We start from the raw sequence: 144179 nt of genomic DNA, 5'->3' as shown, positions 1-144179 counted from the left end.
TAGTTTAAACCTAAAAATGCTTTAAACCTAAAAATGGTTTAAACCTAAAAATGCTTTAAACCTAAAAATGCTTTAAACCTGAAAATGGTTTAAACCTAAAAATGGTTTAAACCTAAAAATAGTTTAAACCTAAAAATGGTTTAAACCTAAAAATGGTTTAAACCTAAAAATGGTTTAAACCTAAAAATGGTTTAAACCTAAAAATGGTTTAAACCTAAAAATGCTTTAAACCTAAAAATGGTTTAAACCGAAAAATAGTTTAAACCTAAAAATGGTTTAAACCTAAAAATGCTTTAAAACTAAAAACACAACAGTAAGAATTCTACAGTGAAAAATAAAAGAATTAAAAACAGATATAAATCTTCATAACTTGTTTAAAAATACAGAATTAATGTTCACTAAACTACAAATTTTAGGTTAATAGAATAAAACATTCAAAGAAATATAATGACACTATATATATATATATATAAATATATATATATATTTTTTCTTTTGATCCAGGTTAATGATCAAATGATAATAATGGTAATTTTATACTATTAATAGTAATGATAATAATAATCATAATAGCTATATCCATAATAATAATAATGGGGTTTAGGCCATAGAAAATGAATATTTAAGTTAATTAAAGGTCAAAGTCATCAAAACATGATGGGGGGGTGGAGGTGGGGGGCTGACAGATGCCAGAAAAGGAAATCCAAAAAGTGAACTAGCGCACACACACACATGTGTGGGATTAGAAATGAATCCTTCCTCAGTGCTAATCCATGTAATCTGCGGGGGATTATCCATCTGGATGAATACAGCAAATTAAAGGGATTTACTCTGCGGTGAATTTACATCTCGGCGCCCAGAGACCTGGCCTGGTTGGTGACCCGAAGGCTGCAACTTTTCATTCATCAGGTGCTCAAAGTCATGGAGCAGAAATCTGAGGCTAAAAATCAGCATCTTCACTCACTGATCTAATCTAGATCTATGATCTATGGGAGACGCAGGAAACAGGAAATGCATCAGTAGCACATTAACAGTCATCTTTGGGTTTGGGAACAGATCTTTTATTTATCCCTAACCTCCTTCAATATTCAGAATTGTCTTAATTATTTTATTTTTGGTTGTTTGGAAAATGTCATTAACCTGTTTGACTTCTGAAGTTTTTTTTAAATCTCTTTATAAACTGATTAAATCATTTCTAGTCCACACGTTGTTTAATCACTAGTGATGGCATCAGAGGAAAACAGGAATAATAAACCGATGCTAACAGCAGAATGGTACGAACAGGTCCTAAAAATCTGGTTCATGTTCTTTTCAATTCTATTCAGTTTATTTCTATAGCTCCAATTCACATCATGTCATCTCAGGTCACTTTATAGAGACGATTCAACCAGATCATCCAGTCAGATTGATTCAAAGTTTTCTATCTAAGGAAAACCAGCTGATTGCATCGACTCATTGACTCTTCAGCAATCCCTCATTCTATTCAGAGGAAGGAAGAACTTAATTTTAGAGACTTTTAATTGTTTTTGGCAGAACCTTCCTGATGGTTAGAGCCACACAGAGGATTATTACTCAGATAGATCTATAATCCAGATCAAGCTAACCGTTTACATAGATTACAGCAGGTCTGGAAAATTAGTAATGTTTTTATGGGATTCTTTATAAATAAGATTGATTTTATTAAAAATGAGATCATTAGCACTCCTCTATCCGCGATTGGTTTGTCTCTGGAGGGGGGGGGGCAGCATCTGAGGTAGTCATGGAATCTGAACCGGGTTTAGACTGCTTTGATCCAGTTGAACTTTCAGAGTTAGCAAAACTATTGTCTTCATCTAAGCCTTCAATTGGATGTTAGATCCAGTTCCAACCAGGTTATTTAAGGAGGTATTCCCTTTGATCTCCTCCTCCATTTTAGATGTGATTAATCTATCTCTGTTACAGGGATATGTACCTAAAGCTTTTAAGGTTGCTGTAATTAAACCTCTGCTTAAGAAACCGTCTCTTGACCGCGATGACTTGGTCAATTATAGACCTATATCCAATCTTCCTTTCTGATCTAAAATTCTTGGTAGTTGCCAAAAAGGTTTGCGATCACTTCCACCATAATGAACTTTTTGAACAGTTTCAGGGCGTTTTGAAGAGTTTCAGGGCGAGTACGTACTCGCGTTCTCGTGAAGGCCGTTCTTGGCGAGAACGCAGGAAGAGCGGACTTGACGAGAATGCGAGCACGCAAGCACGTATGTGTATTGGAGCAGAAGCGTACTCGTGACGTCATCACCTGCAACGTTGTTTAGCATTTCTTTAACAGTCAAAACGATTTATTCCCTACACAAAATATTTTGAAAACAATATTTTTAATTTCTAAAGCTTAAAAAACATTTAAAAAATTACCGAACCGCAAAAAAACGCCATCAGAACGAGCGGTAGTTCACACATAACTAGACCGAGAGAAGTGCACTACAGACGGGGTAAATTTAGCCCTAGCTGCGGTTACCCTCGGAGGTCTGCTGGTCACGCTGGTCCGCTCAATGTCTGACTTTTTTTTAACATTTCGCACTAACTCTGTAAACAGGCCACACAGGGAGGCTTCAATGTATAATGTTATCGCCTCAAACGATTTCAAAACGTACTTTTGAAGAACAACAGCAGCAGAAAAGGGAATGTTTAACTTACCACTGTGAGCGCTGTCTGGAATCAAGCTGCGGCCGCGGGGCATTCTGGGGAAGCGGTCAGTCTGAAGAACGCACAAGTCTGCTCTGATGCATGCTCGATAAAGAGGGCGGGGTGAGAACAACATCCGGGGATTTGGTGCGTTCTCGATCTGGCGTTCTCGAGAATTGGAACGGTACTCGGGCTGAGGCTGATGACGTGTCACGAGCACACGAGAACGCTCAAGAACGCACATTGAGAAACGGCCTCAGTCTGGATTTAGAGCTCATCATAGCACTGAAACATATTTTATATTATCAGCGTTCTGATGGGATTTTAGCCAAAGGATTTTTATCAAAAACATCATTAATGTGCAGAAATAAGGAATAGTTGTATTAACCACACATGGAAACAGAGTTTTATGGGGCCCCCAGGAACTAGGGGCCCCAGTCAACTCCCTAGTATTGCCTAATCTTAAATCCACCCCCCCCTTCACAGGAGATAGCAAACAACTAGAAAAGTTAGAAGCGATGACCAGAGAACCACAGAAAGACGTTAATCATCCAGCGCTGAGTGAGACTCTGCTGCACTATTAGCTCCTCTGATGAGGCTGATGAGCTCCACCTGTGTGGGCTGCCCAGGTACTCCACCAAGATCCTCTCTGGAAAAGATGCATCACTCACACAGGATCCCTGAACGTTTCTAGAATTTCCTTCTTTCATCTGAGGAATATTGCAGAAATGAGCAATCTCCTGTCCAGGGGTGATGCTGAGAAACTAGTCCATGCATTTGTTCCTTCAAGGCTGGAATATTGTAATTCTTTACTATCAGGAAGTCCACAAACTGTAGTTAAAAGCCTTCAGCTGATCCAAAATGCTGCAGCCAGAGTTCTGATGAAAACGGTTCCCTGAAGGTTTTTGTTTTTTATCTCGCACTGAATACCGAAAAGACTGAGACACTCATTATTAGGGTTGGGAATTGAAAAGATTTTCACGATTCCGATTCCCTTTTCGATTCTATGAAACGATTCGATTCTTTATCGATTCTTTTTTCGATTCCAATTTGGGAGAAAAAGGAGAACAAACAGTTTGATTATCAGAATCAACTTTGTTTACTTAACTATTGCACAATCTTACAAAATCAACAAGATCAAGATGTCCACAGGAAATGTGAAACTGGAGTAACATCTGTGTTTAAATGAAAAATGAATACAAGAACAAACTTAATAACAAACAATGTCTAATAACAAATGATGGGATTATAACCTATTTTAAATAACAAAAAATACTAATTATAAAACAGTAGTAGGGAAAATTAACAGTTCTTTTGCAGAAAGATGAGCATATCTGCTTTTTCTGGAAGGATACGGGATCTTTCAGGGCTTATGGTGTCTCCAGCCGTGGAGAACACCCTCTCAGATGGGATGGAGGAAGCCTGCACACAGAGGTAGTTTTCAGCCAGTCCAGATAGCAAGGGCAGCGTATCTTGCTTGTTCCAGCACCACAGTGTGGCGCTATCCCTGCAGGGGATGGAGGGCAAGCTTTTATAGAGCTGGATTTCCTGATCTACCCTCTGGGCTAAGGAAAGACGGGGCTTTGATTCACAAAGTGACCGCAGCTCGTTGTCTTCCTCCTCGAATAGTTCTTCCAACTTGCGTAACTTGCGTAAGTTGCGTAAGCTGCGTAACGTACGTAAAAAACGTGACGTAAGTCGTGCTCCCCAGAGCCGGCGCTCTAGGCTCTGTTGCTGCGGGAATCGAAAAAAGAATCGTTCAGCGAGCTGCCAAACGATGCCATGGAATCGAAAAATACGGAACCGGTTCTTAACAGGAACCGGTTTTCGATTCCCATCCCTACTCATTATTGCTCCTGACAGTGCCATCCCTGACATTAAACAGCACCTGGGTGATCTATGCTCCTCAGCCAAATCCAGTCTGCGTAATCTTGGAGTGATTTTCGATGAGGGGATGTCCCTTGCGCTACACTCAAAACAACTGATCAGGAACTGTTACTTCCATCTGCGCAATATCTCCAAGGTAAGGAAAATCCTCTCTCACGATGATTTGGAGAGAATCATCCATGCCTTCGTCTCTTCAAGACTGGATTACTGTAACAGCCTGTTTACCTGTCTGAGCAAGAAGGAGCTTGGTCGCCTACAAATTGTCCAGAACTCTGCTGCAAGACTCCTGACCCGAACAAATAGGACAGCCCATGTAACTCCTCTCTTGAAGTCCCTACATTGGCTTCCTGTTGCTTCCAGGATAAAGTTTAAAATCCTGGTCCTTACTTTCAGGGCCCTTCAAGGACAGGCGCCCGGCTACATGACAGGTCTGATCCAGCCGTATACGTCGGTCCGTAGTCTACGGTCTTCAGGTCAAAACCTGCTTATGGTTCCTCGGACCCGTTTTAAAACCCGAGGAGACCGGTCCTTTAAAGCGGTGGCACCCCGTCTTTGGAATGAACTCCCCCTGTCCCTGCGCTCTCTGGACTCAGTGGACATCTTTAAAAAACAGCTAAAAACACACGTTTTCACTAGCCTTCCAAAGCACATAGCCTGTTGTTTTATTCCCTTATTTATTATAGCTTTTATTGCATTCTGTTCTCCTTGTGTTGAGACACAAGGAAACACAATCTGTTTTCCTTGTGTTGTTTTTATGTTATCATGTGAAGCACTTTGTGACTTTGTCTGTGAAAAGTGCTATACAAATAAAGTTTACTTACTTACTTTAGCTTTTCTTCAGCAGAACTTTGGTGTCGATGCAGCTTATTTAACCTAGAAATAACTGATCCAGAAAAAACACGGAGCTCAGTGTGAACCTCCTGCTCAGAGGTCTGACATTCACATCATGATAAACGGCTGAGATAGAAATAAATCTTTTTTATCTGCCTTTCTGAATATGCTGGTAAAGGTCATCCAGGTCATAATTGTTCCAAAATCAAATAAAATCCACTGGACTGTGTACATCGGAAACCAAGTCCAGTGGATTTAAACGTTTTATTTTTTGGACTGCCTTCCTGAAGATCTGAGATAATTTAGTCTAAAGCAAACCAAAAAGATCCTGAAAAAGAAACGAAGCTACTCTTTAGATCTTAATGTCCATAAATCATGACAGAAATAATTTATTTTATTTTTTACAAAGATTGATGTTTAAAAAGGAATTGTAGGGGACCAACCAAGGACCAGTCAAGGACCAACCAAGGATCAACCAAGGACCAACCAAGGACCAGCCAAGGACCAACCAAGGACCAACCAAGGACCAGCCAAGGACCAACCAAGGACCAGTCAAGGACCAACCAAGGATCAACCAAGGACCAACCAAGGACCAGCCAAGGACCAACCAAGGACCAACCAAGGACCAGCCAAGGACCAACCAAGGACCAGTCAAGGACCAGCCAAGGATCAACCAAGGACCAGTCAAGGACCAGTCAAGGACCAACCAAGGACCAGTCAAGGACCAGTCAAGGACCAACCAAGGACCAACCAAGGACCAGCCAAGGACCAACCAAGGACCAGTCAAGGACCAGCCAAGGACCAACCAAGGACCAGTCAAGGACCAACCAAGGATCAACCAAGGACCAACCAAGGACCAGCCAAGGACCAACCAAGGACCAACCAAGGACCAACCAAGGACCAGCCAAGGACCAACCAAGGATCAACCAAGGACCAACCAAGGACCAACCAAGGACCAGTCAAGGACCAACCAAGGATCAACCAAGGACCAACCAAGGACCAGCCAAGGACCAACCAAGGACCAACCAAGGACCAACCAAGGACCAGCCAAGGACCAACCAAGGATCAACCAAGGACCAACCAAGGACCAGCCAAGGACCAACCAAGGACCAGTCAAGGACCAACCAAGGACCAACCAAGGACCAGCCAAGGACCAACCAAGGACCAGCCAAGGACCAACCAAGGACCAGCCAAGGACCAACCAAGGACCAGCCAAGGACCAGCCAAGGACCAACCAAGGACCAACCAAGGACCAGCCAAGGACCAACCAAGGATCAACCAAGGACCAACCAAGGACCAGCCAAGGACCAACCAAGGACCAACCAAGGACCAGCCAAGGACCAACCAAGGACCAGTCAAGGACCAGCCAAGGATCAACCAAGGACCAGTCAAGGACCAGTCAAGGACCAACCAAGGACCAGTCAAGGACCAGTCAAGGACCAACCAAGGACCAACCAAGGACCAGCCAAGGACCAACCAAGGACCAGTCAAGGACCAGCCAAGGACCAACCAAGGACCAGTCAAGGACCAACCAAGGATCAACCAAGGACCAACCAAGGACCAGCCAAGGACCAACCAAGGACCAACCAAGGACCAACCAAGGACCAACCAAGGACCAGCCAAGGACCAACCAAGGATCAACCAAGCACCAACCAAGGACCAGCCAAGGACCAACCAAGGACCAGTCAAGGACCAGCCAAGGATCAACCAAGGACCATCCAAGGACCAACCAAGGACCAACCAAGGACCAGCCAAGGACCAACCAAGGACCAGCCAAGGACCAGCCAAGGACCAGCCAAGGACCAGCCAAGGACCAACCAAGGACCAGCCAAGGACCAACCAAGGACCAGCCAAGGACCAGCCAAGGACCAGCCAAGGACCAACCAAGGACCAGCCAAGGACCAGCCAAGGACCAACCAAGGACCAGCCAAGGGCCAACCAAGGACCAGCCAAGGACCAACCAAGGACCAACCAAGGACCAGTCAAGGACCAGCCAAGGATCAACCAAGGACCATCCAAGGACCAACCAAGGACCAACCAAGGACCAGCCAAGGACCAACCAAGGACCAGCCAAGGACCAACCAAGGACCAACCAAGGATCAACCAAGGACCATCCAAGGACCAACCAAGGACCAACCAAGGACCAGCCAAGGACCAACCAAGGACCAGCCAAGGACCAACCAAGGACCAACCAAGGACCAGCCAAGGACCAACCAAGGACCAGCCAAGGACCAACCAAGGACCAGCCAAGGACCAACCAAGGACCAACCAAGGACCAGCCAAGGACCAACCAAGGACCAGCCAAGGACCAACCAAGGACCAGCCAAGGACCAACCAAGGACCAGCCAAGGACCAACCAAGGACCAGCCAAGGACCAACCAAGGACCAGCCAAGGACCAACCAAGGACCAGCCAAGGACCAGCCAAGGACCAGCCAAGGACCAGTCAAGGACCAACCAAGGACCATCCAAGGACCAACCAAGGACCAACCAAGGACCAGCCAAGGACCAACCAACGACCAGCCAAGGACCAACCAAGGACCAGCCAAGGACCAACCAAGGACCAACCAAGGACCAGCCAAGGACCAACCAAGGACCAGCCAAGGACCAACCAAGGACCAGCCAAGGACCAACCAAGGACCAACCAAGGACCAGCCAAGGACCAGCCAAGGACCAGTCAAGGACCAGCCAAGGACCAACCAAAGACCATCCAAGGACCAACCAAGGACCAACCAAGGACCAGCCAAGGACCAACCAAGGACCAGCCAAGGACCAACCAAGGACCAGCCAAGGACCAGCCAAGGACCAACCAAGGACCAACCAAGGACCAGCCAAGGACCAACCAAGGACCAGCCAAGGACCAACCAAGGACCAGCCAAGGACCAGCCAAGGACCAACAAAGGACCAGCCAAGGACCAGCCAAAGACCAGCCAAGGACCAACCAAGGACCAGCCAAGGACCAGCCAAGGACCAACCAAGGACCAACCAAGGACCAGCCAAGGACCAACCAAGGACCAGCCAAGGACCAGCCAAGGACCAACCAAGGACCAACCAAGGACCAGCCAAGGACCAACCAAGGACCAGCCAAGGACCAACCAAGGACCAGCCAAGGACCAACCAAGGACCAGCCAAGGACCAGTCAAGGACCAGCCAAGGACCAACCAAGGACCATCCAAGGACCAGCCAAGGACCAACCAAGGACCAACCAAGGACCAGCCAAGGACCAGCCAAGGACCAACCAAGGACCAACAAAGGACCAGCCAAGGACCAACCAAGGACCAACAAAGGACCAGCCAAGGACCAGCCAAGGACCAACCAAGGACCAGCCAAGGACCAACCAAGGACCAACCAAGGACCAGCCAAGGACCAGCCAAGGACCAGCCAAGGACCAGCCAAGGACCAACCAAGGACCAGCCAAGGACCAACCAAGGACCAACCAAGGACCAGCCAAGGACCAGCCAAGGACCAGCCAAGGACCAACAAAGGACCAGCCAAGGACCAACCAAGGACCAGCCAAGGACCAACCAAGGACCAACCAAGGACCAGCCAAGGACCAGCCAAGGACCAGCCAAGGACCAACCAAGGACCAGCCAAGGACCAGCCAAGGACCAGCCAAGGACCAACCAAGGACCAGCCGAGGATCAGCCAAGGACCAGCCAAGGACCAGCTAAGGACCAGCCAAGGGCCAGCCAAGGACCAGCCAAGGACCAGCCAAGGACCAACCAAGGACCAGCCAAGGACCAGCCAAGGACCAGCCAAGGACCAACCAAGGACCAGCCAAGGACCAACCAAGGACCAGCCAAGGACCAACCAAGGACCAACCAAGGACCAGCCAAGGACCAGCCAAGGACCAACCAAGGACCAGCCAAGGACCAACCAAGGACCAACCAAGGACCAGCCAAGGACCAGCCAAGGACCAGCCAAGGACCAACAAAGGACCAACCAAGGACCAACCAAGGACCAGCCAAGGACCAACCAAGGACCAGCCAAGGACCAACCAAGGACCAACCAAGGACCAGCCAAGGACCAGCCAAGGACCAGTCAAGGACCAACCAAGGACCAACCAAGGACCAGCCAAGGACCAGCCAAGGACCAACAAAGGACCAACCAAGGACCAACCAAGGACCAGCCAAGGACCAACCAAGGACCAGCCAAGGACCAACCAAGGACCAACCAAGGACCAGCCAAGGACCAGCCAAGGACCAGTCAAGGACCAACCAAGGACCAACCAAGGACCAGCCAAGGACCAACCAACGACCAGCCAAGGACCAACCAAGGACCAGCCAAGGACCAACCAAGGACCAGCCAAGGACCAACAAAGGACCAGCCAAGGACCAACCAAGGAAAGTGGGGAAAGTTTGATTGGCTGCTACTCTTCATTGATAAAATTCGCTTTAGTTTTTATTTGTTTGTGTTTTGATTGATGTTTTTTATCCTTTATTGGAAGATTGAAGGATTTTTATGTCATAATGACTGAAATCACTTTTCATTCACATTTTTTCACTCTTACCAAACAGCATCTTAGGAGGAGACCTATAAAGATCCGTTTTATTTCTGCTCCTTTCTGACTGACAGCATCAGAGACATTTCTTCCTCCTGCAGAAGAACCGACGATCGTTAAGTTTTTCTTGCTTATTATGGGATTTTATTCCACCTTCTGTTACCTGAACCAGAAAAGCTCCATTTGACTCATCAGTAAAGTGAATGAGTTTATGAAAGAGTCTGTAGCAGGAATCTGGTTGGCCCAGCCGGGGGTCGTAGGGGGGGGGGGGGGGGGGGTGACCCTATATTCTGCAGTCTAAAAACAAACAATGCTGCTAATGAGAGCTGCCTCCCCCGTTTCCCGCCCCCTTCACCACAGTGATGATGAGAATCCCTGCAGAAGTCTGGGTTCTAATCTGTTCTTCGGGACGGGAAGCGGAGCTCCTCCTCCTCCGTTTCTGCCTCTAATTGATTTGGGCGTTAATCCGCCGCTTCCAGGCTAATGGCTAATATCTGAAAGCGCTGAAAAGTTCAAGCCTCTGCCTCAGGGCAGTTGTTGCTTAAAGAGATAATTGATTCAGATTAAGGCAGACTGTTAAAAAAACAACTTTATATTTTCTTACACAAAGCATTTGACGCATTGCTACCAGTAAAATGTCAACGATACGATACTGTGGCTCAACATCGATTAAAAAAAGATCTAAATGATTGGAACATGTGAAAAGTGCTAATTATAATAATACCTGAGATGTCCCACAAGGTTTAGCATCAGGACCTAAAATATTCACACTTAACGACATTGATTGTCAAATATGTAACATTTCTTATGTTTGCAGAGAACTGGCAATTATTTTGTTAGCAGTAAAACATGAAACATTTAATAACGATCTTGGACAGCAGCGTCCTCTCTGCCACTGAGTCCAGCCTAGGACAGAAAAGGACAGTTAGTTCAGTCTCTTTCTGTCCCTCTCTGCGCTGCCAGGAGCCCAGCAGACCACAGCGTAGAGGAGGGCTGAGGCCTCCTCAGAGTCAGAGAAGGTTAGAACCAGGAGCCGCTCACTGCAGAGGAGCTCAGCCTCCTCAGGAGGTGGAGGGAGGCGGCTCTGGCCCTTCTTAGACAGTACTGGAAAAACAATCTGGAAATAAGTAAAAATGTCTTAAATTAAGTTTATTTACCATTAATATGAGTAGATAAATGAGAGAGTTTGCCAATGGAATGAGTATTTTTACAATTAAAATATGATAATTAAATAATATGCACTTGAAATAAGACAATGCAATTGTGTTTTCTTATTTTAAGTGTAAATTGTTTTCTTCCATTGGCAAAATGTCTCTTTTAGCTCCTTAATCCAAGAACAAAAACACTTTGATCCTGATTTTTTACCAATGAAGGCGTCGCTGTTATTATTGAGGTGAACATCCAGGGATTTAAAACTCTCCACAGGTTCCATGTCCTGCCTCTGGATGTTCAAGGGGGGGTGAGGTGGGGGTCTTCTCCTGAAGTCCATCACCATCTCCTCGGTCTTACTGGTGTTCAGATGCACCAGTCCACAAAGTTCATGATAAATATATTCAAGAACATTTTTAGTTTTTACTACTTTTTGGTTCCCAGTTCCTTTATCATGATGATGTTTAAGTTCTTAAATCCGTCTTCAATCAAAGACACGTCATGGTTTCCTGACAGCTGATTGGCTGATGGTCCACCATGAAAGCTAGCCGGCCCGTAGCGGGTTAGCCGATCAGATTACGTTACCATGGAGCTAAGTCAGGCTTAAACCTGAAGTTATCTGGTGATCCCAGTGATCCTGCTCCATAGTTCAGGGACTCCTGTTGATCTGCGCTTTAGAAAGCTGTGGTTCCTCTAATGTTCAGGAAGGATTCGCCCAGACTGGGTTCCTGGCTGCCAGGCCTCGGTCCTTACAGGTCTACTGGCTCTAGATCTAGGTTAGGCTTAATTATGCTCTGATAGAACAGAATACAATAGAATAATGGTTAGGTTGGGATTAGTTATGCTATGCTAATGGTTAGGTTGGGATTAGTTATGCTCTGCTAATGGTTAGGTTGGGATTAGTTACGCTATGCTAATGGTTAGGTTGGGATTAGTTATGCTCCGCTAATGGTTAGGTTGGGATTAGTTATGCTATGCTAATGGTTAGGTTGGGATTAGTTATGCTCTGCTAATGGTTAGGTTGGGATCAGTTACGCTATGCTAATGGTTAGGTTGGGATCAGTTACGCTATGCTAATGGTTAGGTTGGGATCAGTTACGCTATGCTAATGGTTAGGTTGGGATTAGTTATGCTATGCTAATGGTTAGGTTGGGATTAGTTATGCTCTGCTAATGGTTAGGTTGGGATCAGTTATGCTCTGCTAATGGTTAGGTTGGGATCAGTTACGCTATGCTAATGGTTAGGTTGGGATCAGTTATGCTATGCTAATGGTTAGGTTGGGATTAGTTATGCTCTGCTAATGGTTAGGTTGGGATCAGTTATGCTCTGCTAATGGTTAGGTTGGGATCAGTTACGCTATGCTAATGGTTAGGTTGGGATCAGTTACGCTATGCTAATGGTTAGGTTGGGATCAGTTACGCTATGCTAATGGTTAGGTTGGGATCAGTTACGCTATGCTAATGGTTAGGTTGGGATTAGTTACGCTATGCTAATGGTTAGGTTGGGATTAGTTACGCTATGCTAATGGTTAGGTTGGGATTTGTTATGCTCTGCTAATGGTTAGGTTGGGATTAGTTATGCTATGCTAATGGTTAGGTTGGGATTAGTTATGCTCTGCTAATGGTTAGGTTGGGATCAGTTATGCTCTGCTAATGGTTAGGTTGGGATCAGTTACGCTATGCTAATGGTTAGGTTGGGATCAGTTATGCTATGCTAATGGTTAGGTTGGGATTAGTTATGCTCTGCTAATGGTTAGGTTGGGATCAGTTATGCTCTGCTAATGGTTAGGTTGGGATCAGTTACGCTATGCTAATGGTTAGGTTGGGATCAGTTACGCTATGCTAATGGTTAGGTTGGGATCAGTTACGCTATGCTAATGGTTAGGTTGGGATCAGTTACGCTATGCTAATGGTTAGGTTGGGATTAGTTACGCTATGCTAATGGTTAGGTTGGGATTAGTTACGCTATGCTAATGGTTAGGTTGGGATTAGTTATGCTCTGCTAATGGTTAGGTTGGGATTAGTTATGCTATGCTAATGGTTAGGTTGGGATTAGTTATGCTCTGCTAATGGTTAGGTTGGGATTAGTTACGCTATGCTAATGGTTAGGTTGGGATTAGTTATGCTCTGCTAATGGTTAGGTTGGGATCAGTTACGCTATGCTAATGGTTAGGTTGGGATTAGTTACGCTATGCTAATGGTTAGGTTGGGATTAGTTACGCTATGCTAATGGTTAGGTTGGGATTTGTTATGCTCTGCTAATGGTTAGGTTGGGATCAGTTACGCTATGCTAATGGTTAGGTTGGGATTAGTTACGCTATGCTAATGGTTAGGTTGGGATTAGTTACGCTATGCTAATGGTTAGGTTGGGATCAGTTACGCTATGCTAATGGTTAGGTTGGGATTAGTTACGCTATGCTAATGGTTAGGTTGGGATTAGTTACGCTATGCTAATGGTTAGGTTGGGATTAGTTACGCTATGCTAATGGTTAGGTTGGGATTAGCTATGCTCTGCTAATGGTTAGGTTGGGATTAGTTACGCTATGCTAATGGTTAGGTTGGGATTAGTTACGCTATGCTAATGGTTAGGTTGGGATTAGTTACGCTATGCTAATGGTTAGGTTGGGATTAGCTATGCTCTGCTAATGGTTAGGTTGGGATTAGTTATGCTCTGCTAATGGGTAGGTTGGGATTAGTTACGCTATGCTAATGGTTAGGTTGGGATTAGCTATGCTCCGCTAATGGTTAGGTTGGGATTAGTTACGCTATGCTAATGGTTAGGTTGGGATTAGTTACGCTCTGCTAATGGTTAGGTTGGGATTAGCTATGCTCTGCTAATGGTTAGGTTGGGATTAGTTACGCTATGCTAATGGTTAGGTTGGGATTAGCTATGCTCTGCTAATGGTTAGGTCTGGATTAGTTACGCTATGCTAATGGTTAGGTTGGGATTAGTTACGCTATGCTAATGGTTAGGTTGGGATTAGCTATGCTCTGCTAATGGTTAGGTTGGGATTAGTTATGCTCTGCTAATGGTTAGGTTGGGATTAGTTACGCTATGCTAATGGTTAGGTTGGGATTAGTTACGCTATGCTAATGGTTAGGTTGGGATTAGTTACGCTCTGCTAATCGTTAGCTTGGGATTAGTTATGCTCCGCTAATGGTTAGGTTGGGATTAGTTATGCTCCGCTAATGGTTAGGTTGGGATTAGTTACACTCTGCTAATGGTTAGGTTGGGATTAGCTATGCTCTGCTAATGGTTAGGTTGGGATTAGTTACGCTATGCTAATGGTTAGGTTGGGATTAGCTATGCTTTGCTAATGGTTAGGTCTGGATTAGTTACGCTATGCTAATGGTTAGGTTGGGATTAGTTACGCTATGCTAATGGTTAGGTTGGGATTAGCTATGCTCTGCTAATGGTTAGGTTGGGATTAGTTATGCTCTGCTAATGGTTAGGTTGGGATTAGTTACGCTATGCTAATGGTTAGGTTGGGATTAGTTACGCTATGCTAATGGTTAGGTTGGGATTAGTTACGCTCTGCTAATCGTTAGCTTGGGATTAGTTATGCTCCGCTAATGGTTAGGTTGGGATTAGTTATACTCTGCTAATGGTTAGGTTGGGATTAGTTATGCTCCGCTAATGGTTAGGTTGGGATTAGTTATACTCTGCTAATGGTTAGGTTGGGATTAGTTATGCTATGCTAATGGTTAGCCTCAGAAGGCGGCTCTTGTAAAGGACGTCAGCGTTAGTCTAGTCCAAACTAAATATAATAAACTGGAGTCCAGTCCAGTTTATTATTGACTTAAACAAGATACTTTACAGTAGCAGCCATTCAAACCGAGGACCAACCAAGTAACAACTAAGGAAAATGGGGAAATTCTGCTACTGTAGATTTAAAATAAGAAAAAACAACAACATTGTCTAAGTTCAAGTGCATATTATCTAATTATCCGATTTTAAGACTAAAAATAGCAATTCCATTACTTCAATACTAATGTTTAATATAAATCTATACCATACCAGTCAGTTTAAATCAATACAATCCTAATATTCCAGATTTATTCACTGTTTAGTTTCTGAGAATAAAGGAAAATTCAAACTTTAAGAGAGCAATAAAAAATACTGCAGAACATCAGAGGATATTGCACTAGATCCGGTTTTTCAGAATTTTAGGATCAAATCCAAAAAATACTTTGATTACCAAATGCGAACAATTATTGATATTTATCTACTACAAGCTAAAAGACTTTATTCTGGAAAGAACGTCAGGAGCAGGAATCAAACAATGGATCAGGAAATGCTGAAGACTTTACCTCTGGAATGTGAATTATATCTCCATAAAGGGAAAAGCTAATTATTTGAAAACATCTGGAGACTCTTCTGGAACAAAGAAAAGATTAATGTCTGACCAAGAGGTTAGAAAAGATCCTCAGCAAAGGATCATTATCTTCTGTATCCTCAGAGGAATCTGTGCAGATGTTCCTGTTATATGGAAGATCCACCTGTAAATACAATAAATATAATAAATACTAATTACATTAGCAAATCTTCTTATTTACCTGCTCAAATTAAGGGTAAATACAATAATTTTAAGAAATGTTGATTTATTTCCAGATTGTTTTGGGGAAGAAGTAAGAACTATTGACAATAGATTTGATGCAGTTGTTGGAAAAATTTTCTGAAGAAATGAAAATAAGAAATTCTCATGTTGCAGATGAACAAAAAAAGATTAGAAGCTGATTAAATAACTGATCTTTATCCATTTATTATCTGTTTCTGCTGGGTTGGGCGGGAATCACACTAACAGTAAAACGATTCGTCTGAAGTGACCTGAGCTTTTCTTTGCTGCTGTTTTTATTTTTATATCTAAACTAAATATGATTTATTCCTCTTTTAATGGGAGTAAAGCACGAGGCGACTCCAACATCAGACAGGAAGACGGGAAGAGGGGCAGGGGGCCCTCTGTAGGAGAAGACAACACATAAACAGCCCCATTCTCCAGATAGAGAAATGTTAATAGAATAGACATCCATTATCTGTTCTAGGTTGTGTCCCTCTCTTCTTGTCCCTTTTCTTCTTGTTTTCCTCTCTATGTTTTGTACTCAGCTGACTTTTCATGCTGTCTCTAAAGGAATGAAAGATTTTTTCCAAGCACTAAGCTCACTTAGCTGATTGCTCCTTCCTGTGTTTCCAAAAAGGCCAAAGTAAATAACCCAGTCCTTCTTTTCACTGTAGACAAGCCATGATCTGCTTCTCTGTTCTCCATTTTTCATTTGGATGAAATAATAGCTGCATGAATCATGACAGCAGACAAGATAGAGGAGAGCAGGAGGCGGGGTTACCAATCTACTCGCTCTGGAGAGCAGAGTTCGCTGCTTTTAGATGTTGTCTCCAAAGTCTCCAGTAGCAGAAAAAAGTCTCTAGATTTGGCGCTAGGAGCTTTTTAGAAATCAAAGTGCTAGAGGGGTCTGAAAAGTGGCTAAATATAGCGACTAAAGCGCTAAGTTGGCAACACTGCTCTTTGCATGGTTTGTTTTCAAATGGTTTGCTGCTGTCTGTTTGGACCTTTCTGAACATGTGCAGCAAATGGACTGATCCAATATGGTGGACACTGAAGGGGGGGGGGCTGAGACACACTTAATATTATCAGCGTTCTGATGGCATTTTAGCCAAAGGATTTTATCAAAAACATGATTAATGTGCAGAAATAAGGAATAGTTGCATTAACCATACATGGAAACACAGTTTTATGGGGCCCCCAGGAACTTGGGGCCCTAGGCAGCTGCCTAGTATTGCCTGATGGTAAATCCTCCCCCTGGTTCAAAGTCTGCAGTTTTTCATGTCTTTGGGTGAATTCTTGGTGAGATTCTTCTATAAAGCTCCTGCTGGAGGGAAGCCTGGACATCCTCAGGTTTTGTAGAGCCTCCGTGACTCAGAGTCACTCAGGGACTCTGGCTGCTCATATACACTAGATTTAAACCACTTTCAGCTGATTTTTTTTTTAATTTTGTAGGTTCTTTCTCAGGTTGCTTGGTGTTTCTTTCATCTTCACTTTATAAAAATGTCAGAAATACTTCTAAACTTCTCAGGTTAATGTTTTGTTTTACATAAAATTATTAATCAGAGTTAGCTGGACTCTGTCCTGCTGGATTCAGCAGCTTTAATCCGTGAGAACATTTAAACTTCACCTTCTTTACCTTCACTATTTGGGATTAATTCACCATCATTTCCGTTTCAATGGAATTTAGAAAGCAGTTATTCTGTTAATCCAGATTTTCTTCACTAAACAACGACAAGGGGAAAAAAAGGCAAAGCTTTGAGACAGTCAGTCTCATGGCGATGCTGCCACCTTGTGGTCACACCTGAAAACAACACCCCAGAATAAACGTTGGATGGAACATGAAGGTTGTTAAAAGATGAGATAATCCAGGATTATTTGACATTTACTCAGTGGAATTTGAAGGTTAATTAGCATCACATAAACTTCTATAATTCTTCATAATGTAAGAAATTCAGAATTGAAAATGTTACGAAAGCTTTGTTTTAAAATCAGAGCCTCAATATGAGACTTGTTGTAGTAAAATCTGCTGCGTTATGTAGGAACATTTATGCAGTTTTTTTCCTGAACAAATTAAACAGTTTGGGAGTCAATGTGAGAAAGAGTTTTAAAGAATAAAGCATCCTTAGTTTGTGCTGCAACAGAACTAATCCTGCATGGAAGAGACTTAGCATTAAAGACATTAAACACAGAGGAGGTGGAAGTTTAGGGATTTACAGCCAGCAATGATTTTCAGTTCATATTAAAAGTTCAGAAGATTTGCATTTATTGACATCCTGAGTGGTTCTAGTCGACTATGCATTGAAAGGATCTGATCATGTGACATTTCTACACAGGAAATGATCTCGAACTAAAATTATTGAACAACCTCAACCTTGCATTGATCCTTGAACACTGTTTATTACCTGCCAGTTTATTAATATTTAAAATGATGTATTCACCTTTAGTTAAAAGCCTTCAGCTGATCCAAAATGCTGCAGCCAGAGTTCTGATGAAAATGAAAAAGAGAGATCATATCTCTCCTATCCTGGCTTCTCTTCATTGGCTTCCTGTTAAATCCAGAATAGAATTTAAAATCCTCCTTCTCACATATAAAGCCTTAAATGGCCAAGCTCCATCTGATATCAGAGATCTGATTGTTCCTTATGTTCCTAACAGAGCACTTCGCTCTCAATCTGCAGGAAGTCCAAGCGCTTCTGGGCCCTGTGGACCAGTGAGGTGGTGTTTCCAGTCCAGGTGAGGGTGTCTGTGATGAATGTGGTGCTGCTGACCACCTCTACAGCTGAGCTGTTGATGAGCAGTGGAGCGTGGTTAGGCCGCTTCTTCCTGAAGTCCACCATGATCTCCTTGGTCTTCTCCACCTTCAGGATCAGGCTGTTCTCTCTGCTCCACCAGCTGCTCCACCTCCTCTCTGTAGTCCAGGTCGTTGTCGTCTCTGATGAGGCCCACCACCGTGGTGTCGTCTGCAAACTTCACCATGTGATCGGTGGTGAACCTGGGGACGCAGTCGTGTGTCATCAGGGTGAACAGCAGGGGGCTCAGGACGCAGCCCTGAGGGGAGGGGCTTAGACTGATGACATCAGAGCCGGACTGACTGAGGTCTGTTGGTGAGGAAGTCTAGCAGCCAATAGCAGAGGGTTGTATTGAAGCCCAGCTGTTCCAGTTTGCCCATCAGATGCTGTGGGATGATGGTGCTGAAAGCTGAACTGAAGTCCAGGAACAGCATCCATCGTGGGTGTTCTTCTCCTCCAGGTGTGCCAGGCTCAGGTGGAGAGCAGCAGAGATGGCGTCCTCAGTGGAGCGGTTCCGTCGGTAGGCGAACTGGAACGGGTGGAATGTTGGCGGCAGACTGGAGACGATGTGTTCTTTAACCAGCCTTTGGAAGCACTTCATCATGATGGGAGTCAGAGCGACAGGCCGCTAATCATGGAGGGAGGCGACCTGAGGCTTCTTTGGGACTGGAATAATGGAGGCAGACTGGAAGCATGCTGGCACTATGGATTGGTCCAGCCAGGTGTTAAAGATGTCTGTGAGGACACCAGCCAGCTGATCTGACCACTCCTTATACACCTGCCCAGGTGTGTTATCCTTGGGTTGACTCTCCTCAGAGTTTTCCTCACTTCAGCTACGTCCAGGTTTAGTTCCTCCTCCCCCTGGTGTGGAACAGCTTTCACTGCTGGAGGCTGTTTAGTGCCTCAAACCTTCAAAAGAAGTTGTTCAGTTCATTTAGGAAGTCAGCATCAGCTATACCCACCAGGGGGAGGGTGCGTTGTAGTCTGTAATCTGCCGTATGCCTTTGCCACATCCTCCTGGTGTTGCTGGCATCGTGGAAAAGATCCTGGATCTTCTGGCTGTGGTTCTGCCTCGCTGACCTGATGGTCACGGTTCAAGCTGACTCTGACTGCTCTCAGAGGCTCTCTGTCACCAGAACTCAAGACTGAATTCTTTGCTTTTAATGTTTGTTGAACCTCCTCAGTCATGGAGGATCGTTGGTTGGCCTGGTTGATGATTTTCTTTTTGGTGCTGAAATCTTAAATGCATTTGTTGATGTAGGTTGACAAAGTCATGGCATAGAAATCTATATTTATGTTTCTGCCATCGGTTGTTGCAGTTTTGAAAAAGGGGCTGAAGTCTAGATTACCGATAGCTGGACTGGAGGTTCCGAAGGTTAATCAACTGGTCGTTAATTTCCATTCAAAGCAACTAGAGTGAGTGCCTGAGACAACCACAAACAGAATACTTCTTCCAGGATGGGCTAGTGTTTCAACAGTTTTAACCCAAAGCAGCTTAACCGTTTTATGTGTGTTATTTACACAGTGAACGTTTCATCTCAGACCCACCCAGGGAAGCCAATAAATGCTGAACAAGTTTATCAGAAGATTATAAATAAATTAAAAACTTAGAACTGGAAGTTATAGATAATTACTTTGTAATTCAAATCAGAGATAAAACTACTTAATTATTATCATTTGAATAATTAGAACTTAATTTACTTACTGACTAGTGTTCTTAGTCTCTTAGATAATAAAATGGACTCCTGAATTTTGCAGTTAAAAATTCTGTTGCCTGAACCAGTTCAGCAATTTAGCGTCAGGCCATCAGCAAAGTTAATAATCAACCAAATAAATGTGTCTCTGTTCAGTCGGATGTTACTGAAAGAAGAGTGAATCCAGCCTGAGTGATAAATCGTTCAATGCATAAAATAAACACAAAGACCACGGGTTAAAAATACAATGGTTATTTACAATCATACAGTATTATTATATTTAATAACTACTCTTAGAATAAACGCTACTAAAAATAAGCACAAAAAAACAAATAAGAGGGGAATAGGGGTTTAAAAGTCTTTGAGGAATGTTTGAATTTTAGCGCTTAGTGCATTGAAAGTGTCCTTTAAAATAGCAGCAGATAAATGTGAATAAACCCGGATGTTAAATACAGTCATTTGTATTAATGGTTATAAATGAATAATGACTCAGGAATGCATTAAAATCTGATGAGGCTGAAAGAGAAATGGGTTTGCTTAGCTGGGGTCTGGTATGGGTGGGTCCAGCTGAAGTAAAGGAAGATTAGGGCTGACGATGCTGCCGCTACCACTAGTCCGCCATTAGGTAGCCTGTAGCTAACAATGCTAGCCAGAAAACTGCAGCAGTTTCTTCAGATCTGCGTGACTCATTCAGTCTGCAGTCAGCATTCAGATAAAACTCTTAAAACCATCAGAAGTTGAATCAGAAAAGCTTATTTCAAATAAAACACAACTATCTATTCTACCTTGTTCACCCAAGCAGAGCAATTATTATGGAAATGAATTGAAATGCAAGAGGATGTGTGGCGTAAAGACCAGACAGCAGAATCACGAAACACCAACAGAGACGAGTCATAGAGCAGGAACTTAAAGTCAAGTTTATTATGGGGCCAGTAATAGTTAAGGACATATAATCATCTCTTTACAGAACACTGTAAGATAAGGTTTGGACAAGTCACTCTGACAGAATCTCATAGTTTAGAAAAAATAAATAATCAATAGTTTAAATAAAGCAAATACAAGTTTTCAAATGAGATATAGCTGCTTAAGTACTAATATGGGGCCTGCATGCGTCATGAAACACCCCCATCAAATTCTGTACAAACACAAGAAACGGCTCGCTGGTTACGAGTTCCAATCCAGAGAGACTGTAGGTGGCTACAGGAGGAAATCAAAGAAAGGCCCAACATGGAAAACAAGGAACCCAGGAAGCACTTCAGAGACCTCACACACACACACACACACACACACACACACACACACACACACACACACACACACACACACACACACACACACACACACACACACACACACACACACACACACACACACACCCAAATATTTAGATATACAGATTTCAGTGATAATAATTCTTAGAAAATCTCTCCTCTTTCTCACGTTCACAGACACACAGCTTCAATGTGATTGTTATCCTGGTTTTAGAGACTATAATCCATCTTTTCCTGAGGAAATCAGAGCCACACATGGCCACACCCCCCTGTGCAAGCACCCAAAGCTCAGACGCTTTCCCAAACCATCGCATGTCGCTGTCCGACATTCTGCTTTCTTTAGCTTGTTTTTATGCTCTAAGGTTCTGGTAGAATTTCTTATTTTATGAGGTGTTTTTTTCATACTACTGGTTTCCCACTCTGCTCTTTTACTTTTGTATTTTATCTGGACTCTGTTGGGTCGCCATGGTAACCCTTCATCATCTATGGCCCTGCTGTGGAGCAGGAACATGGAGTTGTTGGAGCCGTGCCATGATTCGCTCGGATCAGTTGATGAGGGGAACCATTTTCCCAAACGGCGTTGCTACGAGGGGTTCAGCGTTAGTTACTCCAAGGTGTGGCCCTTTCCTCTCGGTAAGAAGAGTATTTCACATTGAATATGGCTCAATATATGGTTACTGGTACCATAGTTTAAACACAGAGGTAATACGATTCTGTACAGAAATCTGCCCCCCCCAACATGGCAGCCCACCAAACCTCAATATTCTTTAAAAACCTTAAGTAGAAATTCCTTCAACCAGAGATTCCTCTTTTCTCCCTGGGTTTAGTGAATCGTCTTTCATTGGCAGCAGGTGAACAGCTAAAGAAGCCAAAGCTTCTCCTCTCGGTCCTCCAGCCTCCGCTCCTCATCAGGGACGGAGGCAGACGCTTCTGAAAGAAGCCAAAGCTTCTCCTCTCGGTCCTCCAGCCTCCGCTCCTCATCAGGGACGGAGACAGACGCTTCTGAAAGAAGCCAAAGCTTCTCCTCTTGTTCCTCCAGCCTCTGCTCCTCATCAGGGACGGAGACAGACGCTTCTGAAAGAAGCCAAAGCTTCTCCTCTTGTTCCTCCAGCCTCCGCTCCTCATCAGGGACGGAGACAGACGCTTCTGAAAGAAGCCAAAGCTTCTCCTCTTGTTCCTCCAGCCTCCGCTCCTCATCAGGGACGGAGGCAGACGCTTCTGAAAGAAGCCAAAGCTTCTCCTCTTGTTCCTCCAGCCTCTGCTCCTCATCAGGGACGGAGGCAGACGCTTCTGAAAGAAGCCAAATCTTCTCCTCTCGGTCCTCCAGCCTCCGCTCCTCATCAGGGACGGAGACAGACGCTTCTGAAAGAAGCCAAAGCTTCTCCTCTTGTTCCTCCAGCCTCTGCTCCTCATCAGGGACGGAGGCAGACGCTTCTGAAAGAAGCCAAAGCTTCTCCTCTTGTTCCTCCAGCCTCCGCTCCTCATCAGGGACGGAGGCAGACGCTTCTGAAAGAAGCCAAAGCTTCTCCTCTTGTTCCTCCAGCCTCCGCTCCTCATCAGGGACGGAGGCAGACGCTTCTGAAAGAAGCCAAAGCTTCTCCTCTTGTTCCTCCAGCCTCCGCTCCTCATCAGGGACTGAGGCAGACGCTTCTGAAAGAAGCCAAAGCTTCTCCTCTTGTTCCTCCAGCCTCCGCTCCTCATCAGGGACGGAGGCAGACGCTTCTGAAAGAAGCCAAAGCTTCTCCTCTCGGTCCTCCAGCCTCCGCTCCTCATCAGGGACAGAGGTAGACGCTTCTGAAAGAAGCCAAAGCTTCTCCTCTCGGTCCTCCAGCCTCCGCTCCTCATCAGGGATGGAGGCAGACACGTCTGGAATAACAGCCGCCCTCCAGCTCTCTGATGTCTTTCACCAGCTTAGCAGAGTTAGCATAGGTTGCATATCTCATAACATCGATTAGCATGTTATGAGATTAGCATAGCATGCTAATCCAGTCATCTCTATCATTTCCATGGTGACACTCTTTCAGGGATGATTTGTCTGGTTTAATCTTCATCTATCATGGATCATTGAACCTTTAGCCGATTGTCTGCAGGCCTCATTCCCGCTACAACACCGTTAATCCTCACCCACCACCAGGGGGTGACGAAGGGGCTCGGGTGATAGGATTTTATTTTCTTCCATAACAGTGCCCTACGAACTAGCTCTAATAAAAAGTCTTTATTGCCACATTTCTGTTTCCCTCTTCTGTTTTCACTAAAAGAACTTAGTAATTTTACACGGATATAATAACTCCAATCGTTAGGGATGATTGGTCCCCAGCCCCCACCCACAGATATGAAGGGAAGCACCCACCAATCATCTGACTGATGGGTGTAGACCTCCCCCCAGGCTGAAGCTCAGGTGCCCACTCCGTCCCTCTGTAGCTAACAGCTAAAGTTTATTCAGGAGAAATATCCTCCACTTTAAAGGAAGGACTAGAGCCAGAATGTGAAGCAACTCTAAATGCTAAAGTCGATTTGTCTTCAATCTTCACCAAGTGAATATATTGAGTCAGTATTCTGACTAAAGTGCAACCATGTAGTAAATACCGATATGAACATCTGCATTTAAAACACAGATGGAAACTACTCTTCATGCACATTTTAATGGTTCATTTGTGCAGCTGCAAAAAACAATCTAGAAATAAGTAAAAATTCCTTAAATCAAGTGTATTTTACCTTAATTTTATTAGGTAAATGGAATGATTTGCCAATGGAATTAGTATTTTTACTCTTAAAATAAGATAATTAGATAAAATGCACTTGTAATAAGACAATGCAGTTGCTTTTTCTTATTTTAAATGTAAATTGTCTTGTTCCATTGGCAAAATGTCTCTTTTACCTCCTCAATTTAAGAACAAATGCACTTAATTTAGGAACAAATTACTTATTTAGATTTCAATTTTGTGCAGTGAGATTGAACATCATGAGGGTCTCACTATGGGTTAGTTAATGCTCCGTCTGCGTTAGTCACTGTGAGGGTGGAACCGTCTGGAGAAAGGAAACTCAATCATTAGCTCCTTTCAGCTAACCGCTGTCCTCTTTACTTCAACACAGTCATGAATGTGTTCTGACAGCAGCAGCCATGGGCTCCGACACGTTAAAGGAAAAGTCGCTCATATTCAGAATTCAAACTTCTGAAAGTTCTTTAAATCTGAAATGATTCCATCCTGTTCAATAAATGATCAGTGTTTTTAATTCAGAGTAATTTTCATGTGAATGTGCTTTACTGGAGGCATCCATGTTTGTCAAAGAACACTACTGCCACCTACTGGTTAGTGACATTGTCACGGTGCGGTATCGGCTGTTGATCAAGTCCCAGTGCTGTATCTGGTGTTTGTCACAACGCGCTATTATCCAAGTCATCTTGAAAACATTCTTCTTCCAAATGTTGGCTACATATTACGGGTTTTTTCTTTGGCCAGAAGTTCGATGGCAAATCCTCCCTCTTCAAGTTGGCGATCCAACGACCAACCCGTCCGTGGAGGATCAGGAATCAGAAAGGTGGAATAACTCTTTGTTTCACTTTTACCCGATGTTTTCCAGCATCCAGCTGCCATGCACGTGGGCATTGTCAGTTTCACTATAGCTCTGGTGAATTTCAATGGTGAAGTCCTCTGGAAATCTTCAATAATTGTTGTTGATTGCAGATGTGTCTAGTAGTTCCCATTGATTTAGCTTGGAAAGCGGGGAGAATGGCGCTAGGCTTACCGCACCGTGACGTCACTGCTGGAAGATGGCAGGAGGGAGGGGCTACTATGTTTGGGCAAAGATGGCCGCTCCCAGACTCAGTGATCGCAACGAAATTTATATATATATATTTTTTTTTCATTAAATCACTACGAACAGATTAGTTTTAGGTATAAATAATGATCTATTGATTCTTCCTGCTGACCGAACTTTTCCTTTAAATGTGGAACTTAGGAGGAGCTAAGCTAACATTAGCTTTACTGTTTAAATATCATCAAGGGAAGAAGTATTGCCCTTTTGTCACTTAATTTGGCACCTTTTCAGATCCCTCTAGCACATTTATTTTTTAAAAAGCTACAAATCTAGCGACTTTTGTTTCTGTGTTGAAGGAGATTTTGGCGACATAAAAGCGTCGACTTCTGTGCATCTGAGGGAGTTTATCTAAGCCTGCCTCCCCCCTCTCTCTCTCTCTATTCATGAGAGAATGGTTTGGATCGGGTTTCAGTCTAATGGTGCGTCCTGCGTCGTGCCGCGTTACACCCAGTATACTACTGGGTGTAACGAGGGGTGATTAGCAGGAGTCGTAAGATCGGAGAAAATCAAACATGTTTGAAATTCAGTTGCTCCTGAGGCGTTGGTGGTTAAATCGTGCTGGGATTTAAGAAGTCCTGGAAGAAGGGAGTTCTTCTTCCAGATTTACGAGTACGACCAGCGCCATCTCTTCGGATGAGTCCGATGTCTAGTTTTTGGACGTACGGTGTGAGCAGGCGGATCATGTCTGAGAGGAAACACATACATTGTGAGCTAAGAACTTTTAAACCCTGAAATGTCGTCGTACAGCTTGAGTTGTAGCTGCATGCAAAAACTGAAAATATCGTAGAGTGTATGCCCAGCTTTAGGGAAGATGCTATTTTTTTCTTTCCTTGTTTCTGTAAAAGTCCATATAAAACTCTTCAAATCCTCCCTGCTCTCCTATCTCTCTACGCTGCATGACTTTAAATGTGCAAATGAAGCGATAACGTCCTGTAGCGACAGCCAATAGGGACGTTTCTTGCTGAGGAGTTGGAAACACTGAATGTCAGTTTTTCTGAGTTTATTTTCTCCGGCTGGTCGACTGACGTGAGCGCAGAGGAAGCATGCAGTCATGCTGGTGACATACTGGGGCTTCCTGGTATTGGATCGGTCAACATGTGCATGAAGACTGGTTTACACTTTTGACAGAATTCTGACTTGGATCCCAGAGGTTCTGAGTTTGAGTCCCACTCCCACAGACTGCCACAGACGCCACTCTGCTCCCCGGCAGCCCACTGCTCCCCAAGGGGATGCTATATATGCAGAGAGGGAATTTCATTACTCTGCATTTGTGACAGTGGAACGACAATAGAGTTGAATTCTATTTTTTCTATTCTGCAAGGTAGCAATAATAGTGATATGAGGGAGCAGCATTGCTGGTGACTCCCATCCATCTTGGTAACACAAATAGATTCTGTTATATTCAGAGCTTTTTCCAATAGATAATCAGCTCTGCTTAAATCACTCTGAACTGATCAAACTGTCTTAAAGGCGGTTTGATCAAGGAAGCAGTTGAATGGTGGCGATAGAAGTGTTCAAATATGATCAGCTGATAAATGGTAAACTGGTTACCACTGGACTCTATAAGCTTTATCAAAAAGGAATGAAAGAATTGCAATATTCTGCAGATCAAAGAAGGAAATTCTAGAAACCTCTTTGATACGGGATTTAAATGATAAAAAACATTATCAAGATTTTTACTTTATTATCTGAGATCAGTTTAATCCCATAGATAGATTATTGGAAGAGGAAATCAGAGGGAATACTCCAAGTTAAAGGCTTAGATGAAGCTAATAGCTGTGCCAACTCTGAAACTGCAACCGGATCCAAACCATCTAAACCCGGTTCAGATCCTAGTTACAGTAGTAGTGGTTTAAAGGCTCCTCTGTTTCTTTGATGGGTCCTTGACTGGCCGGCCAGTATGCTTGGCTGGAAACCAGAGGTCAGACGGCAGGTTTACGCCTTAAGCTGAACTTTGGTTTATCTCTGGAAGGTGAGTCAACATCTGAGGTACAGAAGTAGCGGTTTCAATCATAGATAGAGGAGTGCTAATGATCTTATGTTTAATAAGATCAATTTTATTTGTAAAGAATCCCATAAAATCATTGCTGCTAACAGCAGGTGGAATGGACGGTTCAACAGAGCTATGGCTCTGGGTGAGTTTGGCAACCGGATTTAAAAGATATTTAGGAGTATTCTTATTCTTTTCTATTAATGAGGAGAAATATGCTGCTTTGCTTTAGGGTCCTCTTATACAGCAGGAAACTATTTTCAAAAAATTCCTTCTTGATAAAGTTTATAGTTGTGCTGCTATAGACGAAGGGGCCTCTGTGAGAGCGTGGCACATGCACAGCTGCTTTCTGTAAGCCATTTTCTTTACAGTATCAGTGCAAGGATGGATTAGCAGAATTTTTGGGGGGTGGGGGTTCAGTGTTTAGTCCCATTTCTCTCCTATATCTATAGGCTCAGCTTTTACTGGAACTAACTGGATCTTCTCTCTTTAACATTTGACATACAAACTGTCCCGAAGCTCATCTGATTAACTTCCTTTCCCAGACGGAGCCACCTGTGGAGCTAGTCAGCTTTTTTAACATAGAAAGTATTCATCAATCAGAGTTTCTATGTTCCTTTTCTATGTCTGCTTCTGTCTCCTTGAACCCCAGTGGGCCTCAGCAGATGGCCGCTCACACTGAGCCTGGTTCTGCTGGAGGTTCCTTCCAGTTCAAAGGGAGTTTTTCCTCTCCACTGTCGCTACAAGCATGCTTAGTGTGAGGGATTGCTGGAGAGTCAAGGACACAATGAAGGCGAATATTGTTGCTAGCTCCCCCAGGTGGACTAGGTCCTACCAGCGCCTTGAGATGAAATATGTTGTGAAGCGGTGCTAAAGATGAATTTTGGAAACTTTCTTTCAAATATTTTTAAAACCATAAAAATGCATTTAATTGCCTTATAGACGATTGCTGTGGCTCAACCTGACAGTTTAGTTTTAGATGCATGTGGTGACATCGACCGTAACCCCCCCCCACGTTTGCAAGCGAGGGGCTTAAACAGTAAATCCCAGAATTCCACTGACCTAGAAAGGTGTTGGTTCTCCTCCACATCCTGTCAGCGTATTTCTCATGCTGAGGTCATGGCTGTTTATTGCGCTGCAACCTGCCTTCATTCACACCCTCAGTCGGCTACACTGCCTGCTTTGCTCCGTGTCATTTCACTGCCTGTGGCGTCACAGGGTGTCTTCATCGCTTCAACTGGCAGAGACCAGAGAGAGACTGTTATCGACTTCAGAGGTCCGTCTTTACGTCCTGCTCCAGCCAATGATCACCTGGTCTTTGGGGTTTGCTCCTCTGAGTGCGTCTTTTGGACCAGCAACACCAGGTCGTGGTTAAGAAGATATGTTTCCAGCTCATCTAAAAACCAGAGAAGAGTACGAGCCCCCTCCATCATGTGCTGCATTTATGAGAAGCAAAGGGCTTTGACCCCCAGGAAGCTAAACTATGCCCGCTACCTTCACTCATGAATAGTATTAGGTGGCATTTGGAGCGTCCCCCCAAAGATCTGCTGATGTACAGCATGAGCTGCAGGAAGCTGTGCTTCATCTGCGGTTCTTAGGAACATCCTGTCCTACCAGGAAGGACTGAAGCAACTTCCACCTCAGATCTTCCTATATTGGCTGTTGGAAATGTAAATGAACCTGGTGCAGCTTATATCCAGAGCTGCTTATTCTCCTTTACTTCCTCTAGATGCTATAAAAACCGTCGCAGGGAAGAGGAACTCTTCGTTAAAACCGGACCTGTAGAACTTCTGTTGCTACTTCATCAAAAAATGACTGAAGAGGTAAAAACGGAGGACGTTAAAATGAAAAAAACACAGACCTGAAATATTCACATTAGTTTCTACCTCTGGGGGAAAAAAGTCCTGCGTGTTTGGTTTGGAGGATGGCGGGTGTATCTGCGAGGTCATGTCCAAGCTAGCGTCCTCATAACCGGGTCTGTGCCTCAGGGATGTAAATCTCGATGCTGTCGGCGCTCTCTGTGGCTGAGTTCTGCCGCACAGAGGCTGCTCTCTTGGCAGCCATCAGGCGCTTTCTGGCCTCCTGCCGCTGCTTCTCAGAGCTCTCCAGCGAGCGGTCTCTGGCCAGCGGCGGGTGGTGGTGGGGGGCCACTTTATGTGGCTTTTTTGGCACAGGAGGTGGAAGTCGCCTCTCCTGGTGAAAGAAAGAGAAGAAGTCAAAGACTGAGAGGATCTTAGGAGAATAACCAAACACTGTCACTCCCAACTGGTCAAATATTGCATTGGAATTACATCTTGGAACTTATGAAGAGGAGAAACAGCTTGTTTTATATGGAAGCTAAAAAAAATCACTTTTAACAACGACAGTGAAGCTAAACCGATGAGTTATGGACTGTGTCAGTGTTTCAATAATTATTCATAAAGCTTCTAGTTAGAGTGGCTCAGGTTATCCTGATCTATCTCTATAGTTCTGCTGCTATAGGCTTAGACTGCTGGAGGACATAGGGACCCCTTTTTCATCATTCTGCTTCATTCTATCTCTATTCTCCCACTGCAGAATCTGTTAGTTCAATCTCTAACGTTCTGCTCTCTCTGCTTTTTCTCATAGTAGCTTCATCTGGTCTGTTCCTGTTTGGCTGTGACTCCATCCTGGAGAGAAATACCAGCTGTGCTGCTGCCATCAACACCTTTGTTTCTAGATGTTGGAGCTTGGCCTGTTTTCCAGTGTAGTCCTGTTTCTCTGACTGTGACTAACTGGATGTGCTCTCTTCATCCTCTGACATGGGAGCTGGCTCGGAGCTCGTCTGCCTGGCTGTGTGTTTCCTGGACGGGGCCGCCTGTGGAGCTGGTTGACAGATGCCTTTTGTATCTATGCTTCTTTTTCTATGTCTGCTTCTGTCTCCTTGAACCCCAGTGGGCCTCAGCAGATGGCCGCTCACACCGAGCCTGGTTCTGCTGGAGGTTTCTTCCTGTTCAAAGGGAGTTTTTCCTCTCCACTGTCGCTACAAGCATGCTTAGTGTGAGGGATTGCTGAAGAGTCAATGAGTCGATGCAATCAGCTGGTTTTCCTTAGATAGAAAACTTTGAATCAATCTGACTGGATGATCTGGTTGAATTGTCTCTATAAAGTGACCTGAGATGATGTCATGATGTAAACTGGTTGTATAAAAATAAACTGAGTTGAAGTGAGAATGAAAGCTGGAATGACTGTGAGTCCTGCAATGTTCTCCTGGTTAGATCTGGTCAGGTCAGGCTAATGGCTAAAGTGAAAATGGCCAAAAAGCCTGTCTGTGCTGAGTCTGATGATCAGCAGTGTCTCCAGTTTAGTGGCACCAGATGAATCCTGAGTTGATTCTGTTTATTCTATAAAAACTAGACCTGAAAAATAAACCCAGCCCTGAATTAAGGGGAGAAATGTAAACATAAAGAGGTGCAGCGGTCTGCTTGCAGACACGGACGACTGGTTCAAGTTTTAAAACCTTCTGACTCAAAAGCTGCTCAGGCAGAGAGGAGAAACATCACCAGGATGAATGTTAAGGGTTTGCATCAGTGTTCATTTCCTCAACCAGGACGATGACAAAAATATTTCATCAACGCCCCTTTTTCCCGTGACGATGACGAGACGACGACGCACAAAGATTGTTTCCAGGAAATAAAAATATGACAAAAAAAAAAAAAGATTTTCGTTAACGAGACTAAGAACAGATAAAATTTACGAATCATTGATGAATGGACATTAAGGAATGTAATTGCCTACAGTTCATTTGTAATTTGTAATTGAATTGTTAATATAAGTGTTTATTGAGCTTCATAGAAGATTACGCGTTGTTGCCCTGTTTATCCCGCATGGCGCCTGTCCCTCAGCGCCTCGCGCCGCTCAGTCAGTAGCAGCAGAGGGCTAATTATACTCCTAGCTCAACTTCGCCGTCATGGCGTGGGGCTCGGTTAGCGCTGTACGGTTTGTTGGAGGAGCTGGGCGAAAACAACGCCTGGATGTATGGAGCCGTTCCTGGGAATCCCCAGCAGCAGCTGCCTCAGGCCCGCTCGCCTCTCCAGGGTTTTCCCCTCCTGTTGGTGGCGGCTGGAAGTAGATGTTAGCGTTTTTCAGGTCTGTGCTACAAACTGCAGGCAGCAGGATAATAAAAGCCAACATATTCTGCCGGCAGGTTTCTACATTTGAAGTTAATTTAGGCGTTAATAAACTGTTTCAGAGGAGTGATCATAGCGCTCTGCATCAGCAGTGCTGCGTCTGACTCCCTGCCAGCTCCCAGATCAGCTTCTTTCATTGGTTGATGCAGCGCATCCAGCAGATAAAGGTCAATGTTTTGCTGCACATCAAGTATTGACTTTAAACCTGCTGCTTCTGCTGCTAGCGGTTAGAACGTAGCATAAGAGACAGGCCAGAAGGAAGAAGAAAACAGTTACACCGTCCACACCGTGTCAAACCAACACTAAACCAAACTTCATTGATACTAGTTTCTAAACAAATCATAAATCTGTGTTTATTTCTTTGGCCACTCTTACTACTTTTTAATTTGTTTTAAAGCTGTTAGCGTGTTTCACAGTGAAGATGGCTCAGAGGTAGAATGCTGCAGTGACATACCAGTCGGCTCATATATCTTGCTGTTTGCAGAAGCAAGACACAAAACATAAAGCCACACATGTGACATGGCTGCAGGCAGCAGAAGGAAGCATGAAGAGGAGGATGAAAAGACAGACATGATGGATCCATGGAGGCCCAGATCGGTCAAGGCCCTGTGGTGTTGTTGGTGATGCAGATTGATGTGTGGCTGTTTGCAAGCGCCTTCACTGTCAACATAAAACAGAAGGAAAAACAAAGAAGCAGACAACAATGAGCCGATGATCCAACATCAGAGAAGACCAGACAGATTGAAACGTATAGAGCAGCTATAGTGAGGAAGGAATATCTGGACATGCATAGCCAGGATGGATGACTTAAGGATCTGATTTGCAGTAAAAAACACCATATATTTAGAAAAATGCCCAAAAATGATTATTTCCTGTAATCTATGGAGCCAGAAAGATCTTTAAGAGCTAAATTTACCATTTTAGGGACCAAAGAAATGACTTGAACTTATCAGATAGTAGAAGCTTCTTTAATGAGATTTGCAGGAAACAAGGTTGGAATTCAGACTGGCTCCCAGGAGAGTAGATCTACCCCCCAATAAAACAAACCAGTGAGCTTTGGCTAGAAAGCAGCATTAGTGATGGTCATTCCAAAGCCCCGTGAACCAATGAAACAATTTCACACAATTGACTAAAACTCGACACGCATGATACATTTGATACAGTTTAGAATGGCGGCATCTGCTGGACGCTAACAGAACTACAACTGAGAGGTATCGTAATGTTAGCATTATTTCACGGTTGATTTCATTTGTTTCATAATAATTCTATTGATGATGAGAGTAAAACACTAATACCGGACCTGTAAAATTGCAAAACGATACACTGCCAAAAAAATTAAAATCTAAAAAAGTAACTTTTTTCTTAAACTCGTAGGGAAACGGCTGTTCCAACCGTTGAATTTCCGAACTCTTCTGTGCGGTGCACGACTTTACACGGGTGAATAAAGTGAGTGTGATTGGTTGATTATCAAGAGGGAGGGACTGTTGTGGCAGAAGGTTCGCAAGCAAGTTTGGTTGTGGCCGATGTCTTTGGAAACATCTTCCAAACCAGTGTGGTCAGAAAATTTTATTTTTCTTATTTCAAATATTAATTTATCCTATTTACTCACTATAAACTTTTCACTCAGTCTGTTTCCCCTGCAAAGCAACGCCATTCCCCTGCGTTAAGGTGTTTGTAGAGCAGACGTAGCTTCTTGCCAAAACAAACCAGATTCTTTCTCCAGGTTTATTCATAACATGTTACTGTTTAACCAAAGTGTCTGTAATATGTATTATAGACTCTGACTACTTTCTATTATTGTAAGTAAAGGGAGAAACACTCTGCCCAGGCAGAACAGGGCTGATTACAGAGCGGTATGATGAACTGTTCTCTCTTTGCAAAGATATGAAAATAAGGTGCCAGTAAGTCTGAAGGAAGGGTTTAATCTTTCCTTCAGACTAAATCCCGGCTTTATTTATCAGTTCAAATACGCATAAACCATCCTATACCGCTCCAATCAAGTTTCAGTATTATGGTTTAAGGCAGGACATACAGCCGTGATGAAAGCAAGAGTTGCAGAGCCCAAAGCCGACCAAATAAACCAGGCAGCAGAAGAGGATGGATGCATAGCTGCTGCTGCTTCCACACCTCTTTCATCATCCTCCATTTTATCTCTCAAAGAGCAACAGTGAGACAGGAAAAGAGGGAGTTATTGAGGTTTATCGTGGTTTCTGCCAAGATTGGCTAAAAGCAAACTTTGGTAGACTGTTGGCCTGGCTGAATAGGTGGGGTCGTCTGTTCCCCTGTAAACACAGGTTACTTTGATCTTTAAACTCTCAACCCCTTTACAGGAGAACAGAAGACCCCACCGATTCAGCCAGGCCAACTATTCCCTCTAACGACCCCCCTTTCAGAGACATAGACAGGTATGGGGCATTGCAGGCTAACAAAGAAGCCAAACGACCCCCATTCCAAAGGGGGGGACCCGTTCATCCGTTTCTATTTGCATGTTTTCTAAACTAAAACCAGGCTTTGTTGGGCTGCTGGATAAAACCTGGAACTAAACGCTATTTCTGACATTTTGGATTGAAAACTCTTCCTGGATGGAAAAGAAACGTCTTCAAACTTGAAAACAAAGTCCAGAGGATTGATTTTAACTTTTTGGGAATAAACTGACTGGACCTGATTAGGGAAGGAATGTCTATATAAGACCTTCCAGCTCACAGTCATGTCAGAGTAAACCACAACCATGAGGTGGAAGGAACTGACTGGCAAAGGTTACTAAAGAGTCTCTGCAGCACTCAAGGTTCCTAAGAGCTCAGTGGCTCAATCATCCTTCAATGGAAGAAGTTTGTTCACGCTGATGACAGATGCAGTAGAGAAATGGGAGAAAGTCAACTATCATTCCAGCTCCACCAGTCGGGGTTTTATGGCAGAGCGGCGTGACAGAAGCCTCTCCTCAGTGCAGGACAGATGGAAGCCTGCAAAGAGTTTACCAAAAAACACAGAAGGACTCCCAGACTATGATGAAGAAGATTCTCTGGTCTGATCTGACCATGATTGAACTTTATGGTGTCAATTCTAAGCGGTATGTGTGGAGAAAACAAGGCGCTGCTCGTCACCTGCCCAATACAATCCCAACAGTGAAACATGGTAGTGGTAGCATCATGCTATGGTGGTGTTTTTCAGCTGCAGGGACAAGATGGCTGGTTGCGATCGAAGGAAAGATGAATGCAGCCGAGTACAGAGATATCCTGGATGAAAACCTCTTCCAGAGTCTCAGGACCTCAGACTGGGCCAAAGGTTCCCCTTCCAACCAGACCATGAGCCTAAGCTCACAGCTAGAAGAACAACTCTGGGACCATTCCAGAGCCCTGACCTAAACCCCATGGAGCATCTCTGGAGAGACCTGAAAATGGCCATCCAACGCTTAGCATCCAACCTGACAGAACTGGAGAGGAAGAACGGCAGCGGGTCCCCAAATCCATCATCATTTCTAGGGAGACTCATGGCTGTAGGACCTCAAAGGTGGTTTTACTTAAAACTGATTAAATATATTTAAAGCTTTTTAAGGCTAAACTGGAGTTTCTTAAAATTTAAGACCACTCACAAGACAAAAATTGAAATATAAAGTGTCAATGGAAAACAAACAACAAAAGTTTGGTTACAAAGGAAAGGTTCATTTTGGGTGCATTACATCTGCTGTTTTAAATGTCCTGAATGCCTAGAGATCAGCAGATCAATGAAAACACCAAGGCATCATATGGCTTTTAGGGCTGGAGGTGATGACTCTACCTTTCTGTTAGGCAGGTCCAGCGGCCTCCAGTTGTTGGCCCTCAGCTGGTGAAGCTCATCAAACTTCAGGCTTATGTTCTCAATGGAGAGCTGGAGCATATCCCAGAAGCCCGCCAGGTCTGAGGCCACTGGGCGGGGATGGATGCTGGGGTTCTACGATAAAAGAGAACATGATTGTTCAGGTGTTAAATCCAGAATAGAATTTAAAATCCTCCTTCTCACATATAAAGCCTTAAATGGCCAAGCTCCATCTGATATCAGAGATCTGATTGTTCCTTATGTTCCTAACAGAGCACTTTGCTCTCAATCTGCAGGTTTACTAGTGGTTCCTAGAATTTCTAAAAGTAGAATGGGAGGCAGATCTTTTAGTTATCAGGCTCCTCTCCTGTGGAACCAACTACCAGTTTTAGTCCGTGAGGCAGACACCCTGTCAACTTTAAGGCTAGGCTTAAAACTTTCCTTTTTGATAAAGCTTCTAGTTAGAGTGGCTCAGGTTATCCTGAGCTCTCTCTATAGTTCTGCTGCTATAGGCTTAGACTGCTGGAGGACATAGGGACCCCTTTTTCATCATTCTGCTTCATTCTATCTCTATAGTTCTGCTGCTATAGGCTTAGACTGCTGGAGTGTAAGCCTTCATCCTCTGACATGGGAGCTGGCTCGGAGCTCGTCTGCCTGGCTGTGTGTTTCCTGGACGGGGCCGCCTGTGGAGCTGGTTGACAGTTGCCTTTTGTATCTATGCTTCTTTTTCTATGTCTGCTTCTGTCTCCTTGAACCCCAGTGGGCCTCAGCAGATGGCCGCTCACACCGAGCCTGGTTCTGCTGGAGGTTTCTTCCTGTTCAAAGGGAGTTTTTCCTCTCCACTGTCGCTACAAGCATGCTTAGTGTGAGGGATTGCTGAAGAGTCAATGAGTCGATGCAATCAGCTGGTTTTCCTTAGATAGAAAACTTTGAATCAATCTGACTGGATGATCTGGTGAACTGGAAAGTGACCTGAGATGACATGATGTGAATTGGAGCTATAGAAATACACTGAATAGAATTTAAAGGCTGCTGCTAATACGTCCATCTCGTAACAACCAGCCGTTCGGACAAATGACATGCCAGCCGGGGTTTGGGGCGGGACATGTAGGAATGATGACAGTCAGCACACTGTAAGCAATTGCTGTAAATTTACAGCAAATTTTCAACACTAAAATGCTGTTTTCTTGTTTAACAGTTCAGTACTGTAAAAGGCAATGAATGCATTGTGGGCTTCTTAACTTGGAGCAACAGGACAGAGGCCGTAAACGGTATGCGGCTGTTTTAAATAACGGGATACTACAGTATTTTCTTAAAAATTTCCAGAAGACGACTGCAGAACACACAACGTGCTACCATCTGTCTTCATCACAACGATTCCAGCCTTGCATCTAAAAAATGTAACGGTACGTAAATCAAAATCTTTTTTTCTTTGCCTCTGTGTTTCCTATTTTATTTACATTGCCAAGAATGTTTGATATAGGCTAACGCTCAGGAGTTTGTCTAGCTAGGCTATATGTAAGCTATCAGTGATGCTTAGATTTGAATAGGGTAGTCAATATTCTACTATATTCTATTCTACTTCTCTATTATTTTGTTTTTGTTAAATCTTGGTTAACTATACAGGTGCTGGTCATAAAATTAGAATATCATGAAAAAGTAGATTGATTTCAGTAATTCCATTTAAAAAGTGAAACTTGTATATTATATTCATACATTACATACAAACTCATATATTTCAGATGTTTATTTTGTTTAATTTTGATGATTACAAATGACAACAAATGAAAATCTCAAATTCATCATATCAGAAAATTAGAATATTACTGAAGACCAATAAAAACAAAGGATTTATAGAAATGTTGGCCAACTGAAAAGTATGAACATGAAAAGTATGAGCATGTACAGCACTCAGTATTTAGTTGGGCCTCCTTTGGCCTGTATTACTGCAGCAATGCGGCGTGGCATGGAGTCGATCAGTCTGTGGCACTGCTCAGGTGTTATGATAGCCCAGGTTGCTCTAATAGTGGCTTTTAGCTCTTCTGAATTGTTGGGTCTGGTGTATTGCATCTTCTTCTTCACAATACCCCATAGATTTTCTATGGGGTTAAGGTCAGGAGAGTTTGCTGGCCAATTAAGAACAGGGATACCATGGTCCTTCAACCAGGTACTGGTAGCTTTGGCACTGTGTGCAGGTGCCAAGTCCTGTTGGAAAATGAAATCTGCATCTCCAAAAAGTTGGTCAGCTGCAGGAAGCATGAAGTGCTCTAAAACTTCCTGGTATGTGGCTGCGTTGACCCTGGACCTCAGAAAACACAATGGACCAACACCAGCAGATGACATGGCACCCCAAACCATCACTGACTGTGGAAACTTTACACTGGACTTCAAGCAACGTGGATGAAGTGCCTCTCTTCTTTTCCTCCAGACTCTGGGACCTTGATTTCCAAAGGAAATGCAAAATTTACTTTCATCAGAGAACATGACTTTGGACCACTCACCAGCAGTCCAGTCCTGTTTCTCTTTAGCCCAGGCAAGACGCTTCTGACGCTGTCTGTGGTTCAAGAGTGGCTTGACACAAGGAATGCGACAGCAGAAACCCATGTCTTTCATACGTCTGTGTGTGGTGGTTCTTGAAGCACTCACTCCAGCTGCAGTCCACTCTTTGTGAATCTCCCCCACATTTTTGAAGGGGTTTTGTTTCACAATCCTCTCCAGGGTGCGGTTATCTCTCTTGCTTGTACACTTTTTTCGACCACATCTTTTCCTTCCCTTCGCCTCTCTATTAATGTGCTTGGACACTGAGCTCTGTGAACAGCCAGCCTCTTTAGCGATGACCTTTTGTGTCTTGCCCTCCTTGTGCAAGGTGTCGATGGTCGTCTTTTGGACAACTGTCAAGTCAGCAGTCTTCCCCATGATTGTGTAGCCTATAGAACTAGACTGAAAGACCATTTAAAGGCTTTTGCAGGTGGTTTGAGTTAATTAGCTGATTAGAGTGTGGCACCAGGGGCCATCAATTTTGAACCTTTTCACAATATTCTAATTTTCTGATATGATGAATTTGAGATTTTCATTTGTTGTCATTTGTAATCATCAAAATTAAACAAAATAAACATCTGAAATATATGAGTTTGTATGTAATGTATGAATATAATATACAAGTTTCACTTTTTAAATGGAATTACTGAAATCAATCTACTTTTTCATGATATTCTAATTTTATGACCAGCACCTGTAATATACAGTAGCCGGACGACAGCTTACACACAGGCATGCACACCCCCCCACACCCACACGCACACACACAGGGTATTGGACCTCATTAGAATCCCATTTGCTGTCACTTTACTCCACTCTGATCTTAGACTATTTTTACGATTTTAGGCGCTTCATTGGTATAAATCCAGAGAGAAGGACAAAGGCCAAAAGGGGGAAGGTTGTCTCCAAGAAGAAAAGTGTGATCCTCCAGAAGAAGTTTTCCACAGTCAACACACAGGTCTCCTCCACACATGCTCCTGAAGAAACTCCTTGACTTCGAATGGGACTTCACATAGATCAGTGAGTTTTCCTTAATCTTGCTGTCTGTCCATGTGTTGTTTTGACAATCTGACATTGCCACATTAAGCCACAACAATTTATTCGTTTTATAAGCATTAGCTTGGAGAGTATATTGCACATTCCTGATTGTATAATATTTGTTTGTTATTGTTTGACAGTGGCTCCACTAGAATAATACTGCAGAAGAACGGTGGCTAACAAACGGAACATCTCTCCTGGATCCACAAGATTTGAATCAGGGTGGTTCACACCCACCCAGATTCCCGGGAATACTACTACTACTACCTCACAGGACTACTTTAAGAAGTAAAGTACAGTTTCTTCCCTAAATGTTCTCTTTAATCCATATTACTGTAATGATGTATAAATCCACATGTTCTAACTGTACTGTAATAGTTTTGAAATGGCCTTGATGCACTTTTTCAAAATGTTCTTACGTTTGTTTTCCACATGTTGTCAATTCTGCATACAGTATTCTGCATTTTCACAGACATCAGAAAATACATTGCAGATTACATAATATACATGTTTTAAGTGGAGTTTAGAGGAAAATTGTAATCTATCTCACAGGACTATTTTAAGAGGAAAAACACATGCTGGTTTGCTGAATGTTTTTACTCATAATAAAAAAGGTCTTAATGTTCCTACTTTGAAGTAGTCTTAATAATGTTTAAACTCTTACTTCCTCTGTATTTGTTGTGTTGGTGTGTAAAAGACAATGTTAAATAATATTGACATTGGCTCAAAGTCAGCTAGTCAGCTGTCTCTGTTTGCTACTCGAAATATCTTCTCAGCATCACCCACCACGGTTTATTTTCTGGGGAGGTTTTTCTCAATTTTTTGAAAGTAGCAATATTCAGTATTATATTGCCTTTTGAAATAAATTATTTTGATTCTTTTTGATTTGATTGCTTATTTTGCACAATATTCATAATAATGCTTGAGCAACTGTCTGTAGAATAATGAAGCTCTTATATTGATTGCATGTATTCAAGGTTGATATTTTAGGAAACTGCTAAACTGAATTGTTGTATTGTGTATCTACTGTGCCTCTACAGTAAACTTAAACAGAATATTATTGTAATTTCCAAATAATATAAATATGATGCATTTATTTTTTTAATGTATTAGACAGTGAAATCATTAAACAGTGAGAAAACAGTCTACTACTGTAAAGTCAATTTACGGTATGAAAACCCTAAAATTACAGTATATCGCTGGTGTCCTAGCTGCCAGCTCTTTACCGTAACTCATAGAAATACAGAAATATACCGTATTTCTGGTTTACGGTCTACTACTGTAAAATCAATTTACGGATGAATACCTTAAAAATAACGGTATATTGCTGGCGTCTCTGCTGCCAGCTCTTTACTGTTATTTTACAGGACAATTACTTACAGTGCAGGGCCTTGGCGGGGCTAAAGATGGCTACGCAGGAGGACTCACCTGTCGATACCGCGATTGACTCGATTTTAGGTAAAATAGCGATAATAACTCTTCTAAAAAAGGAGCAAAGAGACGCACTTTTTACATTTGTAGATAGGAAAGATGTCTGTTCTTTTCTTCTGACAGGATTTGGAAAAAGTTTTATTTCTTAGCTTACCAAACGTCATGATTCACTGCTATGAAAGGCGGGTACTAGCTAGTACGCCACCCAATCAGGTCGACGTATTGTACCAACGGTCCCTCCTTTTCATGGACAGACTGAACAGCCCCCATTTCAGACTCATAATGTAGAACTCACATATATCTATCTTCTGCCAGGTTACATCAATACAGCAGTGATATAGAATTAATAATATCTAAAAATGTGTGTTTTAAAAGGTGCAGAAACCAGGTGACGACTGAAGGATCCAACAGGGAATCTTTTTAACTCAAATGTTTCCGTTTCTGAATAACTTTCACTCACCAGGTTCTCTTCACAAAGTTCCTTGAACTGCTGGAACTTCTGGGAGATCAGCAGCTGGGCGCTTCCTACCGCCGTTCTTATCTTTTCCAGAACTGACAGCACAGAAAGAGGTTATGGTGGAACAAACCCACAGCTTTTTCAGAAAACTTCATCTTCACCTACAAGGTCTAGGAATAAAACCGAAAATAAAACAGCCTACTGTCTTCAGGCAGGTCGTTCTCCCGCTGGTCCAGCTCCATTTGTCGGCACCATCCCTCCATGCGGTCGGTCTCTGCCTGCAGAAGCTTCAGGAACCAGCGTCCGTCTCTCTGACAGACTGACCGTTGCACCACCTTTCAGCAGAATATTCATTTTACTCAGTCAGGAACTTTTAGCAAAGAATTGATGAATGTGGAACACATTAAGCACAACTAGGGCCTAAGAACAGAACATGGTTACAGACTTTGATTTTTACTGAGTTAATCAGTCAAATTCACATAACAGAGACACGTTTTTCAAATGTAACGAATTCAGCGTCTCAGCAGATTAGTCTATGACTTCAGGACTATAGGGTTGGACAGCTGGGAGGACAGCCGGGAGGACAGCTGGGAGGACAGCTGTCCAGCAAACAGTCCAGCGGTCTGCAGATACTTACGTAGAACAGACATAAAGACAGACCTGTCTTATGAATAAAAATGATACCACGGAAAGTAAAATTATTATTCAACTTTCCGTGTTATCATAAATTATTATTATTAGTGTATGAAAGACCTAAAATTAAGTGCGAAATAACGAAAATATTGAAAAGTTTTTATCGCGATGGGAAAAAAGTATAGATGACAAATGTTTAAGTATCGCGTTCACTTCGTGTTTGGGGTGACAGGGGTGTCGGCGGAAGAAGTTTTCCCCCCAACCGGAGAGTTGTTGGTTTAAGCCCCAGCTCTGGCTTTCAGTGTTGTGTCCTTGGGCAAGACACTTCACCCCATTACCTCCTGATGGCGGTCAGAGGGACTGGTGGCGTACGGCGGCCTGGCTTCTGTCAGTGAGCCCCAGGGCAGCTGTGGCTATGTAGCTCACCACCATCAGTGTGTGAGTGAATGACTGAATGTAGTGTGAAGAGTCCTCTGACTTGAAAAAGCGCTATAAGTACAGGACATTTACCATTTCTGAGCTCCGTTAACTCTAAAGCCGCTTTCCCACTGAAAACCAAGTTTTTTTTTAAACGGGTGGACCTGCTAACAGACGGCTTTTGGCTCTTATCGCATTTGACCAAAAAGCTGGTCCTAACCCCAGGAGTCAGAGTAGGCCCAGTAGCTGTTTGGATAACAGTTTATAGCAGCTGAGACCAGGAACACGTCCACGTAGTGATCCTTCAACAGTGCCTGAGCAGCCAGGAAATGGCTGGGTGACATTATACAGAAAGCGTAGTCCTACATCTCCAATTGAGAAGCGAACGTCGTGATTGGCAGCTCCATAGTCAGAAACGAGCATTAGAGACACCAGGGACCATAGTCAAATGGTTCCCGGGGGCCAGAACGGGCGACATCAAATCCTACCTGAAACTACTGGCTAAGGATAAGGTTAAATACAGTAAGATTGTTATTCACGCTGGTGGTAATGACACCCGGTTACGCCGATCGGAGGTCACTAAAATTAGTGTTGCTTCGGTGTGTAAGTTTGCCAAAAAAATGTGGGACTGTAATTTTCTCTGGTCCCCTCCCTGATCTGACCAGTGATGACATGTTTAGCCGCATGTCGTCGTTCAACCGCTGGTTGTCTAGGTGGTGTCCTGAAAACAACGTGGGCTACATTAATAATTGGCAATCCTTTTGGGGAAAGCCTGGTCTGATTCGGAGAGACGGCATCCATCCCACTTTGGATGGTGCAGCTCTTCTTTCTAGGAATCTGGCCACATTTATTAGTCCTCCAAAACCCTGACCCCCCAGGGTGCAGACCAGGAAGCAGAGTCCTAGTTTAACAGACCTCTCTGCAGCTTCTCTACTGTTACCCACTCTTTACTCCATCCAGACAGTGTCTTGCCCACGACCAAAATCTAATAAATTTCCCAAAGAAATCCTGTTAAGTAGTAGAAGCAGGTTTTGTTAAATCCTGACTTGAAATTAAAATGACTCAAGTGTAAGAATATGGAACAAAACCAAAGGTAAACGTTTCTTATTTTTAACAGCATATGACATTGTTTCGCTACAATTAGATTCATGAGTTCATCGCTATTCATCTTTCACACACTGGAAACAGAGATGTAGTTCAAATACTGGCCGAGGAGGAGGAGTAGCAACAATCTTCCAGTCTGACTTACTGATTACTCCCAAAACAGTTAATACCTGCAACTCTTTGAACATTTAACCCTTAATTTCCCTGATCCAAATTTCAAGGCAAGAAAACCTCTTCTTTTTATAACTTTGTATCGTCCACCAGGTCCTTACTCTGAATTTTTAGATGAGTTTTCAGAGTTCCTTTCTTATTTGGTATTAAATACTGACAGGGTCATCATAGTGGGAGATTTTAACATCCATGCTGACATTGAAGGCGATAGCTTAAGAGCAGCCTTTAATGCTATCTTAGACACTATTGGCTTTGTTCAAAATGTGAATAGTCCCACGCATTCTCATCTTCATACTTTGGATCTTGTGCTGACATACGGCATAGAATGTGAAGAAATAACAGTATTTCCTCGCAACCCTGTCCTCTCTGACCACTTTCTAATAACCTTCAGGATTACTTTAACAGAGTTCTCCTCCCCCAAAAGAAGGTTACATTTTAGTAGATCTTTATCAGATAGTGCAGTTATAAATTTTAAAGAATCTGCTTCACTTTCTCTCTCCTCTGTGTCACTGAGCAGTGCTGCAGAGTGCAAAAGCTTAGCTTATTTCCCTTCACAGGTTGATGATTTTGTTGATGGGGTTGCTAGTTCTCTGCGTACTGCCTTAGACAACGCAGCTCCTTTGAAAATGAAAACCGTTAAAAATAGAAAGCTGGCTCCTTGGTTTAATGCAGAGCTGTGAATTTTGGAAGATTTGTTGATAAAATGAGAGATATTGGAGAGGGTTTCTTAATGGAAGCTGGGGTAAGGCTGGAAGAGCGGAGGGGTTATATGGGAGAGAGATGACAGGATAGGAGACAGGCACTGGGGAATATCTGATTTTATCGTTAAAAAATAGTGATATAAATATCTGAAGAGAAAATGGCGCTCTACATACTAGTTGTCTCTATTTTCCACTGGTCTTCAGGGCTTCCGTAGTTTTGTTAGGTCAGGTCATCAAACCTTGACCAGCAGTATTTTCCTGATCCATTTTAGAAGCTAGTTCAGGGGGAAAACTATTATTTAAAGGGAACACATGAGGCCGTGGAATAAAGGGGAAATATGCATACACCACAACGATGATTTGGAAGGACTTGCAAGGAAATTGAAGGCAAACTGAACCAGCATGGCTACCACAGCATCCTGCAGCGCCATGCTATCCCTCCGGTTTGCCTTTAGTTGGACCATCATTTATTTTCCAGCAGGACAATGAGCCCAAACACCTCCAGGCTGTGGAACGGATGTTTGACCAAGAAGCAGAGTGATAGGGTGATGGGCCAGATGACCTGGCCTCAACAATCACCGGAACTGAAACCAATCGAGTTGGTCTGGGCTGAGCTGGACCGCAGAGTGACGGCAAAAGGGCAACAAGTCCTAAGCATCCCTGGGAACTCCTTCAAGACTGTTGGAAAACCATTTCAGGTGACGAACTTTGGAAGCTCATCAAGAGAACGCCAAGAGTGAGCGAAGCAGCAATTACAGCTAAAGGGGGAAGAATCTAGAATATAAGACATATTTTCAGTTGTTCATGAAAATAAAGAAAACTCTTTGAATGAGAAGGTGTCCAAACGTTTGGTCTCTATTTAAACATGTGTATGAAATGATCCAATATAACCTACAATAACTTCAATGCTATCATTGTTCTAGACCATCAAATATTTTCAGCTCAGTCTGTCCAATCAGCTGCCTGTGGTGTCTTTAAATGTCCAGCAGGTGTCAGTATTCTGTGAGACAGAATCAATGCAGCATCAATAGAGTTTCCAGAAGTGACATCAGCAGCTAGACGGAAGGCAGGGAGCTGGATGAGGGCAGAGGACATGGCTGATGTTGGTTCATGTTTTAAGAAACGCTACCAATGCTGACCCACCCACTGCAGGGGTCAGAGGTCACCTTATCTGTCTCCTGTTGGACAACATGAGGATATTAGGCTGATCATTAATGCATCCAGATCCACTGAAAGAGACGTCTTCCTGTCTGATGGGTGACAGACGTCCTCTTCCTAACGTTTCACCGGGTTCAGCGGTTCTTTCTCCATTGATCCATTACTGGGTTTGATCTCATCAACTTGGACTCTGCCTCTACGAGTCGATTGAATTGAGACCTTTTGACCTTCAGACCTTTATTGGAAATTTGAGTTGGAAAAATAAACTGCATCCAAAAAAAGGTATTTATTAACATTTTATCCGAAGCGTCACACTGTGAGACAAAGCAAAGGGAGTCCTTACCTCCAGGATGGCAGAGCTGTTAAAGTTGGCATCCGGGGGGTCGTCGGTAACGGTGTCTATCCAGGGGTCTGGTGGGGGGAGGATGGAGGGGTCAAAACCAACATCTTCGTAATCATCTGAGGTGCAGGCATGGTAATGGTTCCCTGAGCCCTGAATGCTGACGGTGGAGGTGGCCGCATCGCGGGAATATTTCCGAGAGAGGCCGCAGGATGACAGGCGTCCTCGGTGAGGATGTGGAGAGTCCAGAGGAGTGTCCAGAAGGTCTGGTAAGTCTAGATCTGCCTGGATTGTAGAACAGTAAGTAACTGAGAGGAATCGGAACATTTAGCTGGACGAACTTTAGTGGTGAACATTAATACAGCAGGTTTTCCCTTTACCTGCTCAAATTAAGACTGATTCAATTTCATTAAAGACATTTTATCTTTTCTATGGAAGAGGATTAGGGCCACTGAAAAAAGAAAAAAAAAGTTAACTGATTTTTAAATTTTATTTTAGTATGAGAAAAAAAAGTCAGAATTCCGATTTCTGACTTTAATCTCAGAATTCCGACTGAGTTCTGAGATCTAACAAACATCAAGCTGTAGAAATCTCTGTTTTAAAGACTACAGGTCCCTTTTCAGAATATTAGCATACTGTGATAAAGTTCATTATTTTCCATAATGTTATGATCAAACTTGAACATTCACATATTTTAGATTCATTGCACACTAACTGAAATATTCCAGGTCTTTTATTGTCTTAATATGGATGATTTTGGCATAAAGCTCATGAAAAACCCAAAATATCTCACAAAATGAGCATATCATGATAAAGGTCTCTAAACGAGCTGCTATGCACCTAATCATCTGAATCAACAAATTAACTCTAAACACCTGAAAAAGATTCCTGAGGCCTTTAAAGCTCCCAGCCTGGTTCATCACTCAGAACCCCATCATGGGTCAGACTGCCGCCCTGCCTGCTGTCCAGAAGGCATCATTGACCCCCTCAGCCAGAGGCTCAGACACAGAGAGATGTTTCTGAACCAATAGGCTGTTCCCAGAGTGCTGCTGCATCGAGGCGCCTCAGTGGGATGGAGAAAGTGGCAGAAAACGCTGCAGAAGAGGAGACCCTGAGGTAGATTGTGGAGAAGGTTCGATTCCAGACCTTGGGGGACCAGAAGCAGTGGACTGAGTCTGGAGCAGAAACATCCAGAGCCACCGTGCACAGGCGTGTGCAGGAGATGGGCTACAGGTGCCTCATTCCCCAGGTCAGCCACTTTAGAACCAGAAACAGCAGCAGAGGCGCCTGACCTGGGCTACAGAGAAGCAGCTCTGGACTGTTGCTCAGTTTTACACGTCGTTTGGAAATCAAGGAGCCAGAGTCTGGAGGAAGACTGGGGAGAAGGAAATGCCAAAATGCCAGAAGTCCAGAGTCAGTAGCCTCAGTCAGTGATGGTCTGGGCGCCATGTCAGCTGCTGGTGTTGGTCCACTGGGTTTTATCAAGGCCAGGATCAATGCAGCTATCAGGAGATGTTGGAGCACTTCATGCTTCCATCTGCTGAAAAGCTTCATGGAGATGAAGACGACCTGGCAGCTGCTCACAGAGCCCAAACCACTGGTTACTGGTTTACTGGTATCACTGGGCTCAGTTGGCCTGCCGACCTCCTGACCTGAACCCCATAGAGAATCTGTGGGATATTGTGTAGAGAAAGATGAGAGATCTAAGACCCAACACTGGATGAGCTAAAGGCTAAACGCTATGGAAGCATCCTGGGCCTCCATGACGCCTCAGCAGGCTGATAGCCTCCATGCCGCGCCGCATTGAAGCAGCCATTTCTGCTAAAGGACCCCCCCCCCACCAAGTATTGAGTGCATAACTGTACAGAATTATTTAAAGGTTCACTTTTTTTGTAGTAAGAAAACTTTTCTTTTATTGGTTGGATGAAATATGCTCATTTTGTGAGGTAGGAATTTTGGATTTTCATGAGCTGTCTGCCAAAATAATCCGTATTAAGACAATAAAAGTCCTGAAATATTGAAATATATTAATGTTTAAGTTTTATCACTACAATATTTAAAATAATGAACTTTATCACAATATGCTAATATTTTGAGAAGGACCTGTAAACTAGCTCTCTGTTTTAATCTCCTTCTGTTCTTCCATTAATCAAACAGCATCAGCAGGGACGGAAAAACTCTCCTAATTCCATCATTTTCCACCAATGTGTTCCTGTTTCTCCCAAACAGCTGAATCTGAGAGCTGCACATCTCTGCCTTCATGGAGACCATCAGCATTAAGATCCACTATTCTGAGATCAAAGATCAAATTATACTGAAATAAAATTTTAAAATCTGTTAAGTTTTTTAATATTTTTTCAGTGGTGGTAATCCTCTTCCGTATTTTGCAGAGCTTCTCCTGCAGATGGAAGTGAGGCTTACCTGTACGGCTGCCGTCACACTGTTGGAGCGCTGCAGCCTCCGATATCTGACCGTCAGAAAGACCAAAAAGCAAAATGTTAAAATGTTTCCGGTTCATTCTGGCCTCCATGCAGATCAATCATTCAAAGACGCTAAACGACTGAATAATTATCTCCGGCTTTAATTAATCAAATCTTCAATCATTCTGATAATTTTCCTCACCCTCGGTCGTCCTCCACCTGCACCCCTACTGAGGTGAACTTGGATGGATCTTCTGGGTCTGGAACCTCTTCAGGTCCGTCCACCTACAGGACATCAGGGATGTTTTTACCTGTGATTGATGCAGGTGAACGTGCTGCAGCTGAAGCTTTCCTTTCAGTACCTGGATGCCGATGGAGAGACACTTCCCCTTCCTGAGGGCTTCCTTCCTGCATTCGTCCCCATGTTCTTCGACAGCCGTTCCTCTACTCAGGTGGGAGGAGCTGGCAGTGCTGACCGTCATGGTGCTGTTGCTGACATGTTGACTGGCGGGTCCGTGGACCTAAGGAGACGTGGATCCAGGCAGAGCTTAGAGGAATGAAGGTGATGCTGCACACATGGACACCACCCATCTGCATAGTCTGGATGCTGGTCAGAACCAACTGTAAGGCATGGAGGAGGGAGGATGATGCTGAGGGGCTGCCTCTGGTACTGACAGTGGGATGACAGGTGAGATGGTGGACCATGTCTGAACGGCTGAGTTAGAGTCGCTGGTCTGAGTTTAGAACATTCGACTCGTCAGAGAAGCAAAGAACAGAGACTGACCGTAACAAACCAAACTGATCGACTTCAGTCTGAAGGAAAAATTAAACGAAAACTGAGAAAAAAGGAACAAAGTTCAGAAAAAAATTATTTTTCAATCAGACAGAAACAGATTAAACTCATTTCTTTCCGTCTGGGATTTTATGAAGCAGGAATTCTATCCCTGGTCCTTGGGGGCCCTGTACTAGTCCTCGGGGCCCTTTGCTGGTCCTCGGGGCCCTGTGCTAGTCTTCAGGGCCCTGTGTTAGTCTTCGGGGCCCTGTTCTAGTCCTCTGGGCCCTGTGTTAGTCATCGGGGCCCTGTGTTAGTCCTCGGGGCCCTGTGCTAGTCTTCGGGGCCCTGTGCTAGTCTTCGGGGCCCTGTGTTAGTCCTCGGGGCCCTGTGCTAGTCCTCGGGGCCCTGTTCTAGTCCTCGGGGCCCTGTGTTAGTCCTCGGGGCCCTGTGTTAGTCCTCAGGGCCCTCTGCTGGTCCTCAGGGCCCTCTGCTGGTCCTCGGGGCCCTGTGCTGGTTCTCGGGGCCCTGTGCTGGTTCTCGGGGCCCTCTTTCCTTCATGTTTTGGGTGTTTCCCAGAGAACCAGCAAAGGGCCCCGAGAACCACTGGAGGGCCCAGAACACCTGGACTAAAGGATCCCAGATTAAACCAGATAACCAGAATCCGGTCCTTGATCCTCGTCAGGTTTTCAGCTGCTGCAGGTAAAATCTCACCAACACCTGGAATCGCTGCTCTGCTTGTTTCCAAGGAGGAAATATTTTCCTTCCTTAAACTGTTATTTACTCCTTTAATCAAACAGGAAGTAAGCGGAGAACCAACCTGAGCGTTGGCGGCTTCTATGGCAGCTGTTAAGGCCTTCATGCTGTCGATGCTCTCTGTTGAGTTGCTGAGGCCCGACTGGATCGTCATGTCACCTCTGGACCCTTCCTCCTCCATGTAGGCATCCTGGGGGGTTAAAACAAGAAACCCGCTTTGGAGCAACATCAGCGTATCTGAAGGGGGGGGGCTGCTGGACGCATTTTGACTCAACCAACATTATTAATCAGAACGTTTTCACTTTAGTGGATCTAACCAAAGATAAATCACTGATAAATTTCATTGATGAATAAATCTCTAAATTAAAATATAAATAAAAATTATACTTTCAATCTCTTGTCAGATAAAAAAATTATTATTTCCTTCAGTTCATATCTCTGAGCTAAATCCAACCTGGATAATCCAACCTGGATAATCCAACCTGGATAATCCAGGCTTGATAATCCAGGTTAAGAAAGTAAAAATCCTCTACGCAGATTATTGTTCACCATATTTAACTCCACAGCAAAGACAGAAGCTAATGTTTAAAACATTGTTTTTAAACTCCAGTTTTAAGAAGCCCGTTTTCTGCCCGTCTTAGGGGCGGATTTAGGGAACATGGGGCCCCTCTGAATAGAGAACACATCAAACAGCCCCATTCTCCAGATAGAGAAATGTTAATAGAATAGACATCCATTATCTGTTCTAGGTTGTGTCCCTCTCTTCTTGTCCCTTTTCTTCTTGTTTTCCTCTCTATGTTTTGTACTCAGCTGACTTTTCATGCTGTCTCTAAAGGAATGAAAGATTTTTTCCAAGCACTAAGCTCACTTAGCTGATTGCTCCTTCCTGTGTTTCCAAAAAGGCCAAAGTAAATAACCCAGTCCTTCTTTTCACTGTAGACAAGCCATGATCTGCTTATCTGTTCTCCATTTTTCATTTGGATGAAATAATAGCTGCATGAATCATGACAGCAGACAAGATAGAGGAGAGCAGGAGGCGGGGTTACCAATCTACTCGCTCTGGAGAGCAGAGTTCGCTGCTTTTAGATGTTGTACCGCCCCCTGTGGTGCTGCTGGATCAGCCAGCTCAGCCTTCAGTCTAACAAGCTGTGGTCTGTCTGTCAGGTAGTCTTTGATCCAGGTGGTTGTTGGTGCCTCCACCTGAGTCTGCTGGAGTTTCTCTCCAAGTCAGTCAGGCTGAATCTGGAGAAATCAAAGACCACGATCCTCACAGTGCTGCCTGCCTGGTCTAAATGACAGTGGGTTTGTGGAAAAAGGTGGATGATGACATCATCAACTCCATCTCCATGGTGATAAGCAAACTGCAGGGGGTCCTGATAGCTGCTGGTTTGCTTACTGAGGTTAACCAGCAGAAGGACCTTCATGATGTGGTTGTCAGGGCAACAGCTCTATAGTCACTGAGGACTGCTGGCTGAGTCTTCTTTGGTCCTGGATCAAGGCAGGAGGTCTATAGTCACTGAGGACTGCTGGCTGAGTCTTCTTTGGTCCTGGAACAAGGCAGGAGGTCTATAGTCACTGAGGACTGCTGGCTGAGTCTTCTTTGGTCCTGGAACAAGGCAGGAGGTCTATAGTCACTGAGGACTGCTGGCTGAGTCTTCTTTGGTCCTGGAACAAGGCAGGAGGTCTATAGTCACTGAGGACTGCTGGCTGAGTCTTCTTTGGTCCTGGATCAAGGCAGGAGGTCTATAGTCACTGAGGACTGCTGGCTGAGTCTTCTTTGGTCCTGGAACAAGGCAGGAGGTCTATAGTCACTGAGGACTGCTGGCTGAGTCTTCTTTGGTCCTGGAACAAGGCAGGAGGTCTATAGTCACTGAGGACTGCTGGCTGAGTCTTCTTTGGTCCTGGAACAAGGCAGGAGGTCTATAGTCACTGAGGACTGCTGGCTGAGTCTTCTTTGGTCCTGGAACAAGGCAGGAGGTCTATAGTCACTGAGGACTGCTGGCTGAGTCTTCTTTGGTCCTGGAACAAGGCAGGAGGTCTATAGTCACTGAGGACTGCTGGCTGAGTCTTCTTTGGTCCTGGAACAAGGCAGGAGGTCTATAGTCACTGAGGACTGCTGGCTGAGTCTTCTTTGGTCCTGGAACAAGGCAGGAGGTCTATAGTCACTGAGGACTGCTGGCTGAGTCTTCTTTGGTCCTGGAACAAGGCAGGAGGTCTATAGTCACTGAGGACTGCTGGCTGAGTCTTCTTTGGTCCTGGAACAAGGCAGGAGGTCTATAGTCACTGAGGACTGCTGGCTGAGTCTTCTTTGGTCCTGGAACAAGGCAGGAGGTCTATAGTCACTGAGGACTGCTGGCTGAGTCTTCTTTGGTCCTGGAACAAGGCAGGAGGTCTATAGTCACTGAGGACTGCTGGCTGAGTCTTCTTTGGTCCTGGAACAAGGCAGGAGGTCTATAGTCACTGAGGACTGCTGGCTGAGTCTTCTTTGGTCCTGGAACAAGGCAGGAGGTCTATAGTCACTGAGGACTGCTGGCTGAGTCTTCTTTGGTCCTGGAACAAGGCAGGAGGTCTATAGTCACTGAGGACTGCTGGCTGAGTCTTCTTTGGTCCTGGAACAAGGCAGGAGGTCTATAGTCACTGAGGACTGCTGGCTGAGTCTTCTTTGGTCCTGGAACAAGGCAGGAGGTCTATAGTCACTGAGGACTGCTGGCTGAGTCTTCTTTGGTCCTGGATCAAGGCAGGAGGTCTATAGTCACTGAGGACTGCTGGCTGAGTCTTCTTTGGTCCTGGAACAAGGCAGGAGGTCTATAGTCACTGAGGACTGCTGGCTGAGTCTTCTTTGGTCCTGGAACAAGGCAGGAGGTCTATAGTCACTGAGGACTGCTGGCTGAGTCTTCTTTGGTCCTGGAACAAGGCAGGAGGTCTATAGTCACTGAGGACTGCTGGCTGAGTCTTCTTTGGTCCTGGAACAAGGCAGGAGGTCTATAGTCACTGAGGACTGCTGGCTGAGTCTTCTTTGGTCCTGGAACAAGGCAGGAGGTCTATAGTCACTGAGGACTGCTGGCTGAGTCTTCTTTGGTCCTGGAACAAGGCAGGAGGTCTATAGTCACTGAGGACTGCTGGCTGAGTCTTCTTTGGTCCTGGAACAAGGCAGGAGGTCTATAGTCACTGAGGACTGCTGGCTGAGTCTTCTTTGGTCCTGGAACAAGGCAGGAGGTCTATAGTCACTGAGGACTGCTGGCTGAGTCTTCTTTGGTCCTGGAACAAGGCAGGAGGTCTATAGTCACTGAGGACTGCTGGCTGAGTCTTCTTTGGTCCTGGAACAAGGCAGGAGGTCTATAGTCACTGAGGACTGCTGGCTGAGTCTTCTTTGGTCCTGGAACAAGGCAGGAGGTCTATAGTCACTGAGGACTGCTGGCTGAGTCTTCTTTGGTCCTGGAACAAGGCAGGAGGTCTATAGTCACTGAGGACTGCTGGCTGAGTCTTCTTTGGTCCTGGAACAAGGCAGGAGGTCTATAGTCACTGAGGACTGCTGGCTGAGTCTTCTTTGGTCCTGGAACAAGGCAGGAGGTCTATAGTCACTGAGGACTGCTGGCTGAGTCTTCTTTGGTCCTGGAACAAGGCAGGAGGTCTATAGTCACTGAGGACTGCTGGCTGAGTCTTCTTTGGTCCTGGAACAAGGCAGGAGGTCTATAGTCACTGAGGACTGCTGGCTGAGTCTTCTTTGGTCCTGGAACAAGGCAGGAGGTCTATAGTCACTGAGGACTGCTGGCTGAGTCTTCTTTGGTCCTGGAACAAGGCAGGAGGTCTATAGTCACTGAGGACTGCTGGCTGAGTCTTCTTTGGTCCTGGAACAAGGCAGGAGGTCTATAGTCACTGAGGACTGCTGGCTGAGTCTTCTTTGGTCCTGGAACAAGGCAGGAGGTCTATAGTCACTGAGGACTGCTGGCTGAGTCTTCTTTGGTCCTGGAACAAGGCAGGAGGTCTATAGTCACTGAGGACTGCTGGCTGAGTCTTCTTTGGTCCTGGAACAAGGCAGGAGGTCTATAGTCACTGAGGACTGCTGGCTGAGTCTTCTTTGGTCCTGGATCAAGGCAGGAGGTCTATAGTCACTGAGGACTGCTGGCTGAGTCTTCTTTGGTCCTGGAACAAGGCAGGAGGTCTATAGTCACTGAGGACTGCTGGCTGAGTCTTCTTTGGTCCTGGAACAAGGCAGGAGGTCTATAGTCACTGAGGACTGCTGGCTGAGTCTTCTTTGGTCCTGGAACAAGGCAGGAGGTCTATAGTCACTGAGGACTGCTGGCTGAGTCTTCTTTGGTCCTGGAACAAGGCAGGAGGTCTATAGTCACTGAGGACTGCTGGCTGAGTCTTCTTTGGTCCTGGAACAAGGCAGGAGGTCTATAGTCACTGAGGACTGCTGGCTGAGTCTTCTTTGGTCCTGGAACAAGGCAGGAGGTCTATAGTCACTGAGGACTGCTGGCTGAGTCTTCTTTGGTCCTGGAACAAGGCAGGAGGTCTATAGTCACTGAGGACTGCTGGCTGAGTCTTCTTTGGTCCTGGAACAAGGCAGGAGGTCTATAGTCACTGAGGACTGCTGGCTGAGTCTTCTTTGGTCCTGGAACAAGGCAGGAGGTCTATAGTCACTGAGGACTGCTGGCTGAGTCTTCTTTGGTCCTGGAACAAGGCAGGAGGTCTATAGTCACTGAGGACTGCTGGCTGAGTCTTCTTTGGTCCTGGAACAAGGCAGGAGGTCTATAGTCACTGAGGACTGCTGGCTGAGTCTTCTTTGGTCCTGGATCAAGGCAGGAGGTCTATAGTCACTGAGGACTGCTGGCTGAGTCTTCTTTGGTCCTGGAACAAGGCAGGAGGTCTATAGTCACTGAGGACTGCTGGCTGAGTCTTCTTTGGTCCTGGAACAAGGCAGGAGGTCTATAGTCACTGAGGACTGCTGGCTGAGTCTTCTTTGGTCCTGGAACAAGGCAGGAGGTCTATAGTCACTGAGGACTGCTGGCTGAGTCTTCTTTGGTCCTGGAACAAGGCAGGAGGTCTATAGTCACTGAGGACTGCTGGCTGAGTCTTCTTTGGTCCTGGAACAAGGCAGGAGGTCTATAGTCACTGAGGACTGCTGGCTGAGTCTTCTTTGGTCCTGGATCAAGGCAGGAGGTCTATAGTCACTGAGGACTGCTGGCTGAGTCTTCTTTGGTCCTGGAACAAGGCAGGAGGTCTATAGTCACTGAGGACTGCTGGCTGAGTCTTCTTTGGTCCTGGAACAAGGCAGGAGGTCTATAGTCACTGAGGACTGCTGGCTGAGTCTTCTTTGGTCCTGGAACAAGGCAGGAGGTCTATAGTCACTGAGGACTGCTGGCTGAGTCTTCTTTGGTCCTGGAACAAGGCAGGAGGTCTATAGTCACTGAGGACTGCTGGCTGAGTCTTCTTTGGTCCTGGAACAAGGCAGGAGGTCTATAGTCACTGAGGACTGCTGGCTGAGTCTTCTTTGGTCCTGGAACAAGGCAGGAGGTCTATAGTCACTGAGGACTGCTGGCTGAGTCTTCTTTGGTCCTGGAACAAGGCAGGAGGTCTATAGTCACTGAGGACTGCTGGCTGAGTCTTCTTTGGTCCTGGAACAAGGCAGGAGGTCTATAGTCACTGAGGACTGCTGGCTGAGTCTTCTTTGGTCCTGGAACAAGGCAGGAGGTCTATAGTCACTGAGGACTGCTGGCTGAGTCTTCTTTGGTCCTGGAACAAGGCAGGAGGTCTATAGTCACTGAGGACTGCTGGCTGAGTCTTCTTTGGTCCTGGAACAAGGCAGGAGGTCTATAGTCACTGAGGACTGCTGGCTGAGTCTTCTTTGGTCCTGGAACAAGGCAGGAGGTCTATAGTCACTGAGGACTGCTGGCTGAGTCTTCTTTGGTCCTGGAACAAGGCAGGAGGTCTATAGTCACTGAGGACTGCTGGCTGAGTCTTCTTTGGTCCTGGAACAAGGCAGGAGGTCTATAGTCACTGAGGACTGCTGGCTGAGTCTTCTTTGGTCCTGGAACAAGGCAGGAGGTCTATAGTCACTGAGGACTGCTGGCTGAGTCTTCTTTGGTCCTGGAACAAGGCAGGAGGTCTATAGTCACTGAGGACTGCTGGCTGAGTCTTCTTTGGTCCTGGAACAAGGCAGGAGGTCTATAGTCACTGAGGACTGCTGGCTGAGTCTTCTTTGGTCCTGGAACAAGGCAGGAGGTCTATAGTCACTGAGGACTGCTGGCTGAGTCTTCTTTGGTCCTGGAACAAGGCAGGAGGTCTATAGTCACTGAGGACCGCTGGCTGAGTCTTCTTTGGTCCTGGAACAAGGCAGGAGGTCTATAGTCACTGAGGACTGCTGGCTGAGTCTTCTTTGGTCCTGGAACAAGGCAGGAGGTCTATAGTCACTGAGGACCGCTGGCTGAGTCTTCTTTGGTCCTGGAACAAGGCAGGAGGTCTATAGTCACTGAGGACCGCTGGCTGAGTCTTCTTTGGTCCTGGAACAAGGCAGGAGGTCTATAGTCACTGAGGACTGCTGGCTGAGTCTTCTTTGGTCCTGGAACAAGGCAGGAGGTCTATAGTCACTGAGGACTGCTGGCTGAGTCTTCTTTGGTCCTGGAACAAGGCAGGAGGTCTATAGTCACTGAGGACTGCTGGCTGAGTCTTCTTTGGTCCTGGAACAAGGCAGGAGGTCTATAGTCACTGAGGACTGCTGGCTGAGTCTTCTTTGGTCCTGGAACAAGGCAGGAGGTCTATAGTCACTGAGGACTGCTGGCTGAGTCTTCTTTGGTCCTGGAACAAGGCAGGAGGTCTATAGTCACTGAGGACTGCTGGCTGAGTCTTCTTTGGTCCTGGAACAAGGCAGGAGGTCTATAGTCACTGAGGACTGCTGGCTGAGTCTTCTTTGGTCCTGGAACAAGGCAGGAGGTCTATAGTCACTGAGGACTGCTGGCTGAGTCTTCTTTGGTCCTGGATCAAGGCAGGAGGTCTATAGTCACTGAGGACTGCTGGCTGAGTCTTCTTTGGTCCTGGAACAAGGCAGGAGGTCTATAGTCACTGAGGACTGCTGGCTGAGTCTTCTTTGGTCCTGGATCAAGGCAGGAGGTCTATAGTCACTGAGGACTGCTGGCTGAGTCTTCTTTGGTCCTGGAACAAGGCAGGAGGTCTATAGTCACTGAGGACTGCTGGCTGAGTCTTCTTTGGTCCTGGAACAAGGCAGGAGGTCTATAGTCACTGAGGACTGCTGGCTGAGTCTTCTTTGGTCCTGGATCAAGGCAGGAGGTCTATAGTCACTGAGGACTGCTGGCTGAGTCTTCTTTGGTCCTGGAACAAGGCAGGAGGTCTATAGTCACTGAGGACTGCTGGCTGAGTCTTCTTTGGTCCTGGAACAAGGCAGGAGGTCTATAGTCACTGAGGACTGCTGGCTGAGTCTTCTTTGGTCCTGGAACAAGGCAGGAGGTCTATAGTCACTGAGGACTGCTGGCTGAGTCTTCTTTGGTCCTGGAACAAGGCAGGAGGTCTATAGTCACTGAGGACTGCTGGCTGAGTCTTCTTTGGTCCTGGAACAAGGCAGGAGGTCTATAGTCACTGAGGACTGCTGGCTGAGTCTTCTTTGGTCCTGGAACAAGGCAGGAGGTCTATAGTCACTGAGGACTGCTGGCTGAGTCTTCTTTGGTCCTGGAACAAGGCAGGAGGTCTATAGTCACTGAGGACTGCTGGCTGAGTCTTCTTTGGTCCTGGAACAAGGCAGGAGGTCTATAGTCACTGAGGACTGCTGGCTGAGTCTTCTTTGGTCCTGGAACAAGGCAGGAGGTCTATAGTCACTGAGGACTGCTGGCTGAGTCTTCTTTGGTCCTGGAACAAGGCAGGAGGTCTATAGTCACTGAGGACTGCTGGCTGAGTCTTCTTTGGTCCTGGAACAAGGCAGGAGGTCTATAGTCACTGAGGACTGCTGGCTGAGTCTTCTTTGGTCCTGGAACAAGGCAGGAGGTCTATAGTCACTGAGGACTGCTGGCTGAGTCTTCTTTGGTCCTGGAACAAGGCAGGAGGTCTATAGTCACTGAGGACTGCTGGCTGAGTCTTCTTTGGTCCTGGAACAAGGCAGGAGGTCTATAGTCACTGAGGACTGCTGGCTGAGTCTTCTTTGGTCCTGGAACAAGGCAGGAGGTCTATAGTCACTGAGGACTGCTGGCTGAGTCTTCTTTGGTCCTGGAACAAGGCAGGAGGTCTATAGTCACTGAGGACTGCTGGCTGAGTCTTCTTTGGTCCTGGATCAAGGCAGGAGGTCTATAGTCACTGAGGACTGCTGGCTGAGTCTTCTTTGGTCCTGGAACAAGGCAGGAGGTCTATAGTCACTGAGGACTGCTGGCTGAGTCTTCTTTGGTCCTGGAACAAGGCAGGAGGTCTATAGTCACTGAGGACTGCTGGCTGAGTCTTCTTTGGTCCTGGAACAAGGCAGGAGGTCTATAGTCACTGAGGACTGCTGGCTGAGTCTTCTTTGGTCCTGGAACAAGGCAGGAGGTCTATAGTCACTGAGGACTGCTGGCTGAGTCTTCTTTGGTCCTGGAACAAGGCAGGAGGTCTATAGTCACTGAGGACTGCTGGCTGAGTCTTCTTTGGTCCTGGAACAAGGCAGGAGGTCTATAGTCACTGAGGACTGCTGGCTGAGTCTTCTTTGGTCCTGGAACAAGGCAGGAGGTCTATAGTCACTGAGGACTGCTGGCTGAGTCTTCTTTGGTCCTGGAACAAGGCAGGAGGTCTATAGTCACTGAGGACTGCTGGCTGAGTCTTCTTTGGTCCTGGAACAAGGCAGGAGGTCTATAGTCACTGAGGACTGCTGGCTGAGTCTTCTTTGGTCCTGGAACAAGGCAGGAGGTCTATAGTCACTGAGGACTGCTGGCTGAGTCTTCTTTGGTCCTGGAACAAGGCAGGAGGTCTATAGTCACTGAGGACTGCTGGCTGAGTCTTCTTTGGTCCTGGAACAAGGCAGGAGGTCTATAGTCACTGAGGACTGCTGGCTGAGTCTTCTTTGGTCCTGGAACAAGGCAGGAGGTCTATAGTCACTGAGGACTGCTGGCTGAGTCTTCTTTGGTCCTGGAACAAGGCAGGAGGTCTATAGTCACTGAGGACTGCTGGCTGAGTCTTCTTTGGTCCTGGAACAAGGCAGGAGGTCTATAGTCACTGAGGACTGCTGGCTGAGTCTTCTTTGGTCCTGGAACAAGGCAGGAGGTCTATAGTCACTGAGGACTGCTGGCTGAGTCTTCTTTGGTCCTGGAACAAGGCAGGAGGTCTATAGTCACTGAGGACTGCTGGCTGAGTCTTCTTTGGTCCTGGATCAAGGCAGGAGGTCTATAGTCACTGAGGACTGCTGGCTGAGTCTTCTTTGGTCCTGGAACAAGGCAGGAGGTCTATAGTCACTGAGGACTGCTGGCTGAGTCTTCTTTGGTCCTGGATCAAGGCAGGAGGTCTATAGTCACTGAGGACTGCTGGCTGAGTCTTCTTTGGTCCTGGAACAAGGCAGGAGGTCTATAGTCACTGAGGACTGCTGGCTGAGTCTTCTTTGGTCCTGGAACAAGGCAGGAGGTCTATAGTCACTGAGGACTGCTGGCTGAGTCTTCTTTGGTCCTGGAACAAGGCAGGAGGTCTATAGTCACTAAGGACTGCTGTTTGAGTCTTCTTTGGTCCTGGATCAAGGCAGGAGGTCTATAGTCACTGAGGACTGCTGGCTGAGTCTTCTTTGGTCCTGGAACAAGGCAGGAGGTCTATAGTCACTGAGGACTGCTGGCTGAGTCTTCTTTGGTCCTGGAACAAGGCAGGAGGTCTATAGTCACTGAGGACTGCTGGCTGAGTCTTCTTTGGTCCTGGATCAAGGCAGGAGGTCTATAGTCACTGAGGACTGCTGGCTGAGTCTTCTTTGGTCCTGGAACAAGGCAGGAGGTCTATAGTCACTGAGGACTGATGGCTGAGTCTTCTTTGGTCCTGGAACAAGGCAGGAGGTCTATAGTCACTGAGGACTGCTGGCTGAGTCTTCTTTGGTCCTGGATCAAGGCAGGAGGTCTATAGTCACTGAGGACTGCTGGTTGAGTCTTCTTTGGTCCTGGATCAAGGCAGGAGGTCTATAGTCACTGAGGACTGCTGGCTGAGTCTTCTTTGGTCCTGGAACAAGGCAGGAGGTCTATAGTCACTGAGGACTGCTGGCTGAGTCTTCTTTGGTCCTGGAACAAGGCAGGAGGTCTATAGTCACTGAGGACTGCTGGTTGAGTCTTCTTTGGTCCTGGAACAAGGCAGGAGGTCTATAGTCACTGAGGACTGCTGGCTGAGTCTTCTTTGGTCCTGGAACAAGGCAGGAGGTCTATAGTCACTGAGGACTGCTGGCTGAGTCTTCTTTGGTCCTGGATCAAGGCAGGAGGTCTATAGTCACTGAGGACTGCTGGCTGAGTCTTCTTTGGTCCTGGAACAAGGCAGGAGGTCTATAGTCACTGAGGACTGCTGGCTGAGTCTTCTTTGGTCCTGGAACAAGGCAGGAGGTCTATAGTCACTGAGGACTGCTGGCTGAGTCTTCTTTGGTCCTGGATCAAGGCAGGAGGTCTATAGTCACTGAGGACTGCTGGTTGAGTCTTCTTTGGTCCTGGATCAAGGCAGGAGGTCTATAGTCACTGAGGACTGCTGGCTGAGTCTTCTTTGGTCCTGGAACAAGGCAGGAGGTCTATAGTCACTGAGGACTGCTGGCTGAGTCTTCTTTGGTCCTGGAACAAGGCAGGAGGTCTATAGTCACTGAGGACTGCTGGCTGAGTCTTCTTTGGTCCTGGAACAAGGCAGGAGGTCTATAGTCACTGAGGACTGCTGGCTGAGTCTTCTTTGGTCCTGGAACAAGGCAGGAGGTCTATAGTCACTGAGGACTGCTGGCTGAGTCTTCTTTGGTCCTGGAACAAGGCAGGAGGTCTATAGTCACTGAGGACTGCTGGCTGAGTCTTCTTTGGTCCTGGAACAAGGCAGGAGGTCTATAGTCACTGAGGACTGCTGGCTGAGTCTTCTTTGGTCCTGGAACAAGGCAGGAGGTCTATAGTCACTGAGGACTGCTGGCTGAGTCTTCTTTGGTCCTGGAACAAGGCAGGAGGTCTATAGTCACTGAGGACTGCTGGCTGAGTCTTCTTTGGTCCTGGAACAAGGCAGGAGGTCTATAGTCACTGAGGACTGCTGGCTGAGTCTTCTTTGGTCCTGGATCAAGGCAGGAGGTCTATAGTCACTGAGGACTGCTGGCTGAGTCTTCTTTGTTCCTGGAACAAGGCAGGAGGTCTATAGTCACTGAGGACTGCTGGCTGAGTCTTCTTTGGTCCTGGATCAAGGCAGGAGGTCTTCCACATCCCTGGAACTGTCTCCAGGGTAAGACTAAGGGGGAAGAGGTGCTGTAGAATCCCACAGAGCTGCTCTGCTCAGGCGTGTGTTTTATAGCTTAATTGGTTTTATTTCCATTTAGTTTCTGGTGGTATCTGAGTTCTCATGTATTCCTTGTTGACCCTCTGCCGCCCTCTAGTGTCAGTCTCCTTCCCCTTCGTTCCCCTCTAGATTCTTCTGTACACACCTGCTCCCAATCAGTCCTTGTTGTGTTTGCCATTTATACTCCGCTTCAGTTACTATTTGCTTGTTCCTCATCGTTTCTTTGCTCTTCATGTGTCTCTCCTGTTTTCTTTTTTTTCTGTATTTTGTTTTGGACTTTGCTTCTGGTTCCTTTGGATCAACATTAAATCTACAAGAAACCACCTCAGCTTCCGTCTCTGCATTTGGGTCGTCTAAAAACCTCCACTCAACCTGACTAATCCAGTTCTTTCCTGCCATATAGTAGAATCACAGAATCACAAAACATTAAAATAAACAGCGAAGTTAAAACATCAGAACAGTTTTTCTATACAGAAATGGTCGACCTGATATAATTGTGCTACGTTCCCCCTGCAGCATAGAGCCCTTTGCTCTGCATATATTGCTTCCCTCTCTGTCCCCCGACCTTCTTTCTTCTGTTTGTTTCTCTTTTCCGCATCAAAATAACCTTTCAAGCAAATTCTACTAAAGTTTTATGTATGAAGCACAGGATTGTAATGACAGCCGTAACGCTCTGCATGTCTCTTCTGTTCGGAAATCAGAACTATTCTGAGATCTTTGCTGCAAAAAAAGGGGCAACTTTAACAACAATGTTGAGTCAAAACTCAGTGGTGCAAGAAGAAAAATAGAAAGTTCAGGTAAAGTAGAGTCCTGCTGTTGAGGGTAAGGTTTCTAATAATTTTAGAGATCAGTTGATGAGAACCCATTACGTGTTTGAATCAGAAAGAAATGTGACGTAACAACATGAACCAATGATGCGGAGCTCAGTACCTGTGCAGACTCTGTGCTGCTTTGGGCTGTAATAGAGATGTATGGCTTGGAGGCCGTGGAGCAGGTGGAGGTCCGCGGCGGCACTGGTGGGGGGGTTTTCTTATAGGTAGTGATGCAAGATGAAACTACAAAAAGCAGAAGGAAGAGGAGATAAGAAATGAGTTACATAAACAGGTGTAGTGGGAAAAAGTATTCAACTATTTACTCCGGTTAAATAAATGGAGATTGATGGATTTCACTCAGTCAGCGCTTTATTCTATCTTTGCAAAGAGAGAACAGTTCATCATATGACGCTTACTGCACGGTAATCAGCCCTCATGCAGGCGTTGTGTGGCCTTACAGGTGAAACAGGCTGTGTCATGATGGGTTCACTAAAAGCGACCCAAGAATGCAGAACACCACTGACGGACACAAGGATGAAAGTTAAACAGTTTATTTATGCACAAGCACACAGTATACACTGGTTCAGGTTCGGGGCCTGGATTCTGGTTCACCGGAGTCTGCGTGAGAGACAGTTCAGTTAGCGTTGCCAACAGAGGTTTGATTTCCTGAAGTTTACCGATTGTACCTTGAGGGTTCTTGAGGTTAGCTTTGGGAGAGTCTCTGTTGGTTCTGGAGATGAGTTCATCAGCAGAGTCCGCTTGCTGCTTCAGCGTCTCACGTCTTATTTGAATAGACCTTGGCTTTGGGTTTTCCAGCTCTAGTCCAGAGCTGCTTGGAGGTTCACTGTGAATCTTCAGGTTTGGCTCTGAGGGTCGGCTCGGCAGGTTAGCTCTTCCTGAGCTTACACAGAGGAGACACAGGTTTCCTGGAAAACAGAGACAGGGGTTAGAATCCAAGCTGGATTCAAAAGTCATTGAATTACACTGAGGATCTAGGCTTAAGCGCTGACCAACTGGAACAACACTGCGGCGTTGAGGCAAGGTCTGAAGACAGCTTAAGTAGTGGATCCTCTGATGGTCTAGACGAGCTGCAGCTGTGCAGGAGGCTCCCTCAGAGGATCCACGGCGGACTCTGCTGGAGAAAGGTGGAATTTCTCCAGCTCCCAACAGGCTGGGTGAAAAACCTTCATAGTGAGTAAATAGGATAATTTAATATATTAGATAAGAGAAACTAAATTCTCCGACCTCGGTGGTTTCTGCCTGTTTGGATTATTCTTATTAATTACCTGTGAGTCTGTTAAACCCTAATAATACCTGTCTGTTACCTGTCAGAACTAATGTTTTCCCAGTAGTTTATCTAATTAGGAAAGTTTGATAGTCCGGATTAAAAGCCAACTTCATTACATACATTGCAAAGATGTAGAAATGGAATTAGAGCGGCATGATTGGTCTAACAACAAAGTGTAATATTTTGATAATGTTGTGATGATGGCGCCTTAGCTGTTAATTTCATTCACCTGTCTGACTCTGCCCGGTTTCATGTGATCCGCCTGCTCCTGCCTCTATGTAAGCTGCCATCAGGGCCAGATTATTCTTGATCCTTTGGTGTGAGAGTCTTCTAGCGTTACTGTAATGTTCTGATTGGCTGGTTCTGACCCGTCTCTGTATTCGGACCTTGGGGCCTTCCTGCCCCTGTCTGATCTGTTTACCTGACCTGTCTGTGGATTCTGTTGGACTCTTCTTGTGGACTGAACCTGGATCTGACTGCCGACTTTGACCTGGATTATCCTTCCTTCCTCCGTCTGCTCGGGTCTGATCTCCTGCCAGTCCTGCAGCCTTCTAGGCTTCAGCGTCTGGAACTTTCTGGCAGCATCTGTTGCATTTTGTCAGATAACTGGTCGGATCCTACCTCATTCTCTGAATACAGACTGAACTGTACAACCAGGTTAACGACTCACGCTTTCATACTCATCCTCCATCAGATTATCGTAGTCACTAACCTGTGTTTCTCTCCTGTAGAGCTCCCTGCCTTAGATGCTGTAGCCACTGCTACTGCAGATCCGCAGATCCAGTTGTTAAAAAAAAACTTTTTGAGTTATCCCACTGTCTGTCTTGCCTTGAACACTGGGTCCCTCCTTTCTGAGTCATTACAGATAAGGCTGCAGCCATGGATGTCTCCTCATCTGTAAATGTGTATGATGTAATGATGAGATGATGTACAGTAGCACAAAGATTGATGTTTAAAAAGGAATTGTAGGGGACCAGCCAAGGACCCATCAAGGAAAGTGGGTAAATTTTGAATGGCAACTACTGTGATGATGTAATAATCTGATGATGATGTAATGACGTGGCAGACTGGAGTTGTATAAAAGGCTTCTTTACTGTGAATCTGGTCCACTTCCTGAGAAGTGAGCCCGGTTGGTGAGCAGCTGCCTTCTGTAACTCTGAGTCTGAATAAGATTATCATTTCTATCAGAATCTATTGTCATTTCTCCTGGTTAAGTTTGTGTTTGGGCGATGCTGATCGGGTGGCGGTGAGGGGGGGTGATCCTTTCACCCATCATTCCTGGGTGAAAGGATCTGGAATTTAGCCCTGGATCTGTTAGTCCGTGAGGCAGACACCCTGTCTACTTTTAAGGCTAGGCTTAAAACTTTCCTTTTTGATAAAGCTTCTAGTTAGAGTGGCTCAGGTTATCCTGATCTATCTCTATACAGGTGCTGGTCATAAAATTAGAATATCATGAAAAAGTAGATTGATTTCAGTAATTCCATTTAAAAAGTGAAACTTGTATATTATATTCATACATTACATACAAACTCATATATTTCAGATGTTTATTTTGTTTAATTTTGATGATTACAAATGACAACAAATGAAAATCTCAAATTCATCATATCAGAAAATTAGAATATTACTGAAGACCAATAAAAACAAAGGATTTATAGAAATGTTGGCCAACTGAAAAGTATGAACATGAAAAGTATGAGCATGTACAGCACTCAGTATTTAGTTGGGCCTCCTTTGGCCTGTATTACTGCAGCAATGCGGCGTGGCATGGAGTCGATCAGTCTGTGGCACTGCTCAGGTGTTATGATAGCCCAGGTTGCTCTAATAGTGGCTTTTAGCTCTTCTGAATTGTTGGGTCTGGTGTATTGCATCTTCTTCTTCACAATACCCCATAGATTTTCTATGGGGTTAAGGTCAGGAGAGTTTGCTGGCCAATTAAGAACAGGGATACCATGGTCCTTCAACCAGGTACTGGTAGCTTTGGCACTGTGTGCAGGTGCCAAGTCCTGTTGGAAAATGAAATCTGCATCTCCAAAAAGTTGGTCAGCTGCAGGAAGCATGAAGTGCTCTAAAACTTCCTGGTATGTGGCTGCGTTGACCCTGGACCTCAGAAAACACAATGGACCAACACCAGCAGATGACATGGCACCCCAAACCATCACTGACTGTGGAAACTTTACACTGGACTTCAAGCAACGTGGATGAAGTGCCTCTCTTCTTTTCCTCCAGACTCTGGGACCTTGATTTCCAAAGGAAATGCAAAATTTACTTTCATCAGAGAACATGACTTTGGACCACTCACCAGCAGTCCAGTCCTGTTTCTCTTTAGCCCAGGCAAGACGCTTCTGACGCTGTCTGTGGTTCAAGAGTGGCTTGACACAAGGAATGCGACAGCAGAAACCCATGTCTTTCATACGTCTGTGTGTGGTGGTTCTTGAAGCACTCACTCCAGCTGCAGTCCACTCTTTGTGAATCTCCCCCACATTTTTGAATGGGTTTTGTTTCACAATCCTCTCCAGGGTGCGGTTATCTCTCTTGCTTGTACACTTTTTTCGACCACATCTTTTCCTTCCCTTCGCCTCTCTATTAATGTGCTTGGACACTGAGCTCTGTGAACAGCCAGCCTCTTTAGCGATGACCTTTTGTGTCTTGCCCTCCTTGTGCAAGGTGTCGATGGTCGTCTTTTGGACAACTGTCAAGTCAGCAGTCTTCCCCATGATTGTGTAGCCTATAGAACTAGACTGAAAGACCATTTAAAGGCTTTTGCAGGTGGTTTGAGTTAATTAGCTGATTAGAGTGTGGCACCAGGGGCCATCAATTTTGAACCTTTTCACAATATTCTAATTTTCTGATATGATGAATTTGAGATTTTCATTTGTTGTCATTTGTAATCATCAAAATTAAACAAAATAAACATCTGAAATATATGAGTTTGTATGTAATGTATGAATATAATATACAAGTTTCACTTTTTAAATGGAATTACTGAAATCAATCTACTTTTTCATGATATTCTAATTTTATGACCAGCACCTGTAGTTCTGCTGCTATAGGCTTAGACTGCTGGAGGACATAGGGACCCCTTTTTCATCATTCTGCTTCATTCTATCTCTATTCTCCCACTCTGCAGAATCTGTTAGTTCAATCTCTAACGTTCTGCTCTCTCTGCTTTTCCTCTCTACTGTCGCTACAAGCATGCTTAGTGTGAGGGATTGCTGAAGAGTCAATGAGTCGATGCAATCAGCTGGTTTTCCTTAGATAGAAAACTTTGAATCAATCTGACTGGATGATCTGGTTGAACTGGAAAGTGACCTGAGATGACATGATGTGAATTGGAGCTATAGAAATAAACTGAATAGAAACTGATTTGAACTGAATATCTCCCTAAATCAAACACAAATATTAAACTTAGAAAAATGTGAGTATTTGTGTTTTCCTCATTTTATTCCGCTCATCCTGTTTTCAGCCCATGGTGGAAATCCGTCCCATGGAGTTGGAGCTGCAGGATCAGTTTAGAGGGAGGAGTGCAACATTTTCTGTTATTCTCTCTTTCTTTTTGTCTTTTGCTTTCTTGTTTCCAGTTTTTTATGGCATGTGATATCCATGAACCATCTGACTTTATTCTTTCTTTGCTCTAATGTTTACTCGGTATGTAACCTGCCAGGGGGTTCTGCAGAAGGACATGTGTTCAGTGTGCTTCCTCTGCCCTTTGTCCTGTTTACCACCACCATCATCATCATCATCGCTCTCATTAGAGCTGAGGAAGACCTTCCTCTGGCAGCCTTGCAGCATCTGTTTACCCCCCCCTCTCTTCTTCATCTCCATCTCAGCTTCCTAATAGCTGCTCCCTGTGCTTCACCATCTTTGGGGATCCTGAGGGAAAAAGCTCCATGTTGCTGTATGACTGAGTCAACCCCATGTCAGCAATTAAAACAACCAATGAGCTGCAGACCAGCATCTGTCAAGAGTCACAAACTTTGGCGTAGCACCGGTTATCTAGAAAAGCTCTTCTAAGCAGCTGCAGAATTAGTTTATATAAAAATATGTTTTCCTCATTCATCAGAGCCTAAAATCAGGGACGTTTCCGGGGACAGCCTTAGCTGTGGACAGGTTGTCCCTAAAGCAGGACTAGTCCTAAAAAAATACGTCACGCTAATATAAGAGCTATATATTCCAAAAACCTTGATATTAACTTCTGTTCTCAAACGTAAACTCCACACTGATCCCCTACGTCATTTGGCCAGTTATATAAGTAGTTTTTGTTAAATATTATTTGATTTGTTTAATGTTTATCGTCTTTCCTCAACATTTTATTGGTAAATTTAACCACATTTCATTAACCGAGCTTAAAGAGTTATTTAAATGTTTAACTTTGAGTTCAACTTTCCAAAAGTCAACTGAACTTTGTTTCCCAGTCTGAAGACGTTTCTCTTCCATCCAGGAAGATTTTTCAATTCCAAATGTCAGAAATAGCGTTTAGTTCCAGGTTTTATCCAGCAGCCCAACAAAGCCTGGTTTTAGTTTAGAAAACATGCAAATAGAAACGGATGAACGGGTCCCCCCCTTTGGAATGGGGGTCGTTTGGCTTCTTTGTTAGCCTGCAATGCCCCATACCTGTCTATGTCCGTTTCTCAATCCAGTAGAATGCGATGACGGACTCGTGTTCTCGCTAAGTTTGTTCTTGACAAGAACCCAGGAAAGTCTGGACTCGGGGAGAACAGGAGCATGCAGCATAAATCTGGGTCAATTGGAACCAACGTTACCCCTGGCCTCCTCAGACGGGCTAACATTACCCCTGGCCTCCTCAGATGGGCTAACATTACCCCTGGCCGCCGCAGACGGGCTAACGTTACCCCTGGCCTCCGCAGACGGGCTAACATTAGCCCTGGCCGCCGCAGACGGGTTAACGTTACCCCTGGCCTCCGCAGACGGGCTAACGTTACCCCTGGCCTCCGCAGACGGGCTAACATTAGCCCTGGCCGCCGCAGACGGGCTAACGTTACCCCTGGCCTCCGCAGACGGGCTAACGTTACCCCTGGCCTCCGCAGACGGGCTAACATTAGCCCTGGCCGCCGCAGACGGGTTAACGTTACCCCTGGCCTCCTCAGACGGGCTAACATTACCCCTGGCCGCCGCAGACGGGCTAACGTTACCCCTGGCCTCCGCAGACGGGCTAACATTAGCCCTGGCCGCCGCAGACGGGCTAACATTAGCCCTGGCCGCCGCAGACGGGCTAACGTTACCCCTGGCCTCCGCAGACGGGCTAACGTCAGCCCTGGCTGCTGTTACTGTAGAAGCTCCACTGGTTGCTGCGATCCTCTCAACTTAGTGAAGCTTTAAGTATAATTTTCTCGCCTCAAATGATCTTAAAACATACTTTTATTGAATAACAGCAACATTAAAGAGAACTTTTATCTTAATCCTCTGAGCTCTGTGAGCGCTAACCTGGAAGCTGCTGGTCCAGCAGTGCATGCTGGGACAGCTGATAGTGAGAAACGGCATATGTCTCTGAAAGGGGGGTCGTTAAAGGGAATTGTTGGCCTCCTAATGCTAAAGACATCTTAAATATATATTCCCAGGACAGAACCTGACAGACCGAATGCTTAGTGATTTAATAACAAAGGACCTAAGAACATTTATTGTACAAAATCGAGGAGCAAACAGAGGACTTTAGTCCGGTAAAGTTTATCTTGATCCTGAAGTAACTTCTTGGAAACATTCAGCTATCATGAAGCCTCTCAGTTTGGTGCCTATAAAGCAAAGCCGTTCATCAAAAGGCATCTTAAACGTGGTTAAGTCTCTTTTCCTGGTAGATCCCAGGATGCTGCTGGGCTTAAATGTCCCTGGTAGGAACCGCCAAGACAAAAAGCTCTACGTTCAGACAAAGAGATTAAGATGCAAATCAGAGCATGAGCTAAAGATCAAATGTTAATGACGTAAGTGAGAAACACTCCCCTGCAACCGTTCTTATCCAAAGAGACATTTGGCCCCGGGTCCAACCAAGGAAAAGCTGTTTGGAGCCACAAAGTAGGCCTTTTTCAAAACAAGCTATCTGTTTTTTGTTATCTCGTATAGGAAATTAGTTACCATCTTAAACAACCAAAGATTTATCTTTTAGTTTCGCTTGTAGCAGCGCTCACCTGTGCTGCTCTGGATGGTCCTGACAGTGGTGGCGGTGGTGCGGGGGGGTGAGGATGGAAGCAGCAGCAGTGGTCTTCCTCCTGGTCCTTCGTCCTCAGAGGTACATCCCTGGTCGATGGCCCTTACATAGCTGGGGCTACGCATGCGGAAGCATCCAGGCATAGGCAGGGTGTCCATGGTCTCCAGACTGTCCATCCCTGCATCCATGGCCTGAGACTGCAGCTCACTGTAGACCTGCTCGCATACCTGCTCGATCTGCCCGTTCACCTCCACCTCACTCAGCTGGAGAGGAGACAGAGGAGAGGGACACGTGGTTAGGGGGGAGAAATCCACAGATTATTCACCAGAATAAGCTTTAGATAAACAGATAAGGAAGTTTTTCCATCACTCCCACATTAAACTGGTGGAACTCAGAGGTTGAATCATTTCTTTAAGATAAAGTGTGTTTTATAAACTGCCTGGCCTAAAAAAAAGTCGCCGCCAAATAAAAAGGTCACTCACTCCAATACTTTGTTGGACCGCCTTCAGCTTTGATTTCGGCACGCATTCGCTGCAGCATTGTTTCGATAAGCTTCTGCAATGTCAAAAGATTTATTTCCATCCAGTGTTGCATTAATTTTTCACCAAGATCTTGCATTGATGATGGTAGAGTCTGACCGCTGCGCAAAGCCCTCTCTAGCACATCCCAAAGATTCTCAATGGGGTTGAGGTCTGGACTCTTGAAGCCTTTTTTTCTGGTTAGCCTCACTGATTAGTGGTTTTCTTATGGCTACACAGCTGTCCAGTCCCAATCCCTTGAGTTCCCATATATATATATATACATATATATATATATATATATATATATATATATATATATATATATATGTAACCTAATGAAAGCGTTCGGATGGAGTAACTGTAGGTCCAACCTGCATCCACCCTTAGAGCGCCCCCAGCAGCTTTCATCACAACATTACTCCCTTGATCAGTGGAGTGTGATGGTTGGGCTGCAAAGTGGTCTTTACTCAGATGTTACCAAATCCTGCAACAAACTGCTGAGCTGCTATTTTACTGTAGAATGAGAAAGGTCAGATTTATCTCAACAAAGCTACATGCATCTTTCCTGAGCTGTGATGAAATAAAATCATCCAGTAATTAATGACACCACAAGTCAAAAAGTAATCAAGCATGTTGCTCCCCTCCAGCTTTATGTGCCACAGAGTGAAGGGACTGGATGGAGACGTACCTGACTGATGGTGCTCATGGCTCTCATGTAGCTTTCATTGCGTGAGCGATACTGAGGGGAGGACAGCAGGGATTTGGGGTCCAGGAGGGTTTTAGGGTCCAGAGTGTCCACGCTCCTGTTGATTGAAACCTCACTCACAGCCCGCAGGTAACTGTGACTCCTGATCTGCAGCTTGGGGGAGTGTTCTGTGGAGATCCTGCAAGAAGAAGAGCATCAGAGAAAACTTCCATGGCTTCGCAGTCTACATTAACATCCGACTCAACTTTTTGGTTTGCACTAAAGTTAATGTGGACTATTTATTCTACCTGTAACTATAAATGGCTTTGCTAAACACGATGCTGCAGAGGATCTCTGTTACATTCTAGAGGTTTCTAACAACGACAACGTCTACAATGATTATTGAAGGTTTTGGTTTGTTCATTGCAAATAGAGAAAGAAAATCTGCTGTTCTAATCCCAGTGTTCAAAACACTGGATGACTGCGACACAGTCCTAAAGGAGGCAAAGCCCACCGCCAGAAACAAGACCAACTTATTGCTTCACTTCATGCACACAAGACTGAGGAGCTGCAAACTAGAGATTAAGACTGTTAGGAGAAAGACTGACAGACTGTAAACTAGAGATTAAGACTGTTAGGAGAAAGACTGACAGACTGTAAACTAGAGATTAAGACTGTTAGGAGAAAGACTGACTAGCAGTAAACTAGAGATTAAGACTGTTAGGAGAAAGACTGATTAGCAGTAAACTAGAGATTAAGACTGTTAGGAGAAAGACTGACTAGCAGTAAACTAGAGATTAAGACTGTTAGGAGAAAGACTGACTAGCAGTAAACTAGAGATTAAGACTGTTAGGAGAAAGACTGACTGGCAGTAAACTAGAGATTAAGACTTTTAGGAGAAAGACTGACTAGCAGTAAACTAGAGATTAAGACTGTTAGGAGAAAGACTGACAGACTGTAAACTAGAGATTAAGACTGTTAGGAGAAAGACTGACAGACTGTAAACTAGAGATTAAGACTGTTAGGAGAAAGACTGACAGACTGTAAACTAGAGATTAAGACTGTTAGGAGAAATACTGACAGACTGTAAACTAGAGATTAAGACTGTTAGGAGAAAGACTGACAGACTGTAAACTAGAGATTAAGACTGTTAGGAGAAAGACTGACTACCAGTAAACTAGAGATTAAGACTGTTAGGAGAAAGACTGACTAGCAGTAAACTAGAGATTAAGACTGTTAGGAGAAAGACTGACTAGCAGTAAACTAGAGATTAAGACTGTTAGGAGAAATACTGACAGACTGTAAACTAGAGATTAAGACTGTTAGGAGAAAGACTGACAGACTGTAAACTAGAGATTAAGACTGTTAGGAGAAAGACTGACAGACTGTAAACTAGAGATTAAGACTGTTAGGAGAAAGACTGGCTAGCAGTAAACTAGAGATTAAGACTGTTAGGAGAAAGACTGACTAGCAGTAAACTAGAGATTAAGACTGTTAGGAGAAATACTGACAGACTGTAAACTAGAGATTAAGACTGTTAGGAGAAAGACTGACTAGCAGTAAACTAGAGATTAAGACTGTTAGGAGAAAGACTGACTAGCAGTAAACTAGAGGTTAAGACCGTTAGGAGAAAGACTGACAGACTGTAAACTAGAGATTAACACTGTTAGGAGAAAGACTGACAGTCTGTAAACTAGAGATTAAGACTGTTAGGAGAAAGACTGACTAGCAGTAAACTAGAGATTAAGACTGTTAGGAGAAAGACTGACTAGCAGTAAACTAGAGATTAAGACTGTTAGGAGAAAGACTGACAGACTGTAAACTAGAGATTAAGACTGTTAGGAGAAGACTGACAGACTGTAAACTAGAGATTAAGACTGTTAGGAGAAAGACTGACTAGCAGTAAACTAGAGATTAAGACTGTTAGGAGAAAGACTGACAGACTGTAAACTAGAGATTAAGACTGTTAGGAGAAAGACTGACAGACTGTAAACTAGAGATTAAGACTGTTAGGAGAAAGACTGACTAGCAGTAAACTAGAGATTAAGACTGTTAGGTGAAAGACTGACTAGCAGTAAACTAGAGATTAAGACTGTTAGGAGAAAGACTGACTAGCAGTAAACTAGAGATTAAGACTGTTAGAAGAAAGACTGACAGACTGTAAACTAGAGATTAAGACTGTTAGGAGAAAGACTGACTAGCAGTAAACTAGAGAATAAGACTGTTAGGAGAAAGACTGACAGACTGTAAACTAGAGATTAAGACTGTTAGGAGAAAGACTGACTAGCAGTAAACTAGAGATTAAGACTGTTAGGAGAAAGACTGACTAGCAGTAAACTAGAGATTAAGACTGTTAGGAGAAAGACTGACTGGCAGTAAACTAGAGATTAAGACTTTTAGGAGAAAGACTGACTAGCAGTAAACTAGAGATTAAGACTGTTAGGAGAAAGACTGACAGACTGTAAACTAGAGATTAAGACTGTTAGGAGAAAGACTCACAGACTGTAAACTAGAGATTAAGACTGTTAGGAGAAAGACTGACAGACTGTAAACTAGAGATTAAGACTGTTAGGAGAAAGACTGGCTAGCAGTAAACTAGAGATTAAGACTGTTAGGAGAAAGACTGACAGACTGTAAACTAGAGATTAAGACTGTTAGGAGAAAGACTGACTAGCAGTAAACTAGAGATTAAGACTGTTAGGTGAAAGACTGACTAGCAGTAAACTAGAGATTAAGACTGTTAGGAGAAAGACTGACAGACTGTAAACTAGAAATTAAGACTGTTAGGAGAAAGACTGACAGACTGTAAACTAGAGATTAAGACTGTTAGGAGAAAGACTGAAAGACTAAACTAGAGATTAAGACTGTTAGGAGAAAGACTGACTAGCAGTAAACTAGAGATTAAGACTGTTAGGAGAAATACTGACAGACTGTAAACTAGAGATTAAGACTGTTAGGAGAAAGACTGACTAGCAGTAAACTAGAGATTAAGACTGTTAGGAGAAAGACTGACAGACTGTAAACTAGAGATTAAGACTGTTAGGAGAATAAGACTGTTAGGAGAAAGACTGACAGACTGTAAACTAGAGATTAAGACTGTTAGGAGAAAGACTGACTAGCAGTAAACTAGAGATTAAGACTGTTAGGAGAAAGACTGACTAGCAGTAAACTAGAGATTAAGACTGTTAGGAGAAATACTGACAGACTGTAAACTAGAGATTAAGACTGTTAGGAGAAAGACTGACTAGCAGTAAACTAGAGATTAAGACTGTTAGGAGAAAGACTGACAGACTGTAAACTAGAGATTAAGACTGTTAGGAGAATAAGACTGTTAGGAGAAAGACTGACAGACTGTAAACTAGAGATTAAGACTGTTAGGAGAAAGACTGACTAGCAGTAAACTAGAGATTAAGACTGTTAGGAGAAAGACTGACTAGCAGTAAACTAGAGATTAAGACTGTTAGGATAAATACTGACAGACTGTAAACTAGAGATTAAGACTGTTAGGAGAAAGACTGACTAGCAGTAAACTAGAGATTAAGACTGTTAGGAGAAAGACTGACAGACTGTATACTAGAGATTAAGACTGTTAGGAGAAAGACTGACAGACTGTAAACTAGAGATTAAGACTGTTAGGAGAAAGACTGACTAGCAGTAAACTAGAGATTAAGACTGTTAGGAGAAAGACTGACAGACTGTCAACTAGAGATTAAGACTGTTAGGAGAAAGACTGACTGGCAGTAAACTAGAGATTAAGACTGTTAGGAGAAAGACTGACAGACTGTAAACTAGAGATTAAGACTGTTAGGAGAAAGACTGACAGACTGTAAACTAGAGATTAAGACTGTTAGGAGAAAGACTGACTAGCAGTAAACTAGAGATTAAGACTGTTAGGAGAAAGACTGATTAGCAGTAAACTAGAGATTAAGACTGTTAGGAGAAAGACTGACTAGCAGTAAACTAGAGATTAAGACTGTTAGGAGAAAGACTGACTAGCAGTAAACTAGAGATTAAGACTGTTAGGAGAAAGACTGACTGGCAGTAAACTAGAGATTAAGACTTTTAGGAGAAAGACTGACTAGCAGTAAACTAGAGATTAAGACTGTTAGGAGAAAGACTGACAGACTGTAAACTAGAGATTAAGACTGTTAGGAGAAAGACTGACAGACTGTAAACTAGAGATTAAGACTGTTAGGAGAAAGACTGACAGACTGTAAACTAGAGATTAAGACTGTTAGGAGAAATACTGACAGACTGTAAACTAGAGATTAAGACTGTTAGGAGAAAGACTGACAGACTGTAAACTAGAGATTAAGACTGTTAGGAGAAAGACTGACTACCAGTAAACTAGAGATTAAGACTGTTAGGAGAAAGACTGACTAGCAGTAAACTAGAGATTAAGACTGTTAGGAGAAAGACTGACTAGCAGTAAACTAGAGATTAAGACTGTTAGGAGAAATACTGACAGACTGTAAACTAGAGATTAAGACTGTTAGGAGAAAGACTGACAGACTGTAAACTAGAGATTAAGACTGTTAGGAGAAAGACTGACAGACTGTAAACTAGAGATTAAGACTGTTAGGAGAAAGACTGGCTAGCAGTAAACTAGAGATTAAGACTGTTAGGAGAAAGACTGACTAGCAGTAAACTAGAGATTAAGACTGTTAGGAGAAATACTGACAGACTGTAAACTAGAGATTAAGACTGTTAGGAGAAAGACTGACTAGCAGTAAACTAGAGATTAAGACTGTTAGGAGAAAGACTGACTAGCAGTAAACTAGAGGTTAAGACCGTTAGGAGAAAGACTGACAGACTGTAAACTAGAGATTAACACTGTTAGGAGAAAGACTGACAGTCTGTAAACTAGAGATTAAGACTGTTAGGAGAAAGACTGACTAGCAGTAAACTAGAGATTAAGACTGTTAGGAGAAAGACTGACTAGCAGTAAACTAGAGATTAAGACTGTTAGGAGAAAGACTGACAGACTGTAAACTAGAGATTAAGACTGTTAGGAGAAGACTGACAGACTGTAAACTAGAGATTAAGACTGTTAGGAGAAAGACTGACTAGCAGTAAACTAGAGATTAAGACTGTTAGGAGAAAGACTGACAGACTGTAAACTAGAGATTAAGACTGTTAGGAGAAAGACTGACAGACTGTAAACTAGAGATTAAGACTGTTAGGAGAAAGACTGACTAGCAGTAAACTAGAGATTAAGACTGTTAGGTGAAAGACTGACTAGCAGTAAACTAGAGATTAAGACTGTTAGGAGAAAGACTGACTAGCAGTAAACTAGAGATTAAGACTGTTAGAAGAAAGACTGACAGACTGTAAACTAGAGATTAAGACTGTTAGGAGAAAGACTGACTAGCAGTAAACTAGAGAATAAGACTGTTAGGAGAAAGACTGACAGACTGTAAACTAGAGATTAAGACTGTTAGGAGAAAGACTGACTAGCAGTAAACTAGAGATTAAGACTGTTAGGAGAAAGACTGACTAGCAGTAAACTAGAGATTAAGACTGTTAGGAGAAAGACTGACTGGCAGTAAACTAGAGATTAAGACTTTTAGGAGAAAGACTGACTAGCAGTAAACTAGAGATTAAGACTGTTAGGAGAAAGACTGACAGACTGTAAACTAGAGATTAAGACTGTTAGGAGAAAGACTCACAGACTGTAAACTAGAGATTAAGACTGTTAGGAGAAAGACTGACAGACTGTAAACTAGAGATTAAGACTGTTAGGAGAAAGACTGGCTAGCAGTAAACTAGAGATTAAGACTGTTAGGAGAAAGACTGACAGACTGTAAACTAGAGATTAAGACTGTTAGGAGAAAGACTGACTAGCAGTAAACTAGAGATTAAGACTGTTAGGTGAAAGACTGACTAGCAGTAAACTAGAGATTAAGACTGTTAGGAGAAAGACTGACAGACTGTAAACTAGAAATTAAGACTGTTAGGAGAAAGACTGACAGACTGTAAACTAGAGATTAAGACTGTTAGGAGAAAGACTGAAAGACTAAACTAGAGATTAAGACTGTTAGGAGAAAGACTGACTAGCAGTAAACTAGAGATTAAGACTGTTAGGAGAAATACTGACAGACTGTAAACTAGAGATTAAGACTGTTAGGAGAAAGACTGACTAGCAGTAAACTAGAGATTAAGACTGTTAGGAGAAAGACTGACAGACTGTAAACTAGAGATTAAGACTGTTAGGAGAATAAGACTGTTAGGAGAAAGACTGACAGACTGTAAACTAGAGATTAAGACTGTTAGGAGAAAGACTGACTAGCAGTAAACTAGAGATTAAGACTGTTAGGAGAAAGACTGACTAGCAGTAAACTAGAGATTAAGACTGTTAGGAGAAATACTGACAGACTGTAAACTAGAGATTAAGACTGTTAGGAGAAAGACTGACTAGCAGTAAACTAGAGATTAAGACTGTTAGGAGAAAGACTGACAGACTGTAAACTAGAGATTAAGACTGTTAGGAGAATAAGACTGTTAGGAGAAAGACTGACAGACTGTAAACTAGAGATTAAGACTGTTAGGAGAAAGACTGACTAGCAGTAAACTAGAGATTAAGACTGTTAGGAGAAAGACTGACTAGCAGTAAACTAGAGATTAAGACTGTTAGGATAAATACTGACAGACTGTAAACTAGAGATTAAGACTGTTAGGAGAAAGACTGACTAGCAGTAAACTAGAGATTAAGACTGTTAGGAGAAAGACTGACAGACTGTATACTAGAGATTAAGACTGTTAGGAGAAAGACTGACAGACTGTAAACTAGAGATTAAGACTGTTAGGAGAAAGACTGACTAGCAGTAAACTAGAGATTAAGACTGTTAGGAGAAAGACTGACAGACTGTCAACTAGAGATTAAGACTGTTAGGAGAAAGACTGACTGGCAGTAAACTAGATATTAAGACTGTTAGGAGAAATACTGACAGACTGTAAACTAGAGATTAAGACTGTTAGGAGAAAGACTGACTAGCAGTAAACTAGAGATTAAGACTGTTAGGAGAAAGACTGACTAGCAGTAAACTAGAGATTAAGACTGTTAGGAGAAAGACTGACTAGCAGTAAACTAGAGATTAAGACTGTTAGGAGAAAGACTGACAGAAAGTAAACTAGAGATTAAGACTGTTAGGAGAAAGACTGACAGACTGTAAACTAGAGATTAAGACTGTTAGGAGAAAGACTGTCAGACTGTAAACTAGAGAATAAGACTGTTAGGAGAAAGACTGACAGACTGTAAACTAGAGATTAAGACTGTTAGGAGAAAGACTGACAGACTGTAAACTAGAGATTAAGACTGTTAGGAGAAAGACTGACTAGCAGTAAACTAGAGATTAAGACTGTTAGGAGAAAGACTGACTAGCAGTAAACTAGAGATTAAGACTGTTAGGAGAAATACTGACAGACTGTAAACTAGAGATTAAGACTGTTAGGAGAAAGACTGACTAGCAGTAAACTAGAGATTAAGACTGTTAGGAGAAAGACTGACAGACTGTAAACTAGAGATTAAGACTGTTAGGAGAATAAGACTGTTAGGAGAAAGACTGACAGACTGTAAACTAGAGATTAAGACTGTTAGGAGAAAGACTGACTAGCAGTAAACTAGAGATTAAGACTGTTAGGAGAAAGACTGACTAGCAGTAAACTAGAGATTAAGACTGTTAGGAGAAATACTGACAGACTGTAAACTAGAGATTAAGACTGTTAGGAGGAAGACTGACTAGCAGTAAACTAGAGATTAAGACTGTTAGGAGAAAGACTGACAGACTGTAAACTAGAGATTAAGACTGTTAGGAAAAAGACTGACAGACTGTAAACTAGAGATTAAGACTGTTAGGAGAAAGACTGACTAGCAGTAAACAAGAGATTAAGACTGTTAGGAGAAAGACTGACAGACTGTAAACTAGAGATTAAGACTGTTAGGAGAAAGACTGACAGACTGTAAACTAGAGATTAAGACTGTTAGGAGAAAGACTGACAGACTAAACTAGAGATTAAGACTGTTAGGAGAAAGACTGACTAGCAGTAAACTAGAGATTAAGACTGTTAGGAGAAATACTGACAGACTGTAAACTAGAGATTAAGACTGTTAGGAGAAAGACTGACTAGCAGTAAACTAGAGAATAAGACTGTTAGGAGAAAGACTGACAGACTGTAAACTAGAGATTAAGACTGTTAGGAGAAAGACTGACAGACTGTAAACTAGAGATTAAGACTGTTAGGAGAAAGACTGACAGACTAAACTAGAGATTAAGACTGTTAGGAGAAAGACTGACTAGCAGTAAACTAGAGATTAAGACTGTTAGGAGAAAGACTGACTAGCAGTAAACTAGAGATTAAGACTGTTAGGAGAAAGACTGACTAGCAGTAAACTAGAGATTAAGACTGTTAGGAGAAAGACTGACAGACTGTAAACTAGAGATTAAGACTGTTAGGAGAAAGACTGACAGACTGTAAACTAGAGATTAAGACTGTTAGGAGAAAGACTGACAGACTGTAAACTAGAGAATAAGACTGTTAGGAGAAAGACTGACAGACTGTAAACTAGAGATTAAGACTGTTAGGAGAAAGACTGACAGACTGTAAACTAGAGATTAAGACTGTTAGGAGAAAGACTGACAGACTGTAAACTAGAGATTAAGACTGTTAGGAGAAAGACTGACAGACTAAACTAGAGATTAAGACTGTTAGGAGAAAGACTGACTAGCAGTAAACTAGAGATTAAGACTGTTAGGAGAAATACTGACAGACTGTAAACTAGAGATTAAGACTGTTAGGAGAAAGACTGACTAGCAGTAAACTAGAGAATAAGACTGTTAGGAGAAAGACTGACAGACTGTAAACTAGAGATTAAGACTGTTAGGAGAAAGACTGACAGACTGTAAACTAGAGATTAAGACTGTTAGGAGAAAGACTGACAGACTAAACTAGAGATTAAGACTGTTAGGAGAAAGACTGACTAGCAGTAAACTAGAGATTAAGACTGTTAGGAGAAAGACTGACTAGCAGTAAACTAGAGATTAAGACTGTTAGGAGAAAGACTGACTAGCAGTAAACTAGAGATTAAGACTGTTAGGAGAGAGACCGACAGACTGTAAACTAGAGATTAAGACTGTTAGGAGAAAGACTGACAGACTGTAAACTAGAGATTAAGACTGTTAGGAGAAAGACTGACAGACTGTAAACTAGAGAATAAGACTGTTAGGAGAAAGACTGACAGACTGTAAACTAGAGATTAAGACTGTTAGGAGAAAGACTGACAGACTGTAAACTAGAGATTAAGACTGTTAGGAGAAAGACTGTCAGACTGTAAACTAGAGAATAAGACTGTTAGGAGAAAGACTGACAGACTGTAAACTAGAGATTAAGACTGTTAGGAGAAAGACTGACAGACTGTAAACTAGAGATTAAGACTGTTAGGAGAAAGACTGACTAGCAGTAAACTAGAGATTAAGACTGTTAGGAGAAAGACTGACTAGCAGTAAACTAGAGATTAAGACTGTTAGGAGAAAGACTGACAGACTGTAAACTAGAGATTAAGACTGTTAGGAGAAAGACTGACTAGCAGTAAACTAGAGATTAAGACTGTTAGGAGAAAGACTGACAGACTGTAAACTAGAGATTAAGACTGTTAGGAGAAAGACTGACTAGCAGTAAACTAGAGATTAAGACTGTTAGGAGAAAGACTGACAGACTGTAAACTAGAGATTAAGACTGTTAGGAGAAAGACTGACAGACTGTAAACTAGAGATTAAGACTGTTAGGAGAAAGACTGACAGACTGTAAACTAGAGAATAAGACTGTTAGGAGAAAGACTGACAGACTGTAAACTAGAGATTAAGACTGTTAGGAGAAAGACTGACAGACTGTAAACTAGAGATTAAGACTGTTAGGAGAAAGACTGACTAGCAGTAAACTAGAGATTAAGACTGTTAGGAGAAAGACTGACTAGCAGTAAACTGGAGATTAAGACTGTTAGGAGAAATACTGACAGACTGTAAACTAGAGATTAAGACTGTTAGGAGAAAGACTGACTAGCAGTAAACTAGAGATTAAGACTGTTAGGAGAAAGACTAACTAGCAGTAAACTAGAGATTAAGACTGTTAGGAGAAATACTGACAGACTGTAAACTAGAGATTAAGACTGTTAGGAGAAAGACTGACAGACTGTAAACTAGAGATTAAGACTGTTAGGAGAAAGACTAACTAGCAGTAAACTAGAGATTAAGACTGTTAGGAGAAAGACTGACAGACTGTAAACTAGAGATTAAGACTGTTAGGAGAAAGACTGACAGACTGTAAACTAGAGATTAAGACTGTTAGGAGAAAGACTGACTAGCAGTAAACTAGAGATTAAGACTGTTAGGAGAAAGACTGACTAGCAGTAAACTAGAGATTAAGACTGTTAGGGGAAATACTGACAGACTGTAAACTAGAGATTAAGACTGTTAGGAGAAAGACTGACTAGCAGTAAACTAGAGATTAAGACTGTTAGGAGAAAGACTGACTAGCAGTAAACTAGAGATTAAGACTGTTAGGACAAAGACTGACAGACTGTAAACTAGAGATTAAGACTGTTAGGAGAAAGACTGACAGACTGTAAACTAGAGATTAAGACTGTCAGGAGAAAGACTGACTAGCAGTAAACTAGAGATTAAGACTGTTAGGTGAAAGACTGACTAGCAGTAAACTAGAGATTAAGACTGTTAGGTGAAAGACTGACTAGCAGTAAACTAGAGATTAAGACTGTTAGGAGAAAGACTGACAGACTAAACTAGAGATTAAGACTGTTAGGAGAAAGACTGACTGGCAGTAAACTAGAGATTAAGACTGTTAGGAGAAATACTGACAGACTGTAAACTAGAGATTAAGACTGTTAGGAGAAAGACTGACTAGCAGTAAACTAGAGATTAAGACTGTTAGGAGAAAGAGTAACTAGCAGTAAACTAGAGATTAAGACTGTTAGGAGAAATACTGACAGACTGTAAACTAGAGATTAACACTGTTAGGAGAAAGACTGACAGACTGTAAACTAGAGATTAAGACTGTTAGGAGAAAGACTGACTAGCAGTAAACTAGAGATTAAGACTGTTAGGAGAAAGACTGACTAGCAGTAAACTAGAGATTAAGACTGTTAGGAGAAAGACTGACTAGCAGTAAACTAGAGATTAAGACTGTTAGGAGAAAGACTGACAGACTGTAAACTAGAGATTAAGACTGTTAGGAGAAAGACTGACAGACTGTAAACTAGAGATTAAGACTGTTAGGAGAAAGACTGACAGACTGTAAACTAGAGAATAAGACTGTTAGGAGAAAGACTGACAGACTGTAAACTAGAGATTAAGACTGTTAGGAGAAAGACTGACAGACTGTAAACTAGAGATTAAGACTGTTAGGAGAAAGACTGTCAGACTGTAAACTAGAGAATAAGACTGTTAGGAGAAAGACTGACAGACTGTAAACTAGAGATTAAGACTGTTAGGAGAAAGACTGACAGACTGTAAACTAGAGATTAAGACTGTTAGGAGAAAGACTGACTAGCAGTAAACTAGAGATTAAGACTGTTAGGAGAAAGACTGACTAGCAGTAAACTAGAGATTAAGACTGTTAGGAGAAATACTGACAGACTGTAAACTAGAGATTAAGACTGTTAGGAGAAAGACTGACTAGCAGTAAACTAGAGATTAAGACTGTTAGGAGAACGACTGACAGACTGTAAACTAGAGATTAAGACTGTTAGGAGAATAAGACTGTTAGGAGAAAGACTGACTAGCAGTAAACTAGAGATTAAGACTGTTAGGAGAAAGACTGACTAGCAGTAAACTAGAGATTAAGACTGTTAGGAGAAAGACTGACAGACTGTAAACTAGAGATTAAGACTGTTAGGAGAAAGACTGACAGACTGTAAACTAGAGATTAAGACTGTTAGGAGAAAGACTGACAGACTGTAAACTAGAGAATAAGACTGTTAGGAGAAAGACTGACAGACTGTAAACTAGAGATTAAGACTGTTAGGAGAAAGACTGACAGACTGTAAACTAGAGATTAAGACTGTTAGGAGAAAGACTGACTAGCAGTAAACTAGAGATTAAGACTGTTAGGAGAAATACTGACTAGCAGTAAACTGGAGATTAAGACTGTTAGGAGAAATACTGACAGACTGTAAACTAGAGATTAAGACTGTTAGGAGAAAGACTGACTAGCAGTAAACTAGAGATTAAGACTGTTAGGAGAAAGACTAACTAGCAGTAAACTAGAGATTAAGACTGTTAGGAGAAATACTGACAGACTGTAAACTAGAGATTAAGACTGTTAGGAGAAAGACTGACAGACTGTAAACTAGAGATTAAGACTGTTAGGAGAAAGACTAACTAGCAGTAAACTAGAGATTAAGACTGTTAGGAGAAAGACTGACAGACTGTAAACTAGAGATTAAGACTGTTAGGAGAAAGACTGACAGACTGTAAACTAGAGATTAAGACTGTTAGGAGAAAGACTGACTAGCAGTAAACTAGAGATTAAGACTGTTAGGAGAAAGACTGACTAGCAGTAAACTAGAGATTAAGACTGTTAGGAGAAATACTGACAGACTGTAAACTAGAGATTAAGACTGTTAGGAGAAAGACTGACTAGCAGTAAACTAGAGATTAAGACTGTTAGGAGAAAGACTGACTAGCAGTAAACTAGAGATTAAGACTGTTAGGAGAAAGACTGACAGACTGTAAACTAGAGATTAAGACTGTTAGGAGAAAGACTGACAGACTGTAAACTAGAGATTAAGACTGTTAGGTGAAAGACTGACTAGCAGTAAACTAGAGATTAAGACTGTTAGGTGAAAGACTGACTAGCAGTAAACTAGAGATTAAGACTGTTAGGAGAAAGACTGACAGACTAAACTAGAGATTAAGACTGTTAGGAGAAAGACTGACTGGCAGTAAACTAGAGATTAAGACTGTTAGGAGAAATACTGACAGACTGTAAACTAGAGATTAAGACTGTTAGGAGAAAGACTGACTAGCAGTAAACTAGAGATTAAGACTGTTAGGAGAAAGAGTAACTAGCAGTAAACTAGAGATTAAGACTGTTAGGAGAAATACTGACAGACTGTAAACTAGAGATTAAGACTGTTAGGAGAAAGACTGACAGACTGTAAACTAGAGATTAAGACTGTTAGGAGAAAGACTAACTAGCAGTAAACTAGAGATTAAGACTGTTAGGAGAAAGACTGACAGACTGTAAACTAGAGATTAAGACTGTTAGGAGAAAGACTGACAGACTGTAAACTAGAGATTAAGACTGTTAGGAGAAAGACTGACTAGCAGTAAACTAGAGATTAAGACTGTTAGGAGAAAGACTGACTAGCAGTAAACTAGAGATTAAGACTGTTAGGAGAAATACTGACAGACTGTAAACTAGAGATTAAGACTGTTAGGAGAAAGACTGACTAGCAGTAAACTAGAGATTAAGACTGTTAGGAGAAAGACTGACAGACTGTAAACTAGAGATTAAGACTGTTAGGAGAAAGACTGACAGACTGTAAACTAGAGATTAAGACTGTTAGGAGAAAGACTGACAGACTAAACTAGAGATTAAGACTGTTAGGAGAAAGACTGACTAGCAGTAAACTAGAGATTAAGACTGTTAGGAGAAATACTGACAGACTGTAAACTAGAGATTAAGACTGTTAGGAGAAAGACTGACTAGCAGTAAACTAGAGAATAAGACTGTTAGGAGAAAGACTGACAGACTGTAAACTAGAGATTAAGACTGTTAGGAGAAAGACTGACAGACTGTAAACTAGAGATTAAGACTGTTAGGAGAAAGACTGACAGACTAAACTAGAGATTAAGACTGTTAGGAGAAAGACTGACTAGCAGTAAACTAGAGATTAAGGCTGTTAGGAGAAAGACTGACTAGCAGTAAACTAGAGATTAAGACTGTTAGGAGAAAGACTGACTAGCAGTAAACTAGAGATTAAGACTGTTAGGAGAAAGACTGACAGACTGTAAACTAGAGATTAAGACTGTTAGGAGAAAGACTGACAGACTGTAAACTAGAGATTAAGACTGTTAGGAGAAAGACTGACAGACTGTAAACTAGAGAATAAGACTGTTAGGAGAAAGACTGACAGACTGTAAACTAGAGATTAAGACTGTTAGGAGAAAGACTGACAGACTGTAAACTAGAGATTAAGACTGTTAGGAGAAAGACTGACTAGCAGTAAACTAGAGATTAAGACTGTTAGGAGAAAGACTGACTAGCAGTAAACTGGAGATTAAGACTGTTAGGAGAAATACTGACAGACTGTAAACTAGAGATTAAGACTGTTAGGAGAAATACTGACAGACTGTAAACTAGAGATTAAGACTGTTAGGAGAAAGACTGACAGACTGTAAACTAGAGATTAAGACTGTTAGGAGAAAGACTAACTAGCAGTAAACTAGAGATTAAGACTGTTAGGAGAAAGACTGACAGACTGTAAACTAGAGATTAAGACTGTTAGGAGAAAGACTGACAGACTGTAAACTAGAGATTAAGACTGTTAGGAGAAAGACTGACTAGCAGTAAACTAGAGCTTAAGACTGTTAGGAGAAAGACTGACTAGCAGTAAACTAGAGATTAAGACTGTTAGGAGAAAGACTGACAGACTGTAAACTAGAGATTAAGACTGTTAGGAGAAAGACTTACCGACTGTAAACTAGAGATTAAGACTGTTAGGAGAAAGACTGACAGTCTGTAAACTAGAGATTAAGACTGTTAGGAGAAAGACTGACAGACTGTAAACTAGAGATTAAGACTGTTAGGAGAAAGACTGACTAGCAGTAAACTAGAGATTAAGACTGTTAGGAGAAAGACTGACAGACTGTAAACTAGAGATTAAGACTGTTAGGAGAAAGACTGACAAACTGTAAACTAGAGATTAAGACTGTTAGGAGAAAGACTGACTAGCAGTAAACTAGAGATTAAGACTGTTAGGAGAAAGACTGACAGACTGTAAACTAGAGATTAAGACTGTTAGGAGAAAGACTGAATAGCAGTAAACTAGAGATTAAGACTGTTAGGTGAAAGACTGACTAGCAGTAAACTAGAGATTAAGACTGTTAGGAGAAAGACTGACTAGCAGTAAACTAGAGATTAAGACTGTTAGGAGAAAGACTGACAGACTGTAAACTAGAGATTAAGACTGTTAGGAGAAAGACTGACAGACTGTAAACTAGAGATTAAGACTGTTAGGAGAAAGACTGACTAGCAGTAAACTAGAGATTAAGACTGTTAGGTGAAAGACTGACTAGCAGTAAACTAGAGATTAAGACTGTTAGGTGAAAGACTGACTAGCAGTAAACTAGAGATTAAGACTGTTAGGAGAAAGATCTTTTTCTTGAGTTGAGGTGGTAAGTGAGACACTTTGCCAATAGAACAAGACAATTAACATTTAGAATAAGAAAAAAACTTTTGCATTGCCTCATTTCAAATGCATATTATCTACCTATCGGAGGAATTTAAGTATGTTGGAGGAGAGACACAGCAGCACTCAGTGAATGAGTGGAAGATGGAGCGGGAGATCGATAAGCGGATTGGAGCGGCGTCTGCTGTGAAACGTGAGCTGTACCGGTCTGTGGTGGTTCAGAGAGAGCTGAGCCAAAAGGCAAAGCTCTCGATTTAGCGGTCGATCTACGTTCCTACCCTCATCTATGGTCAGGAGCTGCGGGTCATAACCGAAGAATGAGATCCCGGATCCAAGCGGCTGAAATGATTTTTCTCCATAGTGTGTCTGGGCTCTGCCTTAGACATAGGGGGAGGAGCTCAGTCATCCGGGGAGGACTCGGAGTAGAGCTGCTGCTCCTCCACATCGAGAGGAACCAGTTGAGGTGGCTCAGGCATCTGGTTAGGATGCCTCCTGGATGCCTCCCTGGTGCGGCTAACATACCCAGCAGAGAGAGTGACTGACAGCAGCCTTCTATTACTACGGTTACAGAGTTGAGGACAGGAGAGTATCGACACTACTACTGCTGATAAGGCTCAAATAATTTGGACCTGCTAACTTCCCAGTCCACCGGAAATCCTCTTCATCATCAAAATAGCACCAGATAGAGTAGAAGCAGACACACTTTTAGGGTGTATTTAATTTTCAACAGTTTCATTAGTATTATTCATCTAAGCATTATTGATTTGGCATTTCATTCTTTCAAATGTTATTTAAATAATGTTTTGTCTATCTCTGTCATTCCCGTCATGAAGTGGTTTGAAAAGTTTCTAGCTGTTCTAAATTAGCTCAAAGTTAATTTAGCCTCATAAGAACATTTTCATGATGTCATGATCATGGCTCTGAGGGCTGACCTAATAGATCATTTCATTCACCTGTCCACCTCTGCCCAGTTTCCAATTACCATTCATGCAGTGGGGGATGGGGGCTTATAGTAATTTGTAGAGATCCTGATTTGCTCATCATGCCTCTTCCACTGAGGCTGCCTGTTCTCATCTGAACGTTCTGCCTGAACTCTCTGTTGGATTCCTGGAACCCTGAACCAGCATGTTCCTGTTCTCATCTGTATCCCTGATCAGGCTGCGGACTCCTAGACCTCTGAGCCTTCCTGTTTGCCTGGCCTGGCCTGGACTCCTCTCTATGGATGGGTTACTGGTTTCAGGGTACACCCCGCTATGAAACTGCTGAATTTTCTTGTTTTCTTTTACTATAATTGAGCTGCACATTGGAGTCTGATAGTCTGACACTGATATTCTTTTTTAAGAGAACTTGAAAAATTGAAAACCATTTTTATATTAGATATTATTACTGATTTCTATGTCATTCTTCCCCACCTTTACTCTGCAGTCTACAAACTCCTCAACTGCAGTTCAAAGGGATCTGATTAGTGGAAACGGTTCCTTTATTTCAATATTTTCCTTACATTAGTTTTAACGATCGTTTATGGTCGCAGTGTTTGAGAAAAGAGGATAAATCTTACTGTAGAGTGGTCATCTCTGTCAGCGATGGCTGTGTGGCTTTAAGGTAGCTGGCCCGACGTGCCTGCATCTTGGGCGAAGGTTTGGGACTTCCATCAGAGTCTCCGCTGTCGTCGTCAGCCATGGCTTTCACATAGCTGCCGCTCCTCATTCTACGACAGGGGATGTCCTCCTCTTTCCCCAGAGGAGAGAAGCCACTCCATTCATCCTGAGGTACCTGATAGTGAGGATGGAAACCCATGAGAGCGCAGTCAGGATGATGCTTCCTGCCTCCCAGCCATCAAACAGCTAAACCAAACATCCAAACTCAAGGAATCATCCAGCAACCAGGACAACCAGCAGGTTTCCCCTCATCCTTAATTCTCTCCCTCTGGCAGCGCACTGCTACTAGCATCACACCAGAGACTGCTGGCTGACATAGGATGCTGCAGGCAGAGGTCATTTAGACATTCCTCTAATTCAAACATCTGCTTCGCTGAGGGTCGTCCTGAAATATAACGGTTTGTTGTGGAATAAGACTCCAAATTAGGTTTACTAATTATTTCTGCTCTGATTAACCTGAGAGTATTAGTTAAAGTGTCACTGATGTTTTATTACACCTGGCAGCAAGGTATATATGTAAATAAACTATAAATCTGAGTGGGCATGGATGGGTTACTGGTTTCGGGGTACACCCCGCTATGAAACTGCTGAATTTTCTTGTTTCTTTTACTAGAATTTTGCTGCACATTAGAGTCTGATAGCCTGACACTGATATTCATTTTTTAAGAGAACTTGAAAATCATTTTTAGATCAGTTTCTTTTCAGCCTTTGTTGATCAATGCAGGGATTTTCACTGATATTTCTCTCCTTTTCTGGACACATGTGATGATGCGTAACCATAGCAACCATAGCAAGTTGATTTATTTACACCAGGGAGCAGCTCTTTAATATCTCTAAAGCTAAAAAAATACTTAATCTACTTCCACAAGTACCTGCTGAGTTGAACATGAGGTGCAGGGGATGCAGTGTAGCAGCAAGGAGAAGAGCGAAGAAGAAGAAATTTAAACTATCTCTTCCATCAGTCATCATGGGCAATGTGAGATCGTTAGGAAACCAGTCAGAACTTCAAGCCTTAGCAAGGACCCAGCCACAATATCAGCAATGCAGCATTATGTGTTTTACTGAAACATGGCTGCAGGATCATATCTCAGACTCCAGCGTCTCTCTTCCAGGCTTTCTGACCAAACCAGCAGACAGAGATTTAAAGAAGACTGGAAACCCTGTGAAGATCCATCCCTGCAGCCCAGATGTTCAACTGATGGCCGCTGGTTTTCAGCCATATTATTTGCCCAGAGAGGTCAGCAGTGTTCTGCTAGTAACCGTTTATACTCCACCTTCTGCTGTTGCCAACACTGCATGTGATGTCATCAGTTCTGTTGTTGCTAAGCTACAGACACAACAGCCAAATACATTAGTGGGAATAATTGGAGATTTTAATCACATCTCTCTCTCTGCTACGCTGCCAATGTTCCAACAGTCTGTTAGCTGCTGCACCACAGAAAACTAAAAGCTGGACTTGTTTTATGCAAATGTCAAGGATTCCTAGATCTATGAAGTTAGACATCCTCTAAGGAAATCAGATTAGAATCTATTTTTTCACTGCTCAGACAAAAAACCACTTTATAAGAAACAACCTGCATTTAAAAGAACTGTGAGGAGATGGTCCCAGGAAGCTGAAGAAGCCCTGCAAGGTTGTTTTGAGGCTACAGGCTGTGATGCTCTGTCAGCCACATGGAGAGGACGTCAATGCTGGTGAAGATTCTCAGGCATCCAGGTCAGAGCCGTTCCAAAAAAACAAAATGAAAAACAATCCACTGGACTTTGTTTCCAATTTTTCAATTCAAAATGTCAGAAATAGCGTTTAGTTCCAGGTTTTATCCAGCAGCCCAACAAAGCCTGGTTTTAGTTTAGAAAACATGCAAATAGAAACGGATGAACGGGTCCCCCCCTTTGGAATGGGGGTCGTTAGGCTGCTTTGTTAGCCTGCAATGCCCCATACCTGTCTATGTCTCTGAAAGGGGGGTCGTTAAGAGGGTATTGCTAGAATGGCTGAATGGGTGAGGTCTTCTGTTCTCCTGTAAAGGGGTTGGAGCTGCGAGGAGAGCGGAAAGGAATCAACTCTATCGCTGCATTGGAGGTTCTTGAAAGCTGAAACCTGAGTTTATATATATATATATATATATATATATATATATATCAGGAAATCCTACCAATGGCTGGACAAGGCTGGACTGAAGGACAGGCACTCATCATGGCTGCACAGGAGCAGGCCCTGAGCACCAGAGCAATAGAGGCCCAGATCTACCTCACCAGACGAGACCCCAGATGCAGACTGTGCCAAGAGGCCCTGAGACAATCCAGCACAGAACTGCAGGGTGGAAGATGCTGGCAGGGGAAGCTAACATGGAGCGCCATGACCAAGGGGCTGGAATAGAATACAGGAACATCTGAGCAGAGTATGGATGGAAACCCCAAGGTTACATTGGGAAACACGTCCAGGGATGGTAGAGAATGACCGAGCCAAGATCCTGAGGGACTTCCAGATACAGACGGACTGAATGGTAACGGCTAACCAACCGGACATTAAGGTGGTGGACAAGCAGAGGAAAGCTGTTATGGTTGCCATAGCGATACCAAGTGACTGCAACATCAGGAAAAATGAGAAACTAGAGAAATACCAGGAGCTCAGAGAAGAGCTGGAGAAAACCTGGAAGGTCAAAGCATCAGTGGAACCCGTGGCCATGGGGGCCCTCAGGGCAGCGGCCCCCAAACTGGAGGAGTTACAGCAGATCCCTGGAAATACATCAGACATCTCGGTCAAGAAGAGTTCAGTGCTAGGAACAGCAGAGATACTGGCAGAACCATCAGGCTCCCAGGGCTCTGGAAGAGGACCCCCGCTGGGAGGGAAAGGGGGGGAGACCCTCCCGCGATGGGGGAGGAAGAAGGGATTATTCCTTATTCCCTTTTATGTCATGTAACTATAATCGCATGTAATTAACAACATTATGCCAAAATTAAATGAGGTTCATTATTTCAGTCTTTAAACCTACTGAGGTCAAAGGTCAGAGATCTTTTAAATAAATATAGAAGTCTGTTTTTTATCAATGATGGGAACCATGGGGGGGGGGAGGGAAGGCTTAGTGGTTAGAGCAGCGCTCTGTGAAGGTTGCAGGTACCCGGTTCAATTCCCACAGACTGCCACTCTGGGTCCCTGAGCAAGACCCTTAACCCCACCCTGCTCCCTGGGCAGCGCACAGTGGCAGCCCACTGCTCCCCAAGGGGAGGGGTTAAATGCAGAGAGGGGATTTCTCCCCTATGAGATCAATAAAGTTCAATTATTATAATTATTATTATGAAACATAACCTGGAAGCATTTTTCTGGTGAATTTGATTCCTGACAGAAAGTCTGAGGAGATTTGTTGAGCTAAATATCTTTCTCTCTCTTCCTCTGCATGTGTGTGACGTCAAAGAGACACAAATGAGCAGTTTGGCTCTAAAAAGAGAAAAGGACCAGCTGCAGTATTATCAGCAGTGCCTCTCACCCACGCACTCGCTTCACATCCACAGCAGCCTGGCACTCAGTCTACTGTAACGCTGAGGAACAGCGCCGCTCTTTAAAGCTTTATCACAGATCCTGTCTGCCTGTTTCATCTTCATCTGCATTGCTAGAAATAATTAGCATTGGATAGCGACCCTGGATCGGTATGCAGCACATTCTAACCATCAGCTGCAGGATATAGGCTACAGAACACCGACGGTTCCCTTGGCAACCCTGTTTGGATGGTCTAAAGTAGCAGCATTTAAAGTAAATGAAAGTGCAGCTGGGAACATTAGTGGAAGACTTGATGAAGAGCGTAGGAGAGCCATGTGTGCAGCTTTAAAATAATAAGTGACAGGAGTTTGTTCAAAGAAACGTAAAAACAGCAAATCTGTGTAAAGCAGCAATGTTGCAGCGAGCGGAGCAACATAGAAGCGGTTGAACGAGCTGCCTGAGGTTCTGTCATCATCTCGCTGCCATTGGCCCAAACAGACAAGCATCAGCGTCTCGCTCCTCTCATTCCTGCTGCCCTTCAAGCGTCTCCGTTAGTCAGAAACCAACTTCCACCAGAGGATGCATCAGAGTGGGGGGGGGGGGCGATTAATGGCTCTTGAACACAAATTATTCTCAATCTATCTTTAAAATTAGCAACAGAAACCAGTGAACTGAAGCTGAGAAGCAGCAGAGGTGCTTCAATAGGAAGGTAGAGATTTAAAGCATCATCGATTTTTAAACATCTATTGTGAAATCAGTGTTTCGCTCTGAGTCTGTTTATGCCTCATTAGAAGATGGACGTAAACTCCTACTAACACCGAACCCACATCCTCAGTGACCTCCGCCCCGCCCCGCTCCGTCCCACATGCATCATATTAGTATTTAACTCATTTATTCAGTATTTAACTCAGTATTTAACTCACCGAACGCGTTAACGCGTTCCTTTAAACATCTCTGGATAGCATGTCCCATTACTAATATTAACACAATAAAGTCGGTAGAACTTGCTACACTCAAAAACTGCTCAATTACCGATCAGTGGTCTGTTAGCTTGCTACCTCTACTTCCTGTTTATCGGAGCTGTGAAGAGAGGAAGCTGAGGCAATCTTTGAAAGAAGAAGGTTCAAATGTTAATGTCCTCAGACAGAGAGATAGAGCTCCGATTGAGGCTCCGTAATGAAATGTAATGAAAGTTTTCATTGAGATCATCTGAGACTCGCCTGATCAGAAATCAAAGCCTGGGAGAATCCGCTCTATTATCTCCTTTGTTTTCTTTTCCAGAAGTTAACCCGCCATAAGCATTAAAGGATGATTACGCATATTTTCCTGTATCAGAAGTATTTCTATGGTTGTAACTAGTTAGAAGTGTGAACCTGAACGTATTGTGTAAAATCAACACAACCATTGTGAACAAAAACATCCAGTTCCGGACGGATTGGGGAGACGACTGCATGGGTGAAACACTCAGCAGCCTGAACGATTCCTCACCACACATGACTCAGCAGATTCCTGACCTTCAACATCTCAGACATCAGGAGAGACCTTAGGTCACCGTTTGTCTCTCAGAGTCCTTCCATGGGGGATGATCTGCTCTCAGAGCCTCATCTGGATTCCTGATCATCATCATCAGAGGTCGGTAAGATTTCATCATTCTTTACTGATGAATTCATGGTAGAACTTCTGAAAGTTCTTTAAATCTGAAATGATTCCATCCTGTTCAATAAATGATCAGTGTTTTTAATTCAGAGTAATTTTCATGTGAATGTGCTTTACTGGAGGCATCCATGTTTGTCAAAGAACACTACTGCCACCTACTGGTTAGTGACGTCACGGTGCGGTATCGGCTGTTGATCAAGTCCCAGTGCTGTATCTGGTGTTTGTCACAACGCGCTATTATCCAAGTCATCTTGAAAACATTCTTCTTCCAAATGTTGGCTACATATTACGGGTTTTTTTCTCTGGCCAGAAGTTCGATGGCAAATCCTCCCTCTTCAAGTTGGCGATCCAACGACCAACCCGTCCGTGGAGGATCAGGAATCAGAAAGGTGGAATAACTCTTTGTTTCACTTTTACCCGATGTATTCCAGCATCCAGCTGCCATGCACGTGGGCATTGTCAGTTTCACTATAGCTCTGGTGAATTTCAATGGTGAAGTCCTCTGGAAATCTTCAATAATTGTTGTTGTTTGCAGATGTGTCTAGTAGTTCCCATTGATTTAGCTTGGAAAGCGGGGAGAATGGCGCTAGGCTTACCGCACCGTGACGTCACTGCTGGAAGATGGCAGGAGGGAGGGGCTACTGTATTTGGGCAAAAATGGCCGCTCCCAGACTCAGTGAAAATTATAATTTTTGTTTTTTTACTGATTAATGCTTCATTCATTAAATCAAACGTTTTAGTTTTAGGTATAAATAAAGATCCATTGATTATTCCTTGCTGACTGAACTTCTCCTTTAATGACTATAAATCTCTTTGATTTATGGTTTATTAGTTATTAAAAGGATTTTAATGGATGTTTTAGGCCAATGTAGATTGGAAAACACAGTTGACGCTTCTTCCTGGTCTCTTTCTGCTTCAGATATTGAGGACATGCTGTGAAGTAGAGGAGGGGTTGCTGCCAGTGGTTGTTTGGGAAGGATATTGCTGTTTAGGCTAATCAGTGACTATTTTACAATCTGAAGCAGGATGTGAGGTGTTGGAGGAGACTACTTCTCTAGCAGATAGACGGTATTCCTCAACGCTCTGTTAAATAAATGACCCAGGAACGTTGTTCAGGGGAAACTTCCCTACCTATTAGACAAACTGAGCTCGCCTCTCAGGGTGAGACGTTAGCAGGGGGGGCTTAGCTCATGCATCAACAAGTTCTGGCAATGCTGGCAGGACATTCTGGTGAAGAACAAATTGCACATCTATAGGGAATAAAGCAGCTTCTGCCTCCACCAGAACTTAGCCTTATCCAATCAAACATTGCAGCTAGCTCTGCCAGTTAGCGTTAGAGAACCATTTATTGAAGATGAACTAGTTTAACTAAAGTCAGTAACACCGAACCTAGAGTGAGACCTTAAATAAACCTGCACAACAAAAGGCTGCAGAGATAAACATGGAGAGAAAATACATTCAAACTGATATAGAGAGAAAAGAGGCCTTAGGTCTGCAAAGAGCAACACACTGTAGTTCTGGGTGAGTGATGCCATTACCTAGCAGGTAGAGAGTAAGGCTACTACTGGCTCTGCACTTACTTCTCTGTTCAACTCAAAAGAAGGGAAGAGGAGAAGGAGGAGGATGGCTCTTCAAACCAAGAGGAGGTAAAGGAGGTGGGTTTGTGGTGGGAGGATGCTGGGTGGAACAAAGCTTGAAGGTGAGTTGGGTAAGTGCAGGAAAAGGCAAGGGGGTCAGGAAGAGTGTGGAGGAACGATGCACCAATGTTCTTACCAGTGCTGGGGACTCACTACAACTTTAATGCACAACCAGTGGAGGTCGTTTGTGTTTACAAAAGTTTTTACAGCAACAATCGTAAAATCAATTCCTCTAATTATTTAAAACCTACAGTAGCAGCCATTCAAAACGCCCCCCCCCCAGGCAAACAGCAGCCAAACGGCAGCCATCTTCCAACCACCGCAGTGACCCCGTCTTCCATAGCTTCTTTACTCTGACTCGCTGAATTACAGGGTCTGACCAGGAGGTGGCGCTTCTCTTTAGATCTTAATGTCCATAAATCATAACAGAAAGAATATTTTAGTACAAAGGTTGATGTTTAAAAAGGAATTAAAGGGACCAGCCGAGGAAAGTTGGGACATTTTGAACGGCTGCTACTGTATCAGAACTGAGACTGCATGATGGAAGGAAAATTAGAAAATACCAGTTTCCTTCTATAAGATTAGAACAGAACATAAATTATTTGGCATCATAACATCAATGCTCACTAGTGATTAAACACCTTTTACATTCTTTACTTGTGCTTTTATATTTCATCTTCTCTATTACATCCCAAAGGAACCAGTGGTGTTAATGGAACATGAGGACTAACTGGGACTGGGACTGGGACTAACTAATGGATGAGCTGTTCTTTCACATCTCCACAATCTGATGGGTTCATCTGAAACAGCTGAACAAATAAATGTATTTAAAGAATAGTTCAGAATTGAAGGTCTTTGGTCTGATTGGTTGAAGAGGAAAACATGCGCCTCCTACTGGCAGTTTGAGTGCGTCCCCAGCCTAAGTCAGTGGTATCCAGTCATCCCAGCCTCAGAAAATTCATTTGAATCAAAACAAAATCTCTTTAAAAGGATGGTTTAACACAGCCACAGGTTTACTGCTCTGATCTTAAGTCATTTTACAAATAAACTAATTATTGTTAATCCAAGGTGACAGACAGCAGAGCAGCAACACAAAAAAAATCTTTTTATTTAAAAAATGGGGTGAAAAACGCACCTAAAGATGTCTCCTCTGTTTACTCAGCAAACTAGCATATTTGTGAGAGGATTATCTTTCTTATTTTCAGTTTTTCCGTCTTTTCTCTAAGCCTTTTTTACTTTCCGGCTGTGAAAGCCGCTCCACGTCTCCAATGCATGCTCCTCTGGTTTGTTTGTCTGCTTAATGCCTCTCTTCAGTTCTCTATTGGCCCTGCTGAAGATCAGACTGTTTTCTGATGTGGAAGCAGCAGCGATGAAGACAAGACCTGTTCATTGGAGACCAAGACCGCTACCACTAATGCTAAGTTCAGACGGCGCGCAGTAGAAGCAGCTAAAACGCACCTGCTGCTTCATTTCTGATGCTTGTACCAGTTTAGTAGCAAAGCTACTTCAGTCGCGCGGTGATAAAGTGGGTCTGATGCGCGTTGGGCGGAGCTACCCTATCCTTTCTCTGCCTGGAACAATGGCAGCTATATTAGCTGTGATCAGCGGGTAGAAAGTAGTTAGAATCTATGTTGAAGTGAGAAAGTCCTCCTGAAAACATGGTCTGTGCAGTCAGTTCATCCAGATTACCATCCTGCCTTCAAAGATTATTTCTCTGTGGGAGCCGCTCAGACCCCCACATACCGGCGCTGCGCTGTCACTGGGAATCCCCAGCAGCAGCTGCCTCAGGCCCGCTCGCCTCTCCAGGGTTTTCCCCTCCTGTTGGTGGCGGCTGGAAGTAGATGTTAGCGTTTTTCAGGTCTGTGCTACAAACTGCAGGCAGCAGGATAATAAAAGCCAACATATTCTGCCGGCAGGTTTCTACGTTTGAAGTTAATTTAGGCGTTAATAAACTGTTTCAGAGGAGTGATCATAGCGCTCTGCATCAGCAGTGCTGCGTCTGACTCCCTGCCAGCTCCCAGATCAGCTTCTCTCATTGGTTGATGAGGCGCGTCCAGCGGCTAAAGCTCAATGTTTCCAACTCCAGCAGCTGCTGATTCTGAAGCGCCTCAGATGCTCATGAAGCTCCAGCTGCTCAGACGCGCTGCAGGACCTTTAGCTGCGCCTTGATGCGCATCACCCATTGACTTTATATGGAAACTAGCTGCTTCTGCTGTCTCTGCTGCTAGCTGTCTGATCGTAGCATAAAGGTGCTTTCATGACCAATATGAAACCATCCCTGAGGTGAGCTTTAGGCCTGCTATTGCTCACCTTGAAATTCTTCTGGCCAGTAAAAGCGTTTGGCCCAGCAGGCGAAAGGCTCCTATGTCATGGAGTCTTCTGGTCGTTGGTTCCACCTCATCATGGCGGACATGGATTTGCAGAGCATCCGGCTTTGCTTTTTTTTTTACTTTCTTCGAAAGCCGAACATACACTAGATTGCCAAAAGTATTTGCTCACCTGCCTTGACTCACATATGAGCTTAAGTGACATCCCGTTCCTAATCCATAGGGTTCAATATGACGTCGGTCCACCCTTTGCAGCTAGAACAGCTTCAACTCTTCTGGGAAGGCTGTCCACAAGGTTTAGGAGTGTGTTTATGGGAATTTTTGACCATTCTTCCAGAAGCGCATTTGTGAGGTCGCACACTGATGTTGGACGAGAAGGCCTGGCTCTCAGTCTCCGCTCTAATTCATCCCAAAGGTGTTCTATCGGGTTGAGGTCAGGACTCTGTGCAGGCCAGTCAAGTTCATCCACACCAGACTCTGTCATCCATGTCTTTATGGACCTTGCTTTGTGCACTGGTGCACAGTCATGTTGGAAGAGGAAGGGGCCAGCTCCAAACTGTTCCCACAAAGTTGGGAGCATGGAATTGTCCAAAATGTCTTGGTATGCTGAAGCATTCAGAGTTCCTTTCACTGGAACTAAGGGGCCAAGCCCAGCTCCTGAAAAACAACCCCACACCATAATCCCCCCTCCACCAAACTTTACACTTGGCACAATGCAGTCAGACAAGTACCGTTCTCCTGGCAACCGCCAAACCCAGACCCGTCCATCAGATTGCCAGATGGAGAAGCGCGATTCGTCACTCCAGAGAACGCGTCTCCACTGCTCTAGAGTCCAGTGGCGGCGTGCTTTACACCACCGCATCCGACGCTTTGCATTGCACTTGGTGATGTATGGCTTGGATGCAGCTGCTCGACCATGGAAACCCATTCCATGAAGCTCTCTGCGCACTGTTCTTGAGCTAATCTGAAGGCCACATGAAGTTTGGAGGTCTGTAGTGATTGACTCTGCAGAAAGTTGGCGACCTCTTCGCACTATGCGCTTCAGCATCCGCTGACCCCGCTCCGTCAGTTTACGTGGCCTACCACTTCGTGGCTGAGTTGCTGTCGTTCCCAAACACTTCCATTTTCTTATAATACAGCTGACAGTTGACTGTGGAATATTTAGGAGCGAGGAAATTTCACGACTGGATTTGTTGCACAGGTGGCATCCTATCACAGTTCCACGCTGGAATTCACTGAGCTCCTGAGAGCGACCCATTCTTTCACAAATGTTTGTAAAAACAGTCTGCATGCCTAGGTGCTTGAATTTATACACCTGTGGCCATGGAAGTGATTGGAACACCTGATTCCAATAATTTGGATGGGTGAGCAAATACTTTTGGCAATATAGTGTATCTCTCAGCGTTTCTGGGTTCACCAGGTTCCCAGAGACGGAATAAGGAAGCTCACCACATCCTCCAGAAGGTAAGTCTGCGGTACTTCTGCCTAACTGTGACCCGGTTCAGGTCCCACCAGGAAATCGGCACCAGCAGGGAGGGGCTAAAGCTGGCAATAGGAGATAGAAGTAGCCACTGACTTAGCCATGGAGCTGGAACCACGGATTCCTGCTGCCATGCGGGAATGTTGGCTCTAACATTATGACCTGAAAACAGAAAAGGTTGGACTGAATGGATGATTTTAGCTTCCCCTTTATTAACTGGTTCTGTGAACTTTGTATGTAGAGCATTAACGACGTTAAGTTTGGTCTTTGTTGCATTTGCCGCCCTACGATTGGCCAGAATATTAGGTACAGGTCGGGGATGCAGTATTTTATCTTACTGTTAAAGTGCAGTTTGGGTTATAATTTGAATTTGCTGGTAGAGCTATTAGAGCAACGAAGCTCTAACCTGACTCCGCCAGACTTCAACGGAAACCTTCCGTTGAAGTAATTTTGGGAAGGGGCGAAAATACTGGTTAGCTGATTGGCCTATGTTGGTGATAGACGGGCCAAATAAACCAATCAGATCAACGAAGCATATGACGTACTAACAGAGCGACGACGAAGAGGAGTCAATTGATAAATCAAAGTCTTGGTGAAACCAGTCGGGAGAAGAGCAAAAACATCCAGAGCAGTGTTTTGCTCTTCTTTCAGTGAAGAAATACTCTGTAATTCCCATAAAACTTGTTCGATAGCCACGCTAACGCTAGTTTCATCGGCTGAAGCCGCCATGTTCTTTAGACTGAACAGTCGCGCTTCTCGTTGCGTCACACCTCAACCCGCCTCAAAGCCAACGCTGATTGGACGTTCGTTTGGTGAACGGCTCCAAATTTTCTTTAACGGAGAGTCTCCAGATTGATCTGCGAGTGAAACCTTGAAAGCTCGCGAGATCAGGATGGTCTCACCAGGCTAGCGTGCTCTGGTGTCGGTCTGTTTCATCTGCATTTAGCATCTAGCTGTTTTGTTTAGCTCCTTAGCTCTGATTTAGTTTTTTTTTGCATGGGTTTGGGATCATTTTGCTGGGCAGTTTGCTGAATCCCTCCTAATAGGAAAATACATCGTCACTAATAAAGCACTTGTGTTTCTGCTGTAAATGGATGTAGACCTAGAGTCGGTCCTGCTGCATCCTGGAGGGGAATTTACAAATGTTGTTTTTTCTTTTCCCTTTTGATAAGCAAATGTAACAATTTTCTAAACTGAGCACGTTTGGTGGTGAGACACCAGGTGTGACCTCAGAGAAAAAAAGACTGCAGCTAAATGTTCCCTTTCAGAGCAATAGATCAAAGCGGACGGTTAGTATTGGTGTTTCTTTCCCACAGTGGATTTAGGCCCCGTCCACAGGAAGTCAAACCCTGGCCTAAACGCACTAATTTTTCACCAAACCAGCCTCTCATCCAAACGAAGCCGGCGTTTCGGGGTCTGTAAACGATCTTTTTTTTATTAAGCCTTCAGAGTGGGAAGATTTTGAAACGCCGTTTTCGCGTTTCCATCTTTAAGCTCTAACCGCATTTTTTTTCTTACACGCATGCGTCATAGCGTCGCCTCTAAACACGCATGCGTCATAGCGTCGCCTCTAAACACGCATGCGTCATAGCGTCGCCTCTAAACACACATGCGTCATTGCGTCGCCTCTAAACACGCATGCGTCATTGCGTCGCCTCTAAACACGCATGCGCGACACAGTATCACAACAACAATGGCGCCGTACTGTGTTGAATGGTTGCTGCTAATGCTACTCACCCTGCTGTCGGGCTTACAACAGAATCTTCTTCTTCTGGAATATCTCCAGGAAGAACAGAGCAATATCGACCACATAGTCCAGCACCTGAATTTGACTGAACCACGAAAAGGCAACCATGTATAAATATTACTGCGCACGCCCAACATTTCGTCGCCTATTTTTGCTTTGGCACCACAGCGCCACTTACAGGCCTGGCATACATTTTGCAGCGTTTTCATGCATTCGTGTGATCCACCGTTCCTCAGACCTTTAGACCTGGTCTAAGTCTATAGTAGCGTAGTGGTCTAAGGTCTGAGGACCAGTATGGAGTATATATATAAGGGCCGATGTGCTGCAACATTTACACGTGTCTCTGCTGTACTGGAATAAAGCGCTGAGGGGGAAAACCCAGAGCCACTAAACGCATCATTCTGTCACATCTAGCGGACTTTATCACACTGGACTGCATCTATATGTGCTACATGTATTTTAGTGCCATGAGAAGAATGCTGTTGGGCTGCATGTTAAAAGGTAAATGAATTAAACTGATTTAGATATATTACTAGTTTCACTAATTAGGCTCCTGTCACACCTCCCTGATCTAACCAGCGTCTGCCTGACGTCCCAGAATCTCCTAAACTCTGGCAGACACTGAACTTTCTATGGATTCTTTCTATTCTGGGCGTAAACAGAGTATCCATAACGAACTTCTGTCCAACGACAGCCTAACTTCTGCATAACGGAAGGCAGCATAATGCCCAGGAAATGATGCACAGTGTCCTGAGGGGGGCAGCGATGAGCCTGGAGGCGCCCGGCCTGCAGGAAAAGATTCTTTGATCGCGGTATTAACCTAGCTGCTGTTTACCGTCCACCAAAAAAAAAAAGAATAAATAAAACCAAAAAAGAAATAAAGCAGGTTTCTGGTGTCAGCAGATTGAGCGTCATGTCTGCTAGGAAGTGTGTTGGTGGTGGGCGTGAACGCAGGGAGGATCCATCACTCACCTTCTGGCTCACCCTATGATGGGGATGAAGTCTGGAGGAGAACTGACGGTTTCCTCCTGTGAACCCCCTTTATACCAAAACGCTGCCAATACGCCATTATACAGTAGCTGGAAGTTAGAAACACGTTCAGCGCTCGTATGGAACACGTCAGATACGCTGATATGTTGGAGAGAAGTTCTGGATAAGTTAGTCAGAGGGTTAGGATCAGCTAGACGCCACGACTGATGAGGAACTGACACTGAACGGATGTCAGCCATCAGATAACTGACCTGGAACTGATGGACCATGGATGGCGGATGCTGGCATACATGCCATATACCGACGTGTTCCAGCCATACAGCTTCCCATAACTTCTCCAACATATACCTGCATTTTTGCCAGATTTTCTGTACGTCAGGAACAGGCTGGTCTGACTTGTCAAGGTGTAACAGGGGCTTTACATCTGATATTTGGATGCTTTCACATCCTGTAAACATGAAATGTTCATATTTTTGTTTTCATTGCAAATTCTGTCCAGAGTCTCTCTACTTATTAATATTATTATTATACATCACTGTAGAATGAAAGATCCTGAATCGTCAAGCATAAGAAAGGCTGGCTGGATTTTGGCAGTGAGACTGGAGCCCACTGACTTAGAGGTAACATTGTTCAGAAAAGTAATAAGTGGAGAACAAGAGGCAACAGGGGGGGGAGGGGGAGTGACTGGACTACTTTGGCTGGAACCAGTAAAGAATTTACCTGTAAGAACTGGCAAGAAGGGTCCTGCTGCTGACTGGCCTTAGATTTGACTAGAGCTCTATCTAGGTTTAGGTTACCGGGTCCTGCGCTGGCTCGTAGCTGCTTGTGGCTGCTGTTGTTGGTGTAGACCTCTCGGGCCCTGCTCACCGTTAGGCTTGACGACCATGCCCCTTTCTTCTCAATAGGCCCGTCCACAAGACCCAGCGGCAGCAAGGGGCCGCTTCCTCCACCGACACAGCCATCGCTCTTATTGCTGTTACCACTACCTGGCACACATGCAGAGGAAGCTGAATACTTCACATCGCTGTTGCTCCAAGAGGTTTTGAGTGCAGAGTGGTGGTGGGTGCGGCCGTGGCGTGCGTGAGTGTGGGCGTGCTCGCTAACTGTCCCGTAGGGGTCCATCAGAAAGTACTGCTGGGACTGTGAGGAGGAGAAGTTTGGCAGGGGGGTCTGCGGGTACTTATCGGGGTTGTTGCCATGGCACTGTCCCATTGTCATGGCAACGGGGGAGGGGGAAACGGAGAGGGAGGGTGAAGGTGGAGGTTGGTGGTGATGAGGGTGGTAAAGACACAGCTCCCGTTCCAGGTTGTCATCTGAGCTCCAGTATCCGGAGCCTGGAGCAGATGCTGAGCCATGAAGCTGCGGGTGGTGGTGGTGGTGGTAGCTCCGATGCTTAGGCTCTGCTGATCGACAGCGCTCCCGGCTCTTGCTGCGCTTCCGGTGGCGCGTCCCCCCTGGGGGAGCCGCACCCTCTGGGCTAGCCCTTGAACCACCACCACCGCTACCTCCTCCACCACCGCCACCACCATAAACGCTCCCGTTATTGGGCCCTTTGGATGACTGCGTGTGCTGTGGCCCCTCCAATGAATGCGACTTGGTAAAGAGTTTCTGGACCGAGTGGACCAGGTGGCGAATTCGTCCAGGACTGTCATTGTTGCCGTCATTGGCTCCCATCCCCCCGCTGTGGGACAACACTCCTCGTTTGTACTGCAGTGTGTGGTAGCCATCTCTGGAAAATATTGGCTGTTGCTCATAGGGGTCCGCAAAATTTACTGGCACCCAAGACTGGGATTTAGCTCCGTAGCCTCCTCCCCCTCCTCCTCCTCTACCTCCCCCCCCTGCGTACGGCACCATGGCCATACACTCATCCTTTACCTCAGGATGGTGAGCTGAGGAGGTGGAGTGGCACCTCCTGGGGAAGGTTCCATATGGGACAATGCTGTTGCTTTCAGAGGGGTAGGAGACGCGTTGAGCATTGTAATAGGGCAACTCAGATGGATGTGGCATGGGAATTGGCAAAGGCATATCCATCTGGCTGAACAAATATGGCTTACGGTCAACATGGTGACCCAGTGGATCGTACGATGGCTCATAGGAGACCACGTGATGGTGACTCCGACTACTGGACAGGCCTTTCATGACGGGGCAAAAATATGACTGAATGAAAGAGGGATGAATGGATGAAAGATGCCAGGCCTGTGATCAGAGAATGGCTGCCCCTGGGAGGAGAGGTGGAAACGCTGCAAAACAGGAAGCAGAAAGAAGAGAATCGGTTAGTGGCAGAAAGGAACAGGAAGAGGTTTTCACTTACAAACCAAACACTAAAGGAAAAACCTTTTTATTAATAAATTGATCTTTATGACTGAAAACTTTAAAAGTAACGCTTTCTTTTACAGCACATCAATAGACTCAGACAGATTTTGTCATTTTGTACACAACAGTGTAAACGAAAATAAATTTCGTTAAGAACAGTTCTCCAGACTATTTCATTTGTTAAAGTGCAGCCTTGATAAGGTAAGCAGGAACTCTAACCCTAAAAACAGGGATGTAAACATATGACTGCATAGTTACAGTTTTAACTCTCTGTATATATATATATATATATTTAACCCATTTTACATAACTTTTAGCAGTCTAATGGTGGTGGGGAAGAATCTGAACAGTCCATGTTGGGGGGGTGAGGGGTCAATAATCATGTAATAACATAGCAAGTCACATTATATTACTAGTTAACCAGAAAATTACCCTAAAATAAAGTAACATCATTTCAAAGTAACTATGTAATAATGGAGACTTTAGGTGGGTGAAACCATTAGGTCAGGCCGACTTTCATCCTGAAGGTTCCAAGTGGAGCTGAACAGGGGGTAACGAGGGGCGACCAGCCTCTAACGACCACCCCCCCATCAGGAATCAGAAGGTCGGGAGAAAATCAAACGTTTGATTTTCAGTCAGCCATCTTAAGGTGGTCATAGATAAATCGCTCAGTGGGCAAACAAGGATTCTTCTTCTTCTTCTTCCTCTCTGCTGTAAACCCAGCATCATGGCGGGGGGGGCAATGAGTGAAATGGAGTTCTTTCTGTCAAACTGACAGACCGTAGTAGCCACGTTAGCTCAGCCATGTCTTTGTCCAAATACGTCGTCTCCTTTTCTTTTTAGGGCTTTCAGCACTAAATTGCCCAAATATCCAAGGCAGCGCGTTTCACTCTAGTGAGCTTCATATTCCTCTGCTACTGGTTTGGCTTCAGGATAGACGAGTCCCAGTAGCGCCATCTCACTGCGGAGCTGAGTCCCACCTGGTTTTTAGACGTACAGCATGAGCAGGCAGATCGCATCCGAGCGTCGGGTTGCACAGCGTGAGAACAAACATCGTAAGTTTTTCCTCTCCACTGTCGCTACAAGCATGCTTAGTGTGAGGGATTGCTGAAGAGTCAATGAGTCGATGCAATCAGTGTTGGGATCTGGAGAAGTTCCACCTTTCTCCAGCAGAGTCCGCCGTGGAACCTCCTGAGCTGAGCCTTCGACACACCTGAGGCGCATCTCATCATCAGAGGATCCACCAGTATATAACCTGCCTTCAGACCTTGCCTCAACGCCGCAGTGTTTATCCAGTTTGGTTAGCACCTGAGCCTAGCTTCTTCTGAGAACCATTGTTGCTCCTGAGTCCTGATTGGATTCTAATCCCTTTTTGTCTCTGCTGTCAGGAATCCAGTTTTTCCCTTGTAAGCTCTGGATGAGCTTAACCTGCCGAGCCAGCCCTCTGAGCCAAACCTGAAGACTCTTCTCTGGATTCCCATGCAGCTCTGGACTAAGAGCTGGAAACCCAAAGCCAAGGTCTGCCCTCATGTTAGAAGTAAGACGCTGAAGCGGTTATTGGACTCTGCTGAACTAAACAGTCTCTGGACCCAACAGTTCCTCTCTCAAAGCCAAACCCGGACTCCTCAAGGTATAAACCTGAAACTCTCAAACTCAGACTCATCTGCTTCCAAGCTAACTGAACTGTCATCCTCACAGACTCCAGTGAACCTGCCCCCAGGCCTGAACCAGTTCCTGTGTTTATTCCATGTGCTTGTGCTCAATAAAACTTGTTAAACTTTTCATCTGTTTCCGTGGTGTTCTGCATACTGGGCTTTTCTGAAACCCATCATGACAGAACACTGCGGCCAAACACAAGGCCCAGCAGATCACCTCCGTCGTCGGTTGGAGGAGCAGGAGGCTCAAATCCAGGGATACGCTCAGGCTCTTCGTGAGTTAAACACCCACATTGAACTACAAAACCAAATGATTCAAAGCTATGCTAACTACATGGGCAGTGCTAATGCCACGCCGGCAGCACAACCATTTCCGGGTCCAGTTCCGCCTCCGAGGTCACCGGCGGTGACATCATCACCTGAGTTCCGCCCTAGTCTTCCTGAGAAGTTTTCAGGTAATATGAAGGACTGTAAAGGATTTTTGTTTCAATGTCGTTTAATTTTCCAAAACTCTCCTGGCAGTTTCCCAACGGATCAAAAGAAAATAACTTTTATTCTGTCCCAACTGACTGGAAGAGCCCTTGAGTGGGCGGAGGCAAGGTTTGCCTCCGAAGAAAGCCTCAGTTGTCAATACACTGATTTTGTTTCTGAATTCTCTCAAGTATTTAACCAAGAAACTGATCAAACCATTGACTCTCGTGCTCTTTTGAACCTAAGACAGGGAAATTCTTCTGTAGCGGATTTCTCCATTAACTTCCGGGTCAAAGCGGCAGCTTCCGGATGGAATCGAAGTGCTTTAAAGGGCGCTTATTTCATGGCTTTAAACGAAAGCATCAAAGATGAACTAGCAACCCTCGACGAACCTGCAACTCTTGAGGAATTAATCTGCCTGACAATTAGGCTGGATAACAGGATCCGAGCTAGAAACAGCTCCAAACCAAAGAATCAAGGTTATTTTGTCTCTGCCCCTGCATCTAATAATGTGACTGTTTTTTCTGCTCCCACAGAGCTCTTTTCCAAGCCGAGGTCTAAAACCCAGTCACTCCCTTTGCCTGTTCAGGCCTCTCATGCAGGAGAGACGGCAGCCGAACCCATGCAGGTTGGACATACAAGGCTAACTCCTGAGGAAAGGCTAAGACGTTTTTTGAGCAAACTGTGTATCTACTGTGGTGAGAGTGGCAATTTCATCGCTTCATGTCCAGCTAAATCAAAAGCCGGGGCCCGTCAGAGGATCTGAGGAGTCTGACGGGCCATGTAAACTCTGAGAAATCTCCTCATCTGATGCTCCCTGCCACTTTATTCTTCTCAGATCAGAATCTCACATTGTCTGCTTTCATCGATTCTGGCTGTGAACGGAATTTAATTGACTCCAATCTGGTCCAGCAGCTTCAAATTGAAACAGTCCCTCTAACCCAGCCTCTCTGTGTCTCCGCAATTGATGGAAAGAGACTCCACCAGGTCACCCATCAAACGCAACCCCTCGAGCTGTTAATCTCAGGTAATCATCGTGAAACCTTAACATTTTTTGTTTTTCCCTCTGCATGTTCCCCTCTGGTGCTTGGTTTTGAGTGGCTGGAACGACATAACCCCCATATAAACTGGACTGATCATCATGTTGAATCTTGGTCAACCTCATGTCATGAAACATGCCTCCGTTCGGCAGCTCCCGCTGTGAGGTCTCCTAGAGGTGGGGGGGAGATGGACTCTCCTGACCTTACTTCTGTCCCTTCCGAGTACCATGATTTGGCTCCTGTCTTCAGTAAGGTCAGTGCTACGTCCCTTCCACCACACAGACCATATGACTGTGCGATTGAGCTATTACCTGGAGCACCTCTACCCAGCAGTAGACTTTATAATATCTCCAAACCTGAACGTGAAACGATGGAGAAATATATCAATGAGTCATTAGCTGCTGGAATAATTCGTCCTTCTTCTTCTCCATTGGGTGCTGGTTTCTTTTTTGTCGGCAAGAAAGATGGTTCACTAAGACCCTGTATCGACTACAGAGGCCTGAACCAAATAACAGTTAAGAATAAGTACCCTCTCCCATTACTTGCTTCAGCTTTTGAACCAGTACAAGGGGCTACTGTCTTCACTAAGCTCGATTTAAGGAACGCCTATCACCTTCTCAGGATTCGAGATGGAGATGAGTGGAAGACAGCCTTTAAGACTCCCTTGGGCCAGTTTGAATATTTGGTCATGCCTTTTGGTCTAACTAATGCCCCTGCATGTTTTCAAGCCTTGGTAAACAATGTTCTCAGAGACTTTTTGAATGTGTTTGTTTTCGTCTACATTGATGACATACTCATTTATTCTAAGGATCTTTCTGAGCATAAAAAACATGTCCGCCTGGTCTTACAAAGATTACTGGAAAACAAACTTTTTGTCAAAGCCGAAAAATGCGAGTTTCATCAGTCTTCAGTCACCTTTTTGGGGTTTGTGCTCGAGGGCGACAGGTTAAGCCATCTGAAGATAAGATAAAGGCAGTTTTGGAGTGGCTGGTACCTGAAAACCGTAAGCAGCTGCAGAGATTCCTGGGTTTCGCCAATTTCTATCGAAGATTTATCAGGAATTACAGTCAGACAGCTCTTCCACTAACTTCTCTTACTTCAGTCGAAAGAACCTTCCAGTGGACCCCCGAGGCACAAGCTGCATTTGATAAACTTAAGACTTTGTTTTCCAGAGCTCCTGTGTTAATCCAGCCCGATCCTTCAAAGCAATTCATCCTCGAAGTAGACGCTTCCGACTCTGGTGTGGGAGCAGTCTTATCTCAAAGACTCGACACGGATCAAAGAGTTCACCCATGTGCTTTTTTTTCTCGTAGACTTTCCCCCGCAGAGCAAAACTACGACGTTGGTGACCGTGAACTCTTGGCCATCAAACTGGCATTGGAAGGAATGGAGACGCTGGCTTGAGGGAGCTGAGCACCCGGTTCTTGTTTGGACTGATCACAAGAACCTAGCTTACATCCAGTCTGCTAAACAGGCCAATCCTCGTCAGTCAAGGTGGTCTCTATTCTTCTCTCGCTTCAATCTCATAATCTCTTACAGACCCGGATCCAAGAACGTCAAACCCGATTCTCTCTCTCGTCTTTATTCCGTTGATCAATCCGAAACGCCTGAACCTGTCCTTCCCGCATCCTGCACTGTTGGAGTGGTTACCTGGGAGATCACTGATCTCATTAACTCTGCCTTGACTTCTGAACCTGACCCAGGTAACGGTCCTCCAAAACGAACTTATGTCCCTTCATCTGTCAGATCTCGCCTGATACAGTGGATGCATACAGCCAAGTTTTTCGCTCATCCGGGGGTGAGCAGAACCATCGCCTTAATCTCTAGACGTTTCTGGTGGCCTACCCTGCACAAGGATGTCAAGGAATATGTATTGGCTTGCTCTACCTGCGCCAGAAATAAGACCTCACATCAACCACCCTCAGGTCTGTTGCATCCTCTTTCAGTTCCCACGCGTCCATGGTCTCACATTGCTATTGACTTCGTCACTGGTCTTCCCATCTCCCGAGGTATGTCCACAATTTTTACCATCGTCGACCGATTTTCAAAGTCTTGCCATTTGATTCCCCTCAGGAAACCTCCCACGACCTTTCAAACCGCCCAGCTCCTGGTTAAACACGTCTTTCGTCTTCATGGAATCCCTCAAGAAATTCTCTCGGACCGTGGACCCCAGTTCATTTCTCAAGTCTGGAAGGCTTTCTGTTCAGCACTCAACTGTAAGTCTTCACTCACCTCAGGTTATCATCCACAGTCTAACGGTCAAACCGAAAGAATGAACCAGCAGCTCGAGTCTACCCTTCGTTGTCTAACTTCCAATAACCCCACCGACTGGAGCCAATACATCACATGGATCGAATACGCCCACAACTCTCTCAAGTCAGCTTCCACCGGCCAGTCACCATTTCAGGTTAGTCTTGGTTATCAACCTCCACTTTTTCCCAGCAGACGAGAGAGAGATTTCGGTTCAATCAGTCAACCAACACATCCGTCGATGTCAACGCATCTGGAGAGACACCATCGCTACACTCAATCGCTCCTCGGAAACAACTAAACGCTTCGCTGACTCAAAGAGACGTCCTGCCCCAGAGTACTCTGTTGGACAAGAGGTATGGCTTTCCACTCGGGACATCCCCCTCAAGGGGATGTCTCGCAAGCTTTCGCCTAGATACATTGGTCCATACAAAATTGCCCAGGTTATCAATCCGTCAGCCATACGCCTGCAACTTCCCCCGACTCTTCGCATCCATCCCACGTTCCACGTCTCTCAGGTCAAACCAGTGATCTCTAGTCCCTTGTGCCCTCCATCTGACTCCCCTCCACCCGCCCTGGAAGTCGATGGACATCCGGCCTTCACCATCCGCCGGATCGTGGACTACCGTCGGCGAGGTCGCGGTTGGCAGTACCTCGTCGATTGGGAGGGCTACGGTCCGGAGGATCGCCAGTGGGTTCCTGGCTCCTACATCCTCGACCCGTCTCTGATCGAGGAGTATGAGCGCTCCCTCCCATCGACGTCTTCTGGACCGCCAAGAGGCGGTCGTTGAGAGGGGGGTACTGTTGGGATCTGGAGAAGTTCCACCTTTCTCCAGCAGAGTCCGCCGTGGAACCTCCTGAGCTGAGCCTTCGACACACCTGAGGCGCATCTCATCATCAGAGGATCCACCAGTATATAACCTGCCTTCAGACCTTGCCTCAATGCCACAGTGTTTATCCAGTTTGGTTAGCACCTGAGCCTAGCATCTCCTGAGAACCATTGTTGCTCCTGAGTCCTGATTGGATTCTAATCCCTTTTTGTCTCTGCTTTCAGGAATCCAGTTTTTCCCTTGTAAGCTCTGGATGAGCTTAACCTGCCGAGCCTGCCCTCTGAGCCAAACCTGAAGACTCTTCTCTGGATTCCCATGCAGCTCTGGACTAAGAGCTGGAAACCCAAAGCCAAGGTCTGCCCTCACGTTAGAAGTAAGACGCTGAAGCGGTTATTGGACTCTGCTGAACTAAACAGTCTCTGGACCCAACAGTTCCTCTCTCAAAGCCAAACCCGGACTCCTCAAGGTATAAACCTGAAACTCTCAAACTCAGACTCATCTGCTTCCAAGCTAACTGAACTGTCATCCTCACAGACTCCAGTGAACCTGCCCCCAGGCCTGAACCAGTTCCTGTGTTTATTCCATGTGCTTGTGCTCAATAAAACTTGTTAAACTTTTCATCTGTTTCCGTGGTGTTCTGCATACTGGGCTTTTCTGAAACCCATCATGACAATCAGCTGGTTTTCCTTAGATAGAAAACTTTGAATCAATCTGACTGGATGATCTGGTGAACTGGAAAGTGACCTGAGATGACATGATGTGAATTGGAGCTATAGAAATAAACTGAAAAGAATGAAATCCTCACTGCTGACTTCACTCAGTTCATTCTGCATAATATTCCTGTTCAAATGTGGACATGTTGGATAATAAAGACAGAAGATGCTTGAATCTATAAATCCTATGAACTGAGACTTTGCTTGCATTTTGATTTTTCTTGTGTTGATTAATGTTCTTAACTTCTGAACGATTCATTTTTATAAAGGGAAACTAAAACAGACTCCAACCTTTCTGTGTTCATAGCAACAGCCTTAGAAAAGCCAGAAAATCAGGCATTCTGAGGTTTTTTAGAGGAGCTGCTGAAACCTTTGGAACACGACCAGAAAAGGTCGTCTTCGCCTCCTGAGGGACGATTATTAAAGTTTTATGCATAATTCTTGATAAAAATTTAATCAAACACTGATAAATGCTGATGCACTCTTTAAAATGATGGGGATAGACGGCCATTTTGCTTTTTGGCTTGCAGGAAGTCAACAGTCACATGACCTGATAGCAAATGTAAAGGAACAGGTCTCATACAGCAGGATTTTAGGTGCCAAGTTACGTCGTTTTTTATGCACCCAGGTAGTTTTTCCACATCTAAAGGGTAAACTGGGTTCTGTGTATCTACAGCCTTAATGTTTTCTCTCCTTTTTAACTCAGTCTCCATGTCTCGCGATTCACAGCCAGCCTTAGTCTCTCCTGCACCACTTCTCATAAAGACATTACTCTGACTTCTTAGTTCATTAAGTACAGAACAATTCATTGGGAAAAATATAATATAAAGTCTTGTGTCGTTGTTTGGCAAAACTTAACATTTCATTTTAACTGTGCCACTGTGTGCTTCAAGGATTTGTGGATAAGTTTCCTTTTTCTAGTTTTTTACTTTTTCAGGGTTAGTTTTGTTGCTGATGTTGTAGTTTGGTCTCAGCACCTAAGTTAGACTGTTCAATGAGTTCTATTGGTTCCAAAGCAAATCTGAACGTCCGTGACAGTTCTGAACAGGACCGGTGACAGTTCTAAACAGGTCCGGTGACAGTTCTGAACAGGTCCGGTGACAGTTCTAAACAGGTCCGGTGACAGTTCTAAACAGGTCCGGTGACAGTTCTAAACAGGTCCGGTGACAGTTCTGAACAGGACCGGTGACCGTTCTGAACATGACCGGTGACAGTTCTAAACAGGTCCGGTGACAGTTCTGAACAGGACCGGTGACAGTTCTGAACAGGTCCGGTGACAGTTCTAAACAGGTCCGGTGACAGTTCTGAACAGGTCCGGTGACAGTTCTAAACAGGTCCGGTGACAGATCTGAACAGGACCGGTGATCGTTCTGAACAGGACCGGTGACAGTTCTGAACAGGTCCGGTGACTGTTCTGAACAGGTCCGGTGACAGTTCTGAACAGTTCCGGTGACCGTTCTGAACAGGTCCGGTGACAGTTCTGAACAGGACCGGTGACAGTTCTGAACAGGTCCGGTGACAGTTCTGAACAGGTCCGGTGACAGTTCTAAACAGGTCCGGTGACAGTTCTAAACAGGTCCGGTGACAGTTCTGAACAGGACCGGTGACCGTTCTGAACAGGACCGGTGACAGTTCTGAACAGGTCCGGTGACAGTTCTGAACAGGTCCGGTGACAGATCTGAACAGGACCGGTGACAGATCTGAACAGGACCGGTGATCGTTCTGAACAGGACCGGTGATAGTTCTGAACAGGTCCGGTGACAGTTCTGAACAGGACCGGTGACAGTTCTGAACAGGTCCGGTGACAGATCTGAACAGGACCGGTGATCGTTCTGAACAGGACCGGTGACAGTTCTAAACAGGTCCGGTGACAGATCTGAACAGGACCGGTGACCGTTCTGAACAGGTCCGGTGACAGTTCTAAACAGGTCCGGTGACAGTTCTAAACAGGTCCGGTGACTGTTCTGAACAGTTCCGGTGACCGTTCTGAACAGGTCCGGTGACAGTTCTGAACAGGCCCGGTGACTGTTCTGAACAGTTCCGGTGACCGTTCTGAACAGGTCCGGTGACAGTTCTGAACAGGTCCGGTGACAGTTCTGAACAGGTCCGGTGACAGTTCTGAACAGGTCCGGTGACAGTTCTGAACAGGTCCGGTGACAGTTCTAAACAGGTCCGGTGACAGTTCTGAACAGAACCGGTGACAGGACCGGTGACAGTTCTGAACAGGTCCGGTGACAGTTCTGAACAGGACCGGTGACCGTTCTGAACAGGCCCGGTGACAGTTCTGAACAGGTCCGGTGACAGTTCTAAACAGGTCCGGTGACAGTTCTGAACAGGTCCGGTGACAGTTCTAAACAGGACCGGTGACAGTTCTGAACAGTTCCGGTGACAGTTGTGAACAGGACCGGTGACCGTTCTGAACAGGCCCGGTGACAGTTCTGAACAGGTCCGGTGACAGTTCTAAACAGGTCCGGTGACAGTTCTGAACAGAACCGGTGACAGGACCGGTGACAGTTCTGAACAGGTCCGGTGACAGTTCTGAACAGGACCGGTGACCGTTCTGAACAGGACCAGTGACAGTTCTGAACAGGCCCGGTGACAGTTCTAAACAGGTCCGGTGACAGTTCTAAACAGGTACAGTGACAGTTCTAAACAGGTCCGGTGACAGTTCTAAACAGGTACAGTGACAGTTCTGAACAGGTCCGGTGACGGTTCTGAACAGAACCGGTGACAGTTCTGAACAGTTCCGGTGACAGTTCTGAACAGTTCCGGTGACGGTTCTGAACAGAACCGGTGACAGGACTGGTGACGGTTCTGAACAGGACCGGTGACAGTTCTGAACAGGACCGGTGACAGTTCTGAACAGGACTGGTGACGGTTCTGAACAGTTCCGGTGACGGTTCTGAACAGAACCGGTGACAGTTCTGAACAGGACCGGTGACAGTTCTGAACAGGACCGGTGACAGTTCTGAACAGTTCCGGTGACGGTTCTGAACAGAACCGGTGACAGGACCGGTGACAGTTCTGAACAGGACCGGTGACGGTTCTGAACAGGACTGGTGACGGTTCTGAACAGGTCCGGTGACAGTTCTGAACAGGACCGGTGACCGTTCTGAACAGGACCGGTGACGGTTCTGAACAGAACCGGTGACCGTTCTGAACAGTTCCGGTGACGGTTCTGAACAGGTCCGGTGACAGTTCTGAACAGGTCCGGTGACAGTTCTGAACAGGACCGGTGACGGTTCTGAACAGGACTGGTGACGGTTCTGAACAGGTCCGGTGACAGTTCTGAACAGGCCCGGTGACTGTTCTGAACAGAACCGGTGACCGTTCTGAACAGTTCCGGTGACGGTTCTGAACAGAACCGGTGACAGGACTGGTGACGGTTCTGAACAGGACCGGTGACAGTTCTGAACAGGACCGGTGACGGTTCTGAACAGGACTGGTGACGGTTCTGAACAGAACCGGTGACAGTTCTGAACAGTTCCGGTGACGGTTCTGAACAGAACCGGTGACAGTTCTGAACAAGTCCGGTGACAGTTCTGAACAACTCCGTTGACGGCTCTGAACAGGACCGGTGACAGGACCGGTGACAGTTCTGAACAGGACCGGTGACGGTTCTGAACAAGTCCGGTGACGGTTCTGAACAGAACCGGTGACAGGACCGGTGACAGTTCTGAACAGGACCGGTGACAGTTCTGAACAAGTCCGGTGACGGTTCTGAACAGAACCGGTGACAGGACCGGTGACAGTTCTGAACAGGACCGGTGACAGTTCTGAACAGGACTGGTGACGGTTCTGAACAGGTCCGGTGACAGTTCTGAACAAGTCTGGTGACGGTTCTGAACAGGACCGGTGACGGTTCTGAACAGAACCGGTGACAGGACCGGTGACAGTTCTGAACAAGTCCGGTGACGGTTCTGAACAGGACCGGTGACGGTTCTGAACAGAACCGGTGACAGGACCGGTGACAGTTCTGAACAGAACCGGTGACAGGACCGGTGACAGTTCTGAACAAGTCCGGTGACGGTTCTGAACAGGACCGGTGACGGTTCTGAACAGAACCGGTGACAGGACCGGTGACAGTTCTGAACAAGTCCGGTGACGGTTCTGAACAGAACCGGTGACAGGACCGGTGACAGTTCCGAACAGGACCGGTGACAGGACCGGTGACAGTTCTGAACAAGTCCGGTGACGGTTCTGAACAGAACCGGTGACAGTTCTGAACAAGTCCGGTGACAGTTCCGAACAGGACCGGTGACAGGACCGGTGACAGTTCTGAACAAGTCCGGTGACGGTTCTGAACAGGTCCGGTGACAGTTCTGAACAGGACCGGTGACAGTTCCGAACAGGACCGGTGACAGTTCCGAACAGGACCGGTGACAGTTCTGAACAGGTCCGGTGACAGTTCCGAACAGGACCGGTGACAGTTCTGAACAGGTCCGGTGACGGTTCCGAACAGGACCGGTGACAGGACCGGTGACAGTTCCGAACAGGACCGGTGACAGTTCTGAACAGGTCCGGTGACAGTTCTGAACAGGTCCGGTGACGGTTCCGAACAGGACCAGTGACAGTTCTGGACCGGTGACGGTTCTGAACAGGTCCGGTGACAGTTCTGAACAGGTCCGGTGACGGTTCCGAACAGGACCGGTGACGGTTCTGAACAAGTCTGGTGACGGTTCTGAACCGGTCCGGTGACAGTTCTGGACCGGTGACGGTTCTGAACAGGTCCGGTGACAGTTCTGGACCGGTGACGGTTCTGAACAGGTCCGGTGACAGTTCTGGACCGGTGACGGTTCTGAACAGGACCGGTGACAGGACCGGTGACAGTTCTGAACCGGTCCGGTGACAGTTCTGGACCGGTGACGGTTCTGAACAAGTCCGGTGACGGTTCTGAACCGGTCCGGTGACAGTTCTGGACCGGTGACGGTTCTGAACAGGTCCGGTGACAGTTCTGGACCGGTGACGGTTCTGAACAGGACCGGTGACAGTTCTGGACCGGTGACGGTTCTGAACAGAACCGGTGACAGTTCTGGACCGGTGACGGTTCTGAACAGGACCGGTGACAGGACCGGTGACAGTTCTGAACAAGTCCGGTGACGGTTCTGAACCGGTCCGGTGACAGTTCTGGACCGGTGACGGTTCTGAACAGGTCCGGTGACAGTTCTGGACCGGTGACGGTTCTGAACAGGACCGGTGACAGTTCTGGACCGGTGACGGTTCTGAACAGGACCGGTGACAGGACCGGTGACAGTTCTGGACCGGTGACGGTTCTGAACAGGTCCGGGGACAGTTCTGGACCGGTGACGGTTCTGAACAGGTCCGGGGACAGTTCTGGACCGGTGACGGTTCTGAACAGGTCCGGTGACAGTTCTGGACCGGTGACGGTTCTGAACAGGACCGGTGACAGGACCGGTGACGGTTCTGAACAGGACCGGTGACAGTTCTGAACAAGTCCGGTGACGGTTCTGAACCGGTCCGGTGACAGTTCTGGACCGGTGACGGTTCTGAACAGGTCCGGTGACAGTTCTGGACCGGTGACGGTTCTGAACAGGACCGGTGACAGTTCTGAACAGGTCCGGTGACAGTTGTGAACAGGACCGGTGACCGTTCTGAACAGGTCCGGTGACAGTTCTAAACAGGTCCGGTGACAGTTCTGAACAGGTCCGGTGACAGTTCTAAACAGGTCCGGTGACAGATCTGAACAGGACCGGTGATCGTTCTGAACAGGACCGGTGACAGTTCTGAACAGGTCCGGTGACTGTTCTGAACAGGTCCGGTGACAGTTCTGAACAGTTCCGGTGACCGTTCTGAACAGGTCCGGTGACAGTTCTGAACAGAACCGGTGACAGGACCTGTGACAGTTCTGAACAGGACCGGTGACCGTTCTGAACAGGACCGGTGACAGTTCTGAACAGGTCCGGTGACAGATCTGAACAGGACCGGTGACAGATCTGAACAGGACCGGTGATCGTTCTGAACAGGACCGGTGATAGTTCTGAACAGGTCCGGTGACAGTTCTGAACAAGTCCGGTGACGGTTCTGAACCGGTCCGGTGACAGTTCTGGACCGGTGACGGTTCTGAACCGGTCCGGTGACAGGACCGGTGACAGTTCTGAACAAGTCCGGTGACGGTTCTGAACCGGTCCGGTGACAGTTCTGGACCGGTGACGGTTCTGAACAGGACCGGTGACAGGACCGGTGACAGTTCTGAACCGGTCCGGTGACAGTTCTGGACCGGTGACGGTTCTGAACCGGTCCGGTGACCGTTCTGGACCGGTGACGGTTCTGAACCGGTCCGGTGACAGTTCTGGACCGGTGACGGTTCTGAACAGGTCCGGTGACAGTTCTGGACCGGTGACGGTTCTGAACAGGTCCGGTGACAGTTCTGGACCGGTGACGGTTCTGAACAGGACCGGTGACCGAGGGCAGACACATTAAAATTCCTGCATTTTTCCATCCATCTGCCAGAAATATTACGGGAGTTCAATCTGACTTTCTAGTGACTGTTTAAAACAGTTAACTAAATATAATCTTAATAAAAAGAATTCTGTATGCAACTAAATTAATTTATAGTCTAAGCTATTGGTAAAAAAAACAGTAAAAGGTGAATATTTTTGGAGGAGGAGTTAATGATTGATTGAAGACGATCAATGTTGGTGTTCTCATGCATGTTATAGTCTAAGTGTATACTTCTATAATCCAACCCGGGCCTCAGTATATAACCGCCTAACACAATGTGACAGCGGCACTGGTAGAAATACTTCTAACCTCCAGTATCGCCCTGTGAGCTGGAAATACAGACGGGTTTCTATTTCTATCCATGTTAGAACGTTACAGTCCTTTCATTTACTGCATTTATGGCTAACATCCACCCTGATCATTACCAGCATATCTTCAACCCTAATTTGAACCTAATCTCTATTCACACCTGGGTGAGCAAACAGTCCAAAGTAATTATCCTCACTATGAAGAGAAGCACACATACAGAAAGACAAACATAAACCAATCACAGCTTAAGTGGAATTTAAATGGAAAGGGGCTCATTTCTGAGGTAGATGGCCGCTCACACTGAGCCTGGTTCTGCTGGAGGTTTCTTCCTGTTAAAAGGGAGTTTTTCCTCTCCACTGTCGCTACAAGCATGCTTAGTGTGGGGGATTGTATTTGAGTCAATGAGTCGATGCAATCAACTGGTTTTCCTTAGATAGAAAACTTTGTATCAATTTGACTGTATGATCTGGTTGAACTGTAAAGTGCCTTGAGATGACATGTGTTGTGAATTTGGCGCTATAGAAATAAACTGAATTGAATTGAATTTCTGATATAATGTTAAACTGTGGCGTTTTCTAACAACCCTTCACTGACAGTAAGACGTGTGAGCAGTCTCATCTTTATTTAGGACAGTCTTTGATGTCCTGTCGTCCATCCATGGCTTTCCTGTTGCCTGCTCGGCTGAGCCTTTGAGTGTTCATCACCACGTCACGGCGATGCGCTCATCTCAGCATGTAACTCCAAGAGTCCCCGGGACAACATATCAGACATAGCTGAGTAGTTTGCTGGATGATTCCAAGCTCTGAACTGCTTTTCCCATCACAGTCTTTTTTCAGACAGTTATAACTGTTGAATGCTTGAAGGGGTCTTCACCTGGAAATCTGATCTGTTCAGGATAAAACCCGTGTGTCGGCATTAGGCTTCAGTTAAAATCTGCTGGACAATCCGGAGAGTTTTCATGTGGGCTCTACGTCCAGACAGGAGAAACCAACAAGAAGGTGCTCTCTACGTAGCGTCATTTAGATCATCCTCCTTGCTGGTTCAGGGACCTGCAGTAGACCAGGAGAAAATGGCAGCAATCCTGAGTTTCCAGCAACCAGGGACTCGTCTGCAGGCAGTCCCTCAGCGTTGCTGCTTCTGCAGCTATTGTGTTAAAGGCAGGAAAACATGGCAGAGTAACCTCTAACCCATAGTAAACTGATCATGTTGATAAGTTTCATCCACATGACCATGCAGGTACCCTAACCCACGCATATAAATAACGTGTTTCGACTCAAATTCCCCTGAACCTGATAAAAAAAAGGAAAAGAAAAAAGTCTCCACGAGGAATTTCCTTTTTTCTAAGATACCAGGTTATGACTCCTTTAAGGGAGACTGCTCAGTGATTAGCACTGCTGCCTCGCAGCAACAAGGTTCTGGGTTCAATTCCCGGTCCGGGGTCTTTCTGCATAGTTAGCATGTTCTCCCTGAGCATGCGTGGGTTCTCTCCGGGTACTCCGGCTTCCTCCCACAGTCCAAAATCCTGACTGTTAGATTAATTGGCTTCTCTAAATCCACCTTAGGACTGAATGGTTGTTTGTCCTGTTTGTCTCTGTGTTGCCCTGCGATGGACTGGAGACCTGTCCAGGTTGGACCTCTCAGCCGAGACAGGTACCAGCAGACCTTGCAACCCTGCTTGGTGTGACGGAAACTGGACGGACGGACGGACGGACTCCTTTAAGGTGTGGTTGAATTGGACGTGTTCATCAAGATAACATATATTTTAATTTAAAACATATTTCTTTGGAAAATCTCTCAAATCATCTTATCATTTTTATTCCTTCTTGTTCTGTCATGTAAAGTAGTCTGAGCACCATTTGAATTGTTTAAAAGTTCCACATAATTATAACAATGATGATCCGTTATTGTTAAAGCAACTCCTAATCCCAGAATAATTTTCTCTTGCCTATCCATCCCTGAGGTCGGGCACACACCGTACGAGGCCCATTCCAGTCGTGTGAGAATTTTTTGGATCGGGCCGAGTTTCAGCGTCATGGTGCGTCCTGCGTCACGTAGCATATGGGGGCTAACGAGAGGCGATCAGCCTCTAACGAATCCTCCCGATCAGGAATTGTAAGGTCGGGAAAAAATCAAACATGTTGGAAATTCTCTCCTGAGGTGTTGATGGGTAAATCCTGCTGTAGAAGCAGAGCTAGAAGGGTCATTGAGCTGAAACTCGCACACTGAGCATGTGCCAAAAAAGGGAGTTCCTCTTCTTCCAGATTGACAAGTCTGACCAACGCCATCTTTCAGGACTGAGTCCGACTGAAAATATCATACAACAGAATTAGAAGAGCACCAATAGACCAGATTGAAAGCTGAAATGCAAAGGAAGCTCATTTTGGTTTGGAGTTGAAAAAATCCAGATTGACCTAAAAAGTCATTTTGTTCTCTTGTTTCCACAGCCTGGCAGCCGAAATAATGCGCTAAACGCCACCGTTCTTTGGCACGCATGGCATCTGTCAATCATTCTCTTGTCCAGCCCCCCCCCCCCCAAAAAAAATCTGGATGCAGGTCACTATAAAGTTATATGTATTGCTTGATTGATCCTTCCTGCCAACAGCAACAGCTTGTTTAACATGCATTTCAACATTTCATTGTTTTTCTCTTTCATTATTGATCATACTAACAGCCGTCAGTTTTTAGTGTTAAATATGACACGGAAACATTGATTTTTCATTGCCCTTAATTGAGGAACAGAGCAGTTAGAAGTTTCTCTTTGCCAAAATATAATAGTAGCATAGAGCGCCACCAGAGACCTTTAAGGAATATGAAATTCGCTTTAGCTTCTATAAAAAACAGAAATGGAAATATAGAAGTTTACTGCATCATTTCGGCGCACAGAACAAAAGTAATTCCCCACTTTTAGCGGCGGGGACACAAGATTATATAGGAGTAAAACAGAGGATTCAGAGTGACAGCCAAATCCCCCCACCAGTGTTTTTTCCCCACCCCCTTGTGCGTTTCTTTTGCCGTATGTGCCAGGCATGCTGAGCTGATGCTGTGTGAGTGGGCAGAAGGAGAAATGAAAATAGGGCTGAGATCAAGTTATTTTAGGCCCAATGGAAGCTGTCAAACAAAGAGCCTTTGAGTCAGACTCTGAGGGAGGATGCCAGAACTGGATGTAGACGGGATACTGGGTGAGGACCAGAACATGCCTCTGTGTCACCGCCTAGATCGTAGAGTTAGGCGAGCAGAGACTGTAGACGTCTGTTTGTTTTAAATGTCTTAGCAGGTTACAGGATGCAAAAAAGGACTACAGGTCGTAGCTGAGTACCACTTCCAGACAGACTGATGAAAGCACTGGTCCATCCGGTGGAACCTGGATCCTCAGGATGATCAGATCTGGTGCCGCTGTGCCTTCTACCACCATCCTCAACATATTTACCTCTTTCACACTTTTCAACACTCAAACTGACACATTTTAAAAGTCTTTATATAAATATTAGGGTCCAAAAAACTAACAGCAGATTTTCTTTAACCAGAATCTAAAATCTCAGATGCTCTGCTGTTAAAAGTCTCTGTAGCTCACCTGGTTCCTTTTACATGGATCATGCCTTTAGTTGTTGACTTTTCTTTCCTGTTGAAGTTTTATTACTTGATCAAGCATTTTCTGACTGTATAAAAATAAGAAATTAAAACTTATTAACAAATATCATATTAACAAAATTAATTTTTGTTAATATGATATTGGCTCATTAACGAGCAATTCTCAATGCTGCAATATCGTAATATTGTATCGGAAATGTTGCATCAGGAAACATACATATACACACATATGTATATATATATATATATATATATATATATATATATATATATATATATATACACACACACTACCGTTCAAAAATTTGGGGTCACATTGAAATGTCCTTATTTTTGAAGGAAAAGCTCTGTACTTTTCAATGAAGATAACTTTAAACTAGTCTTAACTTTAAAGAAATACACTCTATACATCGCTAATGTGGTAAATGACTATTCTAGCTGCAAATGTCTGGTTTTTGGTGCAATATCTACATAGGTGTATAGAGGCCCATTTCCAGCAACTATCACTCCAGTGTTCTAATGGTACGATGTGTTTGCTCATTGGCTCAGAAGGCTAATTGATGATTAGAAAACCCTTGTGCAATCATGTTCACACATCTGGAAACAGTTTAGCTCGTTACAGAAGCTACGAAACTGAACTTCCTTTGAGCAGATTGAGTTTCTGGAGCATCACATTTGTGGGGTCAATTAAACGCTCAAAATGGCCAGAAAAAGAGAACTTTCATCTGAAACTCGACAGTCTATTCTTGTTCTTAGAAATGAAGGCTATTCCATGTGAGAAATTGCAAAGAAATTGAAGATTTCCTAAAATGGTGTGTACTACTCCCTTCAGAGGACAGCAGAAACAGGCTACTGCGGGTACTATTTAATGAAGATGCCAGTTGGGGACCTGTGAGGTGTGTGTTTCTCAAACTAGAGACTCTCATGTACTTATCTTCTTGCTCAGTTGTGCAACGCAGCCTCCCACTTCTTTTTCTACTCTGGTTAGAGCCTGTACTGAACCCAGAGTTTAGTACAGTCAGAAATGCTGCAGGACATGATGCGCCATGTTGGCTGATGCAGCATCAAAGCCTCTCAGATCTGGTGATGAAGAGAAAACAACATGGAAGTTGGAATCGACCTGAAAAGGTCCATCAGAGGAAGATCAGGACCATTTCGGTGATAACAGCCCTCAGTAGGTGTGGCTATAAGTCCAGCAACACATCCAGCTGCCATGCACCTAACTACCGCGGACAACCCTAACTACCGCAGTCAACCCTAACTACCGCAGTCAACCCAAATACCGCAGTCAACCCAAATACCGTAGTCAACGCAAACTACTGCAGAAAACCCAAACTACCACAGTCAACCCAAACTACTGCAGACAACCCAACCTACCACTGTCAACCCAAACTACCACAGTCAACCCAAACTACCACAGTCAACCCAAACTACTGCAGACAACCCAAACTACTGCAGACAACCCAAACTACCACAGACAACCCAACCTACCACAGTCAACCCAAACTACCACAGTCAACCCAAACTACCACAGTCAACCCAAACTACCACAGTCAACCCAAACTACTGCAGACAACCCAAACTACTGCAGACAACCCAAACTATCGCAGACAACCCAAACTACCACAGTCAACCCAAACTACTGCAGACAACCCAAACTACTGCAGACAACCCAAACTATCGCAGACAACCCAAACTACCACAGTCAACCCAAACTACAGCAGACAACCCAAACTACCGCAGACAACCCAAACTACCGCAGACAACCCAACCTACCGCAGTCAACCCAAATACTGCAGACAACCCAAACTACCACAGTCAACCCAAACTACAGCAGACAACCCAAATACTGCAGACAACCCAAACTACCACAGTCAACCCAAACTACAGCAGACAACCCAAATACTGCAGACAACCCAAACTACTGCAGACAACCCAAACTACCGCAGACAACCCAAACTACCGCAGACAACCCAAACTACAGCAGTTAACCCAAATACTGCAGTCAACCCAAACTACCGCAGAAAACCCAAACTACAGCAGTTAACCCAAATACTGCAGTCAACCCAAACTACTGCAGACAACCCAAACTACCGCAGACAACCCAAACTACCGCAGAAAACCCAAACTACCGCAGTTAACCCAAATACTGCAGTCAACCCAAACTACTGCAGACAACCCAAACTACTGCAGACAACCCTAACTACTGCAGTCAACCCAAACTACTGCAGACAACCCAAACTACCGCAGAAAACCCAAACTACCGCAGTTAACCCAAACTACTGCAGACAACCCAAACTACTGCAGTCAACCCAAACTACTGCAGAAAACCCAAACTACAGCAGTTAACCCAAATACTGCAGTCAACCCAAACTACCGCAGAAAACCCAAACTACCGCAGACAACCCAAACTACTGCAGACAACCCAAACTACCGCAGACAACCCTAACTACTGCAGTCAACCCAAACTACTGCAGACAACCCAAACTACCGCAGTCAACCCAAATACTGCAGACAGACCCCAAACCCAAGTTTGCAGATTGACCACAAGAGGACTAATGAAGGACCTAAGTACTGCAGACTTACTAAAACTACTTCAGACTGACCTCAACCCTCTGAGACAGACTGATGTCCCCCCCCCGTCTGAACAGTGATAAAATCAGACAGAATATTGTGTAATGTAGCCTAAACTATAGCACAGCCAGTCTACAGACAACATTTATTGGTTCCATATATCCCCAGCTAAGGAAATGTTATGAAGGAGCATAGAGTTTTAATAGGAGGCAGTGGAGGGGTTTCAAGGCATCCCAATCCCAGAGACCTGTGAATGCAACATCAAAACTGCCATCTTCCATCTCGTTTCCTCTCCACATAGTATTTCCCCCTGTCCCTGCTGTCTCATGAATAATTCACTCAAACACAACAGAGCCTACTCAGCATCATGCAACTGTCTGCACACAGCCAGTTGGTTTTGCTTCTTCAGCAGAGTGACAGCAGCATTGTTGCTTCTACCAGTGTGTCTTTGTTACACAGTCATTTTTCTGCGTGACCACTACTGCTCAGTCAGGGGCATATCTATGCCTGTCAACTGTAAGCCTCATCTTCACCTGGACCTTTAGACACAGACATGTTGGCAACTGCAGCCAGAATGTACGATATAGAGAGCGTACATTATAGACAGCACACAACTAAATGGACTTTGCTTTTTGACACCTAATGCCAAGTTGCTAGGACTGTAGCAGGACCACTCCTGCAAACTGGAACCTAAGAGAACTTTGATGTCAACGCGGATATAAAGAAGAAAAGACAAACTTATAATTTATCACAGAACAAGAAGCTGGAATGGGGTAAAATGAAGACAAAACAACTATTGGAATGGAAACAATGGGAGAAACCAACAGAAAGACCAGAGCTCAGTGAAAGACGAGTGATGTCATAAGGAGGAAAGGCTGGGAAACATTTACGATAAAGTTACTAAAAATGGATGGACAGAAAAAAAGGGAAATTAAAATACAAAACAGATATAAAAACACAAAAAAACCATCAGATTGAACATAAAATTAAATCAGTTTATTTAAAAAGCACAGATTCACAGCACATATCAGCTCAAAGCACTTTACAGACACAATACAACCCAATCATCCAGACAGCTCCTACTGAAGTCGGTGCTTAGATTAACACTCCAGAATCTAATTGAGCTTTTCTCAGCAACTATAAAATCTATCAAAGAATCCTGGTAACAACATAAAGGCAACATTTGAAGGTTTATACCAGAAGTTCAAGTAGGACAGCAGTTGCTATAGTTTCACAGGATTCTCAGTCATCCAGGTCAAAGTAATTCCGAAAAAAGTTAAAAACAATCCACTGGACTTTGTCTCCAAGTTTGAAGACGTTTCTCTTCCCATCCAGGAATCCCCCCCCCTTTGGAATGGGGGTCGTTTGGCAACTGTGTTACCCTGTGATGTTACCCTGCGATACCCACACCTATCTGAGGCCGTTTCTCAATATGAGTTCTAGAGCGTTTTCGTCATCAGCCTCAGCCTGAGCACTGTTCCTATTGCAGAGAACGCCAGACCGAGAACGCACCATCCCCGGATGTTGTTCTGGCCCCTCCCTCTTTACCCAGCATGCATCAGGGCAGACCTGTCCGTTCTTGAGACTAACAGCTGTCCCAGCATGCACTGCGGCAGCAGCTTTCAATGAAGCGGTCAATTGAAAGTTAGAAGTTCTCTTTCTGTTGCTGTTGTTCAATTAAAGTATGTTTTAAGATCATTTGAAGCGAAAATATAATACTTTAAAGCGTGGCTATACGGTCCATTTACGAATTTAATGCGGAATAAAAAAAAAGATTTCTGAAGTTGAGAGGACCGCAGCAACCAGCGGAGCTCCAAAGCTGACGACAGCCAGGGCTAACGTTAGCCCGTCTATAGCAGCCGGCAGAATATGTTGGCTTTTATTATCCTGCTGCCTGCAGTTTGTAGCACAGACCTGAAAAACGCTAACATCTACTTCCAGCCGCCACCAACAGGAGGGGAAAACCCCCAAGAGGCGAGCGGGCCTGAGGCAGCTGCTGCTGGGGATTCCCAGTGACAGCGCAGCGCCGGTATGTGGGGGTCTGAGCGGCTCCCACAGAGAAATAATCTTTGAAGGCAGGATGGTAATCTGGATGAACTGACTGCACAGACCATGTTTTCAGGAGGACTTTCTCACTTCAACATAGAACTTCCAAATGTTGGCTACATATTACGGGTTTTTTCTCTGGCCAGAAGTTCGATGGCAAATCCTCCCTCTTCAAGTTGGCGATCCAACGACCAACCCGTCCGTGGAGGATCAGGAATCAGAAAGGTGGAATAACTCTTTTTTTCACTTTTACCCGATGTATTCCAGCATCCAGCTGCCATGCACGTGGGCATTGTCAGTTTCACTATAGCTCTGGTGAATTTCAATGGTGAAGTCCTCTGGAAATCTTCAATAATTGTTGTTGATTGCAGATGTGTCTAGTAGTTCCCATTGATTTAGCTTGGAAAGCGGGGAGAATGGCGCTAGGCTTACCGCACCGTGACGTCACTGCTGGAAGATGGCAGGAGGGAGGGGCTACTATATTTGGGCAAAGATGGCCGCTCCCAGACTCAGTGATCGTGATGAAAATTATTGTTTCAATTTTTTTACTAATCAATGCTAAATTCATTAAATCACTGCAAATCTATGAGTTTTACGTATAAATAATGATCCGCTGATTATTCCTGCTGACTGAACTTTCCTTTAAAACTACTTTTTACCCGCGGATCACAGCTAATGTAGCAAAGCTGCTCTCTGCATTGAACTCAGGAGGAGCAGAAACATCTGGACTCACTTTACTGGACGTCTGACCTTAATGTGGATCAGAGATGAAGCAGCAGGAGCGTCTTTGATGGCGTTCGGTGTGAACGCCGCATTAAGGTGAACGGCAGGCAGCGGGATGGAGGCCTGCTGTACTGAACCTGCCCCCCCACCCCCACCTGATCGCTTTGAATCTAACAAAGAAAACCTGAAGTCATTAGCTTCACAGCCACTCTAGCCTGGAACAGCTCTGTTTGTCTTGGTTATATAACCCACGCTCTAAAGACAGCTTGGATCATTTCAGCCATGTTGACGAGTGAAAACACCAGTCATTGCAGTAAAGGGGGGGGGGGGGGCTAAGATGCTGATGAATGTCACTTTCTCCCTCTCTACAGTTGATCCAATCGGACCCCCGCTTCCGTCAAAGCTGCACGTCACAATCTGTGCAGAGGATTCTTGCTCCTGCCTGTTCGCCCACTGACTATTATGATTCAACGCAGCCCTGCAGCCAGAGAGAGAAGAGATGAGGAGGGGAAAGTGAGACGAGAGGAGCCGAGCGTAGGCTTAACCTCCCTCTCCTTCTATCTGAGGAGAGATCAGCTCTTTCTTGCCTACAATGGACAGACAGAAAGGAACAGCTCAGTGGTGGGATGTGTGAAGGAGGCGGGGACGGAAACAAGCGGCTGACTGTGAAAGAAGGATGAATCACATTTTCAGCACCCGTCTCCTCTTGTCAGGGTCGCCTCAAACCGACTCTTTTAGGCAGTGGAGGCTTTTCTGACCACGATCATCCCCATGACTTTAGGTGGGACTCCTGGTGAACCAAAGGCTGCAGTGAGAGAGAATCCAAGCCGCTTCTTTTCTGATGAATTTGATCACACCTCACATTCCTCAGTGGTTCTGCTCTCAGGAGCGACTATATGACCCATAATCTCCCTTTAGGAACCTTTAAAATGCTCTGATGTCTCCTTCTCTGTGGAACCACTGAGGAGGAGACATCAGACATCAGGCAGCGTGGAGATGCTTTTTATAGCCATCAGTAGGAAAGCATGAACCATCCACTGGAAATGTCCTTTCTCTAGTTTGCAGTGATTACTGAGCCTTTTATAGACGCAGACTCGCTGTGAGTCATTTGTTCAGCAGTCTCAGGTTGGTCAAACTCCACAGAGGAAAACATAAAGCTCCCTATCAGGCCTTTTATCTCTTTGCGTTTCCTAAAGTTTGGTCATATTGCTGATTTTATATTAGACTGCAATAAAGGCATTTCAGAAAGATCTCATCCTCACCAGGAATGATGGAATCCAGATCATTCTTTCCAGTTGCTTTAAGGTCCACCACTTTCATTTTGATCAGAGAGGGTCGTTCACTGAACTTTTTATTTCAGAACAAGGGAATGCTTCAATTCTGGCTAAAAATTTTACAATTGAAAAAACATTATCTAATTTTTTTTTCCTTTTCGGCTGAGCAAAACAACATAAAGAAAAATAACCCTGTTAGGAAGCTAAAAGCTAAAAATCAGGCCTCCTGACCTGCTGCAAGGCGCTCTTCCACTCACCTTGATTAAATCCTCATCGTTGCAGGTTGGACAGACTGACGTCTCCCTTTAGCAGGTGTCATTTCTGCACCAGTTATCTAAGGAAACACAAACAGAGCAGAACAAATCAGTAGGAAGCTCACCTTTCTTTATGCGCTGTCCTAAAACGCTGCATTAAATTCAATCTAATGCAGTTGATTCAGAAACTGTTCAGTATTTGCCCTTTCCAAGGCTTAAACTATTAATTGTGATTAATCTATTTCGCAGGGTGGCTGGGCTCTCCCTTAGAGATAGGGTGAGGAGCTCAGTCATTCGGGAGGGGCTCAGAGTAGAGCCGGTTCTCCTCCACATCGAGAGGAGTCAGTTAAGGTGGCTCGGACATCTTCTTCGGATGCCCCCTGGACCCCTCCCTCGGGAGGTGTTCCAGGCACGTCCCACTGGGAGGAGGCCCAGGGGACGACCCAGGACACGCTGGAGAGACTATGTCTCTCGGCTGGCCTGGGAGCGCCTAGGGCTTCCCCCAACAGAGCATGAGGAGGTGTCAGCGGAGAGGGAAGGCTGGGAGTCTCTGCTTAGTCTGCTGCCCCCGCGACCCGGTTCCGGATAAAGTGGGAGACGACGAGTTCGAGAATCTAGTTTTGAAATAATTTAGTAATCGATTAATCACCAACTGGATTATACAGACTCTAAAACGCGTTGCTATGTCTTCAGTGAATATGTTGCTTACTCAGTCAGTGTGATTGGTTTAGTCTGCAGCAACCTGGGAGCAGTGCATGCTGGGAGACAGGAAGAGTCTCTGGCATTTTGTCACCTGCATGGAAATGTTAGCTCCTCATTGCTAGCTATTCTTTTCCTCCCCGCGCTAAAGCAACGTCTGTAAGTTATGCTTTCTTTATCAAGTTAAGCTGTTGTGTGTTTTTACATTAATATGTATGTTCAGAAGGCTGAAATGTTAAGTTTGTAAACAAGATGTTAGCCTTCTATATTTTGCTGCTGTTTGCTATTTGGTTAGCTTTACATTTGTCAGAGCAGCTATACAGATAATCAGCTTATTTCTCACAGTTTCTAATATACTCTAAATTGTAATTTGGGTATTTATTGTACTTTGTTACAGTTTCACAAAAAGATTCTCACTAAACTTCATGGAAGAACAACGACTGACTCCTGGAGTTTTTTGAGACTGTTTAACTGGATGGACAGTGGGTCATTACAGTGAAAGGAGAAGATGATCAGACTTAGCCTTTGGAGAGAGGAGCAGGATTACTTCAGCGAAAAGACGTCAATACAGCCTTTCTGGGACACAACAATTGTCATCATACAGAGTAATTCAGCTTCAAGAGATATGTGGCTAATATTACAGCTTCTAGAAAGCTTCATGTTAGCTTCCTTCTCCTGATGCTAGAAACACATTGAGCTATCATGTCACAACACAGCAATGTTGAAGAAATTGAAGATAATCGGTGTGAGTCTGACCACTCCAGGAGCAGCCGCTTGTCTGGTGCATCATCTACTTCAAGGATTAGCATAGCATTGCAAGACCAAAGGCAAAAGGCTGAAGCAGCACAAGCAAGAGCTTAAGGTGGAGCAGGCACGTATCCAAGCTAATCTCCATGCACTTAAAAAAGAAAAGGAAAAAGATGCTCCCATAGCGGAAGCAAATACTCTCTTAGCTGGTTTACAGGATATGGGGTTTGAAGTTCACAGCGAAGCTAAAAGTCCAGTTCAAAGATGAGCGCACCACAGTCTATGTATCAGAACAAACCAGCCTGCACAGTATGGGTTCAGCTGCTGCAATGGAGAGCATTAACCCATTACCAAAATCAAGCAACTGATGCTGATGTCATTATGCCGCACCATGCATCTCAGGATAGTCGGACGAGCAGAGCACCATCACATCACAACTTGTCTTCAGCTAATCAGAGTGATGGAACCCTTCCACAACAGAATATTAGACATGATTTTTCATCTTCTGTGAACAACTTTGAAGACAGGATGACATACAGAGCTAGCCATGATCATCCTACAACCAGTGGAGATCTCAGTAAGTATCTTGCCCACAATCAACTGGTGACTTCAGGACTCACCACATATGATGACCAGCCAATGAACTATTGGGCCTGGAAAGTATCATTCCAAAATGTTATTGCTAATCTGGAACTTTCTGCTACAGAAGAACCTTGCCTCCTTAAACCTTAAACATCTAGGAAAGGAGTCAGCAGAGCAGGTGAAAGAATAAGATCAGTCAATATTAGAGATCCTGCTATAGGGCTGTGCATGGCATAGGATCGCCTTGGTGAAACATTTGGCTCACCAGAGGCTGTAGAACAAGCTCTGTTTAGTAAACTGGAAAACTTTCCAAAGGTTACAACAAAGGAACCACAGAAATCTGACAGATCTGTTAGCAGAGCAACAAGCAGCCAAGGAAGATGGTTATCTCGCAAGTTTATCCTATTTGGATACTTCTAGAGGAACTAGGCCTATTATTGAGAAACTACCGTACAACCTAGAAGAAAAATGGTTGTACCACGGGAGCAAATATAAACGAAAACATATTGTCAGTTTTCCAACTTTCTCAGTGTTAGTAGACCTTATCTGTACATAAGCGAAGGCTCGTACAGACCCAAGCTTTAACCTCTCAATACATGGTCTGCCAGACAGGAAGAGTAAGTGGGAGAGGCCTGTTAAAACATCTGTGTATGTTCAAAAGACACAGGTTTACTGAGCTTCTAAGTTGGAGAGAGAATGGGTTGATCCAAACAAATATTGCCCGCTGCACAATAAACCCCATCCTTTGAGGAAATGCAGAGGCTTCCGTGGAAAGAGCACGGGTGATCGTAAACAGCTTTTGAAAGAACACTTCATCTGCTTCCGCTGTTGGTCTTCCACAGAACATCTTGCAAATAACTGCACTGTTGATGTAAAATGCTCAGAGTGTGGGAGCACTGCTCATGTCTCCGCATTACATCCCAATCCACCTACCTGGAAGTCCATGCTGTCACCTCCCACTTCAGAGTATGGCCGGGAGGAGGAGAGAGCGGATGGCCAGGAGGTAAAGTCATCATGCACACAAGTATGTGGGGATGGTCTTAGCGCTAGAGCATGTGCAAAGATCTGCCTTGTAAATGTGTTTCCGAATGGACACAGAGAAAAGTCCAAGAGAATGTACGTTATATTGGATGAGCAGAGTAATCGATCACTTGCACGCTCAGAGTTCAATATCTTCAGATTACCGGGTGCTCCTACTCTTACAGACTCAAGACCTGTGCCGGACGTACAGAGACAGCGGGGAGGAGAGCCAGCGGCTACACTGTGGAGCCAGTGGATAAGAGCTTGTGCATTCCTCTGCCAACACTTCTTGAATGTAACCAAATTCCTAATTTTCACACTGAGATTCCTACACCAGATGCAGCCTAACATCATGCTCACCTGAAAAGCATCGCAGAGAAGATACCACCTCTAGATCCATTCGCCAAGATTCTCTTACTACTGGGCAGAGATATCTTACAGGTACACAAGGTTTGTGAGCAAATAAGTGGCCCAGGAGACACTCCGTTCGCTCAGAGGCTCGACCTAAGTTGGGTTGTTATTGGTGACGTGTGCCTTGGAGGAGCTCACAGACCATTAGAGGTAAGAAGTTACAAAACAGCTGTCCTAGAAAATGGTCGCACCAGTTATCTCCAGCCATGCACAAATAGCATCAGAGTAAAAGAGAATTTTTTTTTTCAAACTCATAAATATCACCATCAAACTCTCTTCTTATTTTTTGTACACCCAATGACCACAAACTTGCTCCATCTATGGAAGATCTAGAGTTTTTGAAAATAATGGAGGCTGAGTGCTATCAGGACAATTCTAAAAGCTGGGTAGCTCCAGTACCTTTTCGGTCCCCAAGACCGCAGCTACCAAACAACAGAAAGTAGGCTTTTGATTGTCTCTCATCTCCAACACTCATTGGAAAAGCGGCCACAGATGAAAGCTGATTTCTTTGAGTTTATGGAGAAAATGTTCAATAAAGAACATGCAGAAGTTGCCCAACCAATGCAACCTGGACAGGAATGTTGGTACTTGCCTTTGTTTGGTCTATACCATCCCAGGAAGCCAGATAAAATCCATGTGGTCTTTGACAGTAGTGCATCACATGAAGGGTGTCATTAAACAATGTTTTGCTCACTAACCCTGACCTCAACAACAGCCTGTTAGGTGTTCTCATGAGGTTCAGGAAGGAACAGGTGGCCATCACTGCTGACATAGAGCACATGTTCCACTGCTTCGTTGTGAAGGAGGACCACAGGAATTTCCTCCGGTTTCTATGGCACAAGAACAATGACCCTACTTCAGACCTCATAGACTACAGAATGCGAGTTCATCTTCTTGGGAACAGTCCCTCCCCCGCAGTTGCTATGTATGGGTTGCGGCTGGCAGCTAAGGAAGCAGAGGCTGATTATGGCAGTGACGTGAGAAGATTCATCGACCGGGGTTTTATGTCGATGATGCTTTAAAGTACTGAAGAAGCCATCAGCATCCTCAGACAAGCACAAAAGATGCTTGCAGCCTCTAATCTAAGGCTGCATAAAATTGCATCTAACAAGCCTGCAGTTATTGAAGCATTTCCATTGAAAGATCGTTCCAAGGATGTCAGTAGTATAGAGCTCTTTGTGGATGATCTGCCTATTCAATGTAGCCTTGGATTGTGCTGGAGCATGCACACAGACACCTTCATGTTTCCGATTGAAGATGAGCAGAAGCCGTTCACTCGCAAAGGGGTTCTCTCAACCATGAATAGTCTCTATGATACGCTAGGCTTCATCAAAGTAACAAGTCACCAGAATCAGACTGAAATAGGATTTGTTTTTGGCATCTTGTTGATCCTGACAATGACTCTGAAGTACGTCCCTAGGTGATGGTGAGTCTCACACAGGTTTCCAGTGATGTGATACACCCATATTGCTTTAGACATTTTTTTCAGGTTCAGCAATCTTGTCAAAGCCATAGCGCATGTCATCCATATAGCTCGTTCCTTCATCCATTCCACGCAGAGAAGGTGTCAGGGGTGGCACATCTGTTGTCCTACAGAGGAAGAGCTATTAAGAGCCAAAGTGTGCATCATAAAGAGTGATCAGAGAGAGTTTTATGCAAAGGAGTTGAAGTGCATTTGCTCTGGGTCCAACATTCCATCCTCTAGCAGCCTGTGGAAGCTGCATCCCATGATGGATCAAGATTATTTTCTAAGAGTGGGATTGAACAATCAGGGCTGAGTCCAACAGAGACCCATCCCATTATTATTCCTGGCCGTCATCATCTGGCAACACTGCTTGTATCTCACTATCAAGAAGCTGTTAAACATCAAGGAGGACATTTTACCGAAGGTGCTATTCGAGCTGCAGGATTCTGGCTTGTGGGTGGCAAACGCTGTATTAGCAACTTGCTCTACAAATGTATCATATGTAGGAAGCTGAAGGGGAAGACATCATCAGCAAATGGCCACTCTGCCAGCAGAATGGCTGCAAGTGGCACCTCCCTTCACCTACGTAGGTGTTGATGGCTTTGGCCCGTAGGACATCGTCTCACGCCGTACAAGAGGAGGCGCCTCTAACTCAAAGTGGTGGGCAGTGATGTTCTTATTTATGTGTTCAAGGGCGGTGCATATTGAGGTGATTGAGGGAATGACCTCCAGCAGCTTCATTAATGCTCTGAGGAGGTTCTTTGCTATCAGGGGTCCTGCAATACAAATACGCTCTGACTGTGGATCACACATGGGAGGCGCATGGGAGCGAACGATTGGTATCGCCCGCCGTATTTTGGATTGCATGTTGCTTGAGCAAAGGAAAGCCCACTTGACGTATGAAATCCTGACCACACTTATGGCTGAATTATTAAACTGGTGAAAGACAACTGGATTTTTAACAGCCGGAATCAGGAGTCTAACTCTTTCAGGAAAGGGGCTAAAACCCTGGTCAGTAAGCATGTTACAGTTATAATAATTCAACTGATAATAAATAACTAGCTTTACCCTTGATTTGAATGACCTATTAATTAACTAACTTCCAGTTCTAGTTATTTACTACATTAATAACCTTCTGGTGAAGTGGCACAACATTGCAGAGCATAGGGCACCAGCTGTGAATTTGCCAAACCTGGTGTTCTCTGGCAAAGCATCCTGCACAATGTTGGGCTGTGAGCACAACCCCCATCTGTGAACATCAGGCCCTCATACTATCCTCATGGAGTCAGTTTCTAACCATTGGTGCAGATATATGCCCATCCAGCGACTGCTAGCTCAAATGGTAAGTCACCCCTCCTGCAAACAGGAGGCCTGGGTGCCAGCTGGGGGGAAGGAGCTTCCTTAGGCATGACCCTTCATGCTAATGCCTGCTTTGGGGGAGTGGCGGCCTAGTGTTTAGGGCATTGCGTTTGTAATCCTGAGGTTCTAATTTCGAGCCCCACTCCCACAGACTGCCACTCTGTGTCCCTGAGCAACCAAGGCTCTCCCCAAGCACTGCACTATGGCAACCCAGTGCTCTCCAAGAGGATGGGTTAAATGCTAATTTCATTACTCTGAACTTGTGACAGTGTAATGACAATAAACAGCTGGAAAATGCTGGCCTGCTGGAGGTCATTCTACGGAGCTCTGGCAGTGCTCCTCCTGTTCCTCCTTCACAAAGTCGGAGGTCGCGGTCCTGCTGCTGGGTTGTTGCCTTCCTACGGCCTCCTCCCATCTCCTGTTGTCCTGGCCTGTCTCCTGGTAGCACCTCCAGCCTCTGGACACTATGCTGACAGACACAGCAAACCTTCTTTCCAGTTTTCACTGATACGCCTGGATGAGCTGCACTACCTGAGCCCCTTTTGTGGGATGTAAAGTCCGTCTCATGCTACCACGAGTGTAAAAGCACCACCAACATTCCAAGTGACCAAATCAGAGCGCTTCTCAGTCGCTCTGCTTTATAGAGTTGGTCTTGCTAATTTCCAAAAATATCCACGTTTCCTTTTTACTTTAAACAGTGAATCTAAAGATAAGGCGGCGAAATCTGCTTTAAAACACTTAATACTCTGGTCCTTTAGCCTCACTGAGATTTAGCCTATTGGGCTAATTGAAGCTGAAATGTGTTGGTGAGAACGATACCCTGCAGGAGATCCTCGCTGCATACAGACATTAACTGTAACAAATCATTAAAAAAAGCGCATCATTATTACAACAATCTTCTGTTGCCCTTCAGAGTCGTGGAAGTATGTTTTAACTGAAATCATTTTAATTATATGATGAATAGGTTTCTTTTTCTTTATCAACTCAGGACATATGTTTTGATGAGGATCTAATAATCTGTGAGTATTAATTTTTCTTCATCATTTGCATTTGTCCTCAGTTTTGCAATTTCTCTCCTACTTTGACTCTGAACAGGAAATTAGCCGCTCTCAGCACATCATCTGCACTTCACAACCTGCTATCATTTAGTAAATAATTCAAGTATGAACACACTATAAAAAGATCTTGATCTGTGTGATAGCTGGGCTGACCCCTCCCCCCATGATTTCTTTCTAACAAGCAGTACTTTCATTAAAAAAGCTATAACTCTTCAATATCATGTTATTCTTATACATTTTTTAAGGTCCACATTTGTGTGACCATTATCTATAATATTTTTGCTGCTGTAAACACCAGAATTTCCCCCATTATGGGATAATAAAGGGATTTTCTATTCTATATTTTCATTTATACCTGAGGTTAGAGTTGAAATTTGAACATAATAATTAATTTTGTTGAGAAAGAAAAGTTTGATAAACAATCTGAACTGATCTGATCCGCTTGTCACAGTTTCATTGATGACTAGATAGAAACGACTCGGAATGAATGAAGTTTGACATTAGAAAGAAAAGGCTTTCATGTAGTTAAAGTGCTTTTTTAATTTGTTGTAGCTTAGCTTTGTAAACATTACTCTGGTGGGTAGGGTTAGGGTTAGTAGTGAAGCTTAACTCAGGACATTTTTGCTAAAGTTTCATTATTTAATCTGACATGTATACTGTGGGTATGGAAGTGAATCTCTGAGTACCTGGAACAGCGCACTTGTAGTTGTTTGTGGGGTGCACTACTGCATGTAAAGTTTATCCAAAGGAAAAATGCTCAATGTGGAGAGCCGAAGAGGTGCCCCCCCTCAGAGCACTGAGTCCAGCGCCAGGAGACCCAAAGCCCCAGACGCCCAAAGGGACCCCAAGAGCGAAGGCACCAAGGACGGGCCAGCCCAGGAAATCAGACCCCCACCATTGGGAGGAGGAGAGACAGCCCAGAGGGAGCCCCAGCAAGTCCCTGGCTGGCCGGGCCCCGTGGAGAGGCCGCCAGGAATGAGCCAGCAGCCACCCGGGCATCCACCCCCAAACCCCGATCTCCACCAGTGCACCGGTGAGCCCCGACACCAGCTAGCAGAGGGAGAGCAGGACGGGGGAAATTGGCTCCGCACTTGGCGGAGACTTGAGATGTGTTTGGGAGAGGGGACAGTTCAGACCCCTGCCTGGGAGAGAAAAAAAAAAAAAACTCACAGTCTCAATCATGCCTTCCCTCCCTAGTGCCCCCACTCGCACCACACAGAAAAAAAAACAGGCGGACACACATTCACACATAACACTCACATCTAATAATACCAGAACCAAAGACCCGGCGGCACCGGTGGTTGGTCCCGGGATTATCGGATGACCCAATAAGTGAACCTAAAATCCTGATGGGGGGAGGGGAGCGGTGACACCGCCACACCAACCCATTTTGTTCCTGCTTCAAGGCCGGCCCCCCACCCCGCACCCGGACCAGACCGACCCCAACAAAAGCTGCCCCGGGATCGGGGCCCACATGCCCCGCGCAGGCCACCCAACCAGAGCACCCCCCCCCTAACTAATTCACCCAGCCACTACAGGAGAGGGGGGCCCCACCAGTCGCACCACCATAGCTCGGGGGCCAGGGGCCGGCGGTAGGATTCTGATAAATTCTCCATATTAATATATGATCAGAAATCATTCCTAAAATCTTAACATTAAGGAATTTAATCCAGGGCAGAGTCATTCCAAAACTTTTGAAACTTAATTTAATGTTTTTCTTTTTTCTTGTTAAGATTAAGTTTTTCTAGTTAAAATATATTCAAAAATCTTTTATCACTGGAACCATAGCAAACTGTTCTAAGTCCTTGAGTCTTTTTTATGTCATTTTTATAGTTAAATATCATTTTTGAAAATGAAGAAAATCTTTGATTAGTTGTTAAGGATAATTTTGTCTTGAAAGTACTTTTTAACCCTGTATATGCTGTTAAAACCCAGAGAGTTTGGCTCAAAAGTGATTTTTGGCTTAGAAATGATGCTAATTCCTTTAATGTTGATTCAATTAAATGAACATTAATTGACATTTTATGTCATTTAGATCAGTGTTTCCCTTTGGGAATTTTGTCTTACCATGAGAACCAGCAGAATCTTTACTGTGACACGTTAAAAAAAATTCAGATCTGAATTTAAAACCCTTGTGACTCGGCTTTGAACGCAGGCCATTTCTAACGTGCATACTTGTGCTTGTGAAACCTCATCATCCTCACCCCCAGCACTATTCCAGTTCACGAGAACGGACAAAGTCCCCGGATGTTGTTCTGGCCCCTCCCTCTTTACCCAGCATGCATCAGAGCAGACCTGTCCGTTCTCCAGAATGACAGCCGTCCCAGCATGCACTGCAGCAGCAGCAGCTTCCAGGTTAGCGCTCAGAGGATTAAGTTCAATGTTCTCTTTTCTGTTGCTGTTCTACAAAAGTAAAATCATTTGATGCGAGAGTATTATACTTTAAGCTTCACTATATGGAACATTTACGGATTTAATGCAGGATTTAATGTTGAGAGGAATGTGGCAACTAGCAGCCAGGGCTAACGTTAGCCCGTCTAAGGCAGTCAAGGCCAAAGTTAGCTTTGGCTGCAGCAGCCATTGCTAATGTTAGCCCGTCTAAGGCAGCCAAGGCCAAAGTTAGCTTTGGCTGCAGCAGCCATTGCTAATGTTAGCCCGTCTAAGGCAGTCAAGGCCAAAGTTAGCTTTGGCTGCAGCAGCCATTGCTAATGTTAGCCCGTCTAAGGCAGCCAAGGCCAAAGTTAGCTTTGGCTGCAGCAGCCATTGCTAATGTTAGCCCGTCTAAGGCAGCCAAGGCCAAAGTTAGCTTTGGCTGCAGCAGCCATTGCTAATGTTAGCCCGTCTAAGGCAGCCCAGGCCAAAGTTAGCTTTGGCTGCAGCAGCCATTGCTAATGTTAGCCCGTCTAAGGCAGCCAAGGCCAAAGTTAGCTTTGGCTGCAGCAGCCAGGGCTAACGTTGTACGCTTCTGTTCCAGTTGACCCAGATTCAATTTATGCTTCTGACGCATAGCCGCTGCAACCGTCAAATCTGTCTCTGTGCGACCACGCCCCCGACGCAGAGATTCTACAACAGTCGTCGCGCACCTCAAAAAAATCCTGACTATACGTCGGACGGTCGCAAACCCACGCAGACCTCAAGCGGAAATACGCAGACAAAAAGCAGCTGTAATTGGTCCTTAGTATACCTTTCCGGCTGTCTTCGTGGTCGTCCTTCTCGATTCGGTGCCGGGGCGCGCCATTTCTAAAAACCGAGGAGTAATAACAACAATGGATAACCACAACGAAAGGTTGATAGAGGAGGTTCAGAAGTACAACCGCTTGTACGATACCTCAGACATGTTGTTTTGGAAAATAAACACTCACGCCGTCGCAGCCGAAGAAGTTCTCACAAGTTCTCGATTAGGCTCCCCCTAGTGCTTTGGTGGGAAACTGCTGTGCGTCCCTAGAAATTCCTGACCGACGATGCAGAAGCTTACTAGCAAAACTGGTTCGCAACCAGACCCAAGCGACAGTAGACTTGTGCTGTTGCTAAGTTATAATCCGCCCTCTATGCTGCATGCTCCCGTTCTCCCCGAGTCCAGACTTCCCTGGTTCCTAGTCAAGAATGGGCTTGGTGAGGAAACGAGTCCGTAATCGAGTTCAAGTGAAACAACCATAGTCTGTGTTTTTGCTCCTGTTTTGGCATCAGAGTGAGGACCATTTGTAGCAAACAGAGGGAGTTTAGCTGTTTGAACCGATCTGACTGGATGTGACTGAAATGTCTGATTCGCTGCTGCATCACTGAACTGAACAGTTCTGCTGGGTCTACGGCTGTGTGTTCAGGTCAGGGTGAGTGTCAGGGTGGAGACTCTAAATAAAGTTCTGCCTGTTTTAAAGACTGGATCCTGACATGTCAACCAGACTCTGTTTAATTCGATCATCAGTGGGATTCAGTGGAGTGGGAGGAGTCCACTCGGTTCAAACTTTACTTCCACACCATGCTGGCTCTGTGTCCGTTTCAAAAACATCTTTGGTTTATTCCTGTCAGACACATTATTCATAGGAACGCCACCGTCTTTCCACCGTCACCAGGACAGAGCAACGAAATCCCCTCTCTGCATTTAACCACCCCCCCCCCCCCCTTGGGGAGCAGTGGGCTGCCATGGTGCGGTGCCCAGGGAGCAGTGGGGGGTTAAGGGTCTTGCTCAGAGACCCAGAGTGGCAGTCTGTGGGAGTGGGCTTGAACTCAGAACCTCAGGATTCTGAGCTCTATGCTCTAACCACTAGACCCCCACCCCGCCACAAATTAATTCATTCATTCATTTAAACGTCCATTTACTGCCAGAAAAGCTTTACTGAACTAAATCTAGTAAAGCTCAGACTTAGACAATAAAAGCTGTGCCTCATATCTTCCTTCACCTGTTCTTCTAATAAATCATTAATGCTTTTTAAAAACTCTCATAGCAAAGCTTTTCATTTTGGACATTTCTCTGGATTCATCAAATCAACCTTCCCACAGGCAGCTCTATAGAACCGCAGCTCCTAGACAGCACTGAGCACCTGATGGCTTCAGAGAGCAGGTCCTGCTCAGAACCCGGAACCCTCCAGGTCCAGGTCCTGCTCAGAACCAGAACCAGGTCCAGGTCCAGGTACCCCCCCACCCCCAGCAGCTGGATCAGAACCATAACTCTGCAGCCATTAAACAAGAACCTGTTCAGAACCACCCACCGCCTCTGTGACCATCATCATCATCACCATCATCATCACCTAAACATCAGCCTGCAGATGGGCCATTAAGTTTCCCCCCTCCTGAGGCGCGCGGCGCTGCGCTGCGTGGCGTGGCGCTGCGTGGGCGACCAGCTAAACATGGACTCCTTCCTCCAGGTTCCTCCTCACGAGCTTCTCCACATTTAGCTTTGATGATCGGAGGCATCCAGCTGTGGAGCGGCTCACAGGAAGCCCGCATTAGGCCGTTAATGACGGCTGTCACATTCCATCAGAACCGAACCGCGTCAGGCTGACAGCCCCGCTTCCTGCTTACCTGCGCAGGTCCCACACCTCCGACCGAACCGCCTGCTAGATCCAAACGCTCCTCCGGTTCTGCAGACCAAGAGGAGAGAAGGAGAAGGAGAGGAGCTGTGGGCTGGTGTGAGTCTGACTGTCAGAGAGAGAGGGGGGGGCAAGAGCCCCAACAGCACCGGAAATAAGCAGAATGGCTCCGAAAATAAAAGAGAGGAAGGAAGGAGGGAAGGAAGAAAGGAATAAAGAAGGAAAGAAGGAAAGGAAGAGGTTAAAGCATCAGACATCTGATAGGAAATAAGTGAATCAGTGTTTGTGAATCATTCCTCAGATTTGTGCTTCTTTGTCTTTTTAAACAGAAACTGACTGAATCAGGGTTTGACCTGATCACCTGCCTCTAATTGGTATTTTATTTTGAAAGGACAACGGAAGCAGCATCTGACTAATGTCACACCTTTACTGCAAATAAACCTGAGAATGAATCGATGTGTGGAGATGGTGTGGATGTGTGTGGCAGCACCTAAAGCTCACATTCATAAACGATCAGATCCAAACGGTCAGCAGATCAAACAGAAGGAAATGATGATTAAATCACATTAGCAGCCAGATAAAAGCTTTATTATGGTCGGACAGTGGAGTAGATCAGGTTCACTGATTAAGCAGCTTTCATGAAGTTGGAGCAGAGGAGGTTTCTGGGAAGAGACTCAGTCTGCAGGAGAGGATCCATTTTAATGCGCGGGTAGCACATCCACATTAAACATTAGAAGTATAGAACCTTTGAAATGATATTACTGTCATTATAATGATGATTTGTCTGATAAAATTAAAAACTGTTCTGCTTTATAATAGATGAATAAATTGCAGATGTGCTATGGTTAGCTTCTATGCTCAGTTACCTATCCTACAGCCATGTTCAGTGAAGCAACAGAGAGAAGAAGACATGATGGAGCAGAAGCTTGGATGATGGCAACTTAATATAGAGAGAAGCAGAACCAGGATCAGCAACCATGAAGGATGGTGACGGGGGGGGGGGGGGTTAGGGGTGGGGGTCATGGGGGAACTGCAGCACGACTGGGACTAGTGGGACTGACTGGGACACTTCTGAGATCTGTAAGCTGGTTCTGCTGAAGATGAGAAGCAGGAGGAGGAAAGATGTCACTGAAGAAGCTGTTGGAGGGTGGAACAGTGGTGGCATTGGGGGGGGGGGGGGGTGATACTAGGAAGTTCCCTAGTGCCCCATAAAACTCTGGTTAATACAACTATTTGTGCACATTAGTTATGTTATTGATAAAAATCCTTTGGCTAAAATGCCATCAGAACGCTGATAATATTAAGTGTGTCTCAGCCCCCCCCCCCTTCAGTGTCCACCATATTGGATCAGTCCATTTGCTGCACATGTTCAGAAAGGTCCAAACAGACAGCAGCAAACCATTTGAAAACAAACCATGCAAAGAGCAGTGTTGCCAACTTAGCGCTTTAGTCGCTATATTTAGCCACTTTTCAGACCCCTCTAGCACTTTGATTTCTAAAAAGCTCCTAGCGCCAAATCTAGAGACTTTTTTCTGCTACTGGAGACTTTGGAGACAACATCTAAAAGCAGCGAACTCTGCTCTCCAGAGCGAGTAGATTGGTAACCCCGCCTCCTGCTCTCCTCTATCTTGTCTGCTGTCATGATTCATGCAGCTATTATTTCATCCAAATGAAAAATGGAGAACAGATAAGCAGATCATGGTTAATAGAATAGATGTCTATTCTATTAACATTTCTCTATCTGGAGAATTGGGCTGTCTCCATTCAGAGGGGCCCCTGCCTGTCTTTGCCTAGGGCCCCACATTTCCTAAATCTGGGCCTGTGTGTGAAGTCTTGGAGATTACAGAAGGAGGGAGTTGCTGCCTGCTTATTGTGGAGCTGTGTTTTACAGGCAGTCATTGGAGGAAGTCCTACAGGAGAGAAAGTCCCGGTAAGAACTTAAGGAGAACCTTGAATTCAGCCATTAAATAAACAGTAGCATTTAATAAAGGCTTTATTGAGATCTAGAGGTCAGCAGATGGGTTGATGCTGAGAACTGCTCTTAAACTACAGCTTCTTAGGACAGATGTTTGGCAGGTGATGTGGACCACACTGCCCCCTAGTGGAAGAAACACGGTTAGTGTCCAAGCAGGGACATTATTCCCACATTTTCTCTTTGGATTAAGGCTGGATGATATGGCCATAGTTTATATATTTGTTCATTTAAGTAAATTCAATATAGAAACAAAAACTTCTGAAGTCAAGAAATCCCAGAACAGACGCAATATCACACTTTAGACATGTTTACTTTGAAGATAAACACCTAAAACGACATAAAACGCAGAATCATGCTGTAATCATACTGGAATATTAGATAAGCCATATTACCCTCATTGAGTAAATCTCTTTTGTGACGTATAATGACATTAGATTATTGTACAGGCCTCTGTTGATGTTGATCAGCCATGTGTTTCCTACCGTTTATGCTGATTCAGGAGTCATCTGTATCTGTCATGTAATTTGTTATACTAAAATATGTGCAAATAGATGGAACCCTCTAAACAGAGTGTAAAAAGGAAGTCTGTTCATGCTCTGCACTAAGCTCTCCTGCATTAAAGGGCTTTCACTGAGATCTTTGCCATATTTGCTGCTCAATCCTTTAACCATCTGCCTTAGTCAAGATTTCTATTCAGCACAGGCAGAGAACGCAGTCATGAAGAAGCAAAGAGAAATCTGTTCTTTGACAAACATGGATGCCTCCAGTAAAGCACATTCACATGAAAATTAGTCTTAATTAAAACACTGATCATTTATTGAACAGGATGGAATAATTTCACATTTAAAGGACTTTCAGAAGTTTGAATTCTGAATATGAGCGACTTTTCCTTTAACCTTATTCTTAAAATTAAAACTTTTCATTGCTCATAATATGCTTCTGGGAGCTGTCCAGAGGAGAGGTGCTGAATTGCTGCATTTGTTTGCATGTCTTTACCTTCAGGGACCAGGATATTCATGAAAAGAAATGAACTTTAACAGTCGGAGCCGGATGGGTTACCTGTACCCAGCACCTCGATGGATGGACGATCTGACAGCTCTACGCCTGGCTGAGTGACGTGGCGTCTAAAAGCTAGCTAACTGAAATACATAGGGCTGTCCGAAGTACTACCAGGGACAAAAAGCGACCATGTTTCTGCTGTGGATCATTGTAAACAGAGGAAGCAGCTGTATTTATACAGCAAACTGCACTATAAGTTGAGTTAATGACTTATTTCTAGAACTGCGCTGCTTGAGGCGGCTGCATGTTGGAGAAGCTCTGCTAGCTTGACTCTGATATTTGACTTTACGAGAAATTTTGTTTCTATATTAGTGGAATTTCTTTTTTCTTATTTTTTTTAGCCTCTGGTCTTGAACGCTGTCAGACTAGAAGAATGTTCACTGATATTTTTATCCTTTTTGGATACTTGTTTGAATACGTAACCACAGCAACCATAGCAACTTGATTTTTCTTAAATCTGGGAACAGCTAAAAGACTTTTGTCACGAAACCTGGAAATAGTCCGCCGTTGAAAAGGGCCACTTCCTGTTAGCGGTCTGTCTGTCAGGGTGGGTGGAGGTTTGAAGAGGACCCGAATGCAGAAGCTGAAGCTGAGGTGGTTCTTGGAGTAACAAATAGTAACAAATAACAAAATCCACCGAGTCTAAAAAATACTTAAATCCAGAAAAACTCAACAAGAGGGCAAAGAAATGATGACAAACCAGCAACAGTGATGATGAGCAGGAGGTCCATATATGGGAGAGAGAAGCAAAGACCAGGCTAATCAGCAGATTGGGAGCAGGTGTGAACAGAGGAGTCTAGAAGGGAGCTACGAGAAGGAGACTGACACAAGAGGGCAGCAGAGGGCAAACAAGAAATACCTAAGAACTCAAATACAATCAAAAATAACTAGAATAACACAAAATGGAAATAAAACCAATGAAAACTTAAAGATCAAACTCAAACAGAACCAAAACCATGACACTGTCTTTGCAAAATTGATGGTTGATGGAAACTGGTTTGATTAACTCGCCAGCTGTTACATATAATGATGTAGAGGAAATGGCAGAAGCAAATTCATCAACAAATAAGCGTGAGAAGGGCTGTTCATTCTTTCATGAAGAATTTATTCAGTTACAGTTGATCGGCACTCGTTGTTTTAATATCTTCATCCACTAGATGGTGCCAATCTGCCACTAACTGGAACTTATCCAAAGTATATGAGTGATGGATGTAATTGAGAAATGGATATTATATTCAACAGTCAGTTATCATATTAAACTGGGATAATATCGGTGATTCGATGTGTCACATTATTGGTCCATGGCTGCAGGAGCAGAATCAGCATGACTTGATTGCTGCGAGAGAACTGGCTGTTGCTTCTGCAAAGATATGAAAATAAAGTGCCGACTGAGTGAAATCCATCGAACAGTGGAATAGGACCAGGTTAGATTCTTTTATTTCTTATTCTTTATTTTTATTCTTTATGAGAATAAAGTCAGGAGACCTAAGCCAAAGGGATACAAAATAAACTCTTAAAGTCCATCTGATACTGTTTAGTATCTGGATCTATTTGCCCCATTCAACATGGCGGACGCTCTGACCCATCAGAAAGAAGATAATTTCCCCCTGGGATCATTAAAGTATTTCTGATCCTGATTCTGATTCTGATTCTGATTCTGATCCTGATCCTGATTCTGATTCTGATTCTGATCCTGATCCTGATTCTGATTCTGATCCTGATCCTGATTCTGATTCTGATCCTGATTCTGATCGTGATCCTGATTCTGATCCTTATTCTGATTCTGATCCTGATCCTGATTCTGATCCTGATTCTGATCCTGATTCTGATCCTGATTCTGATCCTGATCCTGATTCTGATCCTGATTCTGATCCTGATTCTGATCCTGATCCTGATCCTGATTCTGATCCTGATCCTGATCCTGATTCTGATTCTGATCGTGATTCTGATTC

At 44.7% G+C, this 144179-nt stretch overlaps 1 protein-coding gene across 4 annotated transcripts; it reads right to left on the bottom strand.

Moving 5' to 3' along the window:
- Positions 1-28161: 28161 nt before the first annotated feature.
- On the bottom strand, positions 28162-139297 carry LOC119781521 (disks large-associated protein 1-like). 4 transcript variants are annotated; one of them, XM_038282012.1, is made up of 16 exons: positions 139186-139297; positions 126829-126905; positions 101044-102563; positions 86915-87129; positions 69936-70131; positions 68707-68989; positions 61397-61521; positions 49089-49214; positions 47859-48017; positions 47699-47781; positions 47498-47543; positions 45080-45361; positions 40755-40887; positions 40556-40647; positions 35071-35223; positions 28162-29341 (listed from the first exon to the last, which is right to left on the bottom strand). In XM_038282012.1, the coding sequence occupies exons 3-16, from the start codon at positions 102460-102462 to the stop codon at positions 29114-29116; spliced, it is 3540 nt and encodes a 1179-aa protein (XP_038137940.1). In that variant the 5' UTR covers positions 102463-102563; positions 126829-126905; positions 139186-139297; the 3' UTR covers positions 28162-29113. The 4 variants fall into 4 exon arrangements, 3 of the variants coding, with proteins under 3 accessions (XP_038137940.1, XP_038137958.1, XP_038137946.1); XM_038282030.1 differs by having other exon boundaries at positions 102199-102563; XR_005280585.1 differs by lacking the exons at positions 126829-126905; positions 139186-139297 and adding an exon at positions 31751-31956 and having other exon boundaries at positions 29215-29341; positions 101044-102182.
- Positions 139298-144179: the final 4882 nt, after the last annotated feature.

This window comes from Cyprinodon tularosa, unplaced genomic scaffold (assembly GCF_016077235.1).
Source record: "Cyprinodon tularosa strain WSP-4 unplaced genomic scaffold, ASM1607723v1 ctg1038, whole genome shotgun sequence".
Taxonomy (NCBI): domain Eukaryota; kingdom Metazoa; phylum Chordata; class Actinopteri; order Cyprinodontiformes; family Cyprinodontidae; genus Cyprinodon; species Cyprinodon tularosa.
Note: the sequence above shows the minus strand (reverse complement) of the source record. Positions and strands in the feature narration are given on the sequence as shown.

Coding starts and splice junctions, on each gene's coding strand:
- LOC119781521 (XM_038282012.1), bottom strand. CDS start 102,462: ATGAAAGGCCTGTCCAGTAGTCGGAGTCACCATCACGTGGTCTCCTAT. Junction 61,522..68,706: donor GACCATCCAGAGCAGCACAG/GTGAGCGCTGCT, acceptor TGCTTTTTGTAG/TTTCATCTTGCATCACTACC. Junction 45,362..47,497: donor GTGTGACGGCAGCCGTACAG/GTAAGCCTCACT, acceptor TCTACAATCCAG/GCAGATCTAGACTTACCAGA.